The sequence below is a fragment of the Ahaetulla prasina genome, chromosome 1, assembly GCF_028640845.1.
Source record: "Ahaetulla prasina isolate Xishuangbanna chromosome 1, ASM2864084v1, whole genome shotgun sequence".
Classification (NCBI taxonomy): domain Eukaryota; kingdom Metazoa; phylum Chordata; class Lepidosauria; order Squamata; family Colubridae; genus Ahaetulla; species Ahaetulla prasina.
In genome coordinates, this window is record NC_080539.1 from 135,515,597 (window position 1) to 135,648,736 (window position 133,140).

Below are 133,140 nucleotides of genomic sequence, written 5' to 3' on the forward strand. Positions count from 1 at the left end.
AAGGATCCTGGAATGCCTGCCATTCAACAGGATTGAAGCAGAATTCAAATGCATTCTGCAGACAACGGAGAAACACCCCAGTTCCCAGTCAAAAATGGAAAGGGGTTTCCTGCATCCATAATAATCAAGTGAACACTTACGATCAGATCTCAAAAACAGTTGCTCTAGCCCAAGAGTGGGAAGAAATTCTCGACACGTGTGTCCAGGCTGAGGGACTGAGTAAAAAGCTGGATTCCCGGGTCACAGGAGGCGGGACTTAACAGCTTCATCAGACTCAGTCCTCCAATCTGAAGCGACGAGTACAACCCACTCTGGCTGCTGTCTCCACCAATACGGAGAAATAATTATTCTCAGCAGCTTCATCTGTAATCAGCTTGTTTAAGGATTGTGGCTAAAAATCCAAATTCACCATACTTTGTCTCACCTACAAGTATTAACATTTTGCTTAGAGGAGGCATATATAAATTCCATTGAAAACTAGTAAATGAAGATGCTACAATATAAGATTCATAATAGATGGATATAATTAGTTACTTTCCTTTCAAAATGTGGCTTATGTGGCTTATTTTGCCAGAAGTACTACAAATAGTCAGAATGCAGCCAAAGTGCAGGGCAACTTGATATGACTCCAGCCAGTATAGATTATATCCACATTATGATTTATAATACTTAGTAAATTTGCCTCTCCAATTGGTTTGTCTTCAGGAAAAATTGTTTCTTTTTGCAGATCTGTCTCCAGAAATACAGACATCAACAAAGAGACCAAAACAACTATTTTGTTTGTTTGAGAACCTCTAACAGGATACAAAGGCAATCCTCCCTCTGGCACCATACCTGATTCTTCCTATTTAATGACCAGTCTTAAATTTCGGGGCTATTGGTGGGTTAATATGTAAAGTATTTTGTGAATATTGTTTAATAGCACAAGTGTTTTTCCATGGAAATACAGAAAAAAAGTGGATGGAAGAAATAAGATCAAGGCAAGAAAAGAAGTTGGCAGAAAAAGATGCCACCATAAGAGCTTAAGTAATTCATTTCCCTTACAATCCTGTTTTAAGCTCCTCTTTTGGCCTGCTTATTTATATTCTATGACTGATGTATGCATCTTGTAATTTCGGCATCTTAATTGGAAGAGGAAAATGACCTCAGCCAGTGAAAATGGCATGCTTTATGAAAGAAAACAAGGATCTGAGCAACAAACTGAAAGAATATCCAGAAGCAAAGGTACTATATAAATAAGAAGGTGTGATTAAATTCATGATTAAGTTAATGGACTGAGGAAATGGTGTGGATATAGTATACTTAGAGTTCAATAAGGCATTTGGCAAAGTAGCATTGGCACAGCCTATATCTTCATAAGATAGAACCATGTTGCATAAACAGTATCACCACCAGATGGATTTGCAATAGATTGATCAATCGCAGTCAGCATGCAGCCCTCAATGAAACTACGAGACTGGAGAGAAGCATGCAGTGGTTCTGTCTTGGGCCCAGTTCTCTTCAACATCTTCATCAATGAGCTAGATCAGGGGTGTCAAACTCATGGCTTGTCATGGCTGTGTAAGGTGACGTATCGGGATTTTTCCCCCTTCGCTAAACCAAGAATAAACACTATAAGTATCTTACATGATAGTAAGAAATTAGAACAACCTCTGTAAGGTTCTACATTTAGGCAAGAAAAACAAAATGTGCAGGTACAGTATATGTGGTATCTCACTCAATAGTAGTAATTGTGAGAGGGATCTTGGAATCCTAGTGGACAACACTTGGAATACTGTATCCAGTTTTGGTTGCCATGATGTAAAAAAGATATGGAGACTCTAGAAAGAGTGCAGAGAAGAGCAACAAAGATGATTAGGAGACTGGAGGCTAAAACATATGACGAACAGTTGCAGGAACTGGGTATATCTAGTTTAAGGAAAACAAGGACCAGGGGTGACATGATAGCAGTGTTCCAATATTTCAGGGGCTGCCACAAAGAAGAGGGAGTCATGCTCCAAACCACCTGAGGGCAGGACAAGAAGCAGTGGGTTTAAAATGGACTAAAGTATGAGGTTTTTAAAATTTCTTTGCCATTTTAAAATAGTGGTTTATTTCGGCATGAATAGGCCTCATCAATCATGAGATCGGATTTGCATGTATATGCAAAGATTTTTCCTTGCTGTTTGGGGGACAGGAGGAAAATCCACTTGACTGATAGCTATATTGTATGTTAATGGGAATCTAGTTTCAGAAAGCTTTGAAAATCAAAGAGCATTACTGAAATTCATATTTAAAGTCCAGTATAATTTCTACTGAATTAAATGGGAAAACTTTCCAAAATGTTGCTAAATTAAGACTTCATGTCTGAATGTTTCATAGTTAACTTACATTTTTGTTGGATATCTGCATTTCTGCTACAACAGCAAAATCTTCCATGTTCGAGAGGAGAGACAAAGACAAGATCAATTAGATTCTACAGAGGTTCCCACGGTTTCCCAGGTATATCTATTCAAAAATGTTTAGCCAAATACAATATAGACAAAGATGAGATGCCATATTTATTGAACAAATGTGAAATCATACTGAGAGGCAGTTGTTATGTAAGAGATTTACATAGGAATTGTGTAAAAAAAAATTAAGAAAAAAATCATGAGTTTTCCTGAGATTTTCAAATTCTGCAGAATTCTATACCAGGGATGCAGAAAAGCTAATGATGACCCATAATTGGGCTATATCATTCAGCCATAAAATAAGTGATTTTAGACAGAATGCACTCTCTTGCAGCATTAGAAATAGAATTTAGATGATTTTAGTGTTAGGATTTAGCCGGTTCGGGCCAGATCGGGTGTATTAGTAGTTAAATTGCTGGTTGGTTCTGTCCCTTCCCGCCCCTTCCAGGAGTCCCCACACTCCCCATTTTGGCTCCCAGGCAAGTGCAGGAAGGCCTAGGTCCAAAATGTGGTGTGGGGAGTGCGGTGCGTCCCCCATTGCTCAGGAGGCTTCAGGGACGCCTAGGCCCAAAACTGGGCGTAGGGGGGTGAAGGGGCATCCCCCCCGCAGCTCGTTTTTGCTCCCAGGGAATGCAGGTGGCTGAGTGATGCCTGTCACACACCCTGTCCATGCCTAATCAGCCGGTCATTAAGGCAGAGAAGCGATTGTTAAATTATTTGACCATTGCCTCCTAGGCCCTAAATGGGACGCAGTTTTTGCTCCTGGGGGGTGTAGGTGGGTGACTGCTGCCTATCACACTTCCTGGTCATGCCCACCATGGCCATGCCCACCCAGTTGGTCATTACGGCAGAAAACCAGTTGTTAAATTATTTGAATCCCACCACTGGATGGCTTGTCTTGATATGCTAGGCTGAATTGTTCCAAAGACAAATGTACTGAAAAATTTTGCTAATTTCTGCCGAGAAGTTACTCATCAGCTTAAATTATTGTCTCTTTCAAATTGGCTAAAATTTGCTGTTTGATATATAATTTATACATGGTTTCTCTTCAAATACAGGACTGTAGTAACGTGATTCTATTCTAACTTACTTCTTTTTAATCTATTTCAGTGAATTATATCTCAACTTCAAAGACACCTGTACTCATTTTGGGGATTTTTTTAACAATATACTGCAAGGAGATGAAATTGAAGAGTGATTAACATCTGGCAAAACCTATCAGGAAAGTATATCAGGAAGGCCTACTGAGATACCTTAAGCTAGTATAATATGAAGATGTACTGATGCACACAAAGTCAGTAAGATAACCATAATAAAAACATTATATTGACTTAAAATATATTTTGGTATATATTCCTGCCTTCTATTTTCCCCATAAAAGGTCAGTGGATTGGGCTGAGAAAGTGACCCTGTCATGACCATGACCAAAGTCAGCCTGCCATAAATTACATGATAACAAAAAGGGGACAAAACTTTTGCAACTATCACCTTGGCATTTTTTGTTACCTTAGACTGCAAAATTCCATTGGAGCAGATCTTTACTTTGGATCAAAGCCTTTTTTTATTTTTTATTTTGTCACAACAGTATACGCAAACATTGACATAAAACAACAACACATCCTATAAACATATATATGTTTTGCATATGCAAAAGTATGCAATAACTATATTAATTTGATATAATGAAAGGGAACAATAGGACAGGAACGGTAGGCACTTTTGTGCTCTTATGAACGCCCCTTATAGTCCTCTTAGGAATGGGGTGAGGTCAATGGTAGACAGTTTTTGGCTGAAGTTTTTGGGATTTTGAGAAGAAACCACAGTCAGGTAGTGAGTTCCAAGCGTTAACAACTCTGTTACTAAAGTCACATTTTCTGCAATCAAGATTGAAGCAGTTAACATTAAGTTTGAATCTATTGTTTGCTCTTGTATTATTGCGATTGAAGCTGAAGTAGTCTTTTACAGGAAGGACATTGCAATAGATGATTCTGTGTGTTAAACACAGATCTTGTCAGAGTCGGCGGAGTTCTACATTTTCTAATCCCAGGATTTCAAGTATGGTGGTATAAGGTATTTTCTTGTTTTCAGAGGAGCGGAGAACTCTTCTTGTAAAATATTTCTGGACAAGTTCAATTGTATTAATGTCAGAGATGTGGTAAGGGTTCCAGAGAGGTGAGCTGTATTCAAGAATAGGTCTAGCAAATGTTTTGTATGCTCTGGTTAGTAGTGTAGAGTTTTTGGAAAAGAAGCTGCGTAAAATTAGGTTTACAACTCTTAGAACCTTTTTTGCTATGTAGTTGCAGTGGGCTTTGGCACTTAGATCATTTGATATGAGAAGTCTAAGGTCTTTGACAGACTGAGTGTCATCTAGAATAGAATAGAATTTTTTTATTGGCCAAGTGTGATTGGACACACAAGGAATTTGTCTTGGTGCATATGCTCTCAGTGTACATAAAAGAAAAGATACGTTCATCAAGGTACAACATTTACAACACAATTGGCAACAAGTTATAGTCATACAGTCATAAGTGGAAAGAGATTGGTGATGGGAACTATGAAACGATTAATAGTAGTGCAGATTCAGTAAATAGTCTGACAGTGTTGAGGGAATTATTTGTTTAGCAGAGTGATGGCCTTCGGGAAAAAACTGTTCTTGTGTCTAGTTGTTCTGGTGTGCAGTGCTCTATAGCGTCGTTTTGAGGGTAGGAGTTGAAACAGTTTATGTCCAGGATGCGAGGGATCTGCAAATATTTTCACGGCCCTCTTCTTGATTCGTGCAGTATACAGGTCCTCAATGGAAGGCAAGTTGGTAGCAATTATTTTTTCTGCAGTTCTAATTATCCTCTGAAGTCTGTGTTTTTCTTGTTGGGTTGCAGAACCGAACCAGACAGTTATAGAGGTGCAAATGACAGACTCAATAATTCCTCTGTAGAATTGGATCAGCAGCTCCTTGGGCAGTTTGAGCTTACTGAGTTGGCGCAGAAAGAACATTCTTTGTTGTCCTTTTTAATGATGTTTTTGATGTTAGCTGTCCATTTGAGATCTTGCGATATGATAGAACCCAGAAATTTGAAGGTTTCTACTGTTGATACTGTGTTGTCAAGTATTGTGAGAGGTGGAAGTATGGAAGGGTTTTTCCTAAAGTCTACCACCATTTCTACGGTTTTGAGTGTGTTCAGTTCCAGATTGTTTTGGTTGCACCACAAGGCTAGTCGTTCGACCTCTCGTCTATATGCGGATTCGTCATTGTCTTGAATGAGACCAATCACTGTTGTGTCATCTGCGAACTTCAGTAGCTTAACAGATGGATCATTGGAGATGCAGTCATTGGTATACAGAGAGAAGAGAAGTGGGGAGAGCACACAGCCCTGGGGGGCCCCTGTGCTAATTGTACAGGTATTTGATGTGATCTTGCTTAGCTTCACCTGCTGCTTCCTGTTTGTTAGGAAGCTTGTGATCCACTTACAAGTCTGTTCCGGTACCTGTAGCTGGTTTAGCTTAGTTAGAAGAATATCTGGAATGATGGTATTGAATGCTGAACTAAAGTCTACAAAGAGGACCCTTGCATAGGTCTTTGGAGACTCAAGATGTTGTAGGATGTAGTGCAGAGCCATATTAACAGCATCATCTATTGATCTATTTGCTCGGTATGCAAATTGCAAGGGGTCTAAGAGCGGATTCGTGATGGTTTTCAGGTAGGAAAGCACTAGCCTTTCAAAGGTTTTCATGACTACAGATGTTAGAGCAACTGGTCTGTAGTCATTCAGTTCCTTGATGGTGGGCTTCTTCGGCACTGGGATGATGGTAGAGCGTTTGAAGCAAGAAGGAACATAGCACATCTCTAGTGATTTATTGAAAATATGGGTGAAGATGGGGGCCTATCTACAAGGTCATGTCCATCAAGCTTTTACTTATGGTTAGGGTTCTTTTTCCCAATATGTAAGACTGAGCATTTGCTGGTTGAGATTTGGAGCTGCCAAGTTTTAGACCAATCGGATACAAAGTCAAGGTCTTTTTGAAGGGTAGAAGTATTGTTGGTGGTGTTAAATAGTTTGACATTGTCAGCAAAGAGAACACAATAACTTGAGATAAGGTCACAGAGATCATTTATGTATAGTATGAAGAGCGTTGTAGTATGTACAGTATGAAGAACGCTGCCTTGGGGAATGCCACTTTTGACAGGAACAGGATTTGATAGAGCTTTGCCAATTTTGACCACTTGTTGTCTGTTTGACAGGAAGGCATTTATCCAATTGTGAAGAGGTCCTGAAATACCATAGGATTTTAGTTTTAGGAGAAGTTTATCATGTACTACTGAGTCAAAGCTTTGCAGAAGTCTATGTAGATTGCATCTATTGCTTTCCCTTGATCAAGGTTAGAAAAAGTATACCCCCATCCCTTTTTCTGAAAGCACAATACTCATATCTTAAAGGATAAAACTGACATAAACCTGTTGTCAGGTCAGATAGAATTAAGGTTATGCCAATTTTGAACATGTGCTTCTCATCTCAAGGCTGTGAAAAAAAAAACAAATATTATTGATTTGCAAAAAAACAGCAGGGAAAATATGTCCATCTATCTGGTCTCTTATATTTGATTTTCCTGGGTAGATGACACAATTTTGAATTCAGAAATATTTGAATTCAGAAATTCTATCTTATCTGACCCACCCATCCAGCATTCTGCTTGCACTCTGCTAAAGACAACCTTAACCATTCCTCTAATTCTCACAATAATCACATAAAGGAGATATGCTTAGAAAAATCACTGAACTCACATAGCATAAGATACTCTGTGGTCTCTTCCCAAAATCCCAAAAGCTTCAACCAAAAACTGTCTACTATTGACCTCACCCCATTCCTAAGAGGTCTGTAAGGGGCGTGCATAAGAGCACAAGCGTGCCTACCGTTCCTGTCCTATTGTTTCCTTTCGTTATATCCAATTAATATAGCTATTACATACTCATACTTATATCTATGCTTATATATTGTATAATTATTTCATGCTTATGCTTATATATACTGTGTGACAAAATAAATAAATAAATAAAAATAAAATAAATACAGGAAGCAACAAGTTTGTCACATACAGTATGCTAACTCATAAACCATAGTTTGGAAACCAGAGTGGCTAGAACCCCACAATAAATAATAATGGAGAAGGGGTTTTTTTATTTCAATTTACTATGCTGTGTAAAGGCAATTTTGATAGGTTGATGCATGTCTGATTTTCATATAAAATGAATGATGAATGCGTCACTTGCAATCAAGTGCAGTAATGTCAGGCTGTAAAGATGACAGATGATAATACTGTATATAGAACTTAAGTATATGTGAGAACAATTAGTATTCAGCTGCAAAATTAATGTGATTGATAAAAACCACTTCTCTAAAATTAAAAATGTACTATAAGTAGTTAGCTGCATTTCAGTTCTCGGTTCCAGACAAGTGAAATTCTCTCATAGATGACAATGTTTCCTGTTTATAAGGTCAAGGCAGAACTCCTCTTGCACCTCCTGCTTCTCCCAAAGATCCTTTAGGATCTTTAACAGATATGTCCACAGAGGCTTTAACAGATTTGTCCACAGAGGATAGCAGTGTTAGAAGACAGTCCTTAGAAGCCAAGATGCTGGACCTAATAAGAGGTTGGTGCATCTTTTAATACTGTTGTGCTGTCAGGTGATTTGGCTTCTTTCTGATTCACTCTAGCAAGAATGGCATGCTACCTACCCTTCTTTCAACTCTGTACTTGTAACACTGTGTGCATATTTACATGAAGGTGCATATATACACATATGATAACTGAGGCCAGAGTGATCAGTATTACAGGAATTAAATTTGCATTGGAAAGATATCCTGTGGGCATCCTTTCCCAGGAGGATCTGTACAGGTAGTACAGATTTGGTAAACCAAATGAACAGTTGGCTTACAACTGTTCATTTAGTGACCATTTAAAATTACAATGGCACTGAAAAAGGTGATTTATGATTGTTTTTTAATACTTATGAACGTTGCAGCATTCTCCAGTCACATGATCAAAATTCAAATGCTTAGCAACTGACTCATATTTTTATTTATTTATTTTTCAAGAACGTATTAGTTAATAAGTATAAACATGGATTGGATACATAAAATAGATACAAATAGAAGAAACATTAGGACAGGGACAGTAGGTATGCTGGCGTGCTTATGCACACCCCTTACAGACCTCTTAGGAATGGGGTGAGGTCAACAGTAGAGTGTTAGGTTAAAATTTTGGGGGTTTGGGGATGAGACCAGAGTCAGGTCATTCCAGGCATTGACCACTCTTTTGCTGAAGTCATATTTTCTGCAAAAGACACAGCTGCAGATCCCCTTTTGTGACCTTCTGATAAGCAAAGTCAATGGGGGAGCCAGATTCACTTAACAACTGTTACTAACTTAACAGCTGCAGTGATTCACATTTATTTATTTATTTATTTATTTATTTATTTATTTATTTATTTATTTATTTAGTCACATTATATACAAGCACATACATTGAAACGAAACAATAGGACAGGAAAGGTAGGCACTTTTGTGCACTTATGCACGCCCCTTATAGTCCTCTTAGGAAAGGGGTGAGGTCAATGGTAGACAGTTTTTGGTTAAAGCTTTTGGGAGTGTAACATAACAACTATGGTGAAAAAGGTGGTAAAATGGGGCAAAACTCACTTAACAAATGTTTCACTTAGCAACAGAACTTTAGGACTCAGTTGGGATCCGTGATTAAGTCCGACCTTAAATCACGAGTCGTTTGCAATGCCACCTCCCTCCATGAGACTAAATCACGCACATTTTCCTCACCCGAAAGCCTTAGCGCACCTGACGTATAGGAACCTTGCGGAAGTCGGTTTCCCTCATTGGCTGCTGCTTTATGACATCAGCCAATGGAAACATTCCAAGTGCCGTCGGGGCGTTCCGGCGAAAGCGTGGCTTTGGTGGTTCCTACGGCAACGGCCTCACCCCCCCTCCGTCCCCTCAATTAGCTCCTCCCTTGTCGGCGACGTCTCCGTCGGTTGTTGCTGCTCTTCGCGCTTGTGCTGTTGCCGGAAGTGAAGATGGTGGCCTTCACTGCCGAGACAGATCTGGTGACTGGATGGTGTCTCTTCGGCCTTGCTTTACTGGTAGGAGGAATAAACCAGGGCTTTGGCTGGCCTTCCATTCATTTCCCTCCCTGTGTCGTTTCTCTCCTCGCCGCTGAAGAAGCTTCTCCCCGCTCTCGGCGCCTCTGGGGAGAAATAGTTTCTGGGGAGGCGGTTGAGTTCATGCTGGGCACCGGTCCAGGCTTTACTCTCTGGGAGCACTTTGCCCAGTCAGGCTTACTCCTCGGGTAAATGTAGCTGAGACTGAAGCCGTAGTGGTCAAGGTTGTATTGGAAAGTGCGTGTGTTGCGGCGAGACTTCAAGCGGCGCAGCGGCCAGGAGACTCGCCGCCTTTGTCAGGGTGCGCAACCCCGAAGCCGAATCGTGTTTCCCCCCCCCCACCCCCGCCTTAGAAAAACGTAATATAAAGTACACAACTTAGCCTTCTCTAGCACTGAACACCTCATTAAATCAGTTAAGGTTATTTTGGTTATGCCCTCCAGAAGTGACCAAGCCTGGAGCAGTCTTGAAAAATCAAAAGCCTCTACTGCTTCTAAAGCAGCGTGCCCTGTGCGAAATTGCAAATCAGTGACACTAGGCCAGTATTTGAGATACGAAATCATATGTTTCTGTAATATCCCAAATCTGTATAAGCTAAGCCTGCATTAATACATTTTGTTTTACCAAAAACATTAACCATCTGAATCTCAGGTCAGTAATAGATACAGTTAGGATATTTTTAAAGAAAACGCAGCTAGAAAGTGCTGCTGCTGCTTCTCCTGATTTAATACCTGTAATTCCATTGCTTCCATCATGGACATTTTTGGACAGTTTTCCTGGTCAGAGAGTAGAGATCATACATGCCTGGGAAAATCTGGACATAACCATGGTTTGTTAAATATAATTAGTGGTCTTCATACATACATTAGGGTTAGGCCAAAACCAGAAACTACGTAATTTCTTAATATGTTGCATGAAATGGTTTATTTAGTAAACTAATACGCTGCAGCAAACAGTTTAGTGAAAGTTTTCTCTGATGTCCTAATTAATAACATTGAACTTTTTATTTTCTTTGTATTTCATTACATTCTCATCCATAGTTAACTGAAAAAGGTAACATTTACTTCAGTTGGAATTTGTCTCCTGCTAGCTTCATTGGCACATCTGTGCACTTTTTGTAACAAAATTACAGAATTGACCATTGATGCCTTCCTTTTTTACTTTTTCAATCTTCCTAGTCTAACCTACAACTCTGGGCTTTTGAGCATCTTCCCTTCAAATACTATTCAGGCCTTAACTTTTTAAGATCAGTCAAGAATTCCTTTGTACTGTAGATGCTCTATCATATCATTGTTATATCAGACATATAACAACATTTTAGATAAAGAAATATGATGGTACACGTAAAACAATGTATTATGTTACAATAATGATAATTGACTAAACAGCAGTCAAGTGCATGATAGATGAGGATGCAGTCTTCTTCAGAGATGTGGCAATTGATAGATTGAAATTGCACTTCAATAATTTTGATGTTATTTTTCTAACATGTAAAGTTAAAATAAATAAGAGAATAAATTTCTCCAAATAAGCATATTTTGAAATACAGCAGAGTTATTTCAGTATGTATATAAAGAATAAAATTAATGCTGAAATTATTATTTTGTTAAAATTATTTGTCTTATTTTTTTAGGTCATTTTGGTATTTTGCTGGGTTTATGTCCGCAAGTACCAGAGTAGGCGTGAAAGTGAAGTAATTTCCACCATAACATCTATTTTTGCTTTGGCAATTGCACTTATTACATCAGCTCTCCTTCCTGTGGACATTTTTCTAGTTTCTTATGTGAAGAACCAGAATGGAACTTTTAAGGTATTTATTTATCCCCTACTTTCTATAATTTTTATAACAAATCCTGTTCCCTTGGCTTTTTTGTTGTTTCTGTTTTGTTTGGGAAAGTAAAAAGGATTTGAATTGTTCTAGAAAGCAAATGCAGTAAGACTGATTTAATTATGAATGATATTGACATGTTTATATTGTAATAATTAGATTGCTGCATGTTTCTTTTTTTAAAAAAATACTGAAACATTTATTCTATTTTAAATCTGCTTTTTGTTAAAGCTTTTGATCTGAATATTTGCCTAGAGTTAAAACGCAGGATAGAAGCTGGATGAGTGAAGTACATAAGTCTACTGAACAAACACTTACAAAGTCTGGTTTCATTCTGGCAAAGTTGCACTTCATTTGTTTGAGAGAGATAAATTAATTTGGGACAGTTTATATTAAAAGAAGACTAATCAGAATAGACATTTCCTGATTCCAGATGCATAATGTTGGATATAACCTAGTTTTTTAGAAAAATATTTTCAAATATGCTGGTTCCATCTTTTTGTTTTATTCCTGCCATTAAGATTGTAATATTGATTTTTAAATGAAGTGATTAATACTGATAGCAGAAACAGATATTTTTAATGTTAACTCTAGTGAAAGGCTCTAATACCAGATTAAAACCTGGTTTTCTAGAACAATACTTTGAAAAATATTGGTTGTGCATATAATCACAGAAATAAAACAAAGTAAAACTAACTTACATTATAATACACAGTGACAGGAAACCAAAAAGAATACCTGAAAGAATACAACCAATTCTTATGAGTGAAAGAGTTTTCTGATTTCTTACAGTGACAACACACACACACACAATTATTTTTAAATATGTTTTGGAAAATATAATAATTACTGAACAAGTTTTTCTGATGAATTAACTTCATCCCCAAGGACTTAAAGATTCATAACATTTGGACCCATTGATTTTCCAAGATTTTCAGTTCATTATTTTATATATCATATATATTGCCATTATTAACCTTCATACACACTTCAGTAGATTAATGGGAAGTCTTAAACCTGAGTACTTGGGTGAATAGCTATAACTGAGGATTCTAAATTTTGAGTGGCTTAATGGCTAGCTAGGGAATTTTAAGAACAGTAAATGTTTGATTTAACAGACCTCAAATTGGGATTCAGATGCCACAAAATATAAGCATGTTATACATGCTTCTGCATACGGATAACATCCTGTTCGGATGATTTAAGGATGTGTAAAATAGGCATGCATATTCAGATATAATGGACATTCTAGTTTAACCATCACCATTTCCCTCCATTAGTTTGTTAAAGCTTTACTTATATTTTCAAAATTCAATACAGTACTGCCCTCCCAATGAGAGGAAAGGTGTGGGTTTCAAGGGGAAAGGAAGTTGGATTTTTTTTGTTCATATGAGTTTGGGCTGGGAGCTAAATAAATAAGTAGCTGAAAAACAATATACTAGACTAACTGGTTATGAAGATTTTGACCTAGAAAACCCTAAGGAACAGGAGCCAGTAAAATTAAGTTGCCAGGAAAAAAGGTTTAGTCAAATGAGGTTTGAGTTGTTGTTGTTGTTTACCCCTGTTGGTGCTGTATGCTGGATTTTGTGCAGTTCTCTATCTGACCAACTCCTCTGCTTGCTCAGTTTATTGATTACTGAATGCTGATTTTGAAATGGAGTTCTCAGCATCTTAGTTTCTTATAGATAAATATGAACAAATATAATGTTTTTATTCATTTGTTTAATTGATTTCTTTGCATGAAGTTTTAGGACTTGTATGGAAAACAGATCAATTTTAGGTCACAAGTATGTAACTTTGAAAAAATATGTGTTCACAAACTTTTAAGCACTACTGTAAGGGGGAAATTGGATTCTGCAATTAAAATTTTCTGAGGAAAGAGATTTGCTGAACTGCTCCAAGTTAGATTTTGGAGTAGGATGGAGCATCAGATACTGTCAGGACATTGTGCAGCAGGTGTACAAATGAAGTCATAGACACTGACTTTTAGTTTTATATAAATAGCAATAGCATTTAGACTTATATACCGCTTCACAGTGCTTTACAGCCCTCTCTAAGCGATTTACAGAGTCAGCGTATTGCCCCCAACAACCTGGGTCCTCATTTTACCCACCTCAGAAGGATGGAAGGCTGAGTCAACCTTGAGTGTGATGAGATTCGATCTGCCAAATTGCAGTCAGCTGGCAGTCAGCAGAAGAAGCCTGCAGTACTGCATTCTAACCACTGTGCCACCACGGCTCTTAATATAAAATAAATAAGATAAATATATTTTACATACATCAAACAAGATAGTCAGGCAAACAGTAGCATCATCAGGTAAATCATAGAGCACTCAGGGCACAGAAGAAAAAGGCAGGGGGAAAGGGAAACTCCACTTTCCCCTCCACAGCAACCAATCACAGCACAGATTGCCTCACGCAGGAGCCAGCGCTCTTCAGTCAATCAGCTATAACTGTGTTCTGACTCACTGTACAACCCCCACTGCTCCAACTACTAAATTTAAATATCTTAACAGATACCCTGAAATTCAAGAAAAGGGAGTATGAAAGTAGATGGTTCAAATTCTGGCAGCTGTGTATGTATTGCAATAAGTATTATGCAACATGCTTCTACTTGGGCATAAAGCATCCTTTGCTTTATTAGTCCTCAAACTTCCCCAAATCTCCTTATGAGTGTTCATTTTATCTCTGGAGAAGATTTGGGAGAAGTGTGGAAGAAGAATTTGATTGGCCAGCAGTCTTTATTGAAATAGCCTTCACAATCTCTACCAAATGAAAATTTTAGATGGTCTTGAAAGGCAGTTTCATGCATAATACATTGCAGTAATGCAGTTAGGATGTTTGATGGTTGTTAATAATTGCGGCTAAATTATCCCTATTTTGGAAAGGCTGTAGTTGGTAATCAGCAATATCAGCAAAAGGTCTCTCTGCCACTGGAACTACTTGGACTTGAGTGACAAAGCAAAAGCTAAGGTCCCGAAATTATCAGAGGAAGTTCAGTCTCTTCCTGAATAGATTGAATGCTATTTCTCGAAACTGTATTTGACCCAGGTTCAGTCTATTTTACTATTTTCTTTATAGCTTTTCTCTTTCAGATCTTTAATTCTGTTTTTCTCCAGTTGAATGACTTTTTTATATTCTTCTAAATCCACATCATTCCCATACTAGATTTTGTATGTCCTCTTTCTATGAAGTTCTAATATCAATATTGATATTGTGCAATTCACTATAATTGAAGTTGGGGTTTAGCCTTACAATATAGATTGGTATGACTGGCCCTATTAGATCAATGGTGGACATGTGAGTTCCTTTTTTAAACAAATCTGTGTTTGCCCACCCTCTTTCAAACTAAATATAAATGTTTATCAGATATACTATGAAAAAGTGGGGTGGTGGGGAAGAAGGTAATTTGCTGTTTAGAGCAGAGGTCTCCAACCTTGGCAACTCTAAGCCTGGAGGACTTCAACTCCTATTTTGGGAGTTGAAGTCCTCCAGGCTTAAAGTTGCCAAGGTTGGAGACCCCTGATTTAGAGAATGTTCAATTTAACTTTTGTGCTTTATAGCAGCAATTCTTTTTACAACCTTTTTGTACCATAAACCCTTTTGACGGTCTGGTAAAACATAAGGGCGTCTTTGTAAAAAAATATATTAAGCACATAAGATCCATAGAGATTAACTATATTACAAAAGAAAGCAGTTGTGCTTTCTTTAAACAGGCCATTAAAATATTTTTAAAATCACAAATGTTTGTTATATCTATTTTTCTTTATTAATCCTTTAAACCAATAACAATTCCATTTTAGGGCATTATAACTTAAGATGCTTTGGTAAGATTTATTGAAAGTTGTTTTGTAAAGATTTTTTTAAAAAAATATTAAGAAATCTACTTTAGGGAGAGAAATGTTATCTAGAGTTTCATACAAGCGAGATCTTGTAATCTTTTTCTAAGTGTGCATAGCTTGGGAAAAGAACTATTGAGTTGCTACTGCCTGTAGTCTGCAATGCAAATTCTTGTTTTTGCTCATCAAGTTGATGTGATTTGCATTGGTTGTTAATAAGGGCAACCTGAGTACAATATATTGGTTTTGGTGACATTGTTACTAGGAAAATAATTAACTTTTAGCATTAAAAATCATAGGATGTACCCAACATCTTAGTATCTGAATGCTAACCATATCCAATATGATTTTCCTGACAGCCAAGTGCTACAGGGTTATAGAATCAGAACTATGACAGCTGACAAGTGTCATAGCAAGAGATCTGCTGCCAATGCTTGGTGAAGGCAGTACAGAATTTCCTTCAGAATGATACTGTATTGCAGGAAATTCTCATCTAGGTTTTTAACCACCACAGAAGTGAAAAGGCTGTCAGTTTTCCTGAATATCTCACACAGCCTTGTGGATGTATTCAAGTCACTTGGGACTTCTATGTACTGCAATAGAAAGTATCATTCTCAGAATTTGTACTCTTAACATTGTCAGTGTAAATGAAAGTAACATTTGAACTTTCTTCCAAATGTGATCTGCTGTTGAGATTTAGGGCTGTATGTCAGAACCTGCTGTCTGCAGGCTTTCTAAAATACAAGAAAATACAAGACGTTCTGTGATTCGGTAGTGATTAATCACAATAATGTAAGGATGGGGCAGATTTTTTATATAGAAGCATAATTCTATAAATTCATGGTTAATTCAGAAAGATATTTTATTCAATTTAGATTATTTTTTATTTTAGGAATTTGTATTCTATAACTTTATGCATCTGTGTCCTATTTATTTATTTTTGTGTGTCTGTTTTAATTGATGAAGCTGTCAGTGTTCTGACTGAGTATCTCAAAGGTTTTCAGATCTGGATGAGAAGTAACAGGTTCAGGCTCTGTCTTAGCAAGTAACTGGGGTATTTGACTCCGAGATCTGGGGCCTTTTGTCTTTAGTTTTGGATAGGATTCAAGAATTGGAGTTCTCCCAAGGCCTGGTACTAGGGTGAGGGTTGAGTCTTTGTCAATTTTTTTGTTATGTTGTATAGTTTCCAGACATGCATGGTTCTTTTTTGCTCTGCTTTAAAGGGTTTTTTTCCTCCTTACTTTTAATTGTAAACTGCCCAGAGTTGTTTGGAACTAGGGAGTATCTAAATTTAATAAAATAAAGAAAGCACCCTACAACATTAAAATATATCACCTACCTATTTTGTAATTTTTCATTAAGATATATTAATAGTGTCTACAAATAGTCAAATAGAATAAATATTATTTATTGGAAAATGCCTGGGTAATTAAAACATTTTTAGCGTGTTCTTTGCTCCCAACTATTAATGCATCTTAATATTTTTGAAGAATTATTGTTGATTCTTAGTTCACCTTCACCCAATACATGCTAATTTTTACTACCATGTTATAGATTTCTTTATATGAAGAATTCTTGAATATTACTTTTAAATGGGCTTCAATATTATTTATAAAGGTGATTAATTATATATAATTAGACTATATGTTTGCATAGTTGCAGAGATTGATCTTTTAAAAAAATTAACTGGACATGAAAATAGCTGCTTATGTACTCTGACTGTTTTCTTCTGTGAACATTTGTAGGACTGGGCTGATGCCAATGTTACAAGACAAATTGAAGACACTGTATTATATGCATATTACAGTAAGTATTGCAAATATTCCTCTATACTGAATTTTTTCATAAACTTATAGTAAGGATGAAAAGTTTAGCAATTTCCAGAATCTAGTTAGATTTATTACGTAATATTTCGGTGGTGCCATAGTCCAAAGTATTTCTTAACTGATCTCATGGTTATTTCTTTCATCTTTATACAATTTCAAAAGTTTTATGCTAATTTTAACAGGATGATGTCCCAAGATTCTCTGACAATCACTGTATAACCTTCCATGTCATATGTTTTTTTTTTTCATATGAGAAAAAAATTCATAGAGAATTCCAAACATTGTTAAGCTTTCAACAATTTTTTTTTAAAAAAATCTGCATGCCTATGAAGTCATTTATATAGGAAGGCATGTCTGTTTGACAAAGTGTTCAGTTTTCCATGACAATAAATCATATGTACTTGTAAAAGCATATTTTATCTTTCATTTTTCATTAAATTTATATGCTGCCCATTCGGTGTCAAGCAACTGTGCCACATATATCATCATAAAAGCAAAAGCACAAAATATTTTAAATATGATAATATTAAATATTAAAATATTAAATAAGTTAGAAACCTGAATACAGCAGGGTGGAGAAGGGATTTTCTTCCTAGTCCACTAACCACTTCCACCATGGAATGCCTCCTTCAAGGCCCCATGTCGAAATGTTAGGACAACAAGAGCCATTCATTAGTTTATCTGACCTAACCCAGGAATATATTTTTTTTTAATTTGAATTTATATCCTGCTCTTCTCCGAAGACTCAGGGCGGCTTACATTGTGTAAGGCAATAGTCTCATCCTATTTGTATATTTATATACAAAGTCAACTTGTTGCCCACCCAACAATCTGGGTCCTCATTTTACCTACTTTATAAAGGATGGAAGGCTGAGTCAACCTTGGGCCTGGTGGGACTCGAGCCTGCAATAATTGTAATTGCAGGCAGCTGTGTGTTAATAACAGGCTGCATTAGCCTGGTGAGCCACTTCCCAGCCTGCCTTCCCAAAGGCATTTATTTCCTGCCTTTATTATTTTTACAAATAACTCAAGCTGGCAAACATCCAGCACACTTTCCTCCTCCTATTTTCCCACAAAAATCCTATGAGGTGAGTTGGGCTGAGAGTGATTGGCCCAAAGACATTCAGGTAGCAGAGTGATTACAGAAACCTAAGCAAGGTCTGACTTAACCAGTACTTAGGCAAGATACTATCAAGAAATTCCAAAATGCAAAGACTGCAGACTAGGAAGTTGAAAGACATTCCAGAAGAAGATACAGTGGCAATCCAATCCTGTATTGTTGCAAAAAAATCCTCCACAAAGCATGTAGATAGTTATCAAGAGAGGAACTCGACTCAGTGGTGATTTTCCTTATATCTTGTATTTGGATGCAATATATATTTCTCATAAATATGTCTGAGTGTGTTTGATTTATTAAATTAATTGATATATTGACTATTTTTCATTACATAAAAATGCAGCATCTATGCATGGTAGCATCAATTGTATTAAGAATATCACTGACATTCAATATTGAGGGAGCTCCTTGTAGCTCCCATGTAACACCTCTCCTGCGCGGGCTGCATTGGTTGCCGGTGGTCTTCCAGGTGCGCTTCAAGGTGTTGGTTATCACCTTTAAAGCGTTCCATGGCATCGGACCGGGATATTTACAGGACCGCCTGCTGCCGCCAGTTCCCTCCCATTGTCCGGTGCGTCCAGTGCGCTCTCACAGGGAGGGCCTCTTTAGGGTGCCGTCAGCCAACCAATGTCGGCTGGCGGCCCCCAGGGGAAGAGCGTTCTCTGTGGGGGCCCCGGCTCTGTGGAACGAGCTGCCGGTGGGACTCGAGCCTGCAATAATTGTAATTGCAGGCAGCTGTGTGTTAATAACAGGCTGCATTAGCCTGGTGAGCCACTTCCCAGCCTGCCTTCCCAAAGGCATTTATTTCCTGCCTTTATTATTTTTACAAATAACTCAAGCTGGCAAACATCCAGCACACTTTCCTCCTCCTATTTTCCCACAAAAATCCTATGAGGTGAGTTGGGCTGAGAGGGATTGGCCCAAAGACATTCAGGTAGCAGAGTGATTACAGAAACCTAAGCAAGGTCTGACTTAACCAGTACTTAGGCAAGATACTATCAAGAAATTCCAAAATGCAAAGACTGCAGACTAGGAAGTTGAAAGACATTCCAGAAGAAGATACAGTGGCAATCCAATCCTGTATTGTTGCAAAAAAATCCTCCACAAAGCATGTAGATAGTTATCAAGAGAGGAACTCGACTCAGTGGTGATTTTCCTTATATCTTGTATTTGGATGCAATATATATTTCTCATAAATATGTCTGAGTGTGTTTGATTTATTAAATTAATTGATATATTGACTATTTTTCATTACATAAAAATGCAGCATCTATGCATGGTAGCATCAATTGTATTAAGAATATCACTGACATTCAATATTGAGGGAGCTCCTTGTAGCTCCCATGTAACACCTCTCCTGCGCGGGCTGCATTGGTTGCCGGTGGTCTTCCAGGTGCGCTTCAAGGTGTTGGTTATCACCTTTAAAGCGTTCCATGGCATCGGACCGGGATATTTACAGGACCGCCTGCTGCCGCCAGTTCCCTCCCATTGTCCGGTGCGTCCAGTGCGCTCTCACAGGGAGGGCCTCTTTAGGGTGCCGTCAGCCAACCAATGTCGGCTGGCGGCCCCCAGGGGAAGAGCGTTCTCTGTGGGGGGCCCGGCTCTGTGGAACGAGCTGCCGGTGGGACTCCGTCTTCTCCCTGATCTTCGGATCTTTAAACGCGAGCTCAAGACTTTCTTTTTCCACCAAGCGGGGCTGGCCTGATTGATTGATTTTAATAATTAGGGATTTTAGCGGATTTTTAACAGGGGTTTTATCTTTGTATTTTTATCTAATAGTTTTAAGTATACAGCAGTTTAATAAGTTTTTTAATTTTGTTATGGTATTTTAAATGGTTTTTGTATTATTGTTGTTTTATTTGCTGTACTGAGTCTTCGGAGAAGGGCGGTATAAAAATGTGAAAAATAAATAAAATTTAAATAAATAAATAAATAAGATTAATCAGAATTGTTTGGTTAATAAAATAAATAAGCTGTAATAAGTCTACATTGAGAGCTTTAGCCTCATGTTGAGAGAGTATTAGTTATTGTAATAGTGATCTTAAAAAAAAGGATCTTCAATATGTTTGCCATCTCCTATATTGATAATTATGTTTACAAATTTTAAACACCATATTGTAAAATCTGGCACTGTTATACTTGATAAATGGTTTCCTGTTTTAAGAAAATCAATAGGATTTTTTTTTTCTTTGACACATAAAACATGTCAGTAAAGAGAGGATAAAGGTTTGTCAGCTGCTTTGGTAATAGACACAGTATAAAGGCATAGGTGAGGGACGTGGTGGCTCAGGGGCTAGGACATTGAGCTTGTCGATTGAAAGGTCAGCAGCTCAGCGGTTCGAATCCCTAGTGCTGCCGTGTAATGTGGTGAGTTCCTGTTACTTGTCCCAGCTTTTGCCAACCTAGCAGTTTTGAAAGCATGTAAAAATACAAGTAGAAAAAATAGGGACCACCTTTGGTGGGAAGGTAACAGTGTTCCATGCGCCTTTGGCATTGAGTCATGCTGGCCACATGACCACGGAGACGTCTTTGGACAGCGCTGGCTCTTCAGCTTTGAAACAGAGATGAGCACCGCCCCCTAGAGTCGGCAACGACTAGCATGTATGTGCGAGGGGAACCTTTACCTTTACTTTAAAGGCATAGGTATGCTAGTCTCTAGGGTACTTGTGCGACAAGTTCTTTCCTGCACAGGAACTTGGTAAATCTTCATTAAGAACTAAGGATGACATGATGGAATCTTGTATTTAATAAGAAACAACATATTTTAAAAGTAAATGTCCTCCTTTGTTTTCACAATACTATCTATTTAAGTGTTAGCCTTCTAGTCATTCTTGACTCCTAGGGACTGCCTGGACATGTTTCTGCAATTTTCTTGATAGGAATGTTTGCCTTTGCCTTCTTAGGGCTGAGAGGGTATGCCTGGCCCAAGGTCAACCAGTTGGCTTTCTGTCTTAAACTGGACTAGAACCCAGGGTCTCCTGATTTCTAACTTAGTGCTGACATTGCTGCACTCTTTGTCTATCATTCCACTTTTATTTGAATCATTGGGATTTTGAATGACATTGGGATTTTGTAATTATGAAAGAAGAAATACATATGAAGTGGCTGAAACCACTCATGAAAGTTATAAATATTTTCTGTTTTGGAAGAATTATATTTAGTGCAGTATATAAAACCATGGAAGTTTGATAAGAGTATAGGTTTGGTGCTGTTGCATAAACCAGCCTCCAGATGGTGATAATGATTTAACTGTACACAAAATGTTGTTTTAAGTAAATCAGATTAATGAGGTACATCTCGGTTTCTCAATCTATGTTGAACTAAACCATTATTTAATAAAACAGGTATCAAAATAGGTAATAGCACAATCAAATGTTAATCAGAACTAATGATTGGATTAACCTGGGGCTACATTTTATGGTTTTAAGAAAATCCAGTGTGTCAAGCCATTTCTGTTACAGTTTACTTCAGTTAGACGACTGAACAGTTTCCTCCTGTGCTTCTGCAGTCTTCAAACAAAGCGTCCTAATGTTTAGATTATTCTGAAGGACTCTTTTCTCTGTATTGATATATTTGTCAGCTTTTATATTTTTTGCATCATCTTTAGTTTATGGTTTTCTGTGGCTTGTTTTACATATCTGAAAACGTTGGCAAGTCATTTGGTGTGACAGTGTAGGTTAAAAAATGTGTTGCTCATCTTGTCCAATGTTGAATGTGTTTGATTGGACATATAGTGCAAGTTTCTTCCGATCTGAGACGAGATGGCAGCAGTGAAACGGCTCTTTCCCAGATGCTGAAGAATCTTTAATATTGTTAATCCTGAGAAAAAATATTTTAACTATTTTATGCACTGGGGAAATGTGCAAATTACACAATTTGATTTTCATTTAAAATAAGTCCTTTTGAAAATGGGCTCTCCATTTTCTAAGGCAAGGATTCTTTATGGGCTATTAGGCTATTAACTCTGCTGGAGTTCAAAGAATATGTGGAAAAAGTGGTAGATACTTTCAACATTAACCTGTCTGAGAAATGTCTGCTCCTTATTCTAAAATGAATATTTTGACCATCCATTTTTAGCTTTAGTGAAGATTTTGGATGGCAGAGCTTCCAAAGATTTAGTGTAGAATGGTGAGACCATGTTTTTACCGCTTAAGTTGCTATTTTTATTGTAAATTCAGCAACTTATTTATTGGTACTCACTTTATTAAGAAGAAAGGCAGATGTCTTCCATAGAATTTCATAATAATTTGTCTAAATCCAGATAAAGGATTCAGAATTCAGTAAGGTTGACAAGGTAAATTTAATGGAGTTGGAATTAAATTTGATCACTAGTATAAAAGCCATGAAGAGTCTGTGGTAAGCATGAGTGAATTCTAACTAAAAACAGTTGGGATGATTTCCTAAACAGCTTATTTTTTTACTGAGCATTTAATTGAGGAGTTGGAGGAAACAAAGACTATATTTCACTATCTAGGTTCCATATATATTCAGAATGGACTTGCACCTTATTCAAACCACAATGTAGCTGTTTATTTTTGGCTTATTTATTTAAATTCAATCATCATAGTTTGTTAATCTTGATTAAGATTTTAACATGACATATGAATCCATCTATTGTGACTTATTGAACAAATTGTAATTAAAATAAACAATAACTCTGTATATGAACCAAGACTTGTATGTATTCTTTGTGAGCCTTCAAAGGCTTAACAAAGTTACATAAAAATATTCTGTTAGTTAAATAACATCTTTCTTTGAGTGACAGCTGAATCTAATTAATTAAATCTCATTTTATCAAGACAGCTTGACAATGTGCTTTATATGAAACAAGTATCAATTTTAAAGAATCTTTAACAGATAAACCAAAATAACTGTAGATGAATACCTGCTTTGTTCCATCTCTGGATGTACTCATGAACTGCTATGTAATTATATAGAGATTTTTTTCACTTACAAATATTTTTGTTAAATGATTTATTTATTATAAGGTTTGCATCCCATCTGAATCCAAGACTTCCTGACAACTCATATATAAGAAACACTATAAAACTATCAGGTATAAATTCAAGTTGTTAAAAAAATACAGGCTAACAATGAAACTCATTAAAATTATATTGAGTGTAGAATATAGACGGTTGGAAGAGACCTTGGATGCCTTCTAGTCCAACCACCTACTCAGGCAGGAGTCCCTATACCATTTCAGCTAAATGATTGTCCAGTCTCTTTTTGAAAGCCTCCAGTGATGGAGCACCCACAACTTCTGAAGGCAAGCTATTCCATTGGTTGATTGCTTTAACCATTAGGAATTTTCACCTCAGTTCTAGGTTGCTTCTTTCCTTGGTTAGTTTCCATCCATTGTTTCTTGTCTTGCCTTTTTGTGCATTGAGAAATAGTTTGACCTTGTCTTTGTAGGAGCAACATTCTTTGACCCTCTCATTTGACCCTCTCATCTTTAAAATTAGCAACATTCCAAACTCAATTACGGTTTTAAATGGAAGGCTACTTGAACTTATGAAAGTGTTTCTATTCCTGTACTTTATAGAAGAAGTCTTTGTTCTTTGCAATTTGTAAAGCTTCCATATATTAATGACATAATACGAAAGTGCATTATTTTAGTAGTTTTTACATTGAAGTCCAAGAGACCTACTTCAACAGGATTCTACTTTGCTTGGTACCCCTGCTTTATTATATTGTAGTAAACATGAATTTAAAGTACTCATTTTGTGAATTATTTTGTTTCAGAATGTCCCTGTTGTCTCATTCTTTCATTCTAGCCCTTTACTCCATCATATTATTCTGTGTATTTTTATGGATCCCATTTGTCTACTTCTACTATGAAGAGAAAGATGAAGATGATGGCAATACATGTTCGGTAAGATGCTTATACTGCTGTCAATTGCTTGGTTGGATATGCAGGGTGAATATGAAGGGTTTGATTTCCTCGCTCCAGTGGTAGTTGAAACATTAAAAATTTTGTCATGGTGAAAGGAAATAATATTCTCTTACATAGACTGAAGCTGGGTTTAATCTGTGGGTTCTTCCCCCTCTGAATATCCTTATGGGAGCACAGAGAGCTGCCTCATACAGCTCTGTTTAGTTCAGTATAATCTGCTTTGACAAGCAATAGCTCTTCGGGAGGAAAGGGAGTGTAGAATCATACGGGGGCTTTTGCTTTTATCCTTTTAACTGTAATGTCAGGATTATCTGATTCTTTCTCTATGCAAAGCATATGCTATATCGCTGAGGTACATTTTTTTGCCTTGCGCCCACAGTTGTAGTCTTCTTAAATCTGTTCAGAAAATTAAATGAAAATAAAATGCTTCTAAATGTGATATTAATGATCAAAATTGGTAAAAATGCTGGAGTTTGGGCCAGGTTTCCTAAGTCATTATCACAGAGTGAAATGGATTATGTTTAAAAATGCTTATATATTTATATATTACTAGAATTAACATCATAGCTTTATTACTATATGATACTTATAGCCTCTTAGAATAATTGCTCCTTTTTTCTGTTTGGCAAATGTGCCTGTTAAGGCAGAATTGGAGACAAACTTTAAAGTAAACCTTAATCTTAACTAATAAGGGAAGAAGTTTTAATTAAAGCTGAATATTCATTAAGTGGAGAATGAATTCAAGCTACACTTGTACATGAAAATCTGCCCTACTAATTACAGTGAATAATTAATATTTCCTTGGCTTATTTTTCAAATAACATGCTTTGCTTGGAACAAAGTTTGCTTTTGCCTACAATTTGGAAAAAAATAAACTCCAGCAGATTTTAATCTATTAAATTGAGACCTATTAAATTGAGGGTTCACTATAATATAGTAAACTACTTAACATTTGTGTACAATCACAATTATCAAAATGCTTTTTTCCTTTTTTTATATATAGAAGCTGTTGCTACTACATTGTGGTTTGATTTTGTTGTTCTTTAGAAAATTAGATTTGAAAGCATTTTATTAGTGTGATTATAAAATAAATGAGAATAATTCCTGGCATTAAAAGTTACTTTCCAGCCTGACAACAATAGCCAAGAAAGGGAACCAGAATTTCCCTGCTGATATAGGATTGAAACATTATTTTAAAATAAAAATTGTGCAGAGACCGAACCAAAGAATAGGGCTTAACAGACCTTGTAATAAAATAGCTTTTCCTTGTAGGCAAAAATATTGAGGCATTTACTGTGAAAACTTACATTTTTCCAATAGAAAGGTCAGGGCATTCCATAGAGGAAAGATCCTTCCTACATGCTCAAGTGATAGGGCTATAAAAATTTTGACATTCTTCCTATGCAAAGAGATGAATACTTTTCTAGTTCTACCTTCAACCAGTGTGCACACCCAACACTTGTCTAGCTTTTCAAAGGCCAGGAGTCCATCCATCTGTCTGTCCATCCAACCATTTATTAAATGTATATGCCACCCATTTTGCCATAAAGTGACTGGTGGCTTACAAGAAGATAAAAACCACAATATAAAACATTAAAATGGTAAGTATTTACATTATAATGTACAAGGAAGGAAGGAACCAATATACAATGTGGTGGAGCTGGAGTCATCTCTTAATGTACTTACCACCTCGAGTATGAAATGCCACCATCAGAACCCAGGCCAGTTGGCAAAGGCAGGTTTTGAGGTCCTTTCAGGCAGATCTCACTGCAAGGGACACAATGTTCCAGAGTGTGGGAGCAATGGCAGAAAAGATTCCTTGATCAACAGTGTCCGTGGCATATCCCTTCTGCTACTGCAAGTGTGGTGGGCCAATCTCATTGGGAGCTACATAATCCTTTCTTCTTTCTACTCCCTTTAATTTCCTTGTAGACCTCTCTGACAGATGGGGCCAACTTGTGGCTGGTCCCCAATAGCGTGATAACATACAACCTCAACTTCCTGCCATATTCTAGGTATTGGCTGCTGAGCCCTCACCAGTTCTGAAACCAGACCACAGAAAGCCATCTGATTTTCCTATGAGAAGAATCACATCACTGAAATAGTTGTGGTATATATCTTTAAAGAATGTTATCATTTCCCTGTAGGAAAATGATACGTTAGGCTTATGGTGGACTTACCATGCTTTTTCTATAACAGAGAACCTATTCAAGCTTTAACAGTAAAAGGGAAAATACATGGGAGACCATATCAATATTGGCTACCATTTATACATAATTTGTTCTTCTGTTCTCTTTCTCAAACATTTGTTCTTTGATCCTTCTTCCTCGATCATCTTTCTGAAAGCAGCTATCTCTTCCTATAGGACAAATGTCAGAACTTTTCTAGCAATGATTCCAGTACAATGGACAAAATATCCATTATAGAGTATCCTAGGTCCTCTGGAAAAAGTAACTTCATCATATGTCTGTGTTCTGTTTAATGGAAAGTATTCAGAAATTTGCTTGACTAATGAATTCTCATCCATCAGTACATTATGGAGGTCTGTGGTTTTACAAAATATTTTAGATTCCTGATTCAGATTTAAAAGAGGACTTAATTTTAATGTGAAAATGGCAGAGATAGCATAGGAAGAAAATTGGGGGCATTTGATAGCGTTAATAAATCAGGGTTAATGAATATTGGATATTTTTCTGTTGAATAGGGTATGGAATGTTATAATTATTGTATAAAATTGACTTTATTATATATTAAAGAAAATTCTTTAAAAATCATAATTAGCAGCTAATTTTTACTATTTCTTCATATTGGTTTCTTATTTTATATTTACAGCAGGTTAAAACTGCAGTCAAGTATACACTAGGATTTCTTCTGGTTTGTTCAGTTCTTCTAATGATTGGGTAAGCACTATGCATACACACACACACACACACACACACACACACACACACACACACACACACAAATATGCATATATTATAATAGTATGGTTTATTTAACCTCCCTTTTAGTTTCCAAGATAGTTCATATAAGCATCAGCAAGTAATAATTCTTCAATCCTATTGACAATGTCTTACATACAGTACATAAATACAAATGGGTCATACTTTTGTTAAATGGTTCTTATTTGAGACTACAAAAGAACTGCAAACACAATGAAAATTGGGATGTTCTCAATCCTGATGTTTTGGTGCTTGATGGAGTTGTACCTCTCAGTTTGAAAGTGGAAATAAATACAGTAAAAAGTTGGAAATAACTACAATTTCGGAGGAAGTTTGGAGTTGTGTTATGATGGCGTAGTACAGTTGAACTTTTATACTGTTCTCCAAGTGAATAGAAAAGTACTATGTCCTTGAAATAGAACTTAAGGAAAATCTTGAATTCTTCAAGAACTTCTGCTTTACAGTTTTTTCATCAGTTGTTGAAATATACCACACCTTGAATACAGCTGACACTGTTTTTATCCATTGTTGTCTTAGATGTTTATTCAGTTTTCACTGAGCTGTTGTATTAGAGTTGAGGAACTCTTCAAAGTAGAGTAATGTAAGGCTTAATATAAAGCGAATTAATTCGAATTGGATATTCATGCTAATGATTTTTTTTCAATAACATAAAGTGATCATTAGATTTTGATTTTTGCCCCGGTCAACTATTTAGGAATTACATGTAGGTAACATTCTTTATTAGAATGTAAAACAGGACAGTTTATCTCCTGTACAGTCTAAAATATGCATATAATTTTTGTTGATTCTAATAAATCATGTATGAGACTTGAAAGATGATTGTATGAAGCTGCAATCTTTTGCCCAGTTTAATTAAATACAGTGCATGCCCCACACAAATGTCACTGTCTCCAATCTCTTCTCTTAATATGTATCTTGAATTTGATGAATATTTATTGCTAGCTTGATCTCTACAGTCACTCATTTGACTTTTTAGCTGAGAAAGTTGATATTTAGATAATAAAAATTCAAAGGTAATACATTTTGCTTGATAAATTTAATTTTTTTTTAAATTTTGAGTTCTATGAGAAACTAATAATTTTGATTAAAGCAGGGTACTACAGTAGTTTCATGAAAAGGGTGAGAGATCAACATTTCTCTCTGCCATTAAAAAGTTAGCTTTTAGAAATTGAAAGTTTTAAATTGTTCTATTATTTTTTTAAGATTTAGAAAGGTTATATATGAGCTGTGCTGTGAATCTATTAGAATACTGACATAATTATAAAACAGTGTCTGCATATTCTTAATAAGATTATTGTCACGTGCTCAGGAAATAAGGAAATTCAAATATTTATGCAAGCTTAAGCTGTGTGCAAGAATCTGCCAACGACCATTAGGGCAATGTGCGGAAGAGATTCAAGGTGGGCTGGACTAGATCTTTTGCAGGTGTGAAGGGAGTTATGACATGTTTGACCCCTCCCTTGAGCTCAGCCTGGTCATCTGCTACAATTATACATTGAACAAAATTTCTTCTAAATCAATTATTTAAATTCCCTCAAAATGGAATGTTGTAGAAATCTATTTTTGTTTTCCATTTGTAACCTTTCTTTCTCAACAATACTTCTGCCTCCTTTCCCCTAAATAACTTGAAGTTGCATTCAGCTGCACAATCTCTTTAAATGACAGTACCAGGAATTTTATTTCTAGATGGAAATTCACTATTTTTTACAGGCCAAATTTACTAATTTAAAATAAAATGTAATCTTAAAAGAAACAAGCATGGATAAATGGTTTGTTGTCATTTTCTTAAAAGTGTTTGTTACTTCTCAGAATGGTTTACTTCTCCTTAAGCCTGCATACACTGCTACTCAATCATTGGTGTAGCATTGTCACTATTACTGCATATTTTTAAGAAACCAATATATCATTGTGTTGAATAGATTGCCCTTTTGCTGTAAAACATTAACTTGAGTCCAATATTATTGGATTTTTATTATTTTATTTTTATTAAAGCGGGGTAGAATGAAGCTCTTATTTTATTATAAGCTGTGTGTATGTTGAAGACACCACTAAAATGCTTCTTTTCAATGTGGTACAAATGCATACCTATTTCTTTGGCATAAAATGCCTGCATTGTAATGTAGCATATCACTTTTCATTTTCTAATTTTTAAAAGATAGTTGCCTCCAGAAATTTGGGGAAGAAGGTTAAAGCCAATTTCTAGTCAACAATTCCAAGTATACTATAATAATAGTAGCAATAAACTGTGTGATATTATTTGCTAAGATTTATTTAATCTCAATACTAATCCAGGTTTATTTTTTTATTTTTCATCCTTACTGGAGAAAGCTCGTGTGTGTGTGTATATATAGCATCAAAATAAAAAGGAAATAGAACTAAATATAATATATTTATTAATTTAAATATTTTAACTAGCCTGGATGACTGAGAATCTCCATAAACATGTGCACCCTTATGATTCTTCCCCAATAACCCGTTTGATTTGTCTTCTTGTGAGAATGATTAATCACGAATTGATTGTGAGAATAATGGAGAACATTAAAATATCTTATTTCCAGTTAATCCTTTATCGACATTTGGGTTACTTAAAAGGTATGGAGAAGTAGCAATAGCACTTACTTATATATGACTTTATAGTGATTTACAGCCCTCTCTAAGTAGTTTACAGAGTCAGCCTATTGCCCCCAACAATCTGGTCCCCATTTTACTGACCTGGGAAGGATGGAAGGCTGAGTCAACCTCAAGCTGGTGGGACTCGAACTGTCAAACTGCTGGTAGCCGGCAGTCAGCAGAAGTAGCCTGCAGTACTGCATTCTAACCACTGTGCCACTGCAGCTAACATTCTTATGTGACCCTTGGAGTTTTCTATGGAAACAAATGCATTACACATTAGTAAATTTTGAATGAAGACATGCTTAGAGTTATTTTAGAAGTAAATAGTTGTGAGTTCATTTCTCTTTTGCTTACCTTTGAATTTAGCATATGTTCATGTTAGGCATGCTGTACCAAAATAAAGTGCTTACGGATTCTGTATTTGACTGTTTGTCTCAGCATATGGCGGTGCCTGGTTCATAAGTTAAGGAAGGTCAGGCATAATCAGCATTTAAAAGGGAAGAGTCCAGACATGGAGATCTATAGGCTAGACCAAAGAGTTGAAAAGCATACCAGAAGGTGGCAGTGATAAGCCATTTATGTGTCCTTATTGCTAAGAAAACCGCACAAGCCAGTCCATCAAAACTGTAGGAGTTAAGCTTCACTTGGAACTGTTAATTTGCCTGTTTTCTTTTCTTGCTTTGAATTTCTGATTTATCACAAAAATCACATGACCAATCCCAAGCTAAAGATACTGCATTGATTTTTTTAAAACATATTTAAAATCAGAAAATAAATAGCACTTACATGAAGCAAAGAAGTTCGTTTTTGTTTTTTTTTAGTTAGGTGCAGTTGCTACAGCATGCCAGTATTATTAAAACAATCATACAGGTTGATTTTATATATTTCATTTATTCCTGTTACAGAGCTTTTGTTCCACTGGATATTCCTAGCAAGAAAAATTCAACGGAGTGGGAGAAAATACAACTTTTGTTTGAAGAACTTGGAAGTAGCCGTAAGATGTTTTTTCTTGTAAATCAGTTGAATAAGTTTGTATTTTCTCACTCTAAATTCCATTGGATTGGAGCAACTTGCATTTCAATATGTGTAAATTAATGAACTGCTAATCGTGAGGGAATAATCTGGGTAGTATAGAACTATTACATTAGGTGTAGTTTCAGTATTAAAGACCTACATACCATACCATACCATACCATACATACATACCATACCTTTTACTATATGCAGAGACATTGTGTTTATGGTAGTTGATTCTGAATCTTTTGAGGAACTAATATTTATATTTATTTATTTATTTATTAAATTTATTTATTTATTGAATTTATATTGCTGCCTATTCTCTCATGGTGACTCAAGGCGGCTTACATAATTTAAAACCACATTAAAAAACAAACTAATAAAAGAGTCAACTAAATTAATACAATAAAATCACCCCCCATCTCCCGCCCCAGCGACAACAGATCGCACAAGCCATTTAGTGAGCTCCATCCAGGGGTGAAATCCACTTACCTTCGCTACCGGTGAGCGCATGCGCCTCCTCCACCCATATGCAGAGCCTTCTGCGCATGCACAGAGGTCAAAAACGGGATGTGATGATATCCAGGTGGGTGGTTGGAGCCTCCTGCCGCCGCTACCGGTTTGCCCGAGCCGAATAGAACTGGCTGAATTTCACCACTGGCTCCATCCCACTCTGGGTTCCACAGGCCCGGTGGCAGAATCAGGTCTTCAGCAACTTCCAGAAGAATATTAGAGTGGGGGCTGTTCTAATCTCTGGGGGAATGATGTTCCAGAGAGAGGTCCCACTCCAGAGAGAGGTCCAGACTTCTTCTGGGTCCCACCAGGTGTATCTCCCTCGGGGATGGGATCCGCAGCATGGAGAGCTCTGATATGGAGAGCTCTAAAGTTTTGTTTAAGGAGCTAATTTAAGAATGCCAGTATTAGGCTCAGTTTTATTTCATTGCTGAATATATAACATTCTAACAGAGAGAGCTAGAGATATCATGGAATGATCCGGACTAATTAATGTCCTTGATACCCTCAGATTATATAGTTCATTTAAAGTATCCTATTTTTTTCTTTGAGGTTGTAGCCCTTCCAGGCAGCCTATTCCCGGTGAAGAAACAATGGATATATTTGAGTGATAAAATTTAGAAATCTTATTGGAAAAAGTAGAAACACACTCCAGGATTAATAGAAGTGTTGAATGTGGGCCAGTTGCTCATAGGAGCTTATGCCAAAAGTATTATTAGTGACATCATTATTTCTTAAGTAAATAAAGTAATAGAAGATTAGTGACCTTCCCAGTTTTGTAGCATTCTAACTCAGCAGTACCTAGTATAGCCGCAGATCAAGGATGATGGGTATTGTAGTCTGGCAAGGTCTGGATGGTCATCAGTTCCTCACTACTTGAATTAAGGGTTTAAATCAATGCCAACATAAATTTTTAACAAAATTTGGGAGTGGGGGAACGGTTGGTAAATTACTATTGAGATTTGACATTCTATACTGCCTTTAACAATTATTTAAACTGCCAATTATTGATGCTTCATGGTTCCCTGCGATACTGGATTGCAGTCAATTCATTCTCTTTGGTTGTATACATTTTAGTGAAACAATTTTATTTTTTCCTTGCAGATGGTTTAGCTGCCCTCTCCTTCTCCATAAGTTCTTTGACCCTTATTGGAATGGTGGCAGCTATTATCTATACGGTGAGCAACTTATTTTTGGTCTTATCTCCATTGAAGGCTGGCTTCATTTTTCAACATTTTGAACTCTGCCTTTTGTTAATTCAGGATCAAATCCAATGTTGTTGAGATTAAGGCATAACAAGTGATTTAAACTGCAACTTTATAATGTTTCCCTAAACTTATTTGCAAGTTCTCAGTTTTAGGTTAACAAATAAAGTGAGGTTTAATTGGATGATGTAATTTATTCTTTAAAAGAGAAGATCTACAATAAGAATGATGCATTCTTAGCCCTTTGGATGTTATTCGGCTATTTTTCCCATAACATTTACGCTTTCTGGTGTATACTTTAGGAATCAAAGATAACGTTGAAGAGCCATGGATTCCACACTGATTCTTGACTCCTATTTATTTTTCTTTATTATTTTTATAAATAACTCAAGGCAATAAACATACCTAATGCTCCATCCTTCTTCTGTTTTCCCACAACAACAAGCCTATGAGGTGTGTTAGGCTGAGAGAGAGTGACACTGGCCCAAAGTCATCCAGCTAGCTTTCAGACCTGAAGCCGGGACTAGAACTCATGGTCAGAAAGTTTAACCACTAGACCAAACTCAATATTTCTTAACAGCTAAAATTTTTTTCCTTTTAAAACTCTATCCAGGACTTATAACAATGGCAGCTTTTAGTATATAAGCAGAAGCTGTGCAACAAAATTTTCTTACCTACTATCAGAGCCAAATTTGTTTAGAAAGTCCTTAATCTATACAGCAGATTTTAAGGATGTGGGGAAGGCTCCAGTGGGGCGAGAAAAGCATTTATACTACCAGGAAGATTATGCTTATTATGCAAAGGGAAATATAGATTAGGAACAGGAAATCCACATGAATGATGCATTGTTGAACCAAATTTTAATATTTAAGTAGTTTGCAATGTTTAAATATCAGTTACTTTTAAAATTTTAGATAGTAAGGCAGTCCTTGACTTACGAAAGTTTACCCAATAACAGTGCAAATTAACAACAGCTTCTAAAAAATTCAATTATGACCTGAATTTGTTGCTATTTTCAGGGTCACATGATTGCAGTTGGGCACTGCAACTGGCTCACATTTACAACCAGTTGTAGTGTCCTTCAGTCACATGATCACAATTTGTGATAGGTTTTGCTGATTTCCAGCAAAAAATGGCAAAAAAAAAATGCCATTGGTTAAGGTGGATTTGCTTTTATGATCAATGTAAAAATGGTCATAAAATCAGATCTGGTTATGTAATAACTCATAACCACAATGACTTACAACAGAATTTGGCCCCACATGTGGTCGGAGATTTAGGACTACTTGTATGGATTTATCTAAAATTATTTCATAAATCTAGTTAATAGTTGTTTTGGAATGATTATATACTACTATTACATGTCTTCAAAATTTAATATCAGGGAGAGAAGGATATTAAAATGAATAGTGTAATTGTGATGTATTATCCTGACTTCACAGTACAGTCAGAAAATATTTGATGCCATTCTAAGTCGCTGTGTTAAAGAGGAGGATATGGAGTTGGATTGCTGCTTCTGTATATCTTAGCATTTTTAGCACTGAACTTCTCAGCATGTTGGCTAAAATATTTTCCTAGTTTAAAAGCCTTTGCCTTAAGTCCTCATTTAGTGATCACAATTGGGACTAACAACTTGGTTATTAAGTGAAGCGATTGCTAAAGGAAATCCCAGCTGTGCCTATGAGCTTAATTCAATTGTCCTTTGCTTTATAGGCCTGTAATTAATGCCAGGATTGGTCATAAAGTTACTTTTTTATCACAGTTGTAACTGTAAACAGTTTCTAAACAAGGCATTTGCTAAAGGAAGACTTTCTGTAATAGGATATAAAAAGATCATGCCCCTGAGCCATTCCTATTGTGGGGTGTCCCACACTGTAAATGGGTAGCATAGTTTTATTTCCCTGGGCACCTGGAGCCCTAGTTATTTTTTCTTTGGAATTTATTTGATACGTTGCTGTTTTTAGAACCAAGAAATATATGTAATCTGCAGGAGAAGAATGGAATGAAAAGATTTGTATATTTATGTAGTCAGCTGGAACAGCTCTGGCCTTGAGAATGGGAAAGTGATGTGTGAACTGTTAAGAGTGACTTTCAGAAAAGATTATTCAGTCCTGAGAAGATGAAAGCGTAAGAAATAAATTTCAAAGTAACCCCATCTTGATTTTGTTTGGTACAAGATAAGGCAGACAGAACGTCGGAGAGATTTCCAAGATTCTATCTTGCTATAATAAACAGCAGTCTGAGAATCCCCACTGTCCCTGGTCCTTGATCTTGCTTGCCTCAAAGAATTGACAGCATGCATATACAAATTAACAGCATGAATATTGTTAAAAGATCAACCATACAAAGATACTGATAATGCTCACTTGATGACTGGACTCTTAACCACTGTTTGAAGTTACGATGGACTTTAAAAAAATGGTACTTATGATCCATCTTCAAAGTTACATCTGTTGCATACACCTCCATCTCATGGTCATGTGATTGTATTTTAGGTGCCTGGCAACTGGTTCACCTTTTGACCTGTTGCAATGTCCCGCAGTCACATGACCATGATTTGCTGCTTTTTTATCATTTTCTGGCAGAAAGCAGCAAAAAACACACTGGATATGCTGGATTTGCTTGTTGAGCATCTGATTCACTTTATAACATCAGAAAAAAAATATTGTAAAATTGAGTCTGGTCACAAAGTGATCTGCTTAACAACTGCAACTTGCTTCCAAAATTCCTGGCTCAGTTGTCATAAGTCAAGGACTATTTGTAGAATAAGAATGATCATATAAGAAAAGCAAAAAAGAGAGATGCTTGTAATCACTCTGTGCCCAAAGGCCTCCAAAATTTAATAGTTTGAGGGCTTTCCCAAATTAAGTGAGAGCTAATTGCATTTGCAGAATTATTCCATAAGATCTCCTAATTCAAACTTTCACTTTCCATTGGAAAGGATGATTTTTCATAGCTTCTAAAGTCTGATGGGCAATAATGCTGAATTCAGTAGAAACAAAGCCTTGTTGTTGTTGTTATTTATACAGTGCCCCACTCCCAGCAACTTTGGGAAGTTTCACATTATTTAATAAATTTTTCCCATTATTCTTCATGAAAGTTGCTGTCATTCTGTTTCAGGACTTGAAAATTACTAAGATATTAGTCTTATGGGTTATCTTTATTGATAATACGATTGTTTATCCCTTTAGAAGCTTAATCCTCTTTGTATTAAGTACTAAAAATATTTGAGATTTATAATTTCGAATAAAACCTGTCAGTGCATTTACAAAAAAGCTCCAAATTTCTCCAAATTAAATGTAACTTGAGTTTTATTTTATGACAAACCATGGTGTCGTAGTGGTTAGAATGCAGTACTGCAGGCAAACTCACTTCTCACTCCAGGAGTTCGATTTTGAACAGCTCAAGATTGACTTAGTCTTCCATCCTTCCGAGGTGGGTAAAATGAGGACCCAGATTGTTAGGGGCAATATGCTGACTCTGTAAACTGCTTAGAGAGGACTGTAAAGAACCATGGAGCAGTATATAAGTGCTATTGCTATTCACAAAAGCTGTATCTATTATATACTAGTGGGCATTTCTAAGTAGCAAGCTTGTTTCAAGTATGGTGTCTCTTAGGAGCCCTTTTTAGTCTTCTTATTTTATATATTTTTTTCTGTTAATATACATTCAAGGTTTGTTAATATACATTCAAGGTTTGCTTATTTGTTCTAGGTTTTTTTTAGTAATTGCTGCAGGCTTCCTTTCCCCAGTTCTGTTTTTCACTAAGGTGTATATGTTTTAGATGTCCTTTCTTCTTTGTTTCTGGTATTTTCCTATCATTTAATTGTTAGGCTTTCTGGGTATAAACAACTTCCATTGTCACTTAATCTCAGTCACTTCTACAGTTTCTATCTTTATCTGTAAATAATCACTTCCTGTGTTTTTATTTTAGAAATGTTACCTCATCTCTCATGTCTATTTTTATTATATTTTATTGGTGCACAGACTGGTTTTGCAGAATTGCTGATAGTTCTCTTTCTTCAATGTTTTTTAATTTCATTAAAGGGTTATCGTCTCTTGGTACTTTTGCCTCCAAAAGCTTTCACTGTGTTAATATGATATTGCATCTTCTGTGTGATAGTGCTTTGGCTGTGGAACAAACTCTCTAAAGAGGATTGCCTGACACTCTGATTACTGAGCTTAACTGCCAAATCAAAATTACATTATTTTCTGAGGCTTTTTGTGAATATTGCTGTTGTGTGTTGTGATTGCTGTTTTTAATCTTCTCTTTCTCCTGTACGCTGCTTAGAGAGTCCAAAGCAATGGGTTGTTAACTTCAGCTGATTGGCCAGAGACTGAGTTGAATTTGTTTAAACACGCCTCCTCTTCCTGCTTAGCTCCAGTTTATTAACTCAGTCGGCCATAGAGAGACTACCTCCTTTAGCTCCATTGCTTTGACTCTTCTATCAGCGTATTTGGACCTTAAATTAAAAGAAAAAAAATTCTCAAACCTCTCCAAAAACTTTTCTTTATTATTCCTTGCTGCTGGGAGCCTAAAATGAGGCAAAAGAGGCTCGCGCTTCGCGCGCAGCCCAGCGCCGCTCAGCTGAGCCGCTAGAGCAGCGGCGGCCATTTTTTGGGTCATTTCGCTGAATCCAAGCCTTGCAGGATCGTCCGGACTGCCTGGGACATCGCTGGACTTGCAGAATGGTGAGTTGTGGCCAGAGGAGCGCAGGAGAAGCCGTGGTGTCAGCTTCGCGCTTGCAGGGGTAGAGAAAGATCCGTGTTGTCGGATGCAAGCTCCCCCTGCCAATGCTGCTGTGACTAGGCGCCTGAGAAGCAGTGGTGTTTGCTTCGCGCCATAAATTTGGGGACCCCCCCCCTTGCACCAATATTTTTGTACTACAAGAGATACTTTAAATAATAAGTGTGTGTGTGTGGGAGAGAAAGAGAGACACACAGAGAGAGGGAGAGAGATCTAAGATACCTTAGAAGATATATTTTTTACTTACAAGAATCATTAGTACTAGAAGATGAAGTTAGATCAGCACTCCAATCATTACCAAGTTGAAGACTATAGGAACTGATGGAATACCCATTGAAATATGACAAGCAACAGAAGAAGAATCACTCAAAGTTCTAACTAAGGTATGCCAGCAAATCTGTCTGAAGAATAACATAGTAGCCAACCAATTGGAATAAGTCAATCTACAGACCAGTATAAAAGGAGTTGTAATAAAGTGTGCCAGCCATTGTACGGTATCCTTAAATTTCACATGCCAGCAAAATTATGTTTAGGATTATCCAGCACAGTTTAGAGCCCTATATGGAAAATGGATGTCAGGTCTTAAAGCAGTGTTTAGAAAAGGCTAACATGAGACATTCCCAATGCATGCTGGATAATTGAAAAGACAAAGAATACCAAAAAGCAGTCAATATACGCTTCACCAATTTTTTAAAAGCTTTTAATTGTGTCATGGAATCATAAAGCTGGAAAGGCCTTTTAGGTCTTCTAGTTAAACCCCCTGCTGAAAGCAGGAAACCTTATCCCATTCCAGACAAATGATTGCCCAATCTTTTCTTGAAAACCTCCAGTGATGGAATGCCCACAATTCTGGGAAGCAAGCTGATCCATTGATTAAATATTCTCATTGTCAGCAATTCCTCTTTAGTTCCAGGTTTGAGCTTCCACCCATTGCTTCTTGTCTTGGTCTCGGGCAATGGAGAACATATCAACCTCTTCTTTCCTGTGATAGCCCTTCATGTATTGGAAGATGGCTATCATATCACTCTGAGCCTTTTCTTTGTTAGACTAAATATACATAGTTCCCTTAGCAGTTCATCGTGTGGTTTAGCCTCCAACCCTTATCATCTTTTTTACTCTTCTTTGCATTCTTTCTAGGGCCTCAGCATCTTTTTTGTATTGTGACCAGAACTGCAGAATAGAATGTACTATCACTTCCCATGATCTCGATGCTTGCATCTCTGTTGATGCAACCTAGGACTGCATTAGCCTTTTTTATAGCTGCAGCACACTGCTGACTCATACCTAAATCCATTAGGACACCTAAATCCCTCTCACAGGCATTACTGTTGAGCCAAGGACTGCCTATTCTGTACCTGTGGATTTGGTTTTTTTCCTGCTTAAATGCAGGATCTTTCTTATCTCACTACTGAACTGCACCTTGTTGCATGGCAACCAATACTCAAGTTGTCAAGATCATTCTGAATCTTGAGTGTATCTTCCAAAGCGTGAACAATTCTCCCCAGCTTGGTGTCAAATTTACAAATTTGATGAGTGCCCCTTCAATCCCCTTGCCTGAGTCATTTATGAAGGTGTTGAAGAGCACTAGACTCAAGGCAGTACCTTGAGCACTACACTTTGAGTATGGTTGGTCAGCTGACTGCAAATCCATCTGGTACTGGTACTGTCTATCCCACACTGTTCTATCTTACCAAGAAGTAGGTTGTGGTCTGCTTTATCAAATGCCTTATTGAAGTATACTATGTCCACAGCACTTGCCTGATCCACTGATTTAGTCACATTCTCAAAGAAGGCAATAAGGTTTATTCGACATGACCCTACTTCTAACAAACTCATGCAAGTTTCTAGTTATCACCTTGTTCATTTCTAGGTGCTCACAAATCCACTGCTTGATTATCTTTTCCAGCATATCCCCAGGTATTGATGTCAAGCTGATTTGTCTGTAGTTTCCTCAATCCACTTTTCCTCCTTTTTTGAAGATTGGAACCACATCAGCTCTTTTCCAGTTCCCTCACAGTTCCTCTGTGCTCCAGGAGCTCTGAAAGATTTCATTCAGTGGTTCCGAGAACACATCTGCCAGCTCCTTCAGTATCCTGGGACGTAAATCATCCAGTCCCAGAGATTTGAACTCACCCAAAGTTGATAGGAGTTCTGTTACCAATTCCTTGTCTGTTTTTGGTCTGCGTTCCTGTTCTGTCTCCCACAGTGATGCTTTTGATATGTTGAACTATTTTTCATTTTGATGGGCTGATGACCTTACTTGGATAGTGAAAATGTGAAGGATAGACTAGCACTCAGTAGAGCCTGCATGAAGACTTTGGAAAAGATATTCAGCCCTGATGTATCTGTACCTACAAAGATGAGGAATGTGCAAGCCATGATATTCCCTGTGACACTCTATGGAAGCAAACGTTGGCTTTTAAAGAAGCAAGATAGGAAGTGTATTGATGCTTTCGAACTTTGGTGTTAGAGAAGACTTCTGAGAATACCATGGACGTCAAGAAAACAAAGCAATGGATCACTAAACAAATCAACCCAGAATTCTTATTCAAGGCATACATGACTAGGCTCAAATAATTTGGCACATTATGTGAAGACTCGGCTCTCTGGAAAAATCTTTAATGTTGTGGAAGATGGAAGGAAAGAGAAAAAGAAGACAACCAGCAACAAAATGAATGGACTCAATTATAGTGGCAATGAGTTTACCTTTGGGGGACCTGAAAGAAGAGGTTAGAGATAGTTCATCTTGGAGAAAATCTGTACTTGTGATTGTTAGGAGTCGAAGATGACTTGATGACATATAATCAATAAAGATGAAGCTCCTAGGATTATTTTCTAACTTTATTACTTCTTTTCAGATTTGGTAACATGAGCAATAAGAACCTGGTATTATTAGTTTTTTTACTTTGTTTCCTTGAATCTTAGCTATAGATTAGTTACAGTTGGATTCTCCTGTGTTTATAGGAACTTTGTTGCTATATTCCCTCTTTCATCAGGCTTTAAAAAAACAAGCATGCAATCATAATTAGTGCACAAAAATTCCAAATAACTCTCCTATTGTAGACCATTTAATTTCCTCTCTTCTTGTTAGGTTTATTTTTTTTTTACATAAACAAATTTTTACCAGTATTTTGGGTGAATTCTGTATCCTGTACTTTACTCGTTTTCCTGGTAAGGAGAGATAGGTTCAGAAACTGTCTTTATGCTTTGTGAGTATTTGGTATAAAATGGTCATAAAAGAATATGTCTGAACATTTTGATACTAAAACCAAAAATATTGATTTTGAATTAATAACGATGATCATTTGGAAATGTTGGTTCAGTTAATGCTCTGTTTCATTTTTCTCCAGGCTTATGGTATGTCTGCTTTGCCTCTAAACCTTATAAAAGGCACAAGAAATGCTAGTTATGAACGCTTGGAAAACACTGAAGATATTGAAGATGTTGAGCAAAACATTCAAAGAATTGAATCAAAGGTTTGCTGCTACTTTGAAACATTACTTTTAGGACTTCAGTTCCATGCTTTTTCTAAGATCATTTAACTTTCACTCATTATTAGTTTGGACTTGGACATCTGAAAAATGCAATGTATGTTAAAATAGAATTTTATTTCATTATTTCAAAATACAATATGTATTCATTCTTTCATTTGCATTCATTCACATTTTTAGTAGCTCAGTAAAGTAATTTGCTGATAACTTCAATAACTATTAAAAGTTACTACTCTAGTATATTTGGTTCTCTGTATTATTAACTTATATTCTTATTCCATGAGTTTTTGTTTGTTTAAATGAAGTTTGCATTAAAAGAGATGAAACTCTCAGATTTTGGCATAATGTTTCATTTACAGTACTTTTGAATTGGAAAGCCCATCCCTTTAGAAACAAGTTCTTAGTTTTTTAAAAGATTTTTAACAATTAACTGAACTGAAATGAAATTAGAACTCATTTTTCACAAGTAATGATTGGAATTAAAAAAAAAGATTATACTACTAATATACAAATGTTGCACTTTTTCTTACGATTCTCCTTACTAGTGCAGAGATGGTCGGCCTTTACCAATTCGAGACAGGCAAATGCTGCAACAACTTGAAGACAAACTAAGAAGCCTTCGCAAAAGAGGACGGCGCCTGGAATACGTTGAGAAAAGCTGCTGGACAAAATTCTGTGGTGCCATGAGACCCCTAAAAGTAAAGACCCTCATTTTGCTTTATAAGAAAACTTTCTATTTGTACCAAAAGATATTGATGTCCTACCGATACCTCAAAAAATGTTCATGTTATTAGAGACAGACTCGACTCAGAAGATCAGAGTGGCTTTATTGGTTCCACAACATGAGAGAAAGCAGAACCATTGTTTTTGAGGTGTTTTTGTTTTTTAAACTCTATTGTTTAGACCTCATGCCCAAACATGCTTTGAATGTGATGTGTCAGCAAGCAATATATTTTTCTACTAAAACGAATCAACAAAATGTTTTGAAAGAAAACAGTGGAAAAGTAAATGTCTATGCCAAGAATGTAATAATGGTTTGAAAATCCTGCTGGGGAGTTCAGCCCCTTAGGTTTAATCCCAGCTACCGTATTTCATAAATGTGAACACTGACTGTTCTGTAAAACATAAATGTTTACATAAACAACTGCAAAAGACATTGGATGCTAGCTGGGCATCTGTGAGAAAGCTGGGCTGGAATGCTTTGCCTCACTCTGAATTGCTGCTTAGAAGAAGGGAGGGAGCCTTGTTGCTTCAAGCAAACCCATTCATTGAAATATTTTGCATCGCCCTGATATAATTCTTTAGAAGACATATCTAGAGATAGCATCTGCTAATTCAAATTTGGGCAATTGTGTCAAAATTGCAAAAAAAAACCCAACCCCTCATTTTTGTAAAATATTCACTTTTTTAAATATAAGGAAATAGAATGAAGTTTGGTGAATAATAAGCTAAATTAGGATGTTCAATAATTGTAATATTTTATAATGAAAAAAGTCGTGAAACAGCATATTGTGTGGAGGAATTTTTTTGAGCTGGCTAAATCAGTACATATACAATATAAATAGATAACTTTTTGCTATATTTCCATGTGTAATTGTTAAAATATATCATGGTTCAGAACTGTAGCTATAATCAAGATATGGAGAATGGGATAATTCTAATACAGTTTATTAAATGAGAGCACACATCAGTTTGATTCTTCTCTTGTTTGTTGATTTACTTGGAACTATGGCTCCCATTAAATATGCTGGGAGTAGAGTCTCATACAGTTGTGTAGTGCTGTAGGGTCACATTCCATTTAGCAAGCGCACAGACTGACTTTGAAATTGGAGAGAGATTTATGGTTTAAGTTACTATTACAATTGGACAAATAATGGATCAATGTAAAATGGGTAGACAAGAGGAGAAATGTGTGAACAGATTTCAGGATGAACAAATAACCAACAAATTCAATTTAGTGTTAGAAAACCATCAGGGTATGAATGTGGAAAAAGAAAAGATACCAACAGAATGTAGAAACAAAAAGCTAAGGCACTGGGGATTTTACATTTCCATAAAAAGAATTGCACCCAAATGATGCTGAAAATACACCATTACTTTGTAATAGGCATGTTAGATAGCAAAGTTCCCTCTCATATTGGGACTAAATTTCCACCAAAAAAGTCTTGTTTTGACATAAAAAGAATTCCTTTGTAGTGAAGATATAAAGCTATGATTTCTTTGTAGTGAAAGTTATGTGTAGCTTATGAAGATTACTTTGCAAGATGTAGATCAAATGTATGTCTTTCCAAAACTTGGAAACTTGGTTAGCACTCTGCAGTTGTCAAGGCCTCTTACATTTATTTAGTATAAAGATCAGAGTCAAGAGTTTGAATTAAGTATTTGTAAATAACAGTGTAATGATGTACTAATAGGTAATTAGCAGCAATCTCACAGCTCCAACAGGTTTAATGTAAACAAAGTACAGTATTTAAATAAGCTTTATATTGTTGTGAACAATGAGAATCATAAAACTGAGTCTACTTTTAAATGAAAAAATTCTAAAACTCATGTAGGATCATATTACAGAATAATACATTATTCCAAATTATTTAAATTTATATAATTTTCTCTTGCAGCATGTACAGACACATTAAGACTCCAGCCTTGCACTGAGCTCTGATCTTACTGCTTTAATTATTTAAAGACTTCCTTTTTAAAAAAATGAACTCAGTTCGCGAGGCAGCAATTATGTCTAAAATAATTTTTATCATTTATGGAAATGGCACCTCATATGAACATGTATTTATGTGCTTTATCTGTTGTCTAAGACTTTATGGACTAGATGGTTTACACATGCTAGAGTAATCAATAAATATACATAAATATGTGCTTTAGTTGTTTTCTTCACTTTTTAGAAAGATTTGAATCAGGGGTGTCAAACTCAAGGCCAGGGGGCCAGATCCGGCCCACGGGGTGCTTAGATCTGGCCCACGGGGCCACCCAGCAACCACAATGGACCAGCCTGCGGTGCCTCTGCCAGCTGAAATGGAGCTCGCGAGCCTGTTTTCACTGGCAGAGTGCTCAGGCCACCATAGACGCCCCAAACACAAGTGACGGCAAACTGGCCACACCCACCCTGGCCCCCCAAGGTCAAACACAACCTTGATGCATCCCTCAATGAAATCAGGTTTGACACCCTGATTTAAATATACATTCTCATTTGAGCAGAATTTTCCCTAAATAATGAGCTGTACACATTAATTTGTCCTATATCTGGACAAAATTCTTTTTTGGAAAAATGAATTGAGGAATTTAGGTTAATTTATGCAACTTGATTTCCAACTGCCGTCTTGAATCTCTATAAAGGTAATATTTCTAGTTTTCTTGTTCTGTTTTGCATGAGCAAATATGTGTTGCAGAATTCAGAGTAGCTTCTTTTGTTATTAGCAGAGGCTTTGAAAATACTGTAGATGCTGCATTTTTAATTATGTGGAAAAATGTTCCGTTAACAAATTTCTCATATTTATCTCATTAACTAATAGCAGAACAAACTATGCATTGTTGAGAACGTGCTAAACTCTTTTTCAAACTTGTGTTTTAGGTTGTATGGGGAATATTTTTTATACTTGTGGCCTTGCTGTTCACTATTTCTCTCTTCCTGTCGAAGTAAGTATATGACATGTGCTTTTCATTTTAAAATGTGTCTGCTGAAAATCATTCAGGCAGACTTGGGCCAATGCTTGATATGAATGTCCTTATTAGGTGTTCACCAGAAACCTGTGAGCTTGAAAGTGAACAGTACATGGGCCATGTACCCCTCCATTCTCTTGGTTAGCACAGAAGACTGAAAATACCTTTGGCTGTTTATTTGAATGTAAATCATCTGTTTGCATAACAAAAGATGACTTGATTGCAAGGCTGTACTATTCAAATTTAAGCAAACAGTTCTTCAGACCTTTCTGTCTGAGCATGTGAATATTACAGAAAGTAAAGTGGATGACCAGTGTGCACAGCATATTTTAATATTCTCTCAAATCCTTATACATTCCAGTAAACACATGAAAATAAAAGCTTAATGTCCTACCTTGGCGCAAGCTTCTTAAAACTCTGGAAGTATTTCTTCCAGATAAGATTCTCTTACACTGATTTAACAAGATTTCGTGAGATGAAAGGGATAGGGATACAGATATCTCAGCAAGTAACTATTTTCAATTTAGAACCAATTTATCTCCCAATATATTATGATGGAGACTTTCTTAGTTTCTTTTTAATGGCTTTCTGACGAACTGCTGGGGAAGTAGATTTCACAGATAATGGAAAAGTATTCAAGTAGCTATTTAGAAACCATATCCTTATCGTTCTGTGAACTAATATTTACAATTATCTGGTTGCTTTTACAACAAACGCTATATGGCTTAAATACAGGCCTTGGTAGAGATAATATAATCACCATTATTTCTTCATTTGTTTGTTGTTGAATATTTGTTGTAGCTCCTATTTAAATCATGGGAATGACACATTCTCATTCTGGACTATTCTGTTTTGGTGGTGTTTTGCCACTTTCTGAAACTAAATGCTGCAGACCATAAATGGCTTGAAGTACTTTGGGTTGACCCATCCCCTGCTTCATTTAGAGACATTTCAAACTACTAGAAGGTTTATTCTGGATACAGCTGAACAACCCTGAAAAGCTATAGCCTAAAAGAGATTATGAATCGACTGGAGAGAGGTTGGAAGACTGTGAAATTATCTGGAACATTCCATTTTCAAATCTGTATCTTTTGCATAAGAGCCATTTAGGTACAAAATGAGCTGGGTGTCTTTGGGGTCAGTCACTCACTCTTACCCTTAGGGAGAAGGCAAGGACAAAATAATCTTGCCAGGAAAACTGCCTGGACTTCTCCAGATAGTTGTCAGGAGTCGACATTGACTGGAAGACATACTTACAAACAAGTTTGTATGTCCCTATTTCATATATATTAAGATGAAAGGATGAGAGGAAACTTGAGCAACCTAAAACAAAGGAAGAATATGTCTCTCCTGGCTCTAGTGTTTTTAGAGGATTATTCCTGAATTATTGGCACTGTGAACATGCATAAATACATGGATTTTAAAAAACAGATGTCTGCGACAAAATGTGTAAAAATATATAGGATGTTAGTGGAGGAGTGTGAATTGTAATGCATAATATTTTGAGAGTAGAACAGAGGCTATTAAAAAAGGCATATAATACATAGAATTTAAAAATAAAACCCCAGATATATTTCTGGTTTTGCAAAAGGTTTCCATAAAATTCTGCACTTACAGGGAATTCATTTTATTGCCATTACAGTAGATATGTGTAGTACGGTGAGGTTTCATTACCCTACTTAGTAACATTGTCAATTCAGGAGTTTTGGACAGAGGGTTTTGGTTGGCAGGGAATCTGCACTTTTCCAAAACTCCTGTACAATGATATTTCCTAGTGGGGTAATGAAATGTTATTAGCAATCCCAAAATCAAGCCTGGAGAACTTCAACAATACAACAGTTCATATTAATGTAAACATGAGTAATGATTAATGTCTACTTCATGAGTCTCCTGAATTTTTTATAATAAAATGGTACATTTTCTGAATATATAAGTTGGTTAGAAGATATATACAAGTATCAATCCTGATATGTGCACAATTTAAAACACAAAACGCTATGTTCCTAATCATTATCACTATAAAATGTTATAATTTCTAAAATTTTGATGTCAATGTATATCTTTATTTTTAAGTTCTTTATACTGAAAATGTACTGAAAATGTATTTTTTTTAAAAAAAATATCAAGCAATAACAATTTATGTCTTAAATTCTTACAGTTTGGATAAAGCACTTCATTCTACTGGTTTAAGTTCTGGATTTATAATCCTGGGAACTAATTTGACCAACCCATTGAATATGCTGTTACCTGTTCTACAGACAGTAAGTAAAACTTCACTTCTACTGAATGTTAGAATAGAATAGAATAGAATAGAATTTTATTGGCCAACTGTGATTGGACACACAAGGAATTTGTCTTGGTGCATATGCTGTCAGTGTACATAAAAGAAAAGATATGTTCATCAAGGTACAACATTTACAACACAATTGATGGTCAATATATCAATATAAATCATAAGGATTGCCAGCAACAAGTTATAGTCATACAGTCGTAAGTGGAAAGAGATTGGTGATGGGAACTATGAGACGATTAATAGTAGTGCAGATTCAGTAAATAGTCTGACAGTGTTGATGGAATTATTTGTTTAGCAGAGTGATGGCCTTCGGGAAAAAACTGTTCTTGTGTCTAGTTGTTCTGATGTGCAGTGCTCTATAGCGTCGTTTTGAGGGTAGGAGTTGAAACAGTTTATGGCCAGGATGCGAGGGATCTGCAAATTAAGGACTTGAATGCAAATAAAATAAAAGAGTTTTAAAAATAAGCAAATGAAATATTAAATAATGAGTTAATAGTATAGTAATATACATGAAATAATATGTACATCTTTGACAATGATTGATAGAAAATGAAAACTCTGATTCCAATAAATAACAGTTATCTTTTAAAAACTACTCAAACTATTATTGGTGGAGAATATCATAAATTAAATATAATAAACTAAATTGTTCTAGCTGGATTGTATCTTGCCAGTATGAGGTTTTTTTTAGCATGCAAATAGCTTTCAATCTATTTGTGACCTGAAATTAGGTTGCTATTTATCCATATTTTGGAGCAGGGAATCTCTTGATCCCATAGCATTCACTAAGGGGGACTGTTAGTGCTATCTGACTTTCCATAAACTGAATATTGAGCGCAGAAGAGTTTTTGGGAGGACACTTTAACTCTGACTGTTTAAGAACCCATTTAAGTCTATTAATTATTTTGATATTGTCAAAATTTGGATAAAATACTACTATCTGTCATTATTGTTGAATATATCAGATTTAGTAACATTTTTATTCATAATTGTATTGCTTGGGTTTTCCTCAAAATTTTATAGCTGAAGAGTGAGAAATTTTCCTGATGTATAAATATAGTGCATTTATCTTCTAGGTGTTTCCCTTAGATTATATTCTTATTACCACCATCATCATGTACTTCATATTTACTTCAATGGCTGGAATTCGCAATATGGGTATATGGTTCTTCTGGATAAGGGTAAATTTTATTGTATCTTTCATTCACTTTCCAAGTAATTTAGTATGCTAGACAAATAAATAAAACATTGCAAATACATATTAGAAAACATGCAGTAAGCTTTGTTTTATATATGATATTAAACCAAATACCTGTTTTATCAGCTTTTATATCAGTTCATATAAATCATTTCACTTCACATCCAGTCAACATATGCAGGAGTCATGTAGTCTGAAACTTAATGCCTTTGAATTTTTCCACAATAACTAGGTGGCAATTTTGTTATATTTAAATGCTTAATTTTAAAACATGTATTAGTAGTAGTAACATTTTAAAAAGTATTTTAGCATACTGTATTTCATAATATGCAATTAGTATAGATTCAGTTTTAAAGCATTGTATACAGGGTATTTTTAACTTTTAACATTTTTAATTTTATTAAATATATGTTTTTACTTAAGCAGGGCTGCTTTGAAAATGGACACTTGCTAGAAATTGAATGTTTAGATGCTGATTTTCTTTAAAAGAAACAACTGTTAGCAATAGCAATTAGACTTATTTACTGCTTTATAATGCTTGACAGCCCTCTCTAAGTGGTTTTCTCTGTCCCTGATCTATTATTATTTTTATTATTATTTATTCGATTTTTATACCGCCCTTCTCCCGAAGGACTCAGGGCAATGTACAGCCAAAAGTAAAAACAAACAATACAATATACAATTTAAAATACAAATTAAAAAACCTATTTTATAATTGGCCTAAAAAACTTTAAAATATATAAAACTAAAACCCCATTAAAATTAATATTAAAAAATTTAAAATCGATAAAATTTAAAATCGATAAAATTTAAGCCAGCCCCACGCGAATGAAAAGATGTGTCTTCAGTTCGCGGCGGAAGGTCCGAAGGTCAGGTATTTGGCGTAAACCCGGGGGAAGCTCGTTCCAGAGTGTGGGAGCCCCCACAGAGAAGGACCTTCCCCTGGGGGCCGCCAGCCGACATTGCTTGGCGGACGGCACCCTGAGAAGTCCCTCTCTGTGAGAGCGTACGGGTCGGTGGGAGGCATGCGGTAACAGCAGGCGGTCCCGTAAGTACCCAGGCCCTAAGCCATGGAGCGCTTTGAAGGTAGTAACCAAAACCTTAAAGTGCACTCGGAAGGCCACAGGTAGCCAGTGCAGTCTGCGCAGGAGCGGTGTTACATGGGAGCTACGCATAGCTCCCTCTATCACCCGCACAGCTGCATTTTGGACTAACTGAAGCCTCCGAGTGCACCTCAAGGGGAGCCCCATGTAGAGAGCATTACAATAATCCAAGCGAGAGGTAACGAGCGCATGAGTGACTGTGCACAAGGCATCCCGATCAAGAAAGGGGCGCAACCTGGTGCAAGGCCCTCCTGGAGACGGCCATCAAATGATCTTCAAACGACAGCCGTTCATCCAGGAGGACACCTAAGTTGCGCACCCTATCCTTTGGGGCCAATAACTCGCCTCCAACAGTCAGCCGCAGCTGCGGCTGACTGGATCGGGGTGGCGGCATCCACAGCCACTCCCTCTTGGAGGATTAAGCTTGAGCCTGTTTCTCCCCATCCAGACCCGTACGGCTTCCAAACACCGGGACAGCACTTCAACAACTTCATTGGGGTGGCCCGGGGTGGAAAAGTACAGCTGGGTGTCATCAGCGTACAGCTGGTATCTCACCCCGAAGCCACTGATGATCTCACCCAACGGCTTCATATAGATGTTGAACAGAAGGGGCGAGAGAATCGACCCTGTGGCACCCCACAAGTGAGGCACCTCGCGGTGACCTCTGCCCCTGTCAACACCGTCTGCGACGGTCAGAGAGATAGGAGGAGCACCACCGATACACGGTGCCTCCCACTCCCAATCCCCCAACGGCGCAGCAAGATACCATGGTCGATGGTATCAAAAGCCGCTGAGAGGTCTAATAGGACCAGGGCAGAGGAGTAACCCCTGTCCCTGGCCCTCCAGAGATCATCCACCAATGCGACCAAAGCTGTCTCCGTGCTGTATCCGGGTCGGGAGCCAGACTGGAGCAGGTCTAGATAGACGGTTTCATCCAGGTATTGGGGTAGCTGTCGCGCCACAGCACTCTCTACAACCTTCGCAACGAAGCGAAGGTTGGAGACTGGACGATAATTACCCAAAATAGCTGGGTCCAGGGAGGGCTTCTTGAGGAGGGGTCTCACCACCGCCTCTTTCAAGGCGGCAGGGAAAACCCCTTCCAACAAAGAAGCGTTGATAATCCCCTGGAGCCAGCCTCGTGTCACCTCCTGAGTGGCCAGTACCAGCCAGGAAGGACACGGGTCCAGTAAACATGTAGTGGCGTGAAGCCTCCCCAACAACCTGTCCACGTCCTCGGGAGCCACAGGGTCAAACTCATCCCAAACAGACTCAACAAGACGTGCCTCCTCTCCCTCGCTTGGATCATCCCAATTTCGGTCCAGACCATCCCGGAGCTGAGCGATTTTATCGTATAGATAACCACTAAACTCCTCGGCACGTCCCTGCAGAGGGTCATCCCGCACCTCCTGATGAAGGAGGGAGCGGGTCACCCGAAACAGGGCGGCCGGGCGGTTATCTGCCGACGCAATGAGGGTGGAGGCGTAGGAGCGCCTCGCCTCCCTCATTGCCACTAGGTAGGTCCTAGAATAGGACCTAACTAGTGTCCGATCAGCTTCGGAACGACTGGACCTCCAGGTGCTCTCTAGACGTCTTCTCCGGCGTTTCATCTCCCTCAGCCCCTCGGAGAACCAAGGGGCCGGACGAGATCTGCGCCGGGTCAGAGGCCGCAAAGGCACGACACGGTCCAAGGCCCCAGCTGGGGCCTGTTCCCAGACCACAACTAGTTCCTCAGTCGTGCCGTGGGCCAGATCCTCAGGGAATGGCCCAAGCTCCGTCAGGAACCTCTCGGGGTCCATCAGGCGCCTGGGACGGAACCAACGTATAGGTTCCGTCTCCCTGCGATGGTGGGTGGCGGTTCGGAAGTCTAGGCGAAGGAGAAAATGATCGGACCATGACATCGGTTCTGTTACTAAATCATCTAAAAGAAATATTTCTTGGCTATTGTCATCAGTTTTGTTTTCAAATATTTGAAAGGTTAAAACATTGATGAGATAATACATCAATTTTTTTTTTAGTCCTAGAGCCACTCCAAATCTGTAGTTAATGGGGTACAGGAGTCTATGGCTAGATTTCACAGAATCCATGAATTTGGACGAGGAAAAAAATATAAATTTATTTTCACATAAACAGGTAGTCCTCAACTTATAACCACAACTGAGCACCAAATTTCTGTTGCTGAGTAAGACAGTTGTTAAGTGAATTTTGCTCCATTTTATCACCTTTCTTGCCACAGTTATTAAGTGAATCTGGCTTTCCCATTGACTTTGTTTGTCAAAAGGTCACAAAAGCTGATCACATGACCCCAGGACTGCAACTTTCATAAATATGAACCAGTTCCCAAGCATCTAAATTTTGATCACATGATCATGGGGATGCTGCAATGGTCGTAAGTGTGAAAAATGGTCAGAAGTCACTTTTTCAGGGCTGTTGTAACTTTGAGCAGTCACTAAATGAATGGTTGTAAGACAAGGACTATCTGTATTGCCTATATTATACATTTGTTATGTTATGTTTTAATAAAGATAACGGTATTTGAGCACAAATACAATCTAATACAATCTATTACAATCTATATATTTTATTTGTGCATTTAAATACATTTTTCTAGGAAAAGATCCATAGGTTTCACCAGATTCTCAATGGGGTCCATGGCATGAAAAGTTAAGGACCTCTGCTTTAAAACCAGTAACAAGATATGCATATTGCAGGAAATTGGATTGATTATAAGTAAAACTATCTGGTGGGCTGATTCCCATTGGAACAAATGCTTTAAAACAATGGATACTTATTTTCTAGAAGTGGTTAGTCAAACACTGAATGCTGCAGCAACAGCATTTTGCAGAAATTGGACTGTTCTTCATTTATTTATACGATTTATAAAGCCACCTATCTCAAATAAGTGACGCTGAGCAGCTTACAAAGATTTAAAAAGAAGAAGAAGAAAAGACTAGATGATTTTAAGTGCCTTTCAAACTATAAGCTCCACAGAAAGGATGAGTAGCATTTAGTTTAATCCCCTTGTGGAGCCCACATCACCCAAGCATAAGATCTCAAACCACATGCCAGATATTTCATTCATGCTTTGCTGTAGTTCTCTCTCTTCTTTTCTCTTTCTTCGCTGCCTCTGTTTCCTGTCCTTGTTTGGTCCTTTGCTGTTAAGTACATGGGATAATGTGCAGTGTAGAAAAGAATGGGAATATATAACACCAGCGTAGATATATTCATAGTTTGGCTTGGCATAACCCAGTTTCCTATAGATTGGTATGTTTTAACATGATTGCATGTTTAGATAAGTTAAAGTAGGGGTCTCCAAACATGGCAATTTTAAGACTTGTGGACTTCAACTTCCAGAATTCCCCAGCCAAGTTTGCGGTGTTGGAGATCCCTGAGATCCATTCACCAGTAATACTTTGTTTGTATAGAATAGTAAACGCCTGTAATTCTTCAAAATTTGGATAAAATACTACTATCTGTCATTATTGTTGAATATATCAGATTTAGTAACATTTTTATTCATAATTGTATTGCTTGGGTTTTCCTCAAAATTTTATAGCTGAAGAGTGAGAAATTTTCCTGATGTATAAATATAGTGCATTTATCTTCTAGGTGTTTCCCTTAGATTATATTCTTATTACCACCATCATCATGTACTTCATATTTACTTCAATGGCTGGAATTCGCAATATGGGTATATGGTTCTTCTGGATAAGGGTAAATTTTATTGTATCTTTCACTCACTTTCCAAGTAATTTAGTATGCTAGACAAATAAATAAAACATTGCAAATACATATTAGAAAACATGCAGTGAACTTTGTTTTATATATGATATTAAACCAAATACCTGTTTTATCAGCTTTTATATCAGTTCATATAAATCATTTCACTTCACATCCAGTCAACATATGCAGGAGTCATGGAGTTTGAAACTTAATGCCTTGGAATTTGTCCACAATAACTAGGTGGCAATTTTGTTATATTTAAATGCTTAATTTTAAAACATGTATTAGTAGTAGTAACATTTTAAAAAGTATTTTAGCATACTGTATTTCATAATATGCAATTAGTATAGATTCAGTTTTAAAGCATTGTATACAGGGTATTTTTAACTTTTAACATTTTTAATTTTATTAAATATTTTTAATTTTATTAAAAATGTTTTTACTTAAGCAGGGCTGCTTTGAAAATGGACACTTGCTAGAAATTGAATGTTTAGATGCTGATTTTCTTTAAAAGAAACAACTGTTAGCAATAGCAATTAGACTTATTTACTGCTTCATAATGCTTGATAGCCCTCTCTAAGCGGTTTTCTCTGTCCCTGATCTAAAAGAAATATTTCTTGGCTATTGTCATCAGTTTTTGTTTTCAAATATTTGAAAGGTTAAAACATTGATGAGATAATACATCAATTTTTTTTTTAGTCCTAGAGCCACTCCAAATCTGTAGTTAATGTCCTCTTATGGGGTACAGGAGTCTATGGCTAGATTTCACAGAATCCATGAATTTGGACGAGGAAAAAAATATAAATTTATTTTCACATAAACAGGTAGTCCTCAACTTATAACCACAACTGAGCACCAAATTTCTGTTGCTGAGTAAGACAGTTGTTAAGTGAATTTTGCTCCATTTTATCACCTTTCTTGCCACAGTTATTAAGTGAATCTGGCTTTCCCATTGACTTTGTTTGTCAGAAGGTCACAAAAGCTGATCACATAACCCCAGGACTGCAACTTTCATAAATATGAACCAGTTCCCAAGCATCTAAATTTTGATCACATGACCATGGGGATGCTGCAATGAAAAATGGTCAGAAGTCACTTTTTCAGGGCTGTTGTAACTTTGAGCAGTCACTAAATGAATGGTTGTAAGACAAGGACTATCTGTATTGCCTATATTATACATTTGTTATGTTTTAATAAAAGATAACGGTATTTGAGCACAAATACATTTTGCTTTCTAATACAATCTATATATTTTATTTGTGCATTTAAATACATTTTTCTAGGAAAAGATCCATAGGTTTCACCAGATTCTCAATGGGGTCCATGGCATGAAAAGTTAAGGACCTCTGCTTTAAAACCAGTAACAAGATATGCATATTGCAGGAAATTGGATTGATTATAAGCAAAACTATCCGGTGGGCTGATTCCCATTGGAACAAATGCTTTAAAACGATGGATACTTATTTTCTAGAAGTGGTTAGTCAAACACTGAATGCTTCAGCAACAGCATTTTGCAGAAATTGGACTGTTCTTCATTTATTTATACGATTTATAAAGCCACCTATCTCAAATAAGTGACGCTGAGCAGCTTACAAAGATTTAAAAAAAAGAAGAAAAGACTAGATGATTGTAAGTGCCTTTCAAACTATAAGCTCCACAGAAAGGATGAGTAGCATTTAGTTTAATCCCCTTGTGGAGCCCACATCACCCAAGCATAAGATCTCAAACCACATGCCAGATATTTCATTCATGCTTTGCTGTAGTTCTCTCTCTTCTTTTCTCTTTCTTCGCTGCCTCTGTTTCCTGTCCTTGTTTGGTCCTTTGCTGTTAAGTACATGGGATAATGTGCAGTGTAGAAAAGAATGGGAATATATAACACCAGGGTAGATATATTCATAGTTTGGCTTGGCATAACCCAGTTTCCTATAGATTGGTATGTTTTAACATGATTGCATGTTTAGATAAGTTAAAGTAGGGGTCTCCAAACATGGCAATTTTAAGACTTGTGGACTTCAACTTCCAGAATTCCCCAGCCAAGTTTGCGGTGTTGGAGATCCCTGAGATCCATTCACCAGTAATACTTTGTTTGTATAGAATAGTAAACGCCTGTAATTCTTCAAAATTTGGAGCAGAAATTGCAAATGAAAGGATAGATAGCCTTAAATTACACTCTGAAGTCTTCTTATTTTAATGTCAAAAACTAAGTCATAATGTGTTAATATAAGAACATATTTTAAAATTTTAGCTGTACAAGATCAGACGGGGGAGGACACGACCTCAAGCCCTTCTCTTTCTTTGTATGATACTTCTGTTGATTGTTCTTCACACCAGCTATATGATCTACAGTTTAGCCCCTCAATATGTTATGTATGGGAGTCAAAAGTATCTAATTACGGTAAGATTTTGGAACTTCGCAGTCAGCTATCATGCATTTTGAAATAAGCACTTTTTTGTGTTATATTGAACATAAGTTCAAGTAATAAATCTAGTGTTCAATTATGTAATAATTTAAGCATCATAGTGGTAATTTCGTAATACTAAGGACAAAATATAATTATTTTCTTCTTTTTCCTTTTCCTTGATTTTTTTCCAATTCCATCCTTTAATATCATAGCAGTACCTAAAATTTTCCTAAGACTGAGGGTGGGGTTGGTCCATATTCCACAATCCCCCCCATAGGATATCAGGAGGGGTTGGGCTAGGGGATAGTGACCCGCCCTTTTGGATCATAGTTGCCCCATAGGTGTTCCTGTTCTCTTGGTGTACAGGAAGGGCCCCAAAACAGTTTTATTTCAGTAGCCCTTAGGTCTGATTGCATGTATGTTTTAATGTGTTCCAAATAGGTTTCATATAGGACTTGTACTTCTTCCTATGGCGTGTATAATTGATATTTATTTTTTGCCTAGCCTTAATGAATTCTTTACTTTTATTCTTGAGGCAGGGTCTTTGGATATGTATTGTATTGTATTTTATACTTTTATATTTTCAGAGGATCACAGTATTATAAAGCTTATAAATACATTACATATGTCATTCAAAATAGACGTATTTTCTTAAGCATTTTCAATCATTCCTTGATGACATGGTCATTTTTTTCTGTACTCTTTTATCTCATTCCCTTTTATCTTTTCATGTTTCCTAGCAATATCATTTTTCCCAGATCTCATTCCTTCAGTTCCTTGGTAGGGATATGACCTTGATAACAGATTGCAGTGATCGGTTTTTCAGCTGATGGAAAGTTATCAAAACACTTCAGATATTGTTAACAAAACTGCTTGCATTTTAAATAGTAAAGGATTGAAATGTAACTTTTCTGCATGATATTCAAATACAGCAGTCCTTGACTTATGACCAAAATTTCTGTTGCTAAGTTAAACATTTGTTAAGTGAGTTTTGCCCCATTTTACGACTTTTCTTGCCACTGTTGTTAAATGAATCACTGCAGTTGGTAAGTTAGTAATAATTGTTACTTGAAACTGGTTTACCCATTGACTTTGTCTGAAGGTCGCAAAAGATCACAAAACATGATCCCCTGGATATTACAACTGTCATAAATATGAGTAAGTTGCCAAGAATCTGAATTTTGATCACAGGACCATGAGGATGCTGCAATGGTCATAAGTGTGGAAAATGGTCATAAGTCACTTTTTTCAGTGCTGTTGTAACTTTGAAGAGTCACTAAATGAACTGTTGTAAGTTGAGGACTACCTGTATCTCTTTTTAAAGAAAAAAGGTTCATAATGCTTGTTGCGCCAAGTAAAATGCATGATGTGTGAATGGCATTGGTATCTTACATGTACTATGCAATAACCCTCAATGTCTTTTTTGTGCAGAATAATAAGACATTCGAAGGACATTTGAACAATGAAACAACATACATAGTCAAAGACTGTGATGCAGATGCACCTGAAGGTGAGATAACTTCAAGCCCAATTATACTATACAGTGAAAGATAACTGAGTTTGTAATTAACATATTTGAATGTATTGATTTTTCATGGAAGACACTAAAGCTACTCACCAATTACTGTCCAAACTTGCCTTGCAACTGTAGTTAATTTTTTTATTCAAAAAGTTTTACAAAATTTTTTTCCCCCTTTCCCCCCAACCCCTTTCCCTTCACAAACCCCCTCCCCCTCCCCCCCTGGCTTCCCGGAACAAACACAAGGTATAGTTAAAAATAAAACAAACATATGCTAAAAAAAAAAAATTTTCCCCCAAAACTATTATACCAATTCTCCCTCTCTAGGTCTGACTTCCTCCTTACATAACCAAATCCTTCAAAAAATTAACAATAAACAATAATAAAATATATAAATCAGTAGAACAAATTAATCCTAAAATATTTAAAACCAGCTAAAACGTAAAAATCCAATCCAATTCAGAGAATATCTCCCTTATAGCTTCTATAACCATATAACCATATAATTCTTTCGGGGACACAAATATTTTTGTCTATTAATATTTTAAAAAAACCTTGTTTCAAAAATAATACTATTGTCTCTTGCCATTTTTTTTGGTGCATTAATCTCTGTCTTTCCTTCGTTGCTCCTTTTAAAAAGTCAATCACAATATTTCCTAGTAATTCCTTATGTCCAGAAATCCAAAAATTACTGCCGTATATTCCATCAGTCCAAAAGAGAACTCTGGGGAAACATTAAGCTTGTGAGTCTTTTCCATTTGAGGGACAATCTCCTGTAGCACAAATCCAGGCAGCTCATCCAAACTATTTAAAGAAAACTTCTTTAGATCACCTTGTTTCTTCACGATCAAATCTTCATATTTATCCACTTTTATTTGTATATCCTCCATTCCATTTTCCGAATAATTGCACTGGTTAATTTGCTCCAAACTCTCATCCAAAACGTCCCCATTTTTATCAATTTGTATTTTGAATAATTAAATACATTCTTTCTGTGTAGTCCTGTATAACGTCCGAACCCATTCTTCTGAAAGAACCTCCATAACAAAATTCCTGCTGAGAATCCCCTTTAAAGTACTTAAACAGCGTAATATAATCCAACAGTCCACAGTCAAACACAATAAGATAAAATCTCCATTCAGTTTCGATTCAACAGCAAAGCTCCCTTTGATGTATCGCTCTGCTTTCAGTTTCTCTAAAACGAAACTGAAGGGGAGGCGGAAGTCAGAAAATCAAAAATACTTGCAAACCAATAATTGCTCCTCACATTCGTTCCGCCTGCTTTTCGTATCCACAAAAAAAATCAATTGCTAGCAGAAGTGGACATCTTCCTCTTTTCCTGCTTTTTCAGGAGCGCAGAGAATACTGGAGGTGGGGGAGGGGTAAATAAGGGGATTCACCGTTCAGGACTTTGTATTACAAAAACAAAGCCCCTAGGGGAATCTACCCAATTCCTCCCCCTTGCTCTGTCTCTCTCTTTCAACCAGAGAGAGAAATGAAGCCGGGATCAGTTGTTAAATCCGGCTTTTACGGTATTCAATGCGGAGTGCCATAAATTGGCACCCAGCGAGAAAGATGGCGCCACCCAGAAGCCTCAACTGTAGTTAATTTGATTCATAGTCCCCAACTATGGTTGCAATCTTGATGATACCCCTCCTATCTCATAAATTTCTAAAAAATAAAAATATTGTCAAATTTGTTGGTGAACCATGTTTCTATTTCCACAGTCTAGTCTGTTATATGAAGGTTTTGAACCTAAGCCATCAAATTCCTTTAAATGTTGCTTATCAAATGTATGAAATTAGAAACTTGCTAATGTTTGGACATAATGTCTTTTCTAAGAAAATAGCCATCCTAAATAGAGTTCCCTCAACAACATTCCACATCCATATTGATTTTGCTGTTATTTTCAAAAGAGTAATAGGCTTAAAAATTATCTCTGTATTTTTGTTGCCCATTTTGCAATAACAGGGTTTTTTTTTCACTCTTGAGCAGTTTTTAAACAAGCTTAACATTCAGAAGGATGTTCCTTCACAAACAGCTGTTTTTGTATTATCTTTCTCTCAAGTAGTCCAGATGCTCAAGTACTCTCCACTTCATTCATTAGGGAGGTAGGCTATTTAAAGGAAGATCATGAGTGAATGAGAAGGTATTTACCACTTCCTCTCTAGAGGTTTATGTGTTTGTTTGTTTGCTTGTTTGTTTCTGCAGACAATGGCTGCTAATTCCTTGTGTATAATTTCCAGAAGGCTGTTGGGAAAAATGTGTCAGTCTTTTTTTTTTTTTTTGCCTTTTTTGTGTGACTATAGTCTTAAGGATGGTTATTTTCTGTCAGTAGAACTACTTCTAAGTAATGTGTTAATGACTAGACTTAACTTGTATTTTGGAATAAAGATGAGCATTTGGTCCACTAACTAGATAATTTATTACTTTCCCCACCAGCTTTTGGGAAGAAAAAAAGTGCTGAGATGAAGGACTCTTTAATAAAGAAACTGACACACTAATTCATTTGTAATAAATTGTTGTGGCTGTAACTCCTTGTTCAGCGAGAATGTTCTCTTAAATACATTCATTGTTCTATAGTGCAGTATATTTTAGCAGTCCAATTTACTTTCTAATTTACATCCTGCTTCCAGTTCTTATGGTTTATATACCAGTATATATTGATTATGAGATTATACTGACAGAAGAGTATTAGAAATAAGAGCGTTGCTGATGTGATTGTACATGAATTCCAGTTTCATTGGTAATATTAAAAAGACGTTGTTATGGCAACTACATTTCTCAAAATATTGCTTCGAATAGAAGAGTAACCTGGCTGAATTAGATCTAAGCATTTCTATCCCAGCATCCTGTTTCCCACAGTGCTTAACTTGATGCTTGCAGAAATAACTATCTTCCTCTATTCTTCAGCAAATGGTACATTTGAGCATTATACCACTGATACTTGGAGATGTTGTTCAGTGATTACAGCTACTCTTTATTTGTATAATGTTCTTTATAGAAACCTAGTAGGAACTTTGGTTGTAAGTCACCATATCTTGTGGCAATTAAAACTATGTAATTCATTATGTAGGAGAAGAATGCTTTATTTTGAAGGCCCATCACGGAATGACATCACTTTCTTATATTTTAAGAAGGAAATTAATTTCTTGTCTCTCACCATATATAAGAATGTGCAAAATACTCTTTTTATTGTGATAATAAGTTTAAAATAATCTGCAAAAAAAGAAAATGGTTTTAAACTGGAAAGTTAGCAAGTTGTAAAGCAAACCTCTAGCCCACAGTGCTACATTTATCTTCAGAAGTTAGTCTGGGTCTTCCCTGTCCTTCAGAGGAATTGTTAGTAAATAGAAAAGGGGGGAATTGGTTCAGATAAAAAGGACATATTAAATGGGATAATAAAATGTTTCCAAAATGTTATAACTATCAAGAATTGGCAAGAAAAGGAATCTCAAGGTTGTGGGTATATATTATAATGAAAATGTCAATGGTCTCAAGAGTCTGATAGTTTTATAAATCAATAAAGTAAACATCTACTGCAGATGTAAAAGAGAGGAGATCTATTAAAGCAAGGAACACATTTAAAAATAAATGTCACTTCTATAATAATTTTTATTCAGATGTATAAGGTCATATTTAAATATTAGTGTGACTATCCTTAGTTGTCACTTTATACAGTTATTTGCTAAAATTAGAAAGTGGCATTATTTGCACTTTTATAACAGAATAATTTTGAACTTACCACAGAAATAGTCATTTTCAATTTTGGAAAAAAACTGCTAATAATGGTTCAGAAAAAAATAATATCACTGTGTTCATAGAACACAATATTTCTAGTGGAATTTATAGATGAAAGCAATTTCACCCTGATATAACTTTAGATTCACTTCAAGTTGCCGCAGTATAAAAGCACATATCTAATTTTGGGTGAATGCCACATAAAAATTATTGTAGGATAATAATGAGTGAAATTAAGATCATTTCCCTCTTATATCTAAAGCTATGCTTTAGATATTTACCTATTAGCATACAGTATCTACCTCTTTTCTATTGAAAAAATGCAGTAACTTTTCTTTTGGCTTCATTTACCTGTTAAATTTTGAAAAAGCTGCAAACATAATGTTTAAATGTAGGTCAGTCCCATGGAGTTCTTCTATTTTCAGCATGGCTTAGCTTTAATTGTGTCCTTTAAGGGCACATTATATTTCTTTAATTATATGTTGTCTTAGATTTTCAGGCAGAAGAGAATTGTTAGAAAGTGTACATGAGCTGAAACAATTTTCCCATTCATTGTAGTCTTCATAATGAAGGACAGATCAAGAAGAAACTGATAGTTGTGAAAAGAACTATCCTTGGGGCCAATGAAGGAGAAAATCTTATCTCATCCACCAATATCAACCCAAAGTTTACGAAGCCACTTTCTCTCAATAGTTTTAACAGGCAGGCAGTTTTAATAGTAGACATTTTAAATGGATCATAGCCTGGTCTCATTTCTGAACATGCATGTACCATTTTTATCCAATAGAAGGTGGCAGTTATTTCCTCAAATAATTATCTGGAATTTCAGGTGATAGTTTTAATTTCGCTGTTAAGAATCAAGACAAAAAAACAGAAAAAATCTGGTGCAAAATGTGGATTCCTTTAAATAGTAATGCTGCTTGGACAAGCTGATTATCAGAAGAATTTAGGATTTTAACCTTAAACAGAACTTCTTTATTCTCCTTCCTTGCATGCCCAGGTACCTTCTCCTCTTCTCTCAGGTCTATCCAAATTTGTTCTTTCCCTTTCTATCTTGTGAAGACCAAATGGGTTCAAAAAATTGGCTATAATTTGTTTTGTCAGATTACCGTGGAGAGCCATCTGTAGGTCTGTTCATTTTCTTTAATTCAGATAAGCAGCTGGAGGGGGTTGCGTATGGCACAGTATATGCTGCTTTGATTTTCTTGTGTGTTATTTCTTGTCACATAGAGCAAAGTAGTTGGCACAGAATAATAAAACTCCTTCACTGCAGAATTAGATCTCAATTTACATTTTGGGCTTTTTCCTACAGACGTTTTATTTATTTATGTGCCACCTTTTTCAGCTTTGAAAGGGGCCTCCAAGGTAATTTACAAGTTTGAAATGTAGCAAGAGCCCATTTAAGTTATCTTGAGGGATAGTCTGTATAAATCTGCTTAGTTACTTCAACTAGCAGCATCCACTGATGTTCCAACAATGCATTGCCTATGGAGAGGTGTGTGAGTCCCATTAAGAAATATGTTTTTACATCTCTCTTGTAAAGCTCTAAGTTGTTAAGTATTTTAATAGTTAACCTAGTGTGTTGACTTTACAGTCAAATTTAAAAATTTATATTATCTATTGTATATAATATGTCTTGAATGCTTATATAAGCGGAAAGGCAAGTGCTGCATTTAATAATAAATAGGAAGAGCAAAAACAACTCTAAGGAAAAAAAGTAAAGCAAACTAAAGGGTTTTTGAAATAGAAATATTTTAAGAGGTCATCTAAATTACTGGGAAAGAGGATTTTATGTGGTGTAACTTAATAGTGTGAACTAGTTCAATATTTAATCTCAGGCATGTCTGAACAATTCTACAGCAAATATTCTTAATTTTTGTTTTTATGTCTTTGCTGTGAAGTTTTTTTAAATAAACAGGAAATTTTTGTTTGGATTAAGGGCATTTCCATTGAGGTCAATTGATATAAGATACAATTACTGACCTTGGGAAATAGAGTAATGAGATCTTATAGATGGATGAATTAGAAGCTGATGCCCTTGGTGAGTGAAATATATATACAGTGGTAACTTGGTACTCATCCTTAATTGGTTCCAGGAGGCACGAAACCAGCAAGTACCAAATAAATTTTTCCCATAAGGAATAATAGTGAGTCCCAAGGCAGCTGACACCGACAAGTTGTAGCTTCTGCATTGAATTGCAAACAAACACTGAATACCTGGGAAAATGTTCATGTCAAACTGTATTGAGTACCAAATTCAATGAGTTTCAAAGCAGTTGAGTACCAAGGTACCACTGTATTTTCTTGTAAATATTTGCAACTCTAAATAACTTTATTTTTAATTATATAACTGGCCATTTGTTCTTTGAAACATTTCCAGGGAAAGGATTTGGTTGAATACTTAAGCATATCCATTTTTAAAAATTATCCTTGGATCACCCAAAGGGATTCTATAATTATTACAGGTTGTCCTCATTTAATGTCCATTTGTTCAACAACTGTTGATTGTTCGAAGTTACAGTGGCACTGAACGAGGGGTACTTACGTCAGGTTCCTGTAATTGTAGCTGTCACAGTGTTCCTGCAGTCACATGATCATGATTCAGACAGCTGGTTCACAATTATAACATTGCAGTGTCCCACAGTCATATGATCGCTATTTGCGGCCTTCACTCCCAGCTTCCAAGAAGCAATAGGGCAGCTGGCAAAGGATCACAAATGGTTTATCACATGATAGGAGGATACTGGAACTGGGCAGGATTTGCCTAATAACAGCTGCTAGAATGGCTGTTGTAATTCAATGCAATCACATGATGTTGCACCTTACAACCTGGCTGCTTAGTGATGGCATTCCCCATTCAAATTACCATTGGTAAGTGAGAATTACTTATACCGTATTAATTACTTAATGTGATTTGGTACATAAAAATTCAGATAATACATTGTAAAATATAAAATACATTGATATATCTTTATATATTCCATGTTAGTTGGTTTGAGGTTATTACAGTGGTGGGATTCAAATAATTTAACAACCGGTTCTCTGCCCTAATGACTGGCTGGATAGGCTTGGCTAGGTGGTCATGTGATTGGGTGGGCGTGGCCAACTTGACATCACTCATCACACCTAGGCCTGCCTCCCAGCCACTCACCTCAAGGACAAAGGTGAGATTCAGCTGGTTCGAGCTAATCTCACCACTGGCTGGCCCCGTCCATTTTTCAGCCCGTTTTGAAGTCCACAAGTCTTAAAGTTGCCAAGGATACCTCTGAGCTAGATGTTCTGATAGATCAGTGTTTTTCAAATTTGGCAACTTTTAAGATGTGTAGACTTCAACTTCCAGAATGCTGTCCAGGCAATTCTGGTAGTCCACACATTTTAGGATTGCAAGTTTGAAAAACCCTGTCAAAAATGGGCAAATTTTTTAGGGATCTGTGCTTTGGTCTCCTTTTTAAAAAAATGCATATTACATATTATCCTGAAGGAATAATATGCTTATCTATGAAGGAAGACTCTAATAGAAACATGCTTTATGCATAAAAATATAGAAAGGCATCTAAGGATCACTAATCTCCTTACCTTCATGGACCATAATTTATGAGAAGTTCACAATGATCTCAACAGAAGTTTTCCTCAGCTCTGTTTTTCCTGAATATGAATGCTCTGTCATTGAGCTGTGATCATTCTGGCCCTAAAAATAGACTCAAAGTTTTCTCAATCACAAGAATTGTCCTCCATTCTCTTTTATTTATACTATGGGACCCTAAAAATAGACACAAAGTTCTCCCAATCATAAAACTACCCTCCTCTGTCTTTATTTATATTCTGGAATATTCAGATAATGAGGAAAAGCTGAGCAGGAGGGATACATAGACAGACATTATTATTGATCTGATTAATCCTAGAACTGTTATCGTTGGAAAACAGGGACGTTTACACTGATACTTAAGATTTCTTCCCTACCCCACCCCATTACTGATGTATTGATATGAGGAAAAGGTCCAAGTGGGTGGAGGAATTTTTGACCCTCTTTCAAGCTTATTTTCTCAGAATTGGTTCTAAAACTTGACATAAATTTTATTACTACAGAAATTATAATTGGAGCAAAGAAGGAAGCAGGGGACTTTAGGAAGACAGCATTATGGCAATTCACGTTTTTGATGAAGTTTTCTTGTTTTCCTTATTTTCATATCTTAGCTTTAAATCAACCCAAAGACATTACATTTGTTCAACATAATCTATATATGGGATATGGGAACTTATATCAATTTTTTTCACAAAGTTTTGCTATAGTCCAGATTAGTAGTGCGATTTTATACTATTTCATATGGTTGTCTAATAATCCAAATTCAGAAGGGGGAATATGCTTTGGGGTGAAGGCTCACTTTGTGTTAGCTTGAAGTAACTTGAATGTGTTACTTAACTTTAGATTCATTGAGATTATTTTTAGACAAACTTTGCTTGATAAACTATTAATGGCTCTCCAGCTTTTTCTTTGGATCTTGCTGAGATTGCTAGTCAAATCCAGGATAGGTTTTCGCTTTCCCCAAATCCTCCTTATCTGGGAAACGTCTGCACTTTATTACTCATTTGAGATATTCTCTTGAGAAATCTGTCATAGAATCTTTTCATATTTTTTTTGCCCTGTCTATGCTGTATATGATCTCTAGCATGTGTTAAAGTCAATTACATGTTTTTTTTAAAATACATCTATCTTGGTGTGAATAAGGAACAGAAGATCTTAGATTAGATCTGGCTTAGATTTTAAATTTTATAGGGGTTTTAAATTGATTTTAATATTTATATTTCTATTTTTAATGATAGGGCATTGGAATAAGTTTTTTAAAGATTATTTTAATTTTGTGTATCGATGTTTTATATGCCTGTGAACCGCCCTGAGTCCTTTGGGAGATAGGGCGGTATATAAATTTAAATAATAATAAAAATAAATAAATAAATAATAAATTATTTTTGTCAAGCTTTACAGGACACACTCCCATTGCATCAGTACTGTGGGTGTGCTATATTCCCATGGCAACAGTTTCTTGCTCCTCTTTTGGCTCTTCATTGTTTAAGTGAAGGTGAAAGATAATCAAGCTGAATTTCTTCTTGGCTAATTGGTAGAAAAAGAAAAAGAAATCTGAAATGGTATTGTACTATGAAAGATTTCTTCCTAAAACACGTTGGGTTCTGATCAACATAAGTGTTTAAAGTTGTCAACAACTTAATGTGTAAACTACTTGGTCGTGGGAATGGATGCTGTAGTTGTTTATTCTATGGAGGTTGCTTGCAGGGTCTGGCAGACAGTGAAACAGGCCAGAGAGAAGCAGTTATCAAACTGGAGCCATAGAAGAATGGGCCCAGAAGAGAGCAGCAAAGATTAAGAACCTGAGAGTAAACATTTGTGAAGTGTTGTTGAGTATGTTTAGCCTGTGGGGACGCATAATAGCTTCAAGTATCTGAAGTGCTGTCATGTGCAGAAGTGTTCAGAGTTGTTGCAGAAGACAGGGTAAGAAACAATGGCTTTAAATTATAAGGCAGTAGATATTGTTGAAAATCAGGAAATATCCTGTTCGACAAAGGAGCAAGTTGCTTTAGGAGTGGCAGTTGTCCTTCACCAGAAGTGTTTAAACAGAATTTGAAAGCCAACTGGTGGAGATGCTATGGTGGAGATTCTTGCACTGGACAAGGTGTTGGATTTGATGACCTCCAGAGGACTTTCCTACTCTTGCTTTCTTTGATTCTATGAATCACAGCAAGATGTGCAAGACAGAATGGTCACAGGCTAAATTAAAAGAAGTTTCTCTTTCATCTCGCATACGTGTTCTGATTTCTATTGGTTTTTTTAAAAAGTTTATTTTTCTTTCCTGGATGGTACTTGAAAACATAGTTGAGAATTTTTGTGTAATCCATAGAAATCATAAGAGAAGTACATTCCAATTCTCAAATGCAAAACACGGTTGTACTCTCTCAACCTTAGAGCTAATTTGGATTTCTGGGTTGTGTTTGTCATTTAACAGAGCATATCGAAGGTTCAGTAGGGTCATGCTTTCTTGCTTTTCTTATGTGCACTCATAACAACACCAATCATCTCCAAAGCAACTTGCTCGTGATTTGCCTTGTTCATACTAAGGCAAACTTTTTTCCTTTTCCCAGATAGATGATGTATTTTAGAGCATTAAAAAATCAGTTAGGATTTGCTTGAAAAAAGGAGTACTGAATAAAATAATCCTTATTTAGTGACCACAGTTATAACCAGCAACTTGGTTGCTAAGTGAAGCAATTGCTAAGTGTAACTATGATTGTGCTTATAATCTTAAATTCAACTTTCCTTTGCTTTACAAGTAGTTATCATCTTACAATCATTCTTCAGTGACCATTCAAAGTTGACAGCAGCACTGAAAAAAATGATCTACAACTGGTCCTTGCACTTATAACAATCACAGCATCCCCACCATCACATAATCAAAACTGAGGCACTTAACAACTGGCATGTATTTACAACATTTGAGGTGTCCTGGGGTCATTTGACCACCATTTACCAACCTTCCCAGCCAGTTTCTGATAAGCCAAAGTGAATGGTGGAAGTTGGATTTACTTAATTTTGGTTCCTGTTGTGGCTGCAAGTTGAGAACTACCTGTATAGACCTTTGAAGTTTGTTACTGCAAGGATTGGTTGTAAAGTTATTTTTTCATTACTGTCATAACTGCAAACACTCGCTAACCAAGGCAGTTGCTAAATGAGGACTGGCTATACTTGGACTGACCAGCAGGATGCTGTGGAAAAAGCCAAGGCTGCAGCAATTCATTTGCTTTGAGTGGAAATTAATTCAGTGAAGATAGTATTAAGGAATAATATGAAAAGATTGTTAACATAATCAGGGGGTTAGACTAGTTGATATCTAAGATATGTTCCAACTCGGTGATTTTATGAAAATAGACTGTAGATAATGCGTGTGACTTAATCCAGCATTAATTATGGAGATCTATATTAATTCTAGATGGTCTATATCAAACCCTCTGACAAGAATTGAACTCACAGACCCCAAACCCCACTCCAGCGGTGGTGGAAATCATGTAAAAACTTAAATGCAGGGGCATAATATAATGCAACACATGTATTTACCTGAAATCTTAAATAAATTTGGATTTTGTGTGTGTGTGTATGTGTATACACACATATATACACAATTATACACACACATATACACATACGTACACACAAATCCAAATTGGATACAGATACACACACACCATTCTGATAGCTTTTGTATATCCCTTCCTGCCACACTATTAAGCACCAGGGCCTGGATAGCTCCTACAGCTAATGCACTGCATTTGGTAATCTAAAGTTAGTAGTCTGTAAGTTCAATTCCCAGTAGCGGGAATTATAAATTATAAAGTTGCATCTTAGCTATTAAACTTGTACGGTAGATCTGTGTGTTTGAGAACAAATGTGTATTTGTGTCCTTATTACTCACTTAGCATGTATAAACTACATTCTAAATTCTTCTGGAGGACTAAGAAAGTAGGGTCAGTCAAGTCAGTTGATTCTACTGATACTATCCTCCTAAATGAAATGGCAAAAGAACAAGGCCTTGCTTGTAGGATGTGGCTAAGCCTTACTGCAATTTGCCAACAATGTCTATTTTTTTCTTTAACACACACATACATATACGTTCTTCTGAGAATAACAAGTACGCTTATTTAGTATATACAGATTCCAGATGTAAAATGGCAAGACATGCCATTTTGGAAAAAAAAAAGTTCAATGTAGATTTTGACAAACTGTCTTGCGCAGTAGCAGTATACTAATTAACCCTGTTCCAGAGTGCCATATCATCAGGATATAAAATGGTAATTAATTTTTCATGGATCTTTGGCATATGAGAGTGTGAAGCATACAGAAACCTGGAACATCATTGGCATAGATGTTAAAAAACATTGGGGTTAAAATACAATCCCTGCCTGACATCATTAAGGATAAGTATATACTTAGAGGACTATTTACACCTGTGCAGACTTTCAAATGTCTTGATGTATTAATGTTCGATATGCAATGCAGGTTCCAGACAGATGAGCTGTATTCGAGAATTGGTCTAGCAAATGTTTTGTATGCTCTGGTTAGTACTGTGATATTACCGGATAAGAAGCTACACAAGATTAGGTTTACAACTCTTAATGCCTTTTTGGAGATGTTGTTACAGTGAGCTTTGGCACTTAGATCATTTGATATGATTACTCCAAGGTCCTTGACAGAGTGAGGGTCATCTACAAGGTATGTCCACACAGCTTGTATTTTGTGTTCCGATTCTTTTTGCCAATGTGTAAGACAGAGCATTTGTTGGTTGAGATTTGGAGTTGCCAATAGTTTGACCATTGTGTCACAAAGTCAAGGTCTTTTTGAAGGGTAGCAGCATTGTCGGTGATGTTAAATATTTTTACATCATCGGCAAAGAGAACGCAGTTGCTTATAATATGATTGCAAAGGTCGTTTATACAGCTCTGCTAATAATGGGACCCACCAATCAATGTATGTCTTGAAGAGATCAGGCAATAAAAAAATCTTCTCCAGGTGCCTTATTAAATTTCAGAGATTGAACAATAAATTTGATTTCTGAAACTGACAAATTGTCATGTGTATTTGTGTTTATGAATCCGTTCAGATTGAAAAGTGAACAATATTTTGTAAGTGTATATATTGGCAGTAATTTCAGTTGTAAAGAGAATCCGTGTATACCTGGAAGAATCATGACCCTTTTAAACTCATTTCCTAATATTTAAGAGCAATTCTTAGCTGCTTCTCTTTTTTTTCCCCTCCAGATCAGTGCACTGTTACTCGGACATATCTGTTTCTACACAAATTTTGGTTCTTCAGTGCTGTATATTACTTTGGCAATTGGGCTTTTATTGGAGTAAGTAATCTTATTTGAAGATGATTATAAATATAATTTAATGTTCTAGGATAACTATACTTACAGTATGTGCATTGTGGCAACATTGCCTCGCATATAAATATGTTGCATCCTTCATCTAACCTCCAGTAATACAGTGTGTTGATGTAAATTCACAGGTTTTCTTGATTGGATTAATTGTGTCATGCTGCAAAGGAAAAAAATCAGTCATTGAAGGTGAAGTGGACGAAGATGATTCAGATATAAGTGATGATGAGCCATCGCTCTATTATGGCTGACAGCCTGCAGTCCTGAAGGTTAAAGCTTGCAATGTAAAACTGTGAAAATGCCACTTTTGGTTCTGACTTTATTCTTGGAAAAGTTCACTTTTGCCAATATTGAAGGGAGAAGTAATAGAAACCAGGATTTGGAATTTCTGCAAATCTGACTGGCTTATAGTTAAATTCATTTGTACATAGGCACAAGAGCTAATTTTATGAAGGAAAAATTAAAGAGAACTATTTTTTGAGTATATGCTACGGAGCTGTGATGTCATTTAAGTGCCATTTAAGTTTGTTTTTGTTAGTCTTGAATTTTAAATTTATTAATGATTTTTGTTTCTTTAGACTATTAACAAATCATAAACTGACAAATGTGTCATACCTCTCATGGAAATCTAAAGTTACCAGTGCTTGTTAATACTAATGACCTGTTGGTATATGAAGTGATACTTAAAGACAATAGAAGTATTGTCTGGTCATTAGAGAGAATCCCTCCCATATCAAATGTGAATGCAATATGGTATTCAATAGTTGCAGATGGGATGCAACTATTATATTCAGTAAAATAGTGGAAGAAATATGTATTCTATTCTCAAGTTTTGTTTATTCAGTTTAGTATCTGCCCACATATACTATTCTCAATCCAGTTGGATAGAGAGCAGATCAACAATATAGAATATGTCCTGCGCTTTTTAATTCAAAATAACAATGTAAAGAAAGATACTTTTTTCCATTTTTCAATCAATTTGTGAGCTTTAATTTCTTCATGGTTTAAGCTAAACCCAGTATGTACATTTTTAAAAGACATTAAATATTAATCACCTTGCTTGGTTACGGTTTGCTGTTTACTGTCTTGGCATAATAATACAAATATGCTGAACCCTGTTTTAAACACTGAAAACAACTCTATAATTTTGCTTAATTATAATTGATGAAGGGCACAAATGTTTAAAAATCATGCTATTTTGTTTCTTATTTTGTAAAATAAATTAATCAGGATCCTAAATATATACTGTTCTGAAGTATTCTTGTAACTCAAAATCTATTATTTAATCTTAGTCTTTACTGTTCTTAGATTTCTCATACCTAAATAATTACATACAAAGAAAATGAGTTTCTGAGTGTGTTTTCCAGACTGCAGCAATTTTACATATTTGCTCCCTCAAAATATAATATGGAATAATATTTTAGACTTACTACTATGTTCTGATGTTTAAGCTAGCTTTTCTTGCAGGTTTTCCCATGACAGAAATCATGAGAGAAATGATGTCGAAAGAGACAAAAAAAGGCTTGGTTTAACATGCTTACTGGAAAAGGCAGGGTGAAGAAAAGAAGAATCCTTTTGCTTCATTATGATTTCTTTCTTAAGGAGTTTTTCCCCCTGGGGATATGCCCAAATGTTGTTTTTGTTCCCATCCTCAGAACATAAGAGCCCCCTTCAAAGACTTTCATTGGATCATTGTAAATTGGGAATAGCAAGAAGGATAAAATAATGTCTTGACTTCACAATTTAATGTAACCTGTGATGTAATGCCCCCCAACATGCACAGTGTACATTTGCCCTTTTCAGGCAACCTCCCTTTAAAACGAAGCACAATATAAAATACTTGTCCAGGTCCAGACCAAATGAAATAGATTCAGTAAAAACCTAGACAAAAAAAAGGCTTCTGTTTCATGACCTAAAAGACAAAAGGAAGCAGCTGATGCATGGCTAATTGCATTTACCTAAAACTGGTTCAATTCCATCTAAGACAGAAAGATCATAACTCTGTCTCTGAGATTGCTCCCTAGAATTTACTCAGTGCACTTGAAGAATCTTAATTTGAATCCCATTTAGAGGTTTAAGATGACTTAGGTGTTTAGAATGAAACACCTAAGATTCCCCAAACTACTAAGCATGTTATGGCCATCAAAGCCATTCAGCTCCAGTTCTGAAATCCAGCTAGATCAAGAGTTAATTCAATTTTATTTTCAGGCTCTGAATCTAAAACAGGTTAAAAACGTTCCCTTGCATATAATTTTCAAATCTATAGGAGCAGACACCCAGAAATAGGATATTCTACCTTATATTAATTTATTAGAGGATATTGCAACCACCATAGGTTGGAGAACAGATTACAGATCTACTGTTTCAGCACTGTCGTAAGTTTGAACTGCCATTGAATGAGGCAGTCGGTAACTGAGGACTACCTGAATCTATATCTGTAGGAAACAACAGCAAAATTTTTACTACCATCAGTTATCTGTACAGGACCCTCTCCTTCAGTTCAGCATCATCTTGGATAGTTGCAGAAGTGCTGATAAGTCTGATTACATATCTTATAAAAAGAAGAGATACTTTTGACACCCTACTTGAGCTCAGAATGCACTTTCTCTTAGCACTGACAATATTATATAGTTGGGTAATGAAATGTCTGCAAGAAAACTGTCAAGCTTCGAGAGCACCAAGGATACCACTGTTGTGTCTTGTCCGCTCTCACCGCAGCCGGGGTCTGCTTATCTGCTCCCGAACACGGAGGAATGTATGCCTCCCGGCCCCAGTTCTGGCTCCATGCCCAGACAAGCTGCAGAGGAGGGGGCACCTCCCGGTCCCAGCCCTGGCTCCATGCCCAAGCAGGCTGCAGAGGAGGGAGCACCTCCCGGCCCCAGCCCTGGCTCCATGCCCAGGCAAACGGAGCAGCTAGACCCCTCCCCCTCCTCCACAGCATGTGAGCCTGAGGAAAGTTTACTTCCAACAACAGCTGATTGGAGTGACCCTCGCATCAGAAGATTGGATAGGCGGAGGCAACAGAAGGAAGGGAGGGGCAGGCCTTAATGAGTGCTGAGTCATGGAGCCACACCCCATGGCCTATATAAAGGATCTGCTTTCTGGCAGTCTCTGAGTCAGGCAAAGTCGAACTTATCTTGCTGAAGTCACTTACTGGTCTCCTGCCTGCTCTGAGGACTTTGCTAGGACTTTGGGCAGAGCTGCAGAGGCAAGCCTGATTCGGATTTCCCTGACCCAGCCGTCAGCGGAGGAGTGGGACACGACAACCACTGTTCAACCTTGAGCTACAAATATTCTCTTCTATTGGCACTTTGTCCTCTCCTGGATGGGAGAGTCATGCAGAAACTACTGGGATCAGTGTCACTTTTTATGGGACTTTTTAGAACTGGCACACCCACTTCAGCCAAAGGTGCTATTTCTTGCTTGGCATTCCTGCAGTTGATCCTGACCCCCATGTTAATCAACCAGATGTTTCAAAGTGCTCCCAGTCCATTACCTTTTTTTTGGAGGTCACTTTTAATGTACATTTAGTTGTCCTCTGATGCTGGGTATGTCTTAAAATTCTTTTTTCCGTGACCGTTTGGGGAATAAAATAAAGCCAGAACTTATAAACTTAACACTTCATGTCCTTGGAATTTTCAAAGGGCAGAAAGTTCAGACTGGATAATTATTCCTTAACTGGTGGCTTGGCTCCTATCTAAAGCAGATAATCCAGGACTGTCATAGCAGCAGTTTATATTTTAGACAGAGAAAGAGTAAGTAATTCTCAAATAACTCTTTGACCTCTTAAAGTTGGGCTGTAAAATTAGCCAGGCAGAGTTAAACCTGTCACAACTTCTCCCGTGCAGTTATTTGAAATTCCCGAATTTCAGAGGAAGATCAAGCATAATAGCTGAAGAAAAGCAGATTCCAGATTAAAAATTGATTAAAACTTTGCTCTTTTCTGTGCAGGGACTGAACAAGTAGCTAGAGAATTGGTGATTCCAGGCTGCAGCGCTCTATTTTTTCATAGACATGTATTTATTTGAACTTTTTAGTGCTGCACCCTCCCAACCCAGATCTTTGAAAAGTACAAAATGCCTTTCTGGCCACTGCATCAGTGCCTTAACCATTCAAGAAATAAATGGAAATGATTTCATAGTTTGCTCTAATTGAACATTTTTAAATCAAGACAGAATTTTTGTTAGTCAGATCCTGTCTTATCATAAGAAAATAGATGATCTGATTGAGAAAAATCAATTAGTATGGTGCTAGTATAGAGATACAGAGCCAATTTGGTGTAGTGGTTAAAGGCAGCAGGTTGTACACCAGGAGACCATAGGTTCTAATCCTGCCCTAGGCACAAAGCCAGCTGGGTGACTTTGGGCCAATTGCCCTCTTTTAGCCCTATGAAGAATGCAATGGCAAGAAATCAGAGTTCAGCAAGAATTCAGAAATATTGCCAAGAAAACTGCAGAGATTAATCCAGATAGCTGCCAGGAGTCCTTACTGACTGGAAGTGTGCGCACATACGTACACACTGTATTCAGCTTGCCATTTTTAACAAACTTCTCTGCAGATGTGACAGCCAGAACCTCTCCTGACAGGAACAAACAGCCTGAAAAACTGGTAACTTGCTTAGCTCCTAAGAGTAACATGCTGACATAATATGCAAGGCTTTCTTGATAATATTTGCATGCTCAGTAAAAATGTCACAAAGAATAGCCTGGATGTTTTGAAGACTTTATGTGTAAAGTGACTTGTTGAACTACTTCGTCCTCGTAAGCAAAGCCTGCTATCTGGAATAAGGAAATATAAAGTTAGCATTAGGCTACAATGCCTCTTGCACAAAGACTACTTATAAATGTATAACTATAGTATGCTTCTATCGAGCATCCTTAATTTTAAGAAGCAACCATTAGTAGAAGAACAACTCTGATTTCTTTAAAAACATTGAAAGAGAATTAAAACAGATTAACAGAGTTGGAAGGGACCTTGTAAGTCATCTAGTCCAACCCCCTTCCCCCCGCCCAAGCAGGAGACCCTACACAATTTCTGACAAATAACAATCCAATGTCTTCCTGGAAGCCTCCAGTTATGGAGCACCGATAACTTCTGAAGGCAAGCTGTTCCATTGGTTGGTTGTTCTCACTCAGAAAATTTCTCCTTATTTCTAGGTTGAATCTCTCCTTGATCAGTTTCCATCCATTATTCCTTGTCTGGCCTTTGGGTGGCTTGGAAAATAGCTTTACCCCTTCCTCTCTGTGACAGCCCCTCAAAAATTGGAACAAATAACTGTTGAATTATTACCAGCTCTCATAGCTACTACTAGGAAAAGAAAAACCAATGATCTATTGAGTATAAATGATGAATAACAGGAAGCAAACATATTAGGGGGAGGGGCTTGGTTTCATCAATTATAATGGCACAAAATCATTAATGAGACTCTTCTAATGTAGAGAAGGCATTTTCGAAGAGTTATTCAGGTAAAAACTCTGAGATTTGTCTTTCTACATACACCAACATACATTTTTCAAGTTGCTCAGTCTCAAAGGTGCTTTTTTTTCAAGAGGCAACTGGACTTTCCGGTTTTTCTTTTCCTTTCAAAGAAAAATCAGAAAATCCAATTGCCTCTTGAAAAAAGCACCTTTGGGGTGACTATGACCTAGATGACTGAGAATCTTCATAGACAAGTTGCTCAAAGAAAATGTATTTTAGGTAGTGAGTTTTGGAATGCTGATGAAGAACTGGGTGGATCCAAAGTTATGCAAATGATTGGGATATTGCCGGTCACTTATTCCTCAAATAAAATGCTCTGAAGATCAAGGAAATCTGTCCTGTGGAAGGATTTGTTGGGAAACGGGTGAAATCTCATGCCCCTTCCATTTGGGAAAGACTTCTCAGACTTTTACTGTAACTAAAAAAGTTGCTTTGGTTTACTGATCAGGAATGCTTTTTAACTCAACCCATAATCCCTGGGTGTTGGGAAAGAGCTACTGTCCTACCACAGCAGCACGACAACAGGCAAAATAAACCCGATTAAAATTACCGTATATACTCGAATATAAGCCGATCCGAGTATAAGCCGAGGTCCCCAATTTTACCCCAAAAACTGGGGTAAACTGGGGACTCGAGTATAAGCCGAGGGTGGGAAATGAGGCACCTACCGGTTAGGGAAACCTCCTCCTCAGCTGAGAAGGCTGGCGGCCCCCGCCCGCCTTCACTGCACCGCAGGGCTTCCCCGTCCGCAAAATGTGAAAAAGAAAAACTCGAGTATAAGCCGATATACTCGAGTATAAGCCGAGGCTTAAAAAAACCTCGAGTATAAGCCGATATACTCGAGTATGCCGAGGACGCCAGCACAAAAAACGTGCTGAAAAACTCGGCTTATACTCGAGTATATACGGTATTCCGTTTTTAATGCTTAATTTTACTGATTAAATTGTACACCATCCAGAGCTGCTGCCTGAGGGTGGTGCAGTTAAGAAGTATGAAAAATAAAATAATAAAATAAGATAAATAAAATAAACATTTTGGGGCTCTTCATGTTTTGGGCCATGTTTTTGCATGCTTCCTGTGTAAATTTGTTACATGGGTGACATGTTAAATATGAATCACCTTTCTGTTCATCATATTGCTCCTGCATTCTGTGATCCTTAGAGTGAAAGTATTTGAGTTCAAATCACTATAGAAAACAGAGGAACAAGAAGTGACAAAGAAAGCATCAAAGTAGAATCCATTTTTAAAATAATGTGGGCAGCCGCCTTCTGCAGAATACTGAAGTTCCTGATTTGAAACCAGAAGTAAGTCTAATGTGTCAGCTGTTTCAACTCAAGATATACATAAGAGTACTTAAATCTTGAGGAAAAATGTGGCCTTCCACATGCAGCGTTCTGAGAAAGGCCTAAATAGCTTTCACAAATATTCATCACTTTCCTTGTCTGGGTTTCAATATCTGTTGCTTTTGATCTCATATGCTCATCAACCGTGTGATAAATGAGTTAGATTGTAAGATATGAAGCTACATCAGGGGTGTCCAAACTTGGCAACTTTAAGACTTGTGGACTTCAACTCCCAGAATTCCTGAGCCAAGCAGGCTGGTTTGGGAATTCTGGAAATTGAAGTCCACAAGTCTTAATGTTGCCAAGTTTGGACACCCCTGAGCTACATCATTTAGAGCTGGATCTTTCTTACTGAGCTCATATATACGTTTGAGAAGGAACATGGAAGAAGTATCTCGGAATGAAGATGAGCTGTCTATCACATCTGTACTCTAACCTTCAAGCCAGAAATAAACAGCAATGTTCTTTCAGCAGGGGTTCAACAAACTTGCCAAGTTTAAGACTTGTCGACTTCAACTCCCAGAATTCCCGAACCTGCCTGGTTGGCTCAGGAATTCTGGGAGTTGAAGTCCACAAGTCTAAAAGTTTCCAAGTATGGAGAACCCTGTTCTACAGGTGATCCTTAACTTACAAACAGTTCATTTACTGACTGAAGTTACAACAGCACTGAAAAAAGTGATTTATGACTGTTTTTCACACTTGTGACCACTGCAGCATCCCCCAGGTTATCTGATCAACATTCAGATTTTTGACCACAGGTATGTATTTATGAAGGTTGCACTGTCCTGGGATCATGTGATCCTGCTGCGACCTTCTGGCAAGCAAAGCGAATGGGGAAGCCAAAGTCACTTAACCGTGTTACTAACTTGACAACTGCAATGATTCACTTAAGTGTGGCAAGAAAGGTCATGAACTTGCTTAATAACTGTCTCACTTATCAACAGACATTTTGGGCTCAATTGTGGATGTAAGTCGAGAATTACCTATATTGTACCTTATTTATATTTATTTATTAAATTTTTGCCATCCATCTCGCCACAAGCTGACTTCACAGATCCCATGATAAACCCCCAAAGCCCTCATGACAATGGAATCAAAGATCTAATGAGATACCCTCTGTGACAGGGGTCTCCAACCTTAGTAACTTTAAGGCTTGCGGACTTCCACTCAAAGCAAAGCTGGCTGAGGAAATCTCAGAGTTGAAGTCCACAAGCCTTAAAGTTATTAAGGTTGGAGACCCCTGCTCTATGAGATCTCTAAGCAGTATTATAGTCCACTGAAGCCACGACAAGGCCAAAAAGTAAATTGGTTGAGAATTCAGAAAATAAGCAGTAGATGTGTGTATTTAAAGCTGGAAAAAAAGACATTAAACTTGGTTATGCTACCTGTATTCAGGTTATAATTTGTTCTAATTTTAAAGAGGAATAAAGCACCTTCAGATGCCAAGTGGTCTAACAGGCTGAGTATTTTTAGATGTATCATTTCATATTTTCAGCAACCATCAGATTCACTCTTTTCCCAGCAGCCATTCATTAGTACAAAAGAACAAGCAGATCACTTGAATTAGTTGCCTACAAGTTCCTGAAAACAAGAGAAGAGTATTTCCACATGAGATCCTGCAGCTCCAGATCTCTGTTCACACAATGTAAACATTCCTTAGAAGAATGTAGAGATTATTTTTGGCTCATCTGTGGTATGGTTAAACTGCAAAACTAGTTTTGTTGGGGTAGCTTTGTTTGCCATTAAAAGTAACTCTTGATTCACCTTCCTCAGCTTTCAGTCGTGGGAAAGAAAAGCTTGTTTTATCCGTGGTAAAGAATGAGTGGACAATATGATTTCAAGTGATCAAGGTTCAATTTCCTCTTTAAAAACAGAGTTTGTAGTTATTTGTGTCAAGATACTTTTGTGTGCTGCAGAGAAGAAGAAAAAAATATTACGGGTTTTTCCCTCTGTTATTTTTCTTGCTATAAGTGCCACTCTTTCAAACTTGAGCAGACTGTGCATTTTGAGGCTGCAACAGGTTTTATCACTCTCCCCCTCCCCAGGGGTGAAATCCAGCAGGTTCTGACAGGTTCTGGAGAACCGGTAGCAGAAATTTTGAGTAGTTCGGAGAACCAGCAAATACCACCTCTGACTGGTTCCAGAGTGGGGAGGGAATGGAGATTTTGCCATATCCTTCCCCTGCCACACCCACCAAGCCATGCCTACCAAGCCACACCACGCTCACCAAGCCACGTCCACAGAAACGGTAGTAAAAAAAAATGGATTTCACCACTGCCCCTCCCCTCATCCCTTTTCAGAGGAGCTGTCAGATCCCAAAGTTTGCTTAGTTCTTGTTGGCAGGAAAGGAATGTGGGAGAGAGAGAGTGAAGTAAATTCCCTTTTCAGAATCCTGTAGTCCTTATCTGAGGTAAAGTTGAAGTGGCTGAATGGAGCTGAGCATTTACTGGCTGGATGCCCTTCCTGAAGTAGATATTTTTTTCTTTGTGCTCTAAGAGAGAAACACCTGCTGATACCTAGGATTGAGCTCTCAATTTTCCGAGCGGAAGGCGAGCATCTTCACCACTAGGCCACCACGCTGCTTTAAAGAAAGAACCATGTGAATTTTGGAGGAGTTGACACTCTAGTTTACCTATAGTTGCATGCTTTCAACAACAGCATAGGATAGTCTTAACAATACTTTGCAGAAGTATACACTGTGAATTTAATCTGGTGTTTTGGAATCAACAAGGTCCAGTAGCGAAATGGAAATGTGTTTCAGGTCCTAAATTGCTGATTCTTTTTCCTTCAAAGAGTTCAGCTGGCTTGCCGCAAACTTTCATTTTGAAGATAAATGTGGTAAATGCTATAAAAGCACTCTCCCAGCTAAAAGAGTGAAATATATAGCAAGTGATGTTTTAATTTAGTTGTTGGTTCTGACAGTTATAAATTTCAGGATCAAAGGTAAGAAATTGTGGCTAACATACTTGTTACACAATTATTGACAAACCTGGACATTGACTGAATGTGTTTCAGTTGCCAGCTCTCCAGGAAGTGTAGACAGCATATAAAAACATAAGACCTGCTTTGTTACACTTGGTCGTCTGCGTTGACATCTGTTTCAAGCCATTGCTAAGCAATGCACTAGAGTCATGATGGGATATTATAGAATAGAATAGAATAGAATATAATTTTTATTGGCCAAGTGTGATTGGACACACAAGGAATTTGTCTTGGTGCATATGCTCTCAGTGTACATAAAAGAAAAGATACGTTCATCAAGGTAAGGTAATAATGTATCTAGATGCAATTTCTCCAGCAAATCAGTGTATGATACCCTTGGAAATCCTGAACGCCCTTAAGGTACAGAATCTTGAGTTTCAGTCTACATTAGGCAAGATCCTCTGAGATCAATTATTCCCCAAAATGACACCTAATGTTATGTCAGTAGCATTGTAAGAAATTAGCAGCTATTATCAACTATGTGGTGCTGTACAGAGTGCAATACAGGTAGTCCTCGACATACAACCACAATTGAGCCCAACATTTCTGTTGCTAAGCAAGACAGCTAAGTGAATTTTGTGCCATGTTATGACCTTTCTTGCCACAGATGACAAGTGAATCACTGCAGTTGCTAACTTAGTAACATGGTTGCTAAATGAACATGGCTTCCCTGATGACTTTGCTTATCAGAAGGTTGCAGAAGGTGATTAGTATAACAGAATAACAAAACTGGAAAGGACCTTGGAGGTCTTCTAGTCCAACCCACCTGCTCAAGCAGGAAACCCTATACAATTTCAGACAAATGGTTGTCCAATCTGTTCTTTTTTTATAGGGCAAATTTTTTTAATTTTTTTTCCATAATAATTCCCACAATTTGACCAGTGTACAATACGATCACTTATACAACAATCGATCCTATACTCAAATTATGCTCAATCCGGGCTACTCGACCGCCACTCCCTCCCTTAATCCTTTCTACCCTTCTCATCCTTCGTCGACTTTCCCCACCATCCTTCTCCTCGCTTTCCTACTTCCCCTCCTCTTTCCCACTTCTCACTACCATCCTTTCTAACCCTCTACCTTCTCCTCCTTCTCCTCCTCCTATCCTTTCTTCTCCCTCCCTTCTTTCCTACCTACTTACCTACCTATCTACTTTCTTCCTTCTTTACTCCTCTTTCCTTACCCTTTCCCTTCAGGAGTGGTTACCGAGCAGCCCCGACTTTACACCATTCCAACTTGTTTAATTCTACCCTTATTTCTGTACAATGGCAACCAATCAATTTATAGTCTTCCTTCCCCCATTTCCCCTCCCCAAGACTTCCCAGAACAGAATACAGGGTATTGTAACTAACAAACATAATCTAAAATAAAACATATTCCATTTCACACTATCAAACCATCACACTATCAATTCCCTTCTTTCTTAAACTCTAATACATGTCAATTCCTAACTTCACTCAAAAACTAAATGATATTTTTTAATCTGATACCTATTTTGAATATAATCAATCCATTTTCTCCATTCCAAAATATATTTTTCTTGTGTACAGTCTTTCAAATAGGCAGAAATTTTTGCCATTTCTGCTAAATTTGATACTTTACTAATCCATTCTCCAATTGTAGGTAAGTCTTCTTTCTTCCAATATTGTGCAATCAATAGTCTTGCTGCAGTTATTAAATTCAAAATCAGTTTCAATCTGTTCTTAAAAACCTCCAGTGTTCAAGCACCTGCAACCTCTGGAGGTAAGTTGTTCCACTGATTGTTTTCATTATCAGGAAATTCCTCCTTAATTCTAGTTTGTTTGTTTCCTTGATTAGTTTCCATCCATTGCTTCTTGTCTCCCTTAGATATTGGAACACTGCTGTCATGTCACCCCCAGTCCTTCTTTTCATTAAAGTAGAAACTCCCAATTCCTGCAACCATTCTTCATGTTTTAGCCTCCAGTCCAGGGGTGAAATTCAGCCGGTTCTATCCGGCTGGGGAAAACTAGTAGCGGCAGATGTGGGAGGCTCCGCCCACCTGTGCGAACATCATATTATCGCTTTTTGGTGATATTTTAAGTCTCTGCGCATGCGCAGAAGGCTTTGTGCATGTGCAGATGACGGCACACGTGAGCAAAATCAGAGCACGCATGGCGCACGCACATTTGCAAACCGGTAGGGAAGTAAGTGAATTTCACCCCTGCTCCAGTCTCCTAATTACCTTTATTGCGCTTCTCTGCACTAAATCATCTAGACAATCATCTAGACATCTTTTTTATATTGTAGTAACCAAACCTAAATGCCGTATTCCAAATGTAGCCTTACCAAAGCATTATAAAATAGTGCTAACACGTCATGTGATCTTGATTCTATCCCTCTATGCAACCTAGGACTGCATTGGCTTTTTTGGCCACTGTAGCACACTGCTGGCTCATATTTAAGTGATTGTCCACTAGGACTCCAAAATCCCTCTTGCAGTTACTACTATTGAACCAGGTACCACCTGTTCTATATCTGTGCATTTGTTTTTCTTGCCTAAACATAGAACTTTATTGTTCTTATCATTGAATTTTAATTTGTTAGATAGGGTCCAGTGTTCAAATCCGTTGAGATTCTTCTGGATCCTGAGCCTATCCTATGATCACATGACCTCAGGACATTACAACTGTCAAAAATGCATGCCAGTTGCCAAACGTTGAATTGTGATCACATGACTACAGGGATGCGGCAATGGTCATAAGTGTAAAAAAAGGCCATAAGTCACTTTTTTTAGTGCCATTGTAACTTCAAATGGTCACTAAAGAAATGGTTGAAAATCAAGGACTACCTGTAATAGGTCACCATCATAGCAGAGAGCCTCTCAGTTAATGTCTGCCAGGCTCCAAGGTATTTTAAATCAGGGGTCTCCAGCTTTGCTGGCTGGGGAATTCTGGGAGTTGAAGTCCACCAGGCTTAAATTTGCCAAGGTTGGAGACCCCTGTTTTAAATTGTACATTCCCAGCTTCCCTCTGCTGTAAGGCTCTTCTCTGGAAGATCAATACTAGGTCAATACTATCCCCACTTCTCTAAATAGTAGCCAGATCCCAGATTAATTAATTCTCTCATGCCTTTTTACAGGATTTCGTCAAGCTTAATGAAGGCATAGAGTGTGTGGTAGCTCTGCTGGCTAATACATTTGAAAACTTCTCCCTAGTTGCTTACAACTCTCCTGGCCCATTCAGAATTTTCTTCCCTTTCAGATTCGTTAATTTTTTTTACAAATCACATAGGAAGTTGTCAGCAATTTCCAGTTTCTAACATTATTTTTAATTTGCAAAAAAAGCCTCTGGGTCCCACAAATGCCCTTCAAATTTTCCTAGACAATGGTTAGTAGCTGTGGCTCATTACGTTACATGGAAATGTACTTAATATGCCCAGGGGGGGAAAAAAGACCAACAATATGGTAAGAAGGAGAGTTAGAAGGCAATGATGGGGTTTCTTGTCAGTGGTTATATAGTGTCTGGCCATGTTTCCTCTCCTTTGCAACAATTTTATCAGAACAACCATATGATATGAAATGCCACATGCATCTCTCTTCCACCCAAAATTACTTAGCCTTGGTCCAGTGCAGTGGTGGGATTCAGCCGGTTTGGGCCGGTAGTTCAATTGCTGACTGGCCCCGCCCCTTCCTGCCCTGCCCCTTCCAGGAGTCCCCACGTGCCCCATTTTGGCTCCCAGATAAGTGCAGGGAGGCCTCCTAGGCTCAAAATGGGGCACGGGGGGCGGTATGTGCGGCTCCCCCCTGTGGCCCGTTTTCGCTCTCAGGAAGCTGCAGGGAGGCCTACTAGGCCCAAAATGGGGCACCGGGGGCAGCATGTCTCCCCCCAACAGCCTGTTTTGCTCTCAGGGGGGTGCAGGAGGCGGAGTGCTCCCTGTCACATCCCCTGGCCACACCCACCATGGCTACACCCACCCAACCAGACATTAGGGCAGAGAACCAGTTGTTAAATTATTTGAATCCCACCACTGGTCCAGTGTCACATTCAGAAACAGAGACCAGAGCAGAGACAGCTGAGCTCCTTTCTTTGTGCATCTTTCCAGGTCCATGGAAAGAAGCAAAGAAGTTGCAATCTGCGATCTAAGGATGAGGAAACCAACTTGTCATCCACATCTGTCATGGAGTTACTCGCCTTATGGGATACTGTGCTATAATCCGATAAAGGTTTTCTTTATATGGAACAAGAACTCAGAAATCCATCTCCTTGCCACCACCAATAACCTCTCCCCATCTGCTAAAATGACACGTTTCTAATTTTGTCTGATGGAAATAATTATCATTTTTGTTTCTTGCTCCAATAACAAAAAGAATAAGGATACAATAAATAAACTTTAATGAATAAACACCTCCAAAAATATGTGAACTGCCACAGAACCAATGAGTTATCTCCAACAATGCTTTTAAACTGCATAATATAAACATTTTTCCCCACTTATGGGTGCCAGAAATTATAATTTCCAGACTGTCGCTAATTAACAATCATCGTAAATGCCTATCCTTATGACCAAGAATATGTTTTCATTTTAGAATGAACCTTTCAACCTCAATATGGAGATGTGTATTTATCTCTATACGCAGCTGTAAATTAAAATGCCGCAAGAATGGCTCAATTCAATTTTAGAATGATAAGGTTCTTTAAGAACATATGTACAATTCCAAACTTTAGTCAATCATGTCTTTTTATATCAGAAAGCATACTTCTCCTTGGGACTGTTTTGTTATCTTTAAAATAAATCCTATTTCAATATGGCACTAAAATATATTTTCAGGAGGAGGACGAGAAGGAAGAGGAGGAGGACGACAAAGAGGAAAATGTAATCATTAGAGATGAGAGATGGCCCTTGTCTTCAATGAAATTACTTCAAAAACAAGCTAAAATGCAGCTTATTTAAAACAAATAGGTGGGTGGCCACTGTGAGAATAGACAGCTGCCTTAGAAGTTAACCTCTGCATATACCTGAAAAAAGGAAGAGAGAGAACTTCACCCCATTTTCTCTTCTTATCAATTGATCAGAGGCTATTGGTATTGCAATTGGACTGAGACAAAGCAGCCTGGGCCAACAGCCATGGCTTCCCACTTAGAGAGGGCCACACCCAGGGATATAAATCAATTTTAGCAATTGTCATGGCCAAAAAATTGCAATTTGGGAATTAGCTCTGTGTGCTGCATATGTTTCCTGACTATTAATACCATATAATCAACAAGAAGCTACACTGAGTAGCATGTTAAGATTTTAAGCTCCAAGCGGAATATTTAACTCCAATATAGTTGCAGACAAAAGATGTATAAATATATCCTGGGACAATACCTCCAGTCAGGATTTCCAAAACAGAGGAGACACATCTAGACGGAATCCTAAAAATGTGTTTATCTGTTCAGCAATAACCTATTCCAATACATTTAGACATTAGGTCATGTCTAAAGTGCAGTCCCCTCTCTTTGTCACACATGGTTATGTGATTATGCCATGTCAATGCATACAATGTATTTGAAAATAATCGTGGAAACAGAACTTGTTGACCAAAAAAATAATGGAGCAATGCAGGCAGACAACTGCCAACATTTTATAAGAAAGTAAATGTAGATGTCACAGAGGTATTCCAAAAATGGAAGTTAGTATGAAATCAATTACTTTTAACTGATTAAAATTATCTATTTCTTATTTATTGAATACATTTATTTATTTATGGCTGCCCTCTCACGGTAACTCTGGATGGCGTACAAATTAAAAGGAACTATAAAACAGTACATATTAAAACAAACTGCTCATCAATATGTCCCCATGCTTCTTAAAGATGGGCTCATTCAACGCTTTGATGAGCTGCGGTGGCACAGTGGTTAGAATGCAGTACTGCAGGTTACTTCTGCTAATCATCAGCTACCAACAATTTGGCAGATCGAATCTAACCAGGCTCAAGATTGACTCAGCCTTCCATCCTTCCGAGGTGGATAAAATGAGGACCCAGATTGTTAGGAGCAATATGCCAACTCTGTAAACTACTTAGAGAAGGCTGTAAAAACACTGTGAAGTAGTATATAAGTCTAAGTGCTATTGCTATATAAATATATTGCTATATAAATATAAAATATATTTAAATTTATATAAATATACATATACATATAAATATAAATATATTTATATAAATATAAATATAAAATATAATATATATTTATTATAATAAATATAAAATATATAAATATAAAATATATATAAATATAAAATATATTGCTATATAAATATAAAATTGCCAAAAACTGTCTACTATTGACCTCACCCCATTCCTCAGAGGACTATAAGGGGCGTGCATAAGAGCACAAAAGTGCCTATTGTTCCTGTCCTATTGTTCCCTTTCATTATATCAAATTAATATAGTTGATGCATACTTTTGCTCATATATATGTTCTTTTCTTTTATGATGTGTTGTTGTTTTATGTCGATGTTTACGTATACTGTTGTGACAAAATAAAAATAAATATTTGACCAGTATCCAAAGTTGAAGGAACCTTATAAAAAGGCTAGCATAATTGAGATATCTGAATCTTGAGAGCAAGCTGATCCATGACAAAATGCCCTGACAAAGAAGGTCTTTATGACACAGATAGCATATTTGAATATGCTATCTGTGATAGCATATCTATATATGCTATGAGCATATATTTGAAATGATCACTTAGATCTTCTAATGAATGTCCTGAGCTTTTGATAGTCTTAAAAGATCTCTGAACAGAACAGAAGGGAGAACGGGGTGGATAATGAAGGAGGATTTGCTGATTTAGTCTTTTGCTCAAAGAACCAGAAAATACTTCACATTTTATTGAAAAAGGTTTCAGCCAATCAGATAGTTTCCCTGTAGGTTTAGTGACATGTTTTAATTCATTTGTTTTTCTGATTGATGGGTAATGTTTTGGTAGCTACCTTGAACACATTTTCAGTAGAAGATAGGGAGCAAAGATGTATCAAAGTAGCTGAAAGTATTGAACCTATTTTTTTAAAAAAAAGGATTGATTTCTATTGGAGAATTAGTAGAAGTTTAAATTTAAATGATACCAAAGTCAACCAAAATGTTTCTGACTCTGTGTTCTCCATACCTTGTGATTTCACATTGACATTGACATGGCAGGTGGGAGCAGGCCAATGGGGGAGGGGGGCGGCTGCTTCAGGCAGATTGTCATCTCAAACATGAAAATATTACAAATGAATGAATATTTGACTCTCATACAGATAAATAGAAGATTACCTTTTCCTTTTGACAACTGAAGCATTGCAGCTCCTTTTTCAGAGCTTAATCCACAGGAAGAGATGCCGCTTCCTTCCCTCCGTCCTCCTCTTTTTGGAGGGAAAATCCAGCCATGCACAAAGTGCCAATTATATCCTATAAGGCTTGTGGCCTTTTCCCAGTATGAAATGCTCACTGAAAGCATTCTTGTTAGCTTTATGCTCAGTGAACTGAGATAGCTGTTCTTGTTTACCATTAACAGAAGTTTGAAGTTGCAGGATAAGAGGAAATGTTGCTTTTACTTGACTGGAGTTTTATGGAGACACTCTCTCTCTCTCTCTCTCTGTGTGTGTGTGTGTGTGTGTGTGTGTGTGTGTGTGTGTGTGTGTGTGTGTGTCTGTCTGTCTCTGTCTCTGTTTCTGTCTCCCTCTCTCCCTCTCCCCCTCCCCCCCTCCCTCTCCCTGTCTCTGTCTCTGTCTCCCTGAGGGGTGGGAAATACAGACCACGCAGCTGCAAATATTGATTTATATATATATATATATATATATATATATAACATTGCTTTTGCCAGATTCATATCTTGTCATTTTCTTCTTTTTATTGAGTTAGATATTTACTGGAAGATAACTATCACACATGACTTATTACAGCTGCTCTTCCAAGGAAAATAAAAAAGAATTATATCCTTTCAGTAATGACACCCTCTGTTTTATTATTTCCTCCCCCTCTTAAAGGCAAGCAAAGCTTTCCGGAGAAATATGAAGAGGGTACTTCAGAGAGCCATTTTGTAGTGACACGAAGCCTCGCACTTGCCCTTCACAGAACAGGCCTGGCTGAGTGATATCTAAACAGCTTTACCTCCACTTCTGCCTTCCACCCCAGTGCAATTACTTTTCTTTCCAAAGGACCTCTAAACAATCTTGTATCAAAGTGCCAGACGCTTTTTTCCCTCCCAAATGCCAGTTTTAATCACTTTGTTTACAGTGGTTCCTAAGAGCGCATTTTCCTTTCTGTATGGCCGTTCTCAAAAACAGCCACCCTCAAAAGAAAAACCATAATTTTGATTATCCTATGGGAGGATAGTTTACAATACAGAAGAGTGAGAATGTATCACAAACATACTTATTTCTAATCTACCAAGATTTTTAAAAAAAGATTTGACACAATACTTCTATAGATGATCTATTTCAACGTTTTCATATTTTCTTCTCCTTAAGGGAGATTACCAAGGGTGGTGTCAGAAAGCGAAAATTTACTCTTGGTGAAGGTCGCCATAATGTTGGGTACCATTATTTGGTTCCCCCTTAGTTGCAGTGTTGCACTGCCAGCCTTCCCCATATTGTCCTGGGATGAGAGCAAAATGCCCGTTGGATGGGTTATTTATTTATTATTTATTTATTTTGTCACAACAATATATGTAGGCATCATACAAAAAGATTATATAGTATATAAACACATATATGAGTAAATATAAGGAGGTATAAGCTTATATATATATATATAGGAAGAAGAAAAGAAAAACAACAGGACAGGAACGGAAGGCACGTTTGTGCGCTTATGCACGCCCCTTATGGTCCTCTTAGGAATGGGGTGAGGTCAATAGTAGAAAGTTTTTGGTTAAAGCTTTTGGGATTATGGGAAGAGACCACAGAGTCAGGTAAAGTATTACAAGCACTGATGATTCTGTTACAGAAGTCATATTTTCTGCAATCTAGATTAAAGCGGTTGACATTAAGTTTAAATCTATTGGTTGCTCTAGTATTATTGCAATTAAAGCTGAAGTAGTCTTTAACAGGAAGGACATTACAATAGATGATTCTGTGAGTTAAACTTAGGTCTTGTCGAAGGCGACGGAGTTCCAAGTTTTCTAAGCCTAGGATTTCAAGTCTGATGGGATAAGGTATTTTGTTGTTTTCAGAGGAATGGAGAACTCTTCTTGTAAAATATTTCTGGACACGTTCAATTGTATTGATGTCATATTTTTGAGATATATATATATATGTGTGTGTGTGTATGTATGTATATATATAAATATAAATATATATATATATATATATATATATATATATATATATATATATATAAAATTTGGACATCATGATTGCATAGGCTAAACAATCTTGCTCTCTTGAGTTGATGGGCTATCTAAAAAATAAGGGTAAGCACTGTTGGCAGCCACACTGCTGAGGGAGCAGGAATAGCAAATGAAGATAGCTGGCACTAGACAAGAAGTACTCATTGGAGCACACTGTACATGCTGAAACACTCAACAGACACTCTGAGATATTAATAGAGATATGGATGGGCCTCCATGTGCAGTAACTCCAGATATGCAGGAGTAGGCAACCTAGTGTCAGCCAAGTATTTTGGTCTACTGCTCTTCTAACTCTTGTCACTGGTTGTACTGGCTGAGCCTGAAGGGGTAAAAGCCCAGCACATCTGGAGGATACTTGTATCTGCTGACTTAGTATCCTTAAGGAAGAAATCTGTGACACAACTGCAAGAGATAAAACAATATTTATTTCTTTATTTTCAGCTGATGAGGCTTATCAAGACTGGGAAACTATTCAAAGGAAAATCTGCCCTGCTTAGAATATATTAACAATTTATTTTCTCTTTTATCATGCTTAGGAGCTCCTTAATTAATTAATATCCTGCCATTCTTCTGGCAGCTGGCCTCCAGACAAGTACAAATTAATACAGAGGAAATATCCCAGCTGAATCCAGAATTCCCGCAAGTTGGGTTGAATTTGTTACACATTCTTGCTGGAGGAAAACAGGAAACAAGTCTAACAATCTGCCTCCTTCTGCAGCTTCTTCTGTCCTTTACAAACTTCTCTAGGGAGCTAAGAAGATTTGGGACTTGCAGAAGGAAAGAGAAATCACTCCTCCCGTTCCTATGATCTGAAGGAAAGACACTGATGATTCTTTGATCCTTCCGCCAACTAAAGGAGATCCTTTGTCCTGGCAAAGGTCTTCTGAATCCAGCTTTTTTTTTTTTTTAATGGCACACCTTACTAGAGAACAGTGATATACATCGATCACCAGGTCTCAGGGCAGTGATCTGAAAATTATGCTTTATGGAAATTTACCGCAAACTCCCCATGTTCACTGCCAGTCAGATGTTTTGCCGGGGCTGCAAACTGCTTGATTGAAATGTATAAGTAGCAATATCCATATTCTACTAAAACTCTGGTGTCTGTTTTGTTATTTTTAATCTTCAATTGGGCAAAATGGCGCCTCATAGGGCAATATTTTGGAACCAACATACCTGAAATGGGCTAACAGGTTTATGTCCATTCTTGGCCATAGGATCTCATTGTGTCACTTTGGACCAGACATTATCAACTCAATCTATGCCACAGGGTGGCTGTTGTGGGAACAAAGGGAAATTCTCACGGTTTTGCACTCTTGAAAGAAAGACTATAACAAAAATAAATGTGTCTTGTTTTGGACAGATCCCTTTGCCTTCAGTGATGAAATACAAAAATAAACTATCAAGGGAAGAACAGGTAAAAGTTACTCAAAACTAATGCACAATTTTTCTTACATGTGGAAGAGGTCTGGATGAGAGATAGCAAAGGCAGAACAGATTTAGGACCTTGTATTTCTTCTTGGATGAACAAGTCAGAAGCAGGTCACCTTATTCCAGCTGTTGTAAGGCAGAATTAGCTACACTTCAAAGGCTGGAGATCAACATTCTTCCCCATTTCAGTTCTTCAGTTCCTAGAACTTCAGCTGCTCACCAACTAGAACCAAAGGCTACAGCCCCAGAATTCCTAATCCAGGAATTTGCTTTGAGTATTGGTATCGAACAGTTTGCAAAATTGTTCCAAACAAAAATTCCCCTGGCCCAATCCTTGCACGTATTAAAAGAAGAAGGGAAAAATTATACTTGGTTCCAATACGGGCAATTACGTGCTAGATGGAAGGAAGATCAGAAAATTGGTATAGTCCAGAATGAGGAAAATTTGGTAAAGCAAATTAGAAATCAATCTCAGGAGCATATAAAGAGATTGTATAATGTGTTACTTGAAATAGACTCTGAAAGGGATTTGGTAAAGGACTGTATGATAAAGTGGGCACAAAATTTTCAGGAGCAAATATTGTTGGAAACTTGGGGAAAAAATTGGGTTAGAAATGTTAAATTTACGCAGGCACAGAATTTAAGGGAAAATTTTTACAAAATGTTTAATAGATGGCATTTAGATCCTAAGAAACTATCGTGTATGTATCCAGATATGCAAGCAAAATGTTGGAGATGTAATTGTGATGATGCTACATATTTCCATATTTGGTGGACTTGTAAGAATATTAAGGCTTTTTGGATAAAAATTTGGTGGATTTTACAAAATGTTTTGAAAAAGAAGATAAAGTTCCTGCCGCAATTTTTCTGCTGGGAATTATTACAGACTGTACAGTAATTGAGACTAAATTGATTTTAAATCTAATAACAGCAGCAAGATTACTGATAGGACAGTATTGGAAGAAAAAAGAAGTACCTACAATAGGAGAATGGATATTGAAAGTTGCCAATTTGGCTGAGATGGGCAAAAATCTCAGCCTTTTTGAAAGACAATATGCAAGAAAGATATTTAAATGAATGGAAAAAATGGATTGACTATATTCAAAACAGATATCAGACTAAGAGTTATCAGACTGCCTTTGAATGATTAGGATGTATTATTTCTGATTGCTTTGGGGAGGTTAGGATTTGATGAGAATTGTAGGAGTATAATTGAGTTAGGAGGAAATTTTTACAAAATGTTTAATAGATGGCATTTAGATCCTAAGAAACTATCGTGTATGTATCCAGATATGCAAGCAAAATGTTGGAGATGTAATTGTGATGATGCTACATATTTCCATATTTGGTGGACTTGTAAGAATATTAAGGCTTTTTGGATAAAAATTTGGTGGATTTTACAAAATGTTCTGAAAAAGAAGATAAAGTTCCTGCCGCAATTTTTTCTGCTGGGAATTATTACAGACTCTACAGTAATTGAGACTAAATTGATTTTAAATCTAATAACAGCGGCAAGATTACTGATAGAACAGTATTGGGAAAAAAAAGAAGTACCCACAATAGAAGAATGGATATTGAAAGTTGCCAATTTGGCTGAGATGGCAAAAATCTCAGCCTTTTTGAAAGACAATATGCAAGAAAGATATTTAAACGAATGGAAAAAATGGATTGACTATATTCCAACCAGATATCAGATTAAGAGTTATCAGACTGACTTTGAATGATTAGGATGTATTATTTCTGATTGTTTTGGGGGAGGTTAGGATTTGATGAGAATTGTAGGAGTATAATTGAGTTAGGAGGGAAATTTTTACAAAATGTTTAATAGATGGCATTTAGATCCTAAGAAACTATCGTGTATGTATCCAGATATGCAAGCAAAATGTTGGAGATGTAATTGTGATGATGCTACATATTTCCATATTTGGTGGACTTGTAAGAATATTAAGGCTTTTTGGATAAAAATTTGGTGGATTTTACAAAATGTTTTGAAAAAGAAGATAAAGTTCCTGCCGCAATTTTTTCTGCTGGGAATTATTACAGACTCTACAGTAATTGAGACTAAATTGATTTTAAATCTAATAACAGCAGCAACATTACTGATAGGACAGTATTGGGGGAAAAAAGAAGTACCCACAATAGAAGAATGGATATTGAAAGTTGCCAATTTGGCTGAGATGGCAAAAATCTCAGCCTTTTTGAAAGACAATATGCAAGAAAGATATTTAAACGAATGGAAAAAATGGATTGACTATATTCCAACCAGATATCAGACTAAGAGTTATCAGACTGACTTTGAATGATTAAGATGTATTATTTCTGATTGTTTTGGGGGAGGTTAGGATTTGATGAGAATTGTAGGAGTATAATTGAGTTAGGAGGGAAAAATTTTTAGCATATGTTTGTTTTATTTTTAACTATACCTTGTGTTTGTTCCGGGAAGTCGGGGGAGGGGCTTGTGAAGGAGGGGAGGGTGGGGGAGGGGGGAAAGTGGGGGGGAAACTTTGTAAAACTTTTTCAATTAAAAAAAATATTCCCCTAGCCCAATTTTTATTTCAGCATCACTGTATCTCTGAGAGTAGGTGAAGCACTATTTTATGGTTATTGCTGCTGCTGCTACTGTAAAGAGAAGGTCAAAGCAAACAAGATGGCAATCATACCAGTACATCCCAAGCCCTACCCCTTTTCTATGTGTTATTGTTGAACACCAGCAGAAAGAGGTGGGGATTCAGTTGTGATGCTGCGACATCATTCCATCTCCTTTGATTCTCCCCTTGCAGCCACTAGGATCAGGAAAACCTTGCTGCCAATCATCCAGAAGAGTACCAATAGATCCCATTCTTAGGCTTTTGTTCAACCCTCTTCTAAAGCCAGGACACTCTATGCATGGTTTACCTGCTCCATGCTCCGTGTGCTGTATTCTAAGATGCTCATTGTATTTTTTTTAAAATTTTAATATTTTTAATATTATATATTTAACTTGACAGTGCATGAAATAGATCGATGAAGCATTGCTTTTAAGAGAAAAAAAGAATCATCTACAAACATTTGATCTATGTAGACAGAGGAACTTCTAAAGGATTCTGTGTTACAGATATGATTTGCTGGTCATTTTTTTAAAAAGACAATCCTTTTGAGATAAACATTCTAAGCTAATTTCTCTGTCCTGAGTTAGGTGATCTATTTGTGGGTTTATCCATTTACTCAGCTTTCTTTCCAAACAAAGGAAGGTAATTTCCCGGAGGTTTCAGGAAGAAAAAAAATGTTTGACATATCCTTCAGCCTATTAAAAAAAAAACTTTCCTTTATACCTAACATTAAAATTGTGCTCTAGGCTGTGGTAGAACCAAAAAGGCATTGAGGAAATGTAGGTTAATGTGTTATTTGTGCACTTCAGTTGATTGAACTGACTGAAGCAGTGATGTGGAAGCAACGCAGGAGAGCAACACGCTCCATCTTCAGTGAGTGGGTGGAGAAGCATTGCCAGCCCACAATGGGACGCAAGAGGTTGTGACTGTGACTGCACACTTAATGAGATTTACTTGATAGTTTCTTCAAGCCTGCATCCTAAGACCATCACATGTGCTGTATAAACGCTTTTATAGAACGCTTATTAATATTCACGATTCAAGCCAAACTCTATATTCTCAATGCCTGCAATATTCTAATGAATTATGTGTTTTAAAACTAGTAAACAACAACGACAAAGAGCATTGTTATTGCTGGATTGTCTTTTAATGTTTCGGAGAGCGCTCTACTGCACCAACAGATTGTTCTCTGAATATTACAAGTTCTCAGATCTAATCCTTCTAGATCAGGGGTCTCCAACCTTGGCAACTTTAAGACTTGTGGATTCAGGATACTGGGAGTTGAAGTCCACAAGTCTTAAAGTTGCCAAGGTTGGAGACCCCTGTTCTAGATGTATTTGACTAGAATACTCACCTGAAAAATGAAGCGAAAACATTTTATCCCCTGGAGAGAAAAAACAAAACAAAACACTCCCTGCCCATCCATTTGGTTGCACAGCTGGAATCAGACAAATCTTTAAGAATTATTGATGATGTTTCAAGAATGAACTGGTTCTGTTTCTTATTTATTTATTCACCACATTTTTATGCCAGAAAGAAATTTGACTAGAACAAATTCTAGAAATAAGGAAAAAAATGATCCTGTGTGAATGCAGTTTAGTTAAACTTTAATCATGTTGTCTTCGGTACTCGTATCAAACCACAATGATGCCAGAATGATAACACATCTGCATGGTCACTTCATCATGCATATATTGTAGTGCCATTATTTATTTGTGTCCCAACATCTCATAAAAGTATGACTTATATAGAGGATAGTTTGGAATAGACGTCATGAATTCTACAAATCTTGTAACCTATAGCTGTGGTTGGATTGCCCTCACAACTCCTGTGTTAGTGTGGAGGAGAGCTTCAAAAACCTAGAGGGGTGTGGAACATTCTAGAATACGCTCAGCATTCTAATCAAGTTAGTATAAAGGTTAAAGATTCCAGCTAGAAACCAGGAGACTCTGAGTTCTCAACTGTTAAGTTTTATTTTATTTATTTTTATTTATTTATTTATTTTGTCATAATAGTATATATAAGCATAAGCATGAAATAACTATACTATATATAAGCATATATATAAGCATAAGTATGTAATAACTATATTAATTGGATATAATGAAAGGAAACAATAGGACAGGAATGGTAGGCTCGCTTGTGCTCTTATGCCCGCGCCTTACATTGTACTTTATACATTATATTTATATTATATTATATATAATATATATATTACATTATACTTACTTTGGGCTAGTTACTTTCTCTCTTTCTCTAGGAAAGAGACAATGGAAACCATTTATAAAATCTTGCCAGGAAAACTGCAGGGATAAGTCCCTCATTCCCAGCAGGCTTTTAGGCGAAATTTCTAAAAATTTGGAGAAATACAGGAAATTGAAAAAAAAGGGAGGGGTTTCCTTAATCTCATAAATACCTGCCGCCAATAATTTTTGCAAATTTTCTGGTGTTTCTTTTTAAATTCTGTGTGGTGCTAAGTTTCACTAAGTTTTTTTTCATTATGAGTGACACATGTGAACTTCGGTGTCGGAGAAGACTCCAGAGAATACTATGGACAATCAAGATGACAAAGCAGTAGATCATTGAATGAATCAATCCAGAGTTCTCATTCAAGATACAAATGACTAGGATCAAATCATCCTACTTCAGTTTGTGATACAGTAATGTCCAGAGCAGGGGTCTCCAACCTTGGTCCCTTTAAGACTTGTGGACTTCAACTCCAAGAGTCCCTCAGCAAGCAAAGCTGGCTGAGGAACTCTGGGAATTGAAGTCCACAAGTCTTAAAGGGACCAAGGTTGGAGACCCCTGGTCCAGAGTATTGTATGTTGGAGGATTTATTTATTTATTTATTTAGTTTGTTTTTATCTAAATTGCAAATTGCAATGCTACTATGATTGGCCATTAAAATTAAAGGGATGTTTACATTTTATCTTTTCAAAATTGATCTTGTTTAGCTACCTAAAATTGTTTTAACTTCCAGTGGGTTGGGTGGGCAAGAAAAGAAGGCATAAATCCTCTAGTTTTGTAGTCAGGAGGTGACTGTTAAAATTACAGGTAGTCCTCGACTTATGACCACAATTCAGCCCAAAATTTATGTTGGTAAGTGAGACATTTGTTAAGTGAGTTTTGCCCCATTTTGCAACCTTTCTTGCCACAGTTGTTAAATGAATTGCTACAATTGCTAATTTAGTAACGGGGTCGTTAAGTGAATCTGGCTTCCTCATTGACTTAGGTTGTCAGAAGGTCGCAAAAGGTGATCACAGGATCCAGGGACACTACAACCGTCATATATATGAGTCAGTTGCCAAACATCTGAATTTCAATCCCATGACCATGGGGATGCTGCAACGGTCATAAGTGTGTAAAACGGTCGCAAGTCACTTTCTTCAGTGCTGTTGTAACTTTGACTGGTCACTAAATGAACTGTTGTACGTCGAGGACCATCTGTATTTCAATATTTGCCTGTTGGTGTTTTAATCAACAGATTATGTGAGCCCCATTTATTTCTTTTTCCACCAGAGTTAATGGGATGGATGCTAGACGAGGAACAGCTTCCCAAATAAAATTATGGCAGCAAGGACCCCCAAGCGGCTGCCCCAAAGCGAGAGGTGTAGGCAGGGTGACAAATCCTGGAGGGCTTCTGGGAGAAGAGATTTTGAATCTTTGCTTTTCGCTCTGTGGGCCTCAGTCTCACTACACAAGGCAACAAACACCAGGAGACCACTTTTAGAATACAACTGACTCAGTGTGGATGAACGGGAGGATTCATTAAAGCACACCCTACGTCCCACTCACCAGATGTTGTTGGCTTGCCTAAAAAAAGATTTCTATCCCAGATTTCCAGTAAGAATTCTTTTTTTGTCACTTTCTGTTGGCTTGGAAGCAAGCTTGTGTTACTTAGCAGCTGCAGTTGCCTGGACTAGTCATCTTTTTTACAGATGCCAGCAAATTGAAGAGGCATACATCACCACTCTTTATAAGGAACCATAAAATCCAGGAGAGACTCTGAAGGACATGACATCCACAAAGAGGATCAAAATCTGCAAATTGGTCTATGTGGCCTCACTATCAAAGCCTCAGTCCTTTTGCATAGCTGCACAATGCCCTCTTTTAGATTTGGTTTCCCTCCTGCACAACTATTGCTCTAGATCAATGTCGGAGAACCTATGGCACATGTGCTGGAAGCAGCACGCGAAACCATCCTGTGAAGAATGCATGGCCTTGCTGGCTCCTCTTCCACGTTCCTGTGATCACACACACACTGATCAGCTGGCCGTCGCACGCGAGGGAACAGCGGAACTGGAAGAGTGGCATTTTGGCACACATGTGCAGGCTGGAACCCAACCTTCCAGGTTGACATTGCGCACATGCGCAATGGCCAGCTGTTCATCAGGTGCGCTTCCATGCTGGTATCCGGGTGTTTGGGTGTCAGCTTGTGAATGCACAATGGCTCACCGCTCTTCTGGGTATCGCTGCTCCCACACGCACGAAGGCCAGCGGGGTCGCGCATACCTAATGGGATGGTTTTGCATGCCACTTCCGGCATGCAGGAACATCAAAGGTTCGCCATCACGACTCTAGATACAGTCCAATATCAGATTTTATTAGCTGAAGCTGGTTTTGTTAGTAGAACAGGAAGGTCCCATTTTACCCACAGTAACCTTTGAGTCGCTCCCAGCAATGCATTTTTATTATACTGTATATCTATTGGACTGTTTTTCTCTGAGGGTTCAAGGTGATACCTCCTCCTCCTCCTCATTTTATTTTCACAGCAACTCAGTGAGATCAAGACTGAGAATTACAGAATTACAGAGTTGGAAGGGACCTCGGAGGTCTTCTAGTCCAACCCACTTCTCAGGCAGAAAACCCTATATCAGTTCAGACAAATGGTTGTCCAATCTCTTCTTAAAAACCTCCAGTGTTGGGAGATGTGGGCGGCACAGCCTCATGGCTCCTGGCTGCCCCTCAGCCTGCTGGCAGCGATGGCAGGTGAGGTGCCTCCTCCCCAGACCACCATCCATTTTTCCCCTGACAGCCGGACAAACTTAGGCAAAAATCCAGCCACACAAGGAGTGGCTGGGAGGAGAGGGGTGAGGGGCGGGGCCAGCTAATGGTGTTAGCTACCGATTTGTGCGAACAAGTGCGAACCGGCTGAATCTCACCACTGGTGTTAGGGTACTGAAAGTTGAGAAAATGTGAATGATTCAAAGTCACCCAGCCAATTCTCCAGACCACCAGTGACCCTAATCTGGACTTCTTTGGGCTTGGCCATTGGAAGGACCCCCTGCAGTTCTTGGAAATCCTATCAACAGAAGCTCATCACTGATTATTTTTTTTTAAATACTTCTTCTAAACAAAGAATCAAAAAGTGAACATGCAATCCGTGAAATAGCAGATATGAAAATTGGCCCATGCTTGTCAGAAATCTACAGTATCTAAGTTATGTGATAAATGTACAATTTAATAATGTTACATTTTGTTCTACAGATATTTGCTCTGTGTAGGTCGCTGTGTAGTCTGAGATGGATTTCTGTACCTGTATTGAACTGTCCTCTCTGCTCTTCCATCATCGTCAACTCTCCGTCATGGGCCTGGGGAATTGCTCGAAATGGATTCTTGTGTAGGTTCTGTGAATGTTAAATGTATTTTTTTTCCCCACTAGCCAAAGAATCCAAGAAACTTTACACGATAGACGTTGATTAGGTCATATTCTTGTAAGCAAAAAGGGAATCATTTCGATTAGAATTATTTTGTCCCCATTTCTATCAATTCAGTTTGTGTAATTTTAAAGGAATTTAGGTGCAATAATCCAGACGTCCACTAGTGAGTAGCAAACACTTCTGGGAATCTCCAACTTTATGCTTCCCTTCCAGATTTTTATAGATCGAATCTGATAAATCCCGGTGGAGCTGACAGAATAGATGTTGGAAGCAGTTTTGGATCATTTCTGTTTTCTGAATTTTTAGCACTAGATATTATTATACCTTAATAATTATATTTGGTTTTAGATTTGGATTATATTTGGTTTTAGATTTAGATTTTTAGATATTTGGTTTTAGGGCCCAGGGTAGGGGTGGGGGGGTGGCGGTTGTGATTAGAGAGAGCCTAGAGCCGAGGGAGACCACTGTACCTCAGATTGCCGGGTGCGAATCCCTCTTTGTGAGATGGGGTCATAGGTGCCAGATGGGTTTGCTGATCACGTACCTGGCTCCTTGCTGCATGACAGCTGCCCTGCCCGAGCTCCTGGAGGTGCTGGCCGGGGTGGCAGTTGAGACCCCCAGACTTTTAGTCATGGGGGACTTTAACTTGCCATCGTCCGGCTCCTCATCGACGGCAGCTCGGGAGTTCATGGCTTCCATGACGGCCTTGAACCTGACCCAAGTAGTTGATGGCCCTACTCACATTGGGGGTGGCACTCTGGACCTGATTTTTGTCTCTGGTCAGTGGTTGAGAGATCTGGACTTAAAGGAAATAGTCACTGAACCTTTGTCATGGTCAGATCACTCTCTTCTTCGCCTGGACTTTCTGACCGCCATTCACCACCGCAGGGAGACGGAGCCGACACGTTGGTTCCGTCCCAGGCGCCTGATGGACCCGGAGGGTTCGGACGGAGCTTGGCCATTTCCTGAGGTCTGGCTCACGGCTCGGCTGAGGAACTTGTTGCGGCCTGGGAGCGGGCGCGGCGGGGCCTTAGACCGGGTCGTGCCTTTGCGACCTCTGACCCGGCGCAGGTCCCAACCGGCTCCTTGGTTCTCCGAGGAGCTGAGAGGATGAAGCGCGGAGAAGGCGCCTAGAGAGTTCCTGGAGGTCTAGCCGTTCAGAAGCTGATCGGACACTAGTGAAGTCCTATACTAGGGCTTACCTAGTGGCATTGAGGAAGCGGCGTAGCTCGCCTCCTCCCTCATTGCATCGGCAGATAACCGCCCAGCCGCCCTGTTTGGGTGACCGCTCCCTCCTACACCAGGGGCGGGATGACCCGCTGCAGGGACATGCTGAGGAGTTTAACGGTTATCTATACGATAAAATCGTTCAGCCGGGATGGTTTGGACCAAGATTGCGGTAATCTGGTGAGGCGGCTGAGGGTGGTCTTGGTGACATTTTATGGGATGAGTTTGACCCTGTCGCTCCGAGGACATGGACAGGTTGTTGGGAGGCTGAATGCCACCACATGTTTACTGGACCCGTGCCCCTCCTGGTTGGTGCTGGCCACGCAGGAGGTGACACGAGGCTGGCTCAGGCGATTCTGGCGCTTCTTTGGTGGAGGTGTCTTTCCCGCTGCCTTGAAAGAGGCGGTGGTGAGGCCCCTCCTCAAGCAGCCTTCCCTGGACCCGGCTGTTTTAGGTAATTATCGTCCGGTCTCAAACCTTCGCTTCACGGCGAAGGTTGGAGAGAGGATGGGGGCATATGAGTTTCCTTGCACCTGGATGAAACTGTCTATCTAGACCCGTTCAGTCCGGTTTCCGGCCCGGTTACAGCACGGAGCTGCTTTGGTCGCGTTGGTGGATGATCTCTGGAGGGCCAGGGATAGGGGTTGTTCCTCTGCCCTGGTCCTATTAGACCTCTCAGCGGCTTTCGATACCATCGACCATGGTATCCTGCTGCGCCGGTTGGAGGGATTGGGAGTGGGAGGCACCGTTTATCGGTGGTTCTCCTCCTATCTCTCCGACCGGTCGCAGTCGATGTTGACAGGGGGGCAGAGGTCGGCCCGGGCGCCTCACTTGTGGGGTGCCGCGGGGATCGATCCTCTCGCCTTCTGTTCAACATCTACATGAAGCCGCTGGGTGAGATCATCAGTGGTTCGGTGTGAGGTACCAGCTGTGCGGATGACACCCAGCTGTACTTTTCCACGGACCACCCCAGCGAAGCTATCGAAGTGCTGTCCCGGTGTCTGGAGGCCGTCGGGTCTGGATGGGAGAAACAGGCTCAAGCTCAATCCCTCCAAGACAGAGTGGCTGTGGATGCGGCATCCCGGTACAGTCAGCTAAATCCGCGGCTGACCATCGGTGGCGAGTCATTGGCCCCGATGGAGAGGGTGCGCAACAGCGTCCTCCTGGATGAGCGGCTGTCTCTAGAAGATCATTTGACGGCCGTCTCCAGGAGAGCGTTCTACCAGGTTCGCCTGGTGCGCCAGTTCGCCCCTTTCTGGACGGGAGGCCCTATGCACGGTCACTCACGCCCTTGTGACGTCTCGCCTGGATTACTGCAACGCTCTCTACATGGGGCTTCCTTGAAGGGCATCCGGAGGCTGCAGTTAGTCAGAATGCGGCTGCGCGGGTGATAGAGGAGCCCTCGTGGCTCCCGCATAACACCCATCCTGCGCAGGCTGCACTGGCTACCTGTGGCCTTCCAGGTGCGCTTCAAGGTTTTGGTGACCACCTTTAAAGCGCTCCATGGCATAGGGCCGGGTTATCTGGGACCGCCTACTGCGACCAGATACCTCTCACCGACCCGTGCGCTCTCACAGAGGGACTCCTCAGGGTGCCGTCAGCTAGGCAGTGTCGTCTGGCGGCGCCCAGGGAAGGGCCTTCTCTGTGGGGCTCCCACCCTCTGGAACGAACTCCCCCCAGGACTCCGTCAACTTCCTGACCTTCGAACCTTCCGTCGCGAGCTCAAGACACATTTATTCATCTGTGCAGGACTGGCTTAGATTTTAAATTTAGAGGGGTTTTAAATTGATTTTAATATTTATATTTTATATTTATATTTCTATTTTTAATAATTTGGGCGTTAGAATAAGTTTTTTAAGGATTATTTTAATTTGTATATTGATGTTTTATATGCCTGTGAACCGCCCTGAGTCCTTTGGGAGATAGGGCGGTATATAAATTTGAATAATAAATAATAAATAAATAAATAAATAAGATTTAGACACAAATCAATTTACAATAAACTCTATTATACTCGTCCTTATTTTATTGTTTTAAACAGAACTTTAAATATGTATAGACTGCATTCACTCTTCTGAATTTTTGTGAAATCCACCCTTTACACGCATGTTTCCTAGAGTCATGTAATGGGAAGACTGAAACTGTAGCGGCAGACATTTCTACTAAAGGAACAGGTCTCTCTGAACTGGTCAGGTTGACCCCCAAATAAAAGAGCAGAGTTTTGTAGTGTACAGCTCTCAATTAATTGCAGGGTTTTTTGTTTAACTCAACATGATGCCCAAAATTAAAAACAGAGCATTTGGGTTGCTAGGTAAGTATGGTCTTTTAAATGTAGCATGAGGTTGCAGAGAGTGATTTTTTTCATTGGAAAATAATAGGAGTGCTTCAATCCTATTCATTCAGTCATGAATCTGAAACTGCACTTAGTTTCCTGAACTAGTTGAAACTTATATCGAGAAAAGACTTGGAGGTAAAAGTTTATGACTAAAACCCACTGCAGTTAATTGCTACCTAATGAGCTGAATCCAAAATAGCTTGCAGTCAGCTTTAATAGATGAGAAACCAGAATTAATAAATAGTCTAGAAACTAGAAACAAAGGGATATATGTGTGTGTGTGTGTGTGTGTATGTGTACATACACAAAAATACAGCAAACACAAGTTTTTTCCCGTGTAAGGTTGAGAGTATCTTGGCGAAGTTTCGATGAGGTCTCACTCATCATCTTCAGGCTGGTGCTTTCAGCTTCAAGACAGCCTTCTGCACAGACCAAAAAATAGCCAACATCTTAAGAAACCCCAAAGACAAGATCCATCTAGAAAACCAAGGAGTCTATGAAATACCATGCAAAGTCTGCCCAGCCACATAAATTGGACAAACGAATAGGAGAATAAATGCACGTATCGCAGAACACAAGAACGCAGTCAGAAAAGAAGAAAAAACCTCCTCCCTTTTCCAGCACCTTAAAACCACAGGACATGAAATTGATTTTGAAGGAACCGAATTAATCTCCAAAACTGAACACTATAACAAGAGAATAATTATGGAAGCCATTGAAATAGAGAAACACCCCCACAACATGAAGAAACGGGATGACACCTCTCGCCTACCAGAATCTGGAAACTGGCCTTAGTCAACAAACGAGTCCCAGCCACAAAAATTGATACCGGACCCAGGATAACACACAACACCACCACCAATCATCCTCACCAGATTCAAACCCAAACCCATCTCACAGACGAAACACAACCACCATCAAGAAGCCAGACCCTGGCACCACTGGATGCTGCACCCCCCTCCGATCCCCACACAAAGCAAGCTGACACACGCCAGGAAAACATGACAGGACCTCGGACTTGGAGCCAGACCAGGGCCCGGAATGCTGCATCACAGCCATCTGCTCAAGACATCACATCACAGAACTCCAGAGGCCACAAAACCAAAGCTCAGGAACAAAAGACTAGGACCACACCCACACAGGATGCTGCGAGGCAGCCGACCAATCTGCAAACACCCACTCCATCTACCAGTCAAGCTGCAACCACACAGCCAACCAACCCGCTCACAGCAACACTCCCCACCTCCCCACCAGTATTAATAGAGCTCCGACTACTCTTTGCTCGAGAAGCACAAAGCCTAAGACACCAGTCTGAAGATGATGAGTGAGACCTCATTGAAACATCGCCAAGATACTCTCAACCTTACACGGGAAAAGACCCGAAAATGTGAAGACCTACATATATCCCTTTGTTTCTAGGTTCTAGACTATTGGTTTTTATATATATAAAGATAAAGGTTCCCCTCGCACATATGTGCTAATCGTTCCCAACTCTAGGGTGCGGTGCTCATCTCAGTTTCAAAGCCGAAGAGCCAGCACTGTCCGAAGATGTCTCTGTGGTCATGTGGCCGGCATGACTCAACGCCAAAGGCACACAGAACGCTGTTACCTTCCCACCAAAGGTGGTCCCTAGTTTTCTATTTGCATTTTTTACGTGCTTTCGAACTGCTAGTTTGACAGAAGCTGGGACAAGAAACGGGAACTAACCCCGTTACGCAGCATTACATACATATATACATACATGCATACATGCATACATATATACATACATACATACATACATACATACATACATACATACATTATGGTTAGAACGAGTATTACAGGCCAACTCTGCCAACTATCAGCAGTTCGATCCTGACTGGCCTTCCATCCTTCCAAGATTGGTAAAATTAGGACCCAGATTGTTGGGGGCAATATGCTGACTTTTTAAAAACCACTTAGAGAAGATTGTAAAGTACTATGAAGTGGTATATAAATCTAAGTCCTATTGCTAAAAATGATAAAGGTCAAATGAGACAAATAACTTGGCATCCATCAGGAAAGTACCTGTGCATATTGCTGGGCATGGGTACCAATTGCTAACCTTTGCTTCAGAGCATGGCCCATATATATATAACTTAGCTACAATTCAATTCTTTAATTCCTTGAAGAACTTCCAGATTTATTTTTCTTCAGGTCTTCTTCCCTTTAGCCTTCACAGTCTCATTAAGAATAACAGCTTATAATAGGAATAAAAATACACAAATTTATATAAACCCCCATAAATGATTTGTTCTATTTAAAAACAAAATAGAGAGAGTGGAAGGGAGAGAGAAATATCTCAGGTTACCTCAACTTCTTTTTATTCTCTTTTCAAGAATTGGTCTGCTGCAGATCTGCTTCACTGAGCCTATTCACTGTGCTTTTAATTAGAACATTAATATTCCCAATCTTGCTCTGGTTTCCCACTAACGCTGGCATTAATTCTTCTCTTTCAGTAACTTGGACAAGAAAAAAACCCAGATCAAAATGAAAATCTGTATGCAAAGCATACTTACAGCCTAGATAAAGAGAAGGCGTCCTTGGTGCTCCAGATGTTGGCGAACTATAATCTCAGCATCCCTCACCACTGGCTAGACTGATTGAACGTTCTTGGAGTTGTAGTTCAGCAACATCTGGAAGCCACAGTATGTCTCCTTCTGACTTAGATAATATCTGACACATCACTTTTTCTTATACAAGTACATTATCTTACTCCATAAGTCTTTTATTTTCTCAACAGCTGTTAACAAAAGCTGTATCACTCCACTTTAATGCTGCAATAACCAAGGGGGGGGGGTTCTCGCTTTAAGACATATCTTTGTGACCCAAAGGTCAGCTCTGGGAACTTTTTAAGTGGAAAATCGTAGTACATTGCTATAAAAGGTGGTGCAGTGGTTAGAATGCAGTATTGCAGGCTAATTCTGCGACTGCCAGGAGTTCGATCCTGATCGGTTCAAGGTTGACTCAGCCTTCCATCCTTCTGAGGTCAATAAAATGAGGAGGACCCAGATTGTTGGGGGCAATAGGCTGACCCTGTCAACCGCTTAGAGAGGGTTGTAAAGCACTATGAAGCGGTACATAAGTCTAAATGCTATTGCTATTTCTGTAAAAGGACTGCGCCTTATTTCTGCTTTAGTAATTTTTTCTAAAACTTATAGATCCGGAGGCTGCAGTTAGTCCAGAATGCAGCTGCGCGGGTGATAGAGGGAGCCCCTCGTGGCTCCCGAGTGACACCTATCCTGCGCAGGCTGCACTGGCTGCCTGTGGCCTTCCGGGTGCGCTTCAAGGTGTTGGTGAACGTCTTTAAAGCGCTCCATGGCATAGGGCCGGGTTACTTACGGGACCGCCTGCTGCTACCGAATACCTCTCACCGACCCGTGCGCTCTCACAGAGAGGGATTCCTCAGGGTGCCGTCGGCGCGACAGTGTCGTCTGGCGACACCCAGGGGAAGGGCCTTCTCTGTGGGGGCTCCCGCCCTCTGGAACGAACTCCCCCCAGGACTTCGTCAACTTCCGGACCTCCGAACCTTTCGCCGCGAGCTTAAAACTTACTTATTTATCTGCGCTGGCCTGGGTTAGTTTTTAAGTTTATGGGTTTTTTAATGGGTTTTAGTCTCAAATTTTAATTGTGGCCAATTTTAATAAGTTTTTTAATTGTATTTTAATTTGTATTTATATTGTATTGTCTATTTTACTTGGCTGTGAACCGCCCTGAGTCCTTCGGGAGAAGGGCGGTATACAAATTTAATAAATAAATAAATAAAATAAATAAATCTTGGTGCCATGTCCAGCTTGGTGTTCCTCAGATGTTAGAATACATCATTGTATTCTAACAATTCTTGGATTTTGGGGAGTTATCCAATATAGTACATTTGAAGGCACAAGGTGATAAACCCAAAATGGCAATTCTCCTTCCTCTTCCACTGTCTCTTCCTCCTCTTCTACACCCTGGCTTTCTCCACATAGAATAAAAGTTTCAGAATAACTCTTTATGCTTCACCTGCAGAAATATATGTAGACATCAGCATTCAAAATACTGTAATCAAAGCCTCTATTAACTCTGTAACTCAGCTGGAATTAACTCCTTAAAATGTTTGAATCCTTCAGTGCAATTCTTCTTCTTCTTCTTAGCATTTTCTTCTTTGAAGAATGCTATTTTGGCTGCGACAAAAAAAAAATTCTGACTCTTCTAAACAAAAAAATAAAAAGGCAATTCCGCATAGATGAAGAGAGTTGCTTAGCAACTGCAATACTGCCTGTGACAATAGTTTAGGCACATCAGATCAAAGGAGGACTTTAATGTAACTTCATAAAAACGGGGTAGAGTGAGCCATTAGAGCTCACCATACATTTAATTCTGTTTTTGCAACCCTTTGGGATGTGTTTGGGAAAGGATCCTCCTGCTGGGTCAATGGCTCTATGCATTGGCACAGCAGTCCACAGATCCACTTTTAATCCTCAAGTATCAAATTCATTACTGAACGCCAGAAGCAATATCCTTGTGGTTATTATTTCCTTTAGGTAGCAGTTCCATAGCTGGGCTGCAGACATGCAACTGACCACTAGAGGGGAGCAAAGAAAGAGTTTTCTTATCACTTGGCTCCTGCCTAATAGTCAGCTAGCCCTTTTTCTAAGCTTACTTTTAGGAGGAAAGGGCACAGGGATAGAAGAAATTTCCTCAGTGGTGAAATCCAATTTTTTTTTACTACTGGTTCTGTGGGCGTGGCTTGGTGGGTGTGGTGTGGCTTGGTGGGCGTGGCAGGCAAAGGACACTCCAAAATTTCCATTCCCACCCCACCCCGGGGCCAGCCAGAGGTGATATTTGCCAGTTCTCTGAACTACTCAAAATTTCCGCTACCGGTTCTCCAGAACCTGTCAGAACCTGCTGGATTTCACCCCTGCATTTTCTCCCAGAAGAAGCCTTTTCCCTGCATTTGCCCTTTTGCTGTAGTTTAAGTGTGGATTTTAAGAATTAAGAAACGTAAGTCTTTCAGAGCACGGTGGCACAGTGGTTAGAGTACAGTACTGTAGGCTACTTCAGCTGATCATCGGCTGCCAGCAGTTTGGCAGATCGAATCTCACCAGGCTCAAGGTTTACTCAGCCTTCCATCCTTCCGAGGTGGGTAAAATGAGGACCCAGATTGTTGGGGGAACTCTATAAACTGCTTAGAGAAGGCTGGAAAGCACTGTAAAGTGGTGTATAAGTCTAAGTGCTATTGGTATTTTTAAAAAAGTGGTAAAAACATTGAATTGATCCACACAGCCTCCTTGCCCCAGGAAAGAAAAGAGGCAGCCTGCATACTTTTTGTAGAGGGCTTATCCTCACTCGGAAGCATCCTTCTTAGTACCAATCCTGACTGAGCCAAGCTAAAGCTAGATCAAGGTGGAAACGATGACTTCAATGAGAAACGTAGAGAAAATTGCCTATGTGGACATTCTATAGTAGATCACAGAGAGGAGGTGAGTCAAAATGATAGCTGAGAGCACATCGCTGGGCTCTCTGCCCATAATTCATTTCTTTTTTGGGCTGTGGGAACCCTGTTTCTGCAGCTACTTCCAATTAAAAAAAAAACCTCCAAACTCTATTGTGGGAAAGACAACAAAGAGATGAAGCAAGAAAGATGAACCTTCTGGATTTTTTCCCCCTGCAGCAGCATTTGCTTCGAGGGATTCATTTGTAAAATAAAAATAAAAATAACATGGTTTGCAGAAATGAAAACGATTCTAACGCACCGCCTTAGTTTAATATTGCCTCTTCTTCACTTTAAAAGTTTTCTTTGCTTCTTTTGTGTGAGTAGTTTTCTGCATCTTCGTTAGCTACTGACAATCTCAGAGGGAGGGACCCTGGTTGATTTTCATTCATTTTAAGAAACCACTTTTCTTGAGCTGCAGAAAGCTGTAATGAACTCTTCTGTGGCTCCAAGGGAGCAGGGATTGCTCATGTGTTAAAAGCAGATTTCCAAAATGTTTGTAAATGACAGCAAGAACCCCAGGAAAAAATAGTTAAATTGCACCGGCAGAAGAGATATCAGCATCAATGCTGGAAACAATAATACAGCACACCGCCTTCTTGCTCTTCTACGGGAAAGGGAAATTTGAGCTCGGATTGCTTTGAGCAAGTGACATGTCTCAGAGAAGAAAGCACCTTGCTTTAGTGTCAAGCTGTCAAGCTGGGCACATCATTTCATGCCCACCCAGTGATTGTTTACGCTATTGCAAAACCAAACCTAAGCAAATGCCAACTTTGTGCTCTGCATTGAAATGATGCTGCCTCTCCTTATCATACTGGAATTCTATTTATAAATGTGCTCTATCCACAAAGATTTAGATCAGGGCCCATGCGGTTCTAAGATCTGGCCTGCGAGGCTGCCCTGGAAGCAGCAAAAGACCGGCCTGCAGTGCCCCTGTCAGCAAAAATAGAGCTTGGGAGGGCTTCAGGCAGCCCTCCCAAGCTCCATTTTCACTGGCAGAGGATTGCTGGGTGCCATCACAACCGAAAATGGGGCTCAGGAGCCCTTTTTTGCTGGCCACCACAGGAACCCCCAATACGAGTGATGTCGAGATGCCCATGCCCCCTGGCCATGCCCACCCCTGCCCCCGAGGTCAAACACAACCCTGATGCAGCCCTCAATAAAATTGAGTTTGGTACCCCTGATTTAGATGCTCACCAGATCTTAATATAACTGCCCTCAGGATGTTATATACCCTTATTAATCTAAGGAACTTCTTAGCATACAGAGAGGTGATAACATTAGACCTTCATAAACCATTTTCTACCATCTTGCCTTGGGATCCTATTTCTGATTCATTTTTTATACTTAGAATAGAAAATTCATGACCCATTCTTCTAACATTTCCTCAAAGTTGTCTCTTGAGGATTCCTTAAGAACTTGTCTGCATGACGCAATTTTCTTCTCATCCCAACCCATAAACCAAGTTGATTTACAATCTGGGTTATTTGTTCTTGAACCACCAACATTTCATTATTTTCCTGACTGCTAACTGAACAACCCTACGTTTATTTAAAAAATAAATCTGATCGTAGCCATTGGATGTTTACCCCTCATTAAAATGTTTTGGATTTGCAGTTTAGAATTCATGGTCAATGAAGTCATGTCTCGAATATTCAATTATTTAACGCAGGGAAAGAATTATCTTGTGTCGAATAAAACTTAATGTAAGAGATTATTATATTTTTATCCTGCCTTTTTTATGTTTGGTCAACTCAAATGGAATTCTCAATTCTCAAATGTGAGAATGACCTTAGAAGACGAGGTGGCAAGGAAGAGATGCTGCCAAGGAAAGATCAGCTAAAAGGGGAAGGATTGAGTGATGGGCAGAGAAAGAAACTCAGAAAGAATCTGCCCTAACTTTTCATACACTAAAAAGAGACAGTGGAAGATTTGTACTTTCAAATTCTATTACTGAGTCTTTACATAACTTAGATGTAGCTTGTCTTCTGATTTTTCCTGTTTGGTTTACATGGGAGTCTAACAATGGCACACCGGCCAAATCTTCCTTCCTCCTATCTTCTCAACAACAAAAACCCTGTGAGGTGGGTTAGGCTGAGAGAGTTTGGTCCAAAGACATCCAGCTAATGTTTATGCTTATGGGAGCCCCAGTACTCACAGCCTCCTGGTTTCTATGTCAGCGTCTTCACCACTTCATCACAGAAGAAGAAAAAAACCCACCAGATTATCTTAAGTGTTAGAAATGCATTATATACCAGAAGTTCTCTCCAATGCAAGAGTTCTAAACACTGAGAGCTTGATATAGGCTGCTTTTTCCCACAATATACTAACCGATAGCAAACCAAACTGTGGTTTACTATATTAGCTCAATTGCTTCCATATACATGAACACACACACACATATACACTTCGAATCATAAGCTGACTGTGCTGGTTGGGTTAATACTATAAGCCAGTGATGGCAAACCTTTTCGGCACCAAGTGCCCAAACTCGAACATGTGCACGCGCGTGTGCACCGGAGCGCCGGAAACCCGAAGACCAGCTGATGATAGTGCGCGTGCCCACAGAGAGGGCTCTGCATGCCACCTCCGGCATGCGTACCATAGGTTCGCCATTACGGCTATAGGCTGTGACACAAACTAGCCAATGACACTTTAACAGCTTGTGTGAACCCAGCCTTAGTTAAGAATATGACTAATGGGCACATGTTTTATGGTGGAATTAAATATTTAGAAATGGACTCCTACGCCCTAAACATCAATGCTTATGTGATAGAAACACCCCCCACCTCAAAAAAAAACAAAAACCAGTAGCTGCTCTCAGTTCAAACAAGGCTAATGGATTCTGCCGGCTCATGTGGCTAAGCCCAGGCTGAGCCTTCTGTAACAACTTTATGCTAGCTTGGGTGCATGATTCATATTACATGTTACTTTCTGATTTTAACCTTCAAACAACCATTAGGAAGGACCTGGAGATCAACCCAGAAGCTTATTCAAATTGTCAGTTGCTAAAACACTGATGCAGGCTTTTAGCTCTATTGAATTTCTCACAGTCAGTTACCTGAGCAATGGTTTGTAATTTAATTAATTACTCTCCAGTCTCCTTTCGCTATCTTTAATTTTATTACGTTTGCACATGGCTTTTTTCCCCTTAAAAGCTCAGCTACCTTTCTGAAGTAGAAGGGGGAGATTTAATTCAGTTGGAATCCTTTTATGGCGAGTCCTTTGATTCAGCAGCAAAGGACACTTCAAGTGTTTTGTTTGTATCTTTGTAAAGGGTTTGTATCTTTCTAAACCCTTTTCCTGCACGAGGTGTCTGCATCGCACATAACTTGGGCCTTGGCCAAGCTTTTTGAAAAATGTAGACTTTTCCTTAAAAAACCCCCTTACATATTTCTGCTTTTTAAATCTTGAGGCAGAAAAATTCTTTAGTGTTATTGCTCCATTTTTGTATCAAAGAGGGTGGGGTGGGGTGGGGTGAGGGGGACAATGAAAACATGCAAGTTCCAATGATAAAATAGCATAGCCACTAGAGGTCACTGGGATTTCACTTGGGCTTCTGCTTCTCTTGCAAAGGATTCCATGTTTGATCTCCGACATTAGAACTAAAGATCATAGAATAACGAGATTGGAAGGGACTCTGGAGGTCTTTTAGTTTAACCCTCTGTTCAAGCAGACTCTTTATCATTCTGGACAAATGACTATCCAATATCTTCTTAAAAGCCTCCAGTGATGGAACACCCATAATTTCTAAAGGTAAGCAGTTCCATTGATTAATTGTTCTCCCTGCCAGGAAATTTCTCCTTAGTTCTAGATTGGATCCTTCTTTGACAAGCTTCCATCCATTACTTCTTGTTCTGCCTTCAGGTGCTTTGAAGAATAGGTCGACCTCCTCTTCTCTGTGACAGCCTCTCAAGTATTTGAAGATTACTATCATGTCACTTCTAGTTCTTCTCTTCGTTTGACTAGACATACCTAGTTTTCTAAACCATTCATTATATGGTTTAGCTTGATGACCTGTTATCACATTAGTTGCTTTTCTCTGTATTCTTTCTAAGGTCTCAGTATTTATTATTATTTTTTTGAATCATGGTGACCTGGGCTGGATGTAGTAGTCCAAGTGTAACCTCATTAATGAAATATAGAGCACTACTATTATTTTTATTATTATTATTTATTTATTTTATTTATTTATTTGAATTTATATCCCGCCCTTCTCTGAAGACTCAGGGCGGCTTACATTGTGTTAAGCAATAGTCTTCATCCATCTGTATATTATATACAAAGTCAACTTTTTACCTACCTTATAAAGGATGGAAGGCTGAGTCAACCTTGGGCCTGGTGGGACTTGAACTTGCAGTAATTGCAAGCAGCTGTATTAATAACAGACTGCTTAGTCTGTTGAGCCACCAGAGGCCCTTCCTGTTACTATTACTTCCTGTGATCTTGATAGTAGCCTTCTGTTGATGCACCCTAGGACCTAGATTCCTCTCATAGTTACTACTGTGGAACAGGGGTGAAATCCAGCAGGTTCTGACAGGTTCTGGAGAACAGGTAGCAGACATTTTGAGTAATTTGGAGAATTGGCAAATACCGCCTCTGGCTGGCCCCAGAGTGGGGTGGGAATGGAGATTTTGCAATATCCTTCCCCTGCCACGCCCACCAAGCCACGACTACCAAGCCAAACCATGCCCACCAAGCCACACCCACAGAACCGATAGTAAAAAAAAAATTGGATTTCACCACTGCTGTAGAGCCAATTATCACCTATTCTATACTCGTTCATTTGTTTTTTCTTGCCTAAGTGTAGGAACTCACTTTTCTCTGAGGTACCGCTAGCAAAGTCTCCAGCGTGGTTCTCCTTGGGGAACTGCTGCCAACCACTGTAGACTCTAATGAGTGGATTGCACAATCATCTGTCTCGAAAGGCTACAGAGGTACATTGTTTCAGGACAGCTGGAGTATCATTTTCAGTGACGAAGAGACCAAAGTTTACTCTGGAATTTCTCAGCAGATCTTTCTCCCTGCTTCTAATCATTTAACATCTCTTCTGGTTTTTGTTTTTGAGCTTGCTTTATCATTGGAAATGACTGAGTTGCTGTTTTCTTCTACACACTTTCTGTTTCAGGGAAGACCTTGCGGCTGCCTGAATTTTCTAATCTGAAAAACTTCCATTTATCGGTACAGGTGTATCTGTTTTTCTTCTAACCCTCTCAAAAAGACTGAGTGGCTGGTCTTCCCTTGGGATTTCACTGGAAATCAGGGAAGCCAGGAAAATTACAGACCCAGTCATCATACAATGAAAGCCTGGGTATTTATACATTCCCATCAGAGGGGGGTTTCAGCAGGTCCTGACCAGTTCTGGAGAACCGATAGCGGAAATTTTGACTAGTTTGGAAAACCGGTAAATACCACCTCCGACTGGGCCCGCCCCCCATCTAGTCTCTGCCTCCCGAATCCCAGCTGATCGGGAGGAAATGGGGATTTTGCAGTAAACTTCCCCTGGAGTGGGGTGGGAATGGGGATTTTACAGTATCCTTCCCCTGCCACATCCACCAAGCCACGCCCACAGAACCGGTAGTAAAAAAATTTGAAACCCACCACTGAATCCCATGGTCTGCTCATTACTAAGTAACTAAAAAGATCACCATATCTAATCCACGAGATCAACTGAAAGCTCCTTTGAAAGAAACACGGGAACGAGAGGAAAAATAATGCATGAAAATCTTTCCATATGTAACTAATTCAGCTGTTCTTTTAGGAGCTTGACGTTTTAATTACAGTTCTCTTCCAGAGCTTGAAAGGAGAAAGTGCAAAATAAAACCTTTATATGTGCTCTTTTCTTTACCGCAGTAATCCATATGTTATGCCACTGTCTCAGGAAATTGTTTGGAGCAGTTTGGCTGCTGTGGTCATAAAGGGGTCTTTTCCTTCCTCAGCTAATAACAAGTAACAATGTATTTGCTGCTATGTGTGAGCTAGATCCTTCCCCCTCTTGGCTTCTTGGGGTGGAGGATGAATTTGAGTGATGGTGCATCTCTGACTAGGGGATGCGGTGGCTCAGTGGCCAAGATGCTGAGCTTGTCGATCAGAAGGTCAGCAGTTCAGCGGTTCGAATCCCTAGTGCCGTGTAATGGAGTGAGCTCCTTTACTTGTCCCAGCTTCTGCCAACCTAGCAGTTAGAAAGCATGTAAAAAATGCAGGTAGAAAAATAGGGACCACCTTTGGTGGGAAGATAACAGCGTTCCGTGCAACTTTGGTGTTGAGTCATGCCGGCCACATGACCATGATCTTCCGACAGCGCTGGCTCTTTGGCTTTGAAATGGAGATGAGCACCACCCCTCAAGCCAGAAATGACTGGCACGCGTGTGCAGGGAAACCTTTACCTTTACATCTCTGACTGAGGGAGCAGGGGTATGCCCAAGCCTGAAGAAGCCACCTTATATCCAACCAGGTTGAAAAATTTCCTCCCAGACTTTGTGACTGTCTTTTGGGGGGCAACGTTCTGGATAAGATGAAGAGTGTCCTAGATGAAGCAGATTATATGGCATGTAGATCCGTGCATGGGATCACCTCTTCTAGATAGAGAACGGATCTTGAAGTGGGGATCTGGGCGGAGAGAAAATAGCTCTTTTGGCCCTACTGGATCACTTAGTAGGATTTGGTACCATTGACTCTAGTTCAGGGGTCTCCAACCTTGGCAACTTTAAGCCTGGTGGACTTCAACTCCCAGAATTCCCCAGCCAGCTTTGCTGGCTGGGGAATTCTGGGAGTTAAAGTCCTCCAGGCTTAAAGTTGCCGAGGTTGAAGACCCCTGCTCTAGTTTAATCTAATTTAATCTTTCCAGACTGGCTGTGTGGTTTGTGGATTGGGACCCCTGTGTTAGAACGGTTGCTACAGCAGCAGGGGAAGGAGTATTATTCTAGCCAAAAGTTATAAACCACTCCTGGCTGGTAGTATACTTGAGTCATGTTGACATTTAAAACCAAAAAATATATTATTATTCTTATTTTACTAGTTCCTGTATCTGTTGATAATAAATCAGATTCATTCTGATTTGATCGTTTATTCCTATTTGGGATCTACATAAAACATACATTTTCACTAATTGTCTTCTGGCCTCAGTTTTCATCCCCTTTGCCATCTTTTAACTGTGCTATGTGAATACGAGTGGATTTGTTAAATCGCATGATATATCTCACCATTAAAACTGTATCCGTGAAATTATGCTCACTTTTAAGGTGATAATAGATTCTTTCTTGGTCTGTTGCAACAACACAATTACCTCTTCAGAATTTACCCTAAAGAAATTTCAAGAGTACAGCTGCATAATTACACCTCCTCTTGCTTTTGAACCAAGATAGTCATTCGGAAACTTTGTTTTGGATTTCCAGTTGTGGACATTTTGTTCTGAAGGCTATTGTCAAGGTAAAGATTTAAAGCTTGGGATGCACAGCTGTAGGGTGAAAGCAGATTATTTTTTACCGGAGGGAGAAAAATAAGGTTTATCTCTCTATAACAAGCTCTACTTAAATAACATACAGTCCAAAGGTGGTCTGTCTATTTATTTTTCTATTTAGGTATCTATATTTCTCTCTCTCTCTCTCTCTCTCTCTCTCTCTCTCTCTCTCTCTCTCTCTCTCTCTCTCTCTCTCTCTCTCTCTCTCTCCCTCCTCCCTCCCTCCCTCCCTCTCTCTCCCTCCCTCTCTCTCTCTCTCTCTCTCTCACACACACGCACATCTATCAACTTTACCTATTTCTGTTTATCATCTATTTATCCTTTCTCTCTCTCTCATCTCTCTCCCTCCTCCTCCCTCCCCCCTTCTCTCTATCATCTATCATCATCTATCATCTATCATCTATCCAGGTTTGCAGGGGTTTGGGAGAACCTCTAGCTAAGATTCTGTGCAGTTTGGAGAACCCCTAAATCCTATTCCTGGCTGGTCCTGCCCACCCCTCCCCCCCAGGAGTCCTCATGTGGCCCGTTTTGGATGCAGGTAAGTGCAGGGTGCGTACAGAGGCTCAGGGAGGGTGAAAAATGGGCCTACTGGATTTTCAGGAAGAGGGCCTCCAAAAGGCCTCCGGAGCCTGGGGAGGCCATTTTTGCCATCCTGGAGGCTTGAGGAAAGCCTCCGGAGCCCAGAGACGGCAAAAACACCCCCCCTGCCATGGTTCAGGAGACTGACTAGGCCACGCCCACCATGGCCATGCCCACCCAGCAACTGGGCATAGAACCCCTTGCTAAAATTTTTGAAGCCCACCCCTGTATCTATCTATCTATCTATCTATCTATCTATCTATCTATCTATCTATCTATCTATCTATCTATCTATCTATCTATCTATCATCTGTCCCTGTTAAATGGATACAAGTGAAATGCAACAACACCAGCAAAGCAAAAGTGTTGATGAGATTTGGGAGGGAAACTAAAGTAGAGGAGGATGGGAATGCCTTTTTCCTCTAATGGCCAGGACACTAATAGATCTGGAATGCTTGACACTCTTACAATCAGAAAAAGGTTAAGCCTATATAGAAAGGTTAAATCAATGAATGTCAGCAGTGTGAAATTTTCATGGTGATCAGCAAAGTTCAATTATAAACTACTGTACATTTTCCTTATAAGGAATTGAGTGGGGAAAAATGATGTTTGTGAAAGAAAATTGATGCAAAATCAAGGTTTTTAAGAAAAGGAAAAAGAAAATATTTGTTTTTTTAAAGTTCCTACACGGTATGTTTTCACGCTCTTGATTAGCATATGAAAACGTTCTCCGTCTTATTATTTGGTTTTGCTATTTTCCTTCATTTTCCTAAGTACTAACAAACATGTAATATTTGGGAAAACTGTTATTATACATAACAGCTGTTTCTGCATAAATGCTATAACTAAATCACCCAACAGACTGAGACAATAGCTCCATTCCTACAACCTGCTGGATCACCTCACTCCATTATAGAAAGGATAGGCTTGATAAAACCAACATTTTCGCACTTAGAAATGTCCTCCTACCTGCCCTTAGTTATGCTGTCATATTATTCCAACTGAAGATTTGCATTTAAATGAATTGGTGGGCTCTGAATTGGTTGACTCATCAATAATGAACAATAATTTTTACATGCATATGCACAGCAGTCATAGGCAGCTAACCATGCAATCATCCTACAGATTGGGAAAAACTGTAAGAAAAGAGCTCTAGATCATTTCTATGGGAGTGATGCTATTACAAATTACTTTACCTTGGGGGGGGGGATTTGCCAAAGTCTCAGGGATCCATTTAGTTTTGCAACTATTTCTGCCTCTACAAACACAGAGTCATATTTTTCTGCTATGAGTTTTAGCACAAAATACTGGGGAGACATGATGACGTAGGCAAATTACTAAGTGCGGTGGTGATTTTTGCATATAAAATCATGCACCATTTCCCTATGAACGCCTGATTGAATGGCCTTGATTTTCACAGAATACTAGATTGACAAAATTGGAAGAGACCTTGGAGGTCTTCCTGCTCAAGCAGAAAACTCTATACCATTTCAGGTGGTCATGAATGCAGGATGGCCCAAATTTTGATCACATGAGCATTGGAATGCTGCAAAAGCTGGAACTTCAAGGGCTAGAATAAGTCCATTTTTTTCAGCAGCATCATAACGTTGCGCAGTCATTGAACGAATGGGTGTAACTCAAGGACTACCTGTACAATTGTTAATTGACAAGATACTGATCCATCTCTTCTGTAACCTCCATCTGCTATTTCCCCCTCCTTACCCCAGCCTCTCCCCCATCAGTCCAGCCACTCAGTGCATCTGATAAAGTGAGCTGCAACTCACAAAAGTTTATGCCTTTTAATAAAATTTGTCGTTGGAAAAGGTGCTACAAGACTCCTGATTTTTTGCTATCATAAACTAACCCAGCTCTCCGCCTACAATCATTAGTATAAGGAGCTGCTTTGACGTTTTTATATTTCAAGAGATTGTCAGAAGCTCAATTTCTGTTCAATCTCGTGTGGTTGAACCTGATGCCCTGTCAAAACCAAGAATGATTAAAGTCATTCTTATGCCCCCTTTGACAATTTCAGTGGCAGTTTGTTCCTTTATGTCTCTCAGGAAGCTGTGGGAGGATGAAATTTTGATTATTATTGCTGCACCTGAGAGTAATCCATTTGAAAAGGATTTTACTCATCTATTGCTGTCGTGGACAACGCAACTTGGACAGTGATGGTATTTAGCTGGTTCTATCCGATTCGGGCAAACCAGTAGCGGCAGCTATGGGAGTCTCCGCCCACCGACCTGGATATCATCACATCTCATTTTTTATGTTCTGCGCATGCGTGGAAAACCGTGCGCACATTTGCGAACCGGTAGCGAAGGTAAGTGAATGCCTCCCCTGAACTTGGACCATGGGAATAAAGAGCTGGACAAAGAACAGGTGGGAGAGAAGCGCAAGGCAGATTCTGCATGAAGAAGAAGAAGGAGAACAGGAAACAGGGGAGACGGGGTCTGGTTCAGCTGCTGCTCATTCAAATGACAGGACTCAAATGCCATGCCATGTTCTCGTGAAAAACGCCGAGGCCATAAATAAGTCAGACTTTTTCAGCAACTTGTTGAGGGCCATTTAAAAAATACATTACAGGAAAGAGTGATTATAAATAGCGCAACACAGCACCTCCTGGAGACATCCTTTCTCAAACCGTGCAGCGGGTTATATTGACTTACAGTGCCAAGAGCTAATACGAAACTATGAATACGTTCTAAAGATAATTCACTTCTTTATTAATGGTTCTTTGGAGTGTTCATTCTTGTCCCTGTCTATCTTGCTAAATATGTTGTGTTGATAAATTCTGCTTCAGTAAACGGGGGGCTCCGTTTGGATTTAATATATGCAGCCTTGAAAGGAGATGGATGCTCTCGGTTGCTGGAATTAACATAGATTAAGATTAGGAACTGCTCAGATATTTGTCATCAAAGTAGTGTCCAGATGCTGCCCTCAGATTTCTGAACAAGCCTGTCCACATATAACTTTTATATAAATTATATATAAATTATATATATAATTTCTGCACATTTCAACTTAAACACAGTGCTTTCGAATCTCTGGTGCATTAATTCCCAAAGCAACAATGTGTGACAAGTTATTTCAAGAGCCCAAATTTCCTGACAAGGAAATGGCCAGCTAGTTTGTGTCTGTATTTAAAAGTTAACCATCTCACTCCTGTTTTGTTTTTTAGACATGCAAAATCACAACATTGCAGGGATCGAGATGCTGTCAAAATGGTTCAATGGATGAGGTTACTTCTGGAGCCTTGTTATCGCTGCCTCATGTTAAGTCCATCAGTAGGGAGGTTTTTTTTAAAATTACTACTCATTCCACAGGTATTTGTGTAAAGATGATTTGCATTTCATAATATCATCATAAATCTAGTGCAAATATACATAAATGAAGCTGTGATGGAATGTAGTGGGCCAGAATCCCAGGAAGGAGGGAATGCATTCCAGAGGAGTGGGAGACAACTCCACTAAGATATCATATGCAAAAGAAAGAGGGTGAAGATAGCTCTTCCCTAATAGTTCCCAGAGTGTGTGCTTCATGTGGATAATAGTCTGCTTTAGTTTGGCAGGAATCTGTCTGTGGCAGAGAACAATAAGGAAATCTGCTTGGAAGAATCATTATGTGTTGTTCTTGGTTTTGGGGGTTTGACAAGTTCCTATCGTTCATGGAATATTATTCTATTATGGAATAATGGCAAATGCCTGGCTAGACATTTACAAATGTGTGCTTTTTTGATGCCCATATGGCCTCAAAAACTGCAAGAATTCCTCCATGTAGTTGCCAGGAGTCACGACTGACCTGAGGCATTGTGTGTGTGTGTGTGTGGGGGGGGGGCTTTTGGATCTTCTAACGGTGCATCGATTGTCACTATAATTTAGTCTATCCATCTTGTTAGAACCTTTACTGATTCTTTTTCTGCTGCTTGCCATATTCCTATAGATATACAGTACTATTGATTGCTGTAGCCTTCCGGCTTGGTATTGGCCACAGTACTGACCTAACTTCATCTTCTAGTACTAGAGGTTCTTAGTAGACAATATCTTCTAGGATATCTTGGAGGGAAGTATATTGCATAAAATTTCCATATATTCCTTCATCTTTTCTATTTTTCTGTTTTCCTCCTTTTCCCCCTTCTCCTCACTGGAGAAGAGCCTAATGCTGGGAAAGATTGAGGGCAAAAGAAGAAAGGGACGACAGAGAATGAGGTGGCTGGATGGAGTCACTGAAGCAGTAGGCGTGAGCTTAAATGGACTCCAGAGGATGGTAGAGGACAGGAAGGCCTGGAGGAATGTTATCCATGGGGTCGTGATGGGTCGGACACAACTTCGCAATTAACAACAATAACAACATTTTCCTCCTTTATTGTCTTACAGATGTTGTAATACTCTTATACTGTCTTCTAACAGCTTTCTGAACTTTGTTTTGTTACGTTCTTTGTCTTTGAAGTCTTGAGAGTCCCCTCACCCATCACTGTATTGTCATTTATTTATTTTTTCTATTCATGTGGCTTTCTTGGGAGAACATCTGAGTAGTATGAAATGATGCCTTTGCTGTCGTTACTAAAATGAACTTCCAGCATGGTCCTCTATCTCTGCTATCCAATATAGAAGCCCACTTGCTTTAGCTGGGCAGCTGGGATGATCTTGATGACTTGGGAGACCCTGTTGGTAGTATACCTGCATTCTTCTCTCTTCCCTCCCAGGGAAAAAAAAAAACACTTCCCAAAACTCACCCCATGATAAGATAGCATAGAGAACTTGAATGTTTATCATTGGATATACATGGATGAAGGACAATGAAAGATGATTGTTCGTTTTTTTGGGGTGCAACAATTGTATGAGGTAGATTAAACAGCGTGGAAAAGTCAGAGTTGATAAATTGGAGAACTGAGATCAGCATTTCTTGATTCTCAGTTAATCCAGTGACCAGACAGCCTCATCATTGATTGAGTTGTCTTGCACCCTCCTTCTTCCAGGATCTCAGGGTAGCTTTGGTGGAGAATGTCCCTTCAATTTAGCCCTGCAAGAGCACACTACAGGTAGGCTTTGCTGGAAGAAAATAGCTAAATTAAAATCACTCAACATGTTTCCATGATTGAAGGTGAACTTGAACCTTGATCTCCCTGGTTATTGCCTTAACTATCATTCCACCTTTGCCTTAAATGATCAGGATTTCCCCATCAGTTGAAGTCAGAATGGTCAGGGACCAGATTCTGTTTAAGGATGTAGCCCAAAATATGTAGAAGCTATCCCATACCTTCCATCTTATTCTGAGCCGGTATTGATTACGGATTCTGAAATTATAATAACAAAAAAATGTTGTTTTAGAAATACCGTTCAGCAAACGGAGCTGAAGGACAAGATAGGCAATAATGTGGTAGGAAAATGGCAGGTACTGACACACCTGAAGCTTTTCAGAGCCCAGTGCTTTAAACACAGCAGAACTTGGTGAGCTGCGTCAAGGTCTTTCAGGGACCAAAGTTGAAACCAACCTTTTTTGCATAGATAACGACCCATTTCTTTAATTGTCTGTGGAAAAGATAGGCTGAATGCAAAGGCAGCCATTCATCTGCTCTCAATGCATTTCAGCGCCTACAAGAACATTAAAGTCTTCTGGCATCTCATCAGAAGGACTCCACGATCTGCTCTCATTTGCATTTGTTTAAAAAGTGCAAATTGAGATGGAAGGTCCTTCTCCAAGTAGATTTAAAACAGCTTTTCACTGGACATTTCCTTCCTCCTGCCTCTGCCTCCACTTACATTATACCTGCAAATCTTTGTAAAAGCCCCACAAAGGTCTAGGATGCATGATTGAATGCATTCTTATTCCACACCGAACAAATTGAAGTTATTTAAATAATATGGGGGGAGAAGGGATGATAACATTTTCAAAGGTCATTCTTAGTATTGCAATGGAGATTGACGCTCGTCATTCTCTCTCGGTCTTTTTTGGACTTCATTGATTCAAGGACCCGCTAATCAGGATACGTAGCGTTGCCTCCATGCAGTTCTGAAAGCAATGAATCTTCCTATAAAATAGTCAAATAAAACAGGGAAAGCAAAGGTAGCATCACCCAGCTGGTTTGAAACCTAAGGGTGTCCACTGGATGATGTAAAGGTTGAATGGGGCAGTTCAGAATTCTCAGTTCAATTTAAAGGGCATGGGAAAATACCACGAGCAAAATTCACAGACTAAATGGGTATTATCTGCAAGATCATTATTTTTTAATTGTGGTGAACCTAGAAGCCTGGCATCCTAGAACACCATGGTTGAAAAGTGCAGCTTCTAGCTCTTGGGTGGGTACACCAAGGTATCTCAGGCACTGCAGCCAATCAAAGCTGGGCCTTCCACAAGGCCAGAAAGAAGTGCTGGAGACCATCTACTATAAGAGGTTTAAGATAGCAAATTTGAAAGGCAGGTGAAAAACATCATCACTACCACCTCCTCCTCCTCCTCCTTCTTCTCATACTCATACTCCTCCAGTTTGACAGGCCTGTGAAGGGTTCCAATGTTCCTTGGCTTGTTCTATCTTCTGCAATCGCTGTATAACACGGGTGAAATGCTCCCGGTTCAAACCAGATCACGTGATCCAGTAGCAATGGGGGTGGGTAGTTTGGAGAACCGGTAGCAAAAATCCCTTTCCCACCCCCAGGCCCAGGCCCATCCAATTGCCTGGTCCCCACTTGTCTACTTGCTGCTTCTTTCGGGCTCGCTAAGCCTTGCTTCGGCTGCTGCAATCAATTGCATCAGCTAGCAACTGAATCTGCCTGCCTGCAATCCATCTCATCGGTGAGCAACTCAATCTGCCTGCCTCCAATTGGGTAAGTAACTGGGGTGGGGGGAGCTTTAAAAAAATAGTTAATTGGGTTTTTTTAAGGAATTTTATTTTGTTTTTTTGGACAGCAATTTAAAGTTAAGGAAGTTTTAAATTTAGCTACTTTTATCTAAAATATAAATAAAATAAAATAAAATATAAAATATTTGTGCAGCTCTTCTACGATTTGGTGTGTTTCTGTAGTGTTTTGCTCTAACTACAGAAACACACAAAATCTCACAAAGCTGTATGTGGCCTTTTATGTGTGTGTGTGTGTGAGTCAGTTGTGGTGTGAGTGTGTAAAGTGTGAAAGTTGGTTTTTGAGCTTTTTGTGGCTGTGTGAGATTCCTGCTTGTTGCAAGGGCCATTTTGGGTGAAATACAGCTGCTTTTACTTTGTGTGTGAGTCAGCTGTGTTATGTTGTGTTGTGTTGTGTATATATAAAGTGTGAAAGTTGGTTTTTGGTACCTCTTATTGTTTTGTGTATTTTGTTTATTATTTTTATTATTTATTGTTATTGGCCACGCCAACCCAGTCACCTGACCACCAAGCCACGCCCATCAATTAAGCCACGCCCACAGAACCGGTAGGGAAAACTTTTAGATTTCACCCCTGCTGTATAAGCTTTTGCATACCTTAATAAGACAGTCACTTACTCCTCATTAATGTTTGCCCTAGCAATTTCCTATCAACTGTATCCATGGGTTGGATCTTGTCTTTATCTACGTTGGCTTTAATACACAATTTAAACTCAGATAAATCTTGGAGTAATGAAATTTGTAAATGGGAAATAGAGATTATAAGGAGGAAAGTTATATCTGGCTTGAAGAAAAGAACTAGGAGATTTTTAAATAGTTTGGTTTCTAGGATATATTTTTTTCCTCTGCTTGTGTCATACCAATGCAATATTAATGCTGGTGGTATGAAGCATCGGGATGCCATCCCTCACAGAAAATATGCATTATTCTCTCTGATTTAAAAGTTTCAGCCCCTAGTCAGCAGCAACTGGCTTCACTGAGCCTTTGCGTCAGCATCTTGCGTGTAGGAAACAACCTTTGTACACAAGGAGAAGGCCAATGTTTGTTTCTACATGCAACTCTGGCGTTTGGGAACTCCTTCTGACAGTGCTACTTACACTCCTACTTTCTACACTGCTCTACATCGTTCATCTCCTTCTGGTGGGAACTTCCAGGGGAACAGTTAGCTTGGTCTGCTGGTAAGAGTGGTCACTGGAGAAGAGAGGCAATAAATAACGACAATGCTCTTCTCTGTGGCAAACCCATCTTGGCCTCTAGATGTCTTTAGCCTCCCAGTGTTCAAAACTATTTGTTATCCTGCACACACACACACACACACATCCTTCTCTTAGTGTGCGTTTGGCTCAAACTACAGCTTCTTTTTTAGACCTGCAGAAGCAAAGATTGCCTCCTACTATATAGATGAATGAAAGCTTTGTAGCCCTGAGGCTCTTCAAAGGTGGTTGCCATCAAGTCTTTTATCTGTTAAACTCTTCGCAAAAAGCCAGACATGCTGTACAATAGAATAGTTGCAATAGTTGGAATCTTGTTTTCCCTCGGGTGTGCAAATGGGACCTCTAGGAAAATGAGATGGTGGATTTTACTTCAATGGATTGATTGATTGATGATTGATTGATTGATTATGTGCCACCAACTTGTTTTTGACTCCTAGAAACCATAGTAATAAAAATTGAGTGGAGTGAAGCCTTTTTGTGGTTAAAACCCAACAGTAACTGACAGTAGATCCAATAAACTAATAAAAGGGTGTACCAAATTCAGTTTTATTTCATGATACTTTCCACTCGTCCAACTGGAATCATAAAAATAATTCTAGATTATTTATTTTCTTGAGAAATAGGATCCCTGGGAGGTCACCTAATACTTTACTACCTCAGCTTCTTTCCTCAATATCGAAGTGTAAAAAGGTAGGATTGCAGGCCAAAAATATAGGTGCTTGGCAGGCTGAAGATTGGTAACAACTTTGTAAAAAAAAAAAAGCCCTTTGGTTAAAAACAAGCTAAGTAACAAACTTTGAAGTAGAGATGGAAAGTTGAGAAATGGCAAAGATTTTCGGAGAGCAGGATGGAATCTATGCACCGTATCTATTTATTTTGTCTTCCATCTGAATGGAGCTCAGATGGAGTGATGCAGGTTTAAAGCACAAGAGCTTTAAAAATAAATTACTGCAAGGACATGAACAGATAGAAAAAGCTATGTATCATCAATCACTAGAGTCTGGTTACTGCAACATTACTTTGGGCCACAAGGAATTGCTTATACTATATCTCCTCGGGAGGTGAAATTTGAGGCTCATACTGAATTAGACTCCTTAATTGGAAATAGACTATTTTCATTAGCATTATGAAGGTTGATCAAAGGATCTATTATAGAATAAATTACTTCTCTCCCTTCTGAATATCAAGCTTTCAGTTTCACCTTCAAATATATGTACTACTACAGTAAGATGGTAGGTAATAACCAAATCACATTCTGTCACTTTGGATTTTGTGTGTGCGTGTGTGTGCGTGACTTTTTTTTTTAAAAAAAAATGAAATGTTTTCCCAGAAGTAACACATTCATCTCCACTTTTTTCTTTCCACCTTGTATGTTGAAGAAATGAAGCTACGTGGGAGGCAACAGTTCAGTTGTTCAATGAAACAAAAGATTTGGGAGGGCAGAAGAGAAGGGGGAGGAAAGTTATGAAGGTAGCAATTATATAGTCTATGGTCATAGAAAAGAACTAGGAAAAATAATCACTCTTGAGTTCTTATGCAATCAGGAAACCCACCCAGAGAGCAAGGATGGACCAATATGAAGCCCATCAGAAACACCTGGGAGTGCCAGAGTTGAGTTTATATCTCAGTGAGCAAGTTGGCATCCTTGCTTTCTGATTGCTGTATTTCCAGTGCCCCTTTTTTTAAAAGCTTAGAAATAGTTGTGACCATGCTAAGGGTAGCAGTAAAACTGCATTCACTCAGGGTGTTCAATTTAGTTCCTCTGTGAAAATACTTTTGGAAGCTAGCAGGATGGTCGTCTTTACTGCGAAAAGAAGTCTCAGTGGTTGGAGATAAACAGCAGTTTCAGCAAATGTGATTTCAGCGGAATCACAAAAAGGGAAGAGTTACTAGCTCCTTGTTTACTGTTGCTATGTTGAAAAGAGGAGCTTTCCTTCCTGATGTTAAGCCCTAAAAACAGAATCAAGGGACTTATTAGGTGCTTCCCAAGTCCCATAAAACTTTGACCAAAGAGTTCCCAGTTATATTGCAATTGCATATATGAAAATGCCTTAGATGTTTGAGCATGTGCATTTAGTAATGATAAAATCTTTGCCCCAGGCCTTCATAGCCTTATGTTTCATATCTGGAAGTCTGACTCATACAGCACTGCGATCTCATAACCACCCATAATATACCTCTTTATAATTAAGGCTGCAAGCTTAATTGGTCAGTTAATTAACTGTGGGTTTTATTGATTAATCAAAGAGGGCCAATTTTAATTAACGCAAGCAAAGTTTTATGGGAGAGGCCCAGAGCGAGTAGCAGAATTATTTGGTACAATTTGGCATTTTGAATTTCGAGTTCCACAATAATAGAATAAAAAGGATGGCTTACAAATGACCTTTATTTCTGGCAATAATTAGCATCTTTTATTAAAGGCCCCAATTCCACCAATACTGTCATTCTTTAGTCACATGGCTGCAATGGAGTCCATATTCTGTAATCTTTCTTGCTGTTATTCATAATTAATATTCAGTGTTGTGTTTTGATGGTTCTGTGTTATTTGAATGACTGGGACCTTAAATGTTAACCAGAATCTTATATGTATAATGCAGTTTATTTATTTATTAAATCTATATGCTACCCATCTCACAATCAAGAGACTCTGGGTGGCATACAGTATCATAAATAACAATGTAGACAATTAGAAGGTTACAAATATTAAAAATTGGGCATTAAAAATAAAATATTAAAATTAACAGCAAACTAGATAAAAAGGATCAATGCATAATCAGGGTGGAGGTGGGATCTTGATCTATTAGCCACTCACAATAAATTCATAGAAGTTTTGGCATTATGACCAGGTCATAATTGGTGCAGCACCTAAATGACTCTGAACAATTAAAAAAAAAAAAAACCAAGCAGGGTTACACCTGGCAAGAACTTGGATGGGAGACTTCCAGAAAGGCTGAGGGTCATAGGCTTATTTGGGAAAATAAAAGGAGGGGAAAAAAGCAATAGGAGACAATGACAATCACATATTCCAGCTAAGAAAACAACATGAATGTGTCCAAATCACAAATCACATTTGATTCCAGGGACTTTTAGGTTTTAGAGTTGAGTGTGAATAAGGTTGAACCAACTTTTCATGCTATGCCTCTGAATTTTGTGATATGAATTCCACGCAATCTGAGCAACCTTTCTACTTTATGTAAGAATGATGATACTTCTCTGTTTACACTTAGACACTCTAATGTAGCAATGTGTTTACTGCCATTGGTGAGGGACAGGATGGGATCCAATGCATCTGTGTTTTCAGGTTTGGGAAAGTTGCTCATCCTTTTGCCCCTAATGCATCTGATGCTCTTATTATTGCTATGCCTTGTCTTCATTTGATTGCCTTTATCACAGATGCCACAGTTTTAACATCTAGTTTCATTTGTGAGTTTCTCTTTCTTTCCATATACCCTGGTGTTTGTTTGCTCACAACACTGCGTTTGTTGGATTGAAAGTTTGTACCCATTTTTTAACTAATTCTACCAGTATTGATTATTAATCAGTATTAATCCCTTTCAAAGAATCGAGGCCTTTGAACTCTGGTGCTGGAGAAGACTCCTGCGAGTCCCTTGGACTGCAAGGCGAACAAACAAGTCAGTTCTAGGGGAGATCAACCCTGACTGCTCCTTAGAAGGCCAGATCCTGAAGATGAAACTCAAATACTTTGGCCACCTAAGGAGAAGGAAGGACTCACTGGAGAAGAGCCTAATGCTGGGAAAGATTGAGGGCAAAAGAAGAAAGGGATGACAGAGAACGAGGTGGCTGGATGGAGTCACTGAAGCAGTAGGCGTGAGTTTAAATGGACTCCAGAGGATGGTAGAGGACAGGAAGGCCTGGAGGAATGTTGTCCATGGGGTCATGATGGGTTGGACATGACTTCGCAACTAATAACAACAACCAGTATTGAATAACTGGGCTGGGGTTGCTTTTTTTTTTTAACCTACATCTATGAAATTTGACCAATATATTGATAACTGTAACAGTTTCTTCTATTCGTGGGAGGAAGAGAAACACAACCAAGACATTGGTGAAGTGAAGGAAATTTAAACCAGGTCAGATATGTAATTTGAAAAAGTATGTCAGATAAATAAAGGGAGGGGGGAAACGTATTCAGATTTGCATGATTCTGCTATTCTAAAAACATTTGCATCCATAACTTTGGTTTCCTGGTCTGGTCTATCTTGAAGGGCTGACTCTGTGGAATGTACAGTTGCAGAGGTCATATTTGCACATATACGAAAGATGGGTATTTATCTAAAATTATTTTTTATGGAAATTGGCACTGCTCTTGTCACAGAGAATAACACCGGAGGAGTGAGACGAAACTCTCCATTTAAGAATTTCATGCCAAGAAAGTACACTGAAGTTAGATAATTAAACAAGGATTGATTAATGTATAATGCCATTTCAACAGTCTGCGGCACTTGTAATTAAGGCAGTTAATGATGGGCTTTTCCATAACTTCCACCCCATGGTTGACAATGAAGTGAAAATGCTTTCAGCATATAAAATTGTGGGGAATTGTTAATAGAAAGACCAACATGGAACACAGGGCTAGATAATTTTCTGTCACTGCACTCAATTATTGTTCTTTTCAATGTGCGCATGACAAAGTATGTTGGCTTTAATTATATCTACTTATTTGTTTTGGGGGGGGGAATATGCTGACATTGTAAATCGCTTAGGGAGGGATATAAAGCACCGTGAAGCGGTATATAAGTGCTATTGCTAGTATAACACACACACACACATGCACACAAACACACAGAGTGAGGGGGGATTAGGTAAACTATGCAATATAATTGAAAAAGTGATGAAAGTTTAGGCATCCAAAGTGAAAGCAATATACAGTAAGTGCACCAAACTACCTAAGGCTCATGCTCAGCATTTCAGTAATTTGGGGGGTCCTGAAAAAAGCAGCAACTTTCAATGTGTCATTAAAAATCTTTGCATGTGTTCTGATCCTACACAAGCCATTTTATAGATGTGGGCTCTGTTCTGCCGTTTTATACAGAGGCCTGGTGACTGAGGCATAATTAGTCTGACTCTCCTTCAAATACACGAAAAGCTGTCATGTTCCTTTGGGTTCATGTATATATGCATCTGTTATCCCTGGAGCACCTGCTCTACTCATAAGACATAAAAGGTAAAGGAAAAGGTTCCCCTCACACATGTGCTAGTTGTTCCCGACTCTAGGGGGGCGGTGCTCATCGCCGTTTCAAAGCCGAAGAGCCAGCACTGTCCAAAGACGTCTCTGTGGTCATGTGGCCAGCATGACTAAACGCCAAAGGTGCATGGAACATTGTTACCTTCCCACCAAAGCTGGTGTTCTGTTTCCCTTCCCCCAATACTCCCAGCAAAGAGTCAGTCAGAGGCCTCCTTTTCTGATTTATTTACATATATATAAATGTCCTTGCTATGTCTACCCACGGGCCTGCCAAGTTTCTGGAGATAACAAGGAAATTACAGATAAGGCCAGAATTACTCACGAATATATTCTTCCCTCCGTTGATACAGATTGCCCACCCAAATTCATTACTTTGTCCAAGACAAAAAACCAGGAAGTCCCGCCTCCTATTTATAGTCTCTGCAGATGTCACTGCATGACAATTATGACTTGGCTTTGTCCCAACTCTTCCGCTGCTGCGCACGCCGATCACGTCTACGTAACCTTGCATCACTCCAAAACTGTTCTTGGGGCGTTGCCAAATCAGAAGGAGGCTCCATGGAATCAGGCTTTGCCGGCCTCTCCTCCTCCCTTTGAGTGGGTGCCAGGGAGGGAAAGGGCTCAAGAGAAGCAGGGCTGGCCAGGTCTTCTCCCTCACTTTCTGAATCATCCGAGTCCAGGAGTCCGGGTCCAGGAACCTGGGTCACAACACTATCCCTCACCGCAGGGCCCTTCCCCCGGGGCTGACGATCGGGATGCGGTCGGGCTGGGTTCTGCTCATGGAAGGCCTGCACCAGGTCAGGGGCATGAACGTCGGAGGCATCTACCCAGGAGAAATCAGTCCCGTATCCCTTCCACGCGATCAAATATTGGAAACGACCCTTCAGCCAGCGGGAGTCTCGTACGCTGTGGACTTCGTATTCCTCCGATCCGTCCTCGGCGACAGTGACGGGTGCTGTTGGGCACCGAAGGAAACTCGGTGTGGCCTCAGGAACTAGAAGGGACCGGTGAAAAACGGGGTGGATTCGCATGGATCGTGGCAGGGTCAGTTGGTAGGCTACCGGGTTGATGACTGCATCGACAGGGAACGGGCCGATGAATCGGTGGTCCAACTTCTTTACTGGGCGGTCGGACGGGAGGTGTTTGATGGAGAGCCACACCCGGTCTCCAACTGCCAGCGGGGGCGTTGCCCGTCGGGAGCGGTCGGCGGACCGTTTGTAGTCCTCCTTTGCCCGATTCAGCTGCTGACGTACCAACTGTTGGACCACATGCAATTCCGTCAGGAAGGTCTGCGTTTTGGGAACAGGAGAGTCCGGTGGTGCCAGAGGGAAGAGCCGCGGATGGTACCCCACATTGGCAAAGAACGGGGTCATCTGAGTAGAGGTGTGCTGAGAGTTGTTAAAAGCAAACTCCGCCAGGGACAGGTAGTCGGCCCAGTTGTCCTGTTGCTGGTTGATGAAGCAACGGAGATACTGTTCCAGTATACCGATGACCTTCTCTGTACCCCCGTCGGTCTCCGGATGGTGCGATGACGACAGACACACCTGCACTTCAGGCTCTTCCAGAAGCGGGCTGTGAACTGAACTCCGCGGTCTGAAACCACCCTGTCCGGTAGACCATGGAGGCGGAAGATGTGCTGCAGAAAGAGACGGGCCGTTTTTGCAGCTGTGGGCAGTCTGCGGCATGGGATGAAGTGTGCCATCTTGGTGAGCATGTCCACCACCACCAGCACCGTGGTGAACCCAGAGGACGGCAGCAGGTCTGTCAGAAAGTCCATAGAGATCGCCCCCCAGGGTCTGTCGGGTGTCGGCAAGGGCTGGAGGAGCCCGGGAGGTGCCCCCGTGGCGGTCTTGGCTTGCCGGCACGGTACACAGGATGTCACGTAGGCATGTATATCATGCCGCACTCGGGGCCACCAAAAGGTCCGTGTCACCAGGTGGAGGGTCTTGAAGAACCCAAAATGTCCTGCTGCAGGGTTGTCGTGGCACTGGGTCATGACGAGGGCTCGGAGTGGTCCTGTGGGCACATATAATCGCCCCCGAAACTTGAGTAAGTCCTCCTCCAAGGTCCAAGGAGACGCGAGGCCCACCTCCGCTCTCCTTTGCTGCGACCAGGCGTCCTGGCGCTGCGCCTCTCGCACCTGGGCCCGCAAGTCCACTGGCTCCCGTGCTGCGGCCAAGGCTTCTGCCGGCAGCACTGTCCGTGGAGGAAGGGGGTCCTTGGCGCAGAGGTACTCTGGCTTGCGGGACAGGGCATCTGCCCTCCGGTTGTGACCGCTGGGAATGTAGGTCACGCGGAAGTTGAACCGGGCAAAAAACAATGACCACCGGATCTGCCGCTGGTTCAACTTCCGAGCTGTGGTGAGGTGCTCGAGATTCCGATGGTCCGTTCGGACCTCCACCTGATGTCGGGCCCCCTCCAGATGGTGTCGCCAAGCCTCGAATGCAGCCTTGATAGCCAGCAACTCTTTTTCCCAGATAGTGTAGTTGCGCTCGGAAGGATTGAGTTTCCGGGAGTAGTAAGCGCAGGGAAAAAGTGTGCCGCCATTCGTCGGAGCCTGTAGCAGCACCGCTCCCAGAGCCACATTGGATGCGTCCATTTCCACCACAAAAGGCCGGAGCGGGTCGGGATGCCTCAGGACGGGTTCCGTGACGAAGGCTTTCTTGAGGGCTGTGAATGCTTCTTGCTGCGGGGGACCCCACCGGAACGCAACCTTCTTCCTGAGGAGCTGGGTAAGTGGAGCCGTCAGTGTGGCGAAGCCCGGGATGAAGGTCCGGTAGAGTTGGCGAAGCCCAGCAGGCGCTGAACATCCTTTACCTGACGAGGGGCTTCCCAGCTACACAAAGCTTCTACTTTACATGGGTCCATGGCTATGCCCTCGGGCGAGATGATATGCCCGAGGAATTCTATGGAAGTCCGGAAGAAGACGCATTTCTCCAGCTTCGCATTGAGTTGTTGCTCCCGCAAGCGTTGCAGAACCAGACCGACGTGTCGAAGGTGGCTTTCCCTGGACCGGGAGTAAATCAGGATGTCATTCAGGTAGATAACCACGAACCGATCCAACATGTCTCGGAACACGTCGTTCATGAAGTGCTGGAAAACGGCGGGAGCGTTGGTCAACCCAAATGGCATGACAGTGTATTCGTAGTGTCCGTATCGGGTGCCGAATGCCGTCTTCCATTCGTCTCCTTCTCGCATCCGCACCAGGTTGTAGGCCCCCCGGAGATCGAGCTTGGTGAAGATCGTGGCCTCCCGCAACCTCTCCAGTAGCTCCGGGATGAGCGGCAGGGGGTAGCGATTTCGTACCGTAATGGCATTTAGCCGGCGGTAATCACAGCACAGGCGCAAGTCCCCTGTCTTCTTCTTCACAAAGAGGACCGGGGCCGAGAGAGGGGACTTTGAAGGCCGGATGAACCCTCGGGCCAGGTTTTTGTCCAGGAAGTCCCTGAGGGCGGCCAACTCGGGCTCCGACATGGAATACAGGCGTCCCACAGGCAGTGGTGCATTGGGCAGAAGGTCCACGGGGCAATCGTAGGGCCGATGCGGGGGTAGTCGGTCCGCCTCCTTCTCGCTGAACACGTCAGCGAAGTCCGTCAGCTCAGGAGGCAAGGTGATGGCAGCGGTGGGGACGTTCTGGCCGGCACAGGTGTGGCGGATGTGGTCGACGCACTGCAGACTCGGGAAAGAGATGGCGTTCCGCGACCAGGCCACCTGAGGATCGTGGGTCCGAAGCCAGGCCATCCCAAGGACCAAGGGAAAATGAAGGTCCGCCGTGACATAAAACTGGATCGCCTCCTCATGGTCCCCAATAGCCAGGCGCAAAGGCTGGGTGGCGAATTTAATGGGGCCGGACACCAGTTCTCGTCCATCAATTGTCTCTACCCGCATCGGAGGGTCCACCGGAACCATGGGGACCGCAAACTGGGTCACAAAGGCCTGGTCCATAAAGTTTGTTGTGGCCCGAGTCCACCAGCGCATGCGCCTGGAGCCCGTCCGACTGGTTCCCCAACCATATCCGTGTGTCCAGAATCAGATGCCGAGGGGGCCCAGAGTCTACTTCCGCAACGTCCAGTGGGGGCTTAGTACGTGCCCGACCTAGGGTTTCCCCGAGGTCGGGCCTGCTCCGTTTCCCGATTGGTCACGCTGTGATTCGGGGACCGGCGTGCGTGCCCCACCGCTTTCTGGGGCAAGAAGCGGAAGTGGCCGGGCTCCCCACAGTACAGGCACAATCCTCCTTGGCGCCTTCGGATCCGCTCCTGGGCTGTCAGGCGAGGTCTGAACGCTCCCAACTCCATGGGCTCTTCCGCAGCGGTTACAAAATGTGGGGCGACCCGGGGTGCTGGTGGTGCAGGAAGTGGGGCTGCAGATGTCGACGGCGGGTCCTGGGGGGTGCGATGGGATGGTCGCCGTTGCAGACGGGCATCGAGTCGGAGACAAAGGGGGACCAAGTTGTCGAGGGTCCGCGGCGCCTCCACCTGGGCCAACTCATCTTGCAATTCCTCTGAGAGTCCCTCCTGGAACGCGTCCACCAGCGCTGCATCATTCCAGTCAGAGTCCTGGCACAAAAGACGAAATTCGGCGATGTACTCCTGCAGGGGGCGTTTCCCTTGACGGAGTTCCTTAAGGCGCCTGGTTGCCGTCAGCATTCGAACTGGGTCCTCGTACATGGTGCGCAGGTGCTGCCAAAAACGCTGTTGGTCCGCCAGCAGGGGGCTATCCTGGAGC

General features: G+C 39.1%; 1 protein-coding gene, 1 long non-coding RNA gene and 1 other non-coding gene across 3 annotated transcripts; all 3 read left to right on the forward strand.

Moving 5' to 3' along the window:
* Positions 1-734: 734 nt before the first annotated feature.
* LOC131194388 (uncharacterized) lies at positions 735-3,677 on the forward strand. The gene is made up of 3 exons (XR_009154157.1): positions 735-1,224; positions 2,406-2,481; positions 3,543-3,677. It is a non-coding gene; the product is annotated as an uncharacterized LOC131194388 (long non-coding RNA).
* A 5,747-nt stretch (positions 3,678-9,424) lies between these two features.
* On the forward strand, positions 9,425-70,471 carry LMBRD1 (LMBR1 domain containing 1). The gene is made up of 16 exons (XM_058176561.1): positions 9,425-9,576; positions 11,228-11,404; positions 17,006-17,066; positions 23,978-24,075; positions 26,929-26,996; positions 30,578-30,666; positions 32,307-32,380; positions 40,505-40,630; positions 41,191-41,343; positions 44,229-44,293; positions 46,476-46,578; positions 47,687-47,791; positions 54,877-55,026; positions 56,465-56,543; positions 69,114-69,205; positions 69,364-70,471. Exons 1-16 carry the CDS (start codon positions 9,511-9,513, stop codon positions 69,481-69,483), a joined length of 1,626 nt encoding a protein of 541 aa, XP_058032544.1. The 5' UTR covers positions 9,425-9,510; the 3' UTR covers positions 69,484-70,471.
* Positions 67,803-67,934, forward strand: LOC131189393 (small Cajal body-specific RNA 15). The gene has a single exon (XR_009153007.1). It is a non-coding gene; the product is annotated as a small Cajal body-specific RNA 15 (non-coding RNA).
* Positions 70,472-133,140: the final 62,669 nt, after the last annotated feature.

What these genes read in the sequence shown, in the direction of transcription:
- LMBRD1 (XM_058176561.1), top strand. Translation starts at nt 9,511, where the DNA reads ATGGTGGCCTTCACTGCCGAGACAGATCTGGTGACTGGATGGTGTCTC. An exon ending in ATTTCTCTCTTCCTGTCGAA is followed by an intron (nt 44,294 to 46,475) that starts GTAAGTATATGA and finishes AAATTCTTACAG; the next exon opens with TTTGGATAAAGCACTTCATT. An exon ending in TATGGTTCTTCTGGATAAGG is followed by an intron (nt 47,792 to 54,876) that starts GTAAATTTTATT and finishes TTAAAATTTTAG; the next exon opens with CTGTACAAGATCAGACGGGG.